This window comes from Mesoplodon densirostris, chromosome 18, assembly GCF_025265405.1.
Source record: "Mesoplodon densirostris isolate mMesDen1 chromosome 18, mMesDen1 primary haplotype, whole genome shotgun sequence".
NCBI lineage: Eukaryota > Metazoa > Chordata > Mammalia > Artiodactyla > Ziphiidae > Mesoplodon > Mesoplodon densirostris.
In genome coordinates, this window is record NC_082678.1 from 6,359,839 (window position 1) to 6,469,959 (window position 110,121).

The following is a 110,121-nucleotide window of genomic DNA, read 5'->3' on the forward strand; positions in this document are numbered from 1 at the left end:
AAGGTCCTACTGTATAGCACAGGGAACTATATTTAATATCCTGTGATAAACCATATGGAAAAGAATATTAAAAAGAATACATATATGTATAACAAGCACTTTGCTGTACAGCAGAAATTAACACAACATTGTAAGTCAACTGTACTTCAACAAAATTAAAAACAAAACAAAACACTCATCCAGAAACAGGCATCCAAGTAGAACATAAACTGTAACAAACTTTGTATATCAACTTGACAATGTGGAGAAAAAATTTAAATGCACATGCCCTTTGCCCCAGCAATTCCACTTCTAACAATTTATCCGGCAGATATATTTGCAGATGTACATGTTTTCTTCATTGCCGTCTCTCCAGCACTTTGAGTGGGGCCTGGTACATAGTAAATGCTCAATAAATATTTGCTGAGTGATTACGTGCCCCATCTAGATGTTGCTGCACCCAAGTCTGACTAGTCCTGGGCAGGACAACAAGAAAGTAACTATCCAAGGAGTGAGGGAGGAGAGGTGCTGGCCAGAGTGTCCATGAGCCAATCACTGAGGTTTTTCAGTTCTCTCAGTGGTCCCATTCCAGGCCCTACCCCCAACCTCGCCTGGGAAGACTCCCTCATTACCTCACCATGCCCTCACAGAGGCTCCCTCTGCTTCGGATTAATCAATCTGGGCCCCATCTTCTCATCTTTCTGTTCCCTTTTGATTTTCCCTTTTGAATCACCTCCCTCCTCTTTTAGACTGGGCAGAGGACAGGTCCATGTCACTGGGTACCATCTCTGAGCCCAGGCTTTGGGCATTCTATCTCAGTTTCAGGAGCCTTAGACTACCTAATGACTCCCTCCTAGGTTTTAATCCATTTTGGCTAATATTCATTGAGCACCTGCTACGTGAAAGGCATGGGTGCTAGCACACACTCCTCACAGCAACCCCTTGCACGAAGTGTCATCATCATTTTGCAGATAAGCAACTGACCCTCTGCCACCAGGTCCCTTGCCTAGTCCACTACAACCTGCTGCAGGTGAAGAGGAGGGAAAGATAATCATATCCAGTGCATCTCCCCACTGGACGATAAGCTCCTCAAGACTCGGGAATGTGCCTTGTTCATTATGGCATCCCCAGCGCCCAGCATGGGGCTAGGCACATATTAGGCACTCACTGTATATATGACTGAATATACGCTGGAATGAATGTGTGAACGAAAGAAAGAAATCATAGGGGGACAGTAGGGGGAGGAGGGAGGAGATGCAGCCAGGAGGAGGGTCTACAGGAGTGTGCAGTTCTAAATCCACCTCTCTCTTGTGACAGCCAGAGACAGGGGCTTACAGCACAGACCCATCGTCCTCCACCCTGTGGAGAACGAGGGTGCGTTCTCACTCCTGCAACACTCAATGTTTTCCCAACGCCAATTGGAGCCGAGGGCCCGTGTGCCCTGGAGAAGTGCCCCAGGGAGGGTCCACCAGAGCCAGCATCTGTACTCAGGAAGTATCTTCCGGCCAGACCGTCCGATTCCTGGCTGGCCTCTTTCTAGTCACCCCCAACTTTACCCTCACCCTGTCTTAAAAACTGCTGCTGGTTCCTCCCCACCAGGTGTTTTCCTGTGAAATTCCCCCTTCTTTCAGGAAACGTTCCCCTAGGAAGGCAGTTTACCACTTTCTGTTCCAAGACAGAGCCTGCATGCCCCCTCCCTAACAGATCACTCAGCCTTGACCTTTACTTGGCATGTTTTACCTTATCTCTGAGTGAATTTGTCATTTTTGCCTCTTGTCTCTCTTTGCGTTCCATTTTGGGGAATTCTCTCAAGGGCAGGTAGAAGGTGTACAGATAAGAGCTTTCAAGCTCCATCAGGGCCAAAGTCTCTACCCTGACACCAACCTTTTTTTAAAAAATATGTATTTATCTATTTGGCTGCACCTAGTCTTATGTGCAGCACACGGCATCTTTTAGTTGCAGCACATGGGATCTTTTAGTTGAGGCATGCGGGATCTAGTTCCCTGACCAGGGATCGAACCCAGGCCCCCTGCATTGGAAGCGAGGAGTTTTAAGCGCTGGACCACCAGGGAAGTCTCCCGACACCAATGTTAAGAGACATCCTGGGATGTTTGGAGGCCTCATCCCAAGCACAGGTTGCATTCTCCTCTCTCCCTCACAACTTAGGTGTTGTCGCAAGGATGAACAGCCCCAGGTGCTGCTTATTCAGGGCTCCTTGATGACAGATTCATAGAAAGTCAGAACCAAAAGAGACCTCAGAAATACCCTAGTCCAATTCTCTAATTTTATAAAGGAAATACAGGGGAAACTGAGGTCCAAAGAGGTGACCTTACTGCAGATGGGAGGGCAGATTGATGCAACTACTTTGGGGGACTTCCCTGGTGGCGCAGTGGTTAAGAATCCGCCTGCCAATGCAGGGGACACGGGTTCGATCCCTGGTCCAGGAAGATCCCACATGCCGCGGAGCAACTAAGCCCATGCGCCACAACTACTGAGCCTGTGCTCTAGAGCCCGCGAGCCACAACTACTGAGCCCGTGTGCTAAGACTACTGAAGCCCGCGTGCCTAGAGCCCATGCTCCACAACAAGAGAAGCCACCACAATGAGAAGCCCATGCACCACAACTAGAGAAAGCCCACACGCAGCAACGAAGACCCCACGTGGGCAAAAAAAAAAAAAAACTACTTTGGAAACCATTTGGCATTTATCTTATAAAATTAAAGAGTCACATACACTAAGACCCTGCAGCTTCACTCCTAGGTATGTACCCCGGAGACTCTCACACACATATGTGCGAGGACACACATGCAAGATTGTCCAAAAACTGGACAGAGCCCAGATGCCCATCAACAGTTGGATGGATGGATGGGTTGTGGTATATTCATACAAGGAAAAACTTGACAGAGAGCAGGGGAAAATGAATGAATTGCAGCTACCCACAGCAACATGAATGCGTCTCAAAAAACAAGCATTGAGCAAAAGAAAGTAGACCATAAAAACAGTTATGGTAGGATTCAACTCACATAGAGTTGAAACAAGCAAAACTAAATTGTATTATTTGGAATGGATACATAGGTGGAAAAACCACAGAGAAAAGCAAGGAAATGATTATTGAAAAAAAAAAAAAAAGGACAGTGGTTCTTTCATTTAATATGTATTTACTGAACTCCTGCAATGTGCCACATGCTATTCTGGACACTGGAGCAACAACAGTGAATGAAACAAGCAAAGGTGCTCACCCTGGGGAGCTCGCCTTTTATCAGGGGAAACAGCAATAAACAATCATAAAATAAATAAAGAAGTTATAATAGTATATTGGAAGGTGGTGCTATGGAAAAAAGAAAAGCACAGAGGCTCAAGAATTCCCAAATCAGGGAGGGATAAATTAGGAGGTTGAGATGAACATATACACGCTGCTATATATATAGAACAGATAACCAACAAGGAGCTACTGTATATAGCACAGGGAACTCTACTCAATATTTTCTAATAACCTGTAAGGGAAGAGAATCTGAATATATATATGTATGTATAACTGAATCGCTGTGCTGTACACCTGAAACTAACACAATTTTATAATCAACATACTTCCATGAAAAGATTAATTAGTTAAAAAAATAAATGAATAAACAATTCCCACGTTGGAAGCTGAGGGCAAGTAGGTTGCAGTATTATAGAGGATGGGCAGGGTTAGCCTCATTGCAAAGGAGAGTCTGAGCAAATGCATGAAGAAGGGGAAAGTGTCAGTTAAGTGGTGGGGAGGGAGTATTCCAGCCCAGTCCCAGGCCCTTTGGAGCTGAGAGAACAGGCCAAGAGAAGGCCCTAAAGAAGGAGTCTAGCTGGTGTCTTCCTGCGTGAGGAACAGCAAGGAGGCCAGGCGGCTGGAGCACAGGGCGTGATGGGGAGAGTAGCTTTTATTCTGAGTGAAATAGGAGACCGTTATAGGGTTTTAAACAGAGTGCCATGATCTGAGTTATATTTTAGAAGGAATATTCTGACTCCTGTGTTGAGAAGGAAGGGGGCAAGTGTCGAAGGCGGAGACCTAGTTGGAAGGATCTTGCATTAATCCAAGAGAGAGACCGTGGGGGCTCCGACCAGAGCAGTAACTGGAAAGGTGGTGGTTACCTGGGTAGGGGTGGCAGTGCAGGGGTGGAGTTGTGACTGGGGAGGGGCCTCACAGGGAGCCCCCGTTGGTAATATGTTTCTTGACTTACCTGTGTGATGAATGCATGGGTGTTCATTTTATAAGTATCTATTAAACTGTACATGTATGTTTCAGTGATGTTTCTATACCTATGTTTTAATTCACAGTAAATGAGGAAATAAAGAAGTAACATAAGGAGCCCAGCTAGTAAATGGCTGGGACAGGTTGGGGTCCAATTCCAGTGCCTTTTACCCTACCAATCCAACCCAAGACACGCGTCCCAGCTCAGTTCCCCTATATCCTGGTGCTGTGGCTTGGGGCAAACCCTGTCACCTCTCTCAGGCCCAGTGTTTCATCTGGGAAACCAGGAAAGTACTGCCTGGCTCCCTCCCTCCCTTGGGTGCTGTGAATATCACAAAGTGTTTTGTAAACTGCCAAAAAGCACACGTTACTGTTGCTGTTTTATTGAATTTAAAAAAACATCTTTACTGATATATAATTGAAGTACAATAAACTGTACATACTTAAAGTGTACCATTTGATGAGTTTTAACACATGCATACACAATGAAAATGTTACCACAATCAAGGTAATACACATATCCTTCACCCCGCAAAAGTCTCCTTCTACTCCTTTGTAATCTATCCCTCCCTGCCCTATACCTCCAAGTTCCCAGGAGACACCGTTTTGCTTTTGGGCAATATAGATTAAGTTTGCATTTTCTAGAATTTTATATAAATGGAATTATATAGTCTTTTTTGTACGAATTCTTTCATTCAGCCTAATTACTTTGAGATTTATCCATGTTATGCATGTATCAATAGTTCTTTCCTGGGCTTCCCTGGTGGCGCAGTGGTTGAGAATCTGCCTGCTAATGCAGGGGACAGGGGTTCAAGCTCTGGTCTGGGAGGATCCCACATGCCGCGGAGCAACCAGGCCCGTGAGCCACAACTACTGAGCCTGCACATCTGGAGCCTGTGCTCTGCAACAAGAGAGGCCGCGATAGTGAGAGGACCGCGTGCCGCCATGAAGAGTGGCCCCCGCTTGCCACAACTAGAGAAAGCCCTCGCACAGAGACAAAGACACACGCTGCAAAAATAAATTAATTAATAAACTCCTACCCCCAACGTCTTCTTTAAAAAAAAAAAGTTCTTTCCTTTTAATAGCTGCGTAGTATTCCATTACATGGATAAACTACAATTTGTTTATCCATTCACCAGTTGATGGATATGTTTCCAGTTTGGGGCTATTACAAATAAAGCTGCTATGAATGTTCCCATAGAGTTTTGATTTCTCTTGGGTAAATTCCTAGGAGTAGAATGGCTGGGTCATATGGTAAGCGTGTTGAACTTTTTTAGAAGCTGCCAAACCGTTTCCTAAAGTGGTTAAACCATTCTACATTCTCACCAGCAGTGTGTGAGAGTTCTGGTTGCTTAACGACCTCATCAACACCTGGTAAAGTCAGTCTTTTTCACTTTAACCATTATGGCGGGTGTGTAGTGGTGTCTACCTGTAGTTCTTTTTATTTATTTATTTGTTTGTTTATTTATTTATTTTTGGCTGTGTTGGGTCTTCACTGCTGCGCACGGGGTTTCTCTAGTTGCGGTGAGTGGGCGGTGGTTTCTCTTGTTACGGAGCACGGGCTCTAGGAGCGTGGACTTCAGTAGCTGTGGCACGCAGGCTCAGTAGCTGTGGCGCACGGGCTTAGTTGCTACGCAGCATGTGGGATCTTCCCGGACCAAGGCTTGAACCCGTGTCCCCTGCCTTGGCAGATGAATTCTCAACCACTGCGCCACCAGGGAAGCCCCGTACCTGTGGTTCTTAATTTGTATTTTCCTAATGACATTGAGCATCTTTTCATGTGCTAATTGACCTTCCACATATCTTCTTCGATGAAATAACTATTAAAATCTTTTGGTCATTTATTTATTTATTTGTTTTATTATGGAGTTGTAAGAGCTCTTTACTTATCGTACTTACAAGTTCTTTGTCAGATAGATGTTTTGCAAATATTTTATCCCAGTCTGTGGCTTGCCTTTTAATTTTCTTAAGTGTCTTTTTGAAGAGCAAAGGATTTTCATTTTGATGACATCAAAGTTATTTTTTCTTTTTCATGTTTTTTTGCTCTATTATTTTCATCTATTTTTTTAATAGTTTTATAATTCGACCTCTTATATTTAAGTCTTTTGAGTTAATTTTTGTATGTAGTATGAGGTAAGGGTCAGCTTTTTGCTTATTTTGCTTTGTTTTGGCATATGGTCATCCAATTGTTCCAGCATCATTTGTCAAAAAGATTATTCTTTCCCCAGTGAGTTCCCTTAGCAACATTAATTGATCATATATGTGTGGATCTATTTATGGACTCTATTCTGTTCCATTGATCTATATATTGATCTTTATGCTAATGCCATTACTGTAGCTCTAAAGTAAGTGTGTCCTCATCTCCCTCACAGGCACACAGAACTTTGAATAACAATATCACTTTGTGTAGTCATTATTGTTTTTGGGGGGTTTTTAAAAATAAATATATTTATTTATTTATGGCTGTGTTGGGTCTTCGTTTCTGTGCAAGGGCTTTCTCTGGTTGCGGCGAGCGGGAGCCACTCTTCATCGCAGCGCGCGGGCCTCTCACTATCGCGGCCTCTCTTGTTGCGGAGCACAGGCTCCAGACGTGCAGGCTCAGTAGTTGTGGCTCACGGGCCTAGTTACTCCACGGCATATGGGATCTTCCCAGACCAGGGCTCGAACCCGTGTCCCCTGCACTGGCAGGCAGATTGTCAACCACTGCGCCACCAGGGAAGCCCCGTCATTATTGTTTTATGCAACGTTCTCCCTGGCTAGACAGAACTCTTCCAGGAAAAAAATGTTATTTTTTTATATTGGTACTAAAGGTATTCTTTTTTAAAATTAAACTTATTTTGAGATAATTACAGATTCATATGCAGTTTTAAGAAATAATACAAAGACATCCCATGTACCCTTTACCCAGTTTCCCCCAATGGTAACATTTTGAAAACCTTTAGTGCAATATCTCAACTAGAAAATAGACACAGATCTTATTCAGGTTTCGCCACCTTTACATGTACTCATTGGTGTGTAGTTGTGCGTAGTTAAGGGTATCTTTTTGCTATTTAAACCTTAACAATGATTTTGTTTGTTCTTAGCTTCCCCCTATGAACACAAGGCTAAGACCCTCGCAATCTCATTGGTGTTGGAAGTTGACATTCTAGAGTAATGTAGTAGAGACTTCCCTGGTAGCACAATGGTTAGGAATCCGCCTGCCAACGCAGGGCACACAGGTTCAATCCCTGGTCTGGGAGGATCCCACATGCCGTGGAGCAACTAAGCCCGCGAGCCACAACTACTGAGCCCTTGTGCCACAACTACTGAAGCCCGCACACCAGAAGCCCCTGCTCCACAACAAGAGAAGCCACAGAAACGAGAAGCCCACGCACGGTAACTAGAGAAAGCACCCCCCGCAGCCAAAAATAAATAAATCTTTAAAAAATATATGTAGCAAATGCAGGGTGTTTATTGGAACCTAGAAGAACCTAGTCCCCCTTTTTTGGGGGGGAGTGGTGGTATGGGAAAGGATATCAGGAAACGCCTGGAGGGGGTGAGGGCCTGCCAGGTGCTCACTAAATGTGTCACATTGAAGGTTAGTGCCCTTAGGTGCCTGGCCGAGGGTCACGCAGTGAGTGTACACAGACCTAGCACTCCGCCTCCGAAGTCCTGGGCTCTCTCCCTCTGATGGTGGTACACGTGCACATGTCCTTGCCACGAATGCCTTACCCCTATTGGGAATTCTGCCCCCAATCTTCTTTCTGTTTTCCTGGCTGTAAATTCTGAACGCCACGCAACGCCAGGAAGAACCGATGTAGCGTGCAACAGCCAACATTACAGAGCGCTCCCGCCTCGCAGGCGCCTTGCAGCTGCTGGCCACGCGCTCGGCTCGCCCCGCTCAACGCGCGGCTGCCTGGACGCATGCGCACGCTGGCAGCGGTTGTGCCCGGGACTCAGCCTTGCGCGCGAGGGGCGGGGCCGGAAGCAGCTCTACGTCTCCCTGTTGCTGAGAGACGGAGCTTCCACAAGCCAGACAGACGTTCTCAGGCTTCTTTTCCTCCCATTCTCCGCTTCATCGTCTCCGAATTGCGTCACCATGGCGGACCCAGAAACTGAAGGCCTGCGAAGCACCTTCCCCTCTTACATGGCGGAGGGCGAGCGGCTCTATCTGTGCGGGGAGTTCGCTAAAGCCGCCCATAGCTTCAGCAACGTGAGTCGCGCTCCGAACCTATCAGCCACCCATCACTGAGGTCCTGATGATTCCTGAACCACCCTATTGTTTCCATTATTCCACTGTTACTTATTGGTGCACATCTGTCACAGATAAGCCCCTGTTTGGCCGTTTTCTACCAATTCCCACTTGCTTTCTGCCTGGTTGTTAATAACCAACCTCTGTGTTAACAGTGACCTCGTCTCCTACTTTTTTACTCAAATGTTTCGCGATTGGCCTCCTTTCCCATACATAACTGCCTGGGAGATTGGCTGGGAGGCTGCTTGCAGAAGTGAAGTCTCTGGCACTCGGTTGCTTCTGGAAGGTGGTCAGTGAATAACTAACATCATAAAACTTTATTGTAGTATAAATAGCTCCACCCTACCCTAAGGGGATTGAGTGCTATTTTAGGATACCAGGCATACTGCCACTTAGCAGTATGAGCCACTTAGCAAGCTTATGGGGGAGGTGCTGTTATTACGCCATTTTGTAGTTGAGGAAACTGATATAGAAGTTGAGTAACACCCAAGGTCACTGAACTAACGAGTGGCAGAGGAAGGATTCAAACTCAGGCACTCAGACTTCAGTGCTGAGGTGCTAACCACCATACTCTACTGTACTGTCTCCCAAATAAGCTTTTGTATGTTTTTATGACTGTTTCTTTTATAACAAATAGCCCGCTTGTTACAAATGGAGTGGTAGGATAGCCCTGTAACAAGTCCTAAGGCTCCCCCTAAAGTCAAGCTTCTCAACTGCTACCTAGAGTCTTTTGGCCCTTTGGATCACCAACCACATCCTAAAACCAAAAATAATTGATCGGATGGGCCAACAATTAAGTTCAGGAGCCCTGCCCCGCGCATTCTCCTCTTTCTGGATCCTGTTTCATCCTGGAGAAGCTCAGGTAGTGAGAAAAGAACATCCCGAGGGCCTATAGCTTTAGGTGAGAAGTGGCCTTTTCTAGGAAAGAAAGTAGCTACTTCTTCTTCCTGGGAATGTGTGAAGGTCTTAGACAGGGGCGGGTACACAGTCTGATGCCTCAGGAAGGACAGTACACTGCAGACTATGGTAATGATCTTAAACAGGAGAAGAGAGGACATGGGGAGTAGGGGAAGCATTCTGCTGCCACTTTAGGGCCAAAATCACAGTTTCCATTTTCCCAGCACTTTCATCTTAATCCCCTGAAATAGTGATTCATTCTCAATAAGCTATGTAAAAAGAGAGGGCTCGTGGAATGGATAACCAAGTTGCAGATTGTCTAAAATCCATTTTGTTAGCCTTCAGAATGCTTAGCCTTCGAGTAGTATTTTGAATGTGTTGTGCAGCCATTACAGGTTCATGGTTGAATTTTTATGCACCGAACACCCTATGATTCTGAGTGGACTGGAGGCATCCCAGACACTAAGAGAAATTCCGAATATCCACAGGGTAGTATATTCTCACATCTCAACCAGTGGTTTCCACAATAGCTTGTGATTTTACCTTGTTCCAGATGAGCCAGATGCAGATAACCTAGTTGACTGAGCAGAGATCAGTGTGGTGCTGCTTTTAGTCTGAAAAGATCCAAAGACCTGTTTGCTGGCCTGTGGAGTCCCCTTGAAACTCTGGCAGGAGGGTTTGGGCTGCTGTGTCCATTTAGGCTTCTTACCTCGCCCTGCCTGATGCCTGTTGATCTGAGTGGTTTCTTCCTCAGGCTCTTCACCTTCAGAATGGAGATAAGAACTGCTTGGTTGCCCGCTCCAAATGCTTCCTCAAGATGGGAGAGCTGGAGAAATCCCTGGCAGATGCTGAGGCTTCACTCCAGGGTGACCCGACTTTCTGCAAGGTGACCGTAAGGGTGGGAGGACTCACTTTTTCTTCAACCCTGCCACCGCCTGCAGCAGCCTCTGATTAGTACTGGTTGAAGAACCAGCCAGACTGCCTGGAGTTTATTGCCTGGAGTTTCCCTTCATAGGTTACTTGCCTGGCTCTCTGACCCTGTATCCCAACATTTATCCTCAACCCAGGGACCCTTCTGTTCCACCACACCTGAGTCCTAGAAGGCCTTGTCTGCTCTCCTTGATTTGACTTCCTCTCATTTCAGGGGATTTTACAAAAGGCGGAGACCCTGTACACCATGGGAGACTTTGAATTTGCCTTGGTGTTCTATCATCGAGGCTACAAGCTGAGGCCCGATCGGGAATTCAAAGTTGGAATTCAGAAAGCCCAGGAAGCCATCAACAATTCAGTGGGAAGTGAGTGACCATGAGGCCTATGCCCTTATCCAGGAGGCTCTTGGAATCCTTAGGTTTGGGGGAAGGCCCGAGGTGCACTGGGTGAGCAGCCACCACCGGAAGGGCTACAGGGAGTCCCAAGCTTGGATCTGGCTGCTCATGATTTCCTTGAGGATTAGGAACTGTCCACTGGGAAGACCAGTCCCCGATCCGCTGTACTGAGCACTGCAGTGTCTGGTTCTCTCCAAAGCCAGATGAGAAGCACCATTTTTCTCACCCCAAGACAGACGAGTAGGCCTCTTTTTGGCCTGGTGTCATAGGGTAGAATGAAGTCCTGAGCCCAGCCTTCCCCGGTCCCTGGCTTCCTCCCTTACCTCATACGCACCAAGGGCTGGCTCTGCCCATCAGCTTAGTGGGGGTGGGGGTGGGTGGAGAGCTTGCCACTGTGGGCAGCAGAGTGTGGAAATGGAGACCACCCCTGCTGCCCAGGGCCTGCTGTGGCCTTAGGCTAGTGGGGGCTGCCTGGCTCCTAGGAGAGTGTTGAACCATTTGCTTGCTAGCCAGCCTCCACCATCCTCCTGCCAAAGGCAACTATTTCCACATAAAATATGTGATAGATGGTGCCTGGGGGCCCGGCCGACCTGAGCCCCAGCTTTTGTCCTTGCAGGTCCTTCTTCTGTTAAGCTGGAGAACAAAGGGGACCTGTCCTTCTTAAGCCAGCAGGTGCAGGTAAGGGCCCTGGCTGCTCTGACATCATCTCCTTAGGAAGGCAGAGGCCACACGTGCCTGCGGAGCACAGGAAGTTCAGCTCGGTGCTCTGTGATGACCTGGAGGGGTGGGATGGGGGCAGTGCTGGGAGGGAGGCCCAAGAGGGAGGGGACATAGGTATACATAGAGCTGATTCACTTCACTGTGCTGCAGAAACTAACACAACACTGTACAGCAATTATACTCCAGTAAAAAAAAACAAGTCTTAATGGCCCTCGTGCCTGGGAGTGATGAGCTCCTGGCCAGTGTGGGCAGTCATGAGATTCTGCCCCAGCTCCTGAGGGGTTTTGGGAGTGTAGCTGTTCCTGGACCAGACACACTCTATGGTTCTCAGCCCACGGTGGTCCTGGAGGGAACGGTCTGGGATCACAGGCTCCGGGGACCTTGGCTGGGTGCTCCAGGCTCCTTTCTGAGGCTCTGTTGGGTATTGCTCCGTGTTCCCAGAGCATGCAAGCCCCGCAGAAGCCTCATCCCGTGAGACAGCTTGTACACCATCCCAAGAGGGAGTCCAAGCGGAAGGGCTCGCTCAAGAGCAAGAAGATCATCCGACAGCTCCTGGGCGAGCTCTATGTGGACAGGGAGTATCTGGAGAAGCTCCTGTTGGATGAAGGTTTCAGACACTTTTTTCGCAACAGGGAACTCGGGGCAAAGGAAATCTGGGGTGGATGCTTAACGTATAAGCCAGAGGCAGAGCCTTTCAAAGGATATTTGCCGACACGTTCCTCTGGAAAGGTTTTGCTACCATTCTCATTTTACAGATGAGGAAACTGAGGCGTAGGGAGGTTAAGTAACTCAGTGACACGGCTCTCGGATTTGAATCCAAGAAGTCCAGTTTCTGAACCAGGGCTCTTAAGTGCTATGGTACCCTGGGAGGGAACGCTGAAGATTTACCACTGCGGTCCCCAAAGGGGTATCCCCTGAGCCTTCAGTCTGTACAGGTCAATCCCCTGTAGAGGGCAAAGCAGTCCAGCTTGGAGGTGCTAGAAGAGGAATCCTAGGACCGTGGAACTGTAATGTCCTAAAACCTCATCCCTCCTTTATCAGAGAGACCCCGAATGGGGAGTAACTCGTCCAAGGTGACGAGCAAGCAAGCTAGTGGTGGAGTTGACAGCAGAGCACAGGCCTCCTAGCCTCCAGAGCAGCACTCTTCCCACCACACCGTGCTGGCAGGGAGAGGAAATAGGACGGAGCCTGCTTCCTCATTAGACATTCATTATATGACTGTCTCGTATAAACATGGGTGGTGGGAGTGTTGCCTTTAGCTACTGAGCCTGAGCAGGGATCACCCTCAAAGCCAATGCCTTTTTCCAGAACTGACTTCCCAAGGTCCTGTGTAGGATTCCCGGCAGGTTGCGTCTCAGGGGCAGCTTCACAGCTGGCACCACTCCTCTGTAACAGGCCTGGATGCTTCCCTCCCTGCAGAGGAGCTTCCATGGAAGGAAGAGGTGGCCGGAACATTACCCAAGTGGCCTTGCAGCGTTGCTCCCAGCTCTGATCTCTGGTTAGGCAGGTGGGCAGAGCTCGGGCATGCCCCTCCAAGTCCCAGCTTGCACAGGCACACTTGGCACCTGGGGACTCGCTTGTCACTGGCAAGCTGGACCAGGTTGTGCATTTCTACTTTGTCTTCTCTGAGGACACAGCTTGAAATAAGGGAGCCCCGAGGGCTGGGAGCTTTTCAGAAAGCTATCCACCAGCTGCTGCTTCTGCTGGCTCCTCATGTCTTGCCGTAAGGGGCCTATGCCCGAAGCCCTGTGCCATGCGAGTGCCTGAAAAGGGGGGCTCTGGCCTCGTCTGCACCCAGTTAGACCCACTCTCCCACCTATGTGCTCTTACTTTCATTACTGTCCCCCAATTCCAGGGAGAGGTCCCCACAGGGAGACCCTTAGCCAAGAGGAGGTGACTCCCCTTAGACGCCTCCCCACACCCTTGCCCACAGACCTGATCAGAGGCACCATCAAGCACGGCCTGACCGTGGAGGACCTCCTCATGACGGGCATCAACTACCTGGACAGGCGCAGTTACTTTTGGGGGCAGCAGAAGCCCATCTACGCCAGGGAGCGGGACCGGAAACTGACGCAAGAGAAGTGGCTGCAGCACCGCAAACGCCGGCCCTCACAGGCGGCCCGCTACGTCCTCAAGAGCCTGGAGGAGATCGACATGTGTGGGTGGTGTTCTCAGAAGGGCGGGCCTGTGGCCAGGTGGGGACAGAGCCTCACGGCAGCCGGAGCCCCTGGCTTCGCTGGCCTGTGGATGGAATCTGGAGGGGGAAGTGGGCTCCCCTGTCAGCCGGGGGGGGGGGCTGCTCCCCGCTCCATATCCCCTCTCTCCCTTCCCAGTGCTGACCAGCGGCAGTGCTGAAGGCAGCCTTCAGAAAGCTGAGAAAGTGCTGAAGAAGGTTCTGGAATGGAACAAAGAGGAGGTGCCGAACAAGGACGAACTGGTCGGAAACTTGCACAGCTGCATAGGGAACGCCCAGATGGAGCTGGGGCAGATGGCGGCAGCCCTGCAGAGCCACAGGAAGGACCTGGAGATCGCCAAGGAATAGTGAGTGCCTGCAAGGGCTTGGAAGGCCAAGCGGCCGAGGCCTGGGGCGGGGGCTACGTCTCGGCCTTTTGCCAGGGCTGCTGGTGGCTGAGCTCCCACTTTCTGCCCTGCGTGCCTGAGGTGGATTCCCCCAGAGGGAGGAGCCACCTACCCAGGACAAGGGCACACCTAGACTGTCAGCTTTTTTTTGCCACAAAAGGAAGGTAGTGGCCCCAGACTCCAAAAAGCTCCCAGTGGTTTGGCTCTTAGGGATATTTTTATGTCATCTCCACAAGCATTCATCAACTCCAGACATGCCAGATGTTGCTAGCATTGCGAACACAGCAGTGACCAGACACAAGGCTCATTTCCCCGCAGAGGTAAAACAAAAAGTGACACAGCTAATAAATCGCAACTGTGCTAAGTGTCATAAGGAAAAAGTACAGGACCCGGTGCTACGAAAAGTGTATTCCAGGAGGACTTGACTGGGTGCTGGGGACACACGTGGCCTGTGGGAGGGCCCAGAGGTAGGCAAGAGGGAGCTTAAGGCCGAGAGGAGGCTGGACCAAGCAGGTAGGGGTTGGATCAAGCAGGGCCTCGGAAACCATGGCACTGACTAAGCTTAGGCTTCGAAGTTGTACCTCCCAGCTGTGGGGCCTTAGGCAGGCACTTAACTAACCTCATGAGCCTGGGTCTCCTCTGTCAAATGGACATAACAGTAGCCCTTACCCGATAGGGTAGAAGGGAGGGCGACATGCAGAAGTTTCCATGAAGATCTCAGAACAGGGCTGCGTATCCGTGATGACTCCTGTGTTGGTTCTCGGGAACCACCTCTTCCCGAGACTGGATGGCCCCTCTCAGGGGTACCATCGCTTTCTGGGCACCCTGGTTCTAACCTCTGGAGTCATTTGTGACCTTCTCTTGCCCGATTCTACTTGCCCCACAGTTCTGAGCCTCTCTGTCTCCCATCCTCCCATTTTTGTTTTAACTTTTTAAAAACGTATTTAATTTATTTATTTTGGCTGCACTGGGTCTTAGTTGAAGCATGCAGGATCTCTTATTGTGGCACGCAGACTTCTTAGTTGTGGCATGTGGGATGTAGTTCCCCAACCAGGGATCGAACCTGGGCCCCCTGCATTGGGAGCATGGAGTCTTAGCCACTGGACCACCAGGGGAGTCCCTCCCATCCTCCCACTTCCTCTCAGGTCAGCCCTCACCTCTCCCTGCCTCGAGCTGCTCCCATACGTCACCTCCAGAGACATGCTGATCTTCACCTGTTGACTGTCCTTCCACTGCTGACACACAGGCCTTGGGCCCTCACTGCCTGCAGGTTAAAAGCAAATGCCTTCACTTGGCACTCAGGGCCCTCTCTGAACCCACTTCGGCACGGCCCTCCAATGTCAGTCCACCCTTCTGGGCCAAACCGGATCTCCTGAACACGCCTGCCACCTGTGTTCTCCCCCTTGTTCATCCGAGTCCTAGAAGCCGTCCGTCCGTTCCCAGCTCATTTCTCACCTGCCCTCCCCGTGCCGAGCAGGAATCTTGCATGTTGGCCATTCCAGGAGTAGAAAACAAGCAAACAACAACCAGCTTTGGAGACAGACCTGAATTTCATTCCTGCCTTTGGCACTTAGAAGCAGTGTGGATTTGATTCAGTTGCTGACCCTCTCAGTTTCCTCATTTCTAATGAAGGCATAATAATACCAACTCATGGGGATTTTGAGGATTAAATAAGTATATACAGTACTTTGGATCCAACTTTCTCCCGTGCCCTAAAGACATAAATCTTTACGTCTTGCCTCCCTTCTGAGCTCCGGACCTGCATATGCAACAGAGTCCAAGGCATTTCCACTTGGATGTCCCACAGGAGCCCCAAATGTAACATGTCCAAAGTGGAACCCCTCATCTTCCTGCCAAATCTCTTGCTTCAGGGCCCCTTATCCATGAAGATGGCACTGGTGGCCACTCAGTCCCCAGGAAGCAGCCAAGGTGGCTTCCCAGACACCTCCCTCCCCTCACTGCTCACGCCAGCCCGCCATGGCCCATCCACGCCTCCTCCTGCCATCGAGAGAACATTCCCTGGACTTCCCTAGTGGTGCAGTGGTTAAGGATCTGCCTGCCAATGCAGGGGCCACGGGTTCGTGCCCTGGTCCAGGAAGATCCCACATGCCGTGGAGCAACGAAGCCCGTGCGCCACAACTACTGAGCTTGTGCTCTAGAGCCCGCAAGCCACAACTACTGAGCCCACATGCCGCAACTACTGAAGCCTGTGCACCTAGAGCCCATGCTCCGCAACAAGAGAAGCCATGGCAATGAGAAGCCTGTGCACCATGACGAAGAGTAGCCCCCACTCGCCGCAACTAGAGAAAGCCCGCGCACAGCAATGACCCAACGCAGCCAAAATAAATAAATTAATTTAAAAAAAAAAGAACATTTCCTTCTCTCTTTCCCTCCCACAGCTCAGTCCAGACCTTACTCACTTCTCGCCTGTTTCCTCCGACCTGGGTTTCCTGCCACCCAGCTGGCCCTTCTGTGCAAAACAAAGCCAGTGGTCGGGAGGCGGTTCCAGCGCCCGGGTCTGCTCAGCTCAGACCGTCCTCCCTGACCTGACTTGCCCTGACCTCGGTTGACCAGGCTCTCTCGGGGCCCTTGGGCATCCTGAGCCCTGGCCAGCACCTCTCAGCTCTGCTTCTGTTCAGCCTTCTCTTTTGCCAGCCCTTTCTTCATCAGCTCCCTCCTCCCCATCCTTCAAATGGTAAAGAAGTGGTTTTTTCTTGGGGAAAGCCCACCATGCGCCCGAGAGTGACTTAGCCGCCCTCCTCCGTGCTCCCTCTCCACACGCCATACGTTTCTCGCCTGCCCTGTAGACCTTGGACTTTTCTACTCCCTTTCTCTTCCCAGCATCTGCCACGTAATGGGCATGGGATGCATGTGCGCTAAGTGGCTGATTAAGCAAACAGAGGTGTTCCTTAAACAAGCTTAGTTCCTTTGCAACATCCACAAACGGGCCTCCAGTCTTTTTTTTTTTTTTCTCCCCTTGGCTGCGCCGGGTCTTAGTTGCGGGATCCAGTTCCCCGACCAGGGATCGAACCCAGGTCCCCTGCCTTGGGAGCGCTGGAGTCTTCCCCGCTGGACCACCAGGGAAGTCCCCGGGCCTCCAGGCTCACCCATGAGTCTCACCTGTGTGCCCTACGGGTGTCCTCAGTGGATCATCCCTGCCCCCACCTCCAAAGCCCACCATCCTTCCAGGCACAGCTCAAATCCCGACTTGTCTGAGCAGCTTCTTCAGTGACCCCAGCCCTCAATTCCTTTCTCTGATTACTCTGTGGATGACTTGATAGCAGGCTCTCTCAGTTCCATTACTGTCCAAGATAACAGTACACCTTATTGTTATGAACAAATTAACATATTTCAACGTGTCTATTCACACCAGAAAAGAGCACCCACTCTGGAAGGGGAGGCTGACATCAGAGCAGCAAACATGGCCCAGAGGCCGGAGAGAGAGGAGCTGAGGGGGCCTCAGAGAGGAGGGAAGGAAAAGATAGGACAAGGGGGGTGGCTCCCTAGGCAGAGGGACAGGGCAGGGGCGGAGGGCTGGGGGAACGGCGGCTCGTGGGCTGGGCAGGGGGGCCAAGACTTGTGGGGAGTGGGAGGACGAGAGGAGGGAGGACCTGGCCGGAAGTAGTGAGGGCCGCGGAGGGCTTTGTTTTCACACCGGTCCGCGGCCTGGTGCTCGACCCAGAACTGTGTGGTGCTCACGTCTCCCCACAACCCCCAGCACCACGCTCCCCTCGCTTCCCTGGGGCCGCGTTGAGATGTGTCCCCCGCCCCCTTTTCAACGTATTTACCTACATATTTATGTACGTGTACACATACATAGGATTTTTAAAACAGAAGTGACTCACTTCTGCGGTTTTTTAAAAAAGAACGTGCCTTGGAAGGGAACGTCTCACTCTTCGAATGGCTTCATCGAAAGGTATTTCAGCGCCCACAGTATGCGCGTAGGTAACTGCATCCCTGCGGACCGACACCGAGGCTGTTCCCTTTTGCCAGCACGCACACAGCTTCGGTGAGACCGCAGACAGATGTGGGTATGTCTGCGGGTCGAGGGATGCCTTGGTCAGGTTTGCATTTAAAAGGCAGCGCGGCCACGGTGGGGAGAGTAAATCAGAGCAGACTTCCTGGAAGACAAGGAAGTCTGCCACTGTGGGCCAGGGGCTGAGGGGCGAAGGGAAGAAAGGGAGCTTGCCTGAGGAGGGAGGGAGTCGGGGAGGGATGCTGGGGGTGGGGCTGCGGTTGGGGGAGGGCTTTCTTGGTTTATTTGTTGGGAAGGAGGTATTTTTTAACAGATCAGAATGTTCATATGGTAATAGTAAAGAACCAGTGGAGGGGGGAGTGATGGCCTTTTCTTTATGGAAATATCTTTTTTGTGTGTGTGTGTGGTATGCGGGCCTCTCACCGCTGTGGCCTCTCCCGCTGCGGAGCACAGGCTCTGGATGCGCAGGCCCAGCGGCCATGGCTCACGGGCGGGCCCAGCCGCTCCGCGGCATGTGGGATCCTCCCAGACCGGGGCACGAACGAACCCGTGTCCCCTGCATCGGCAGGCGGACTCTCAACCACTGCGCCACCAGGGAAGCCCCGAAATATCTTTTTTTTTAAGGTATAAATTTTTTTACTGAAGTATAGTTGATTTACAATGTTGTGTTAATTTCTGCTGTACAGCCAAGTGATTCCGTTATAGATATATATACATTTTTTTCATATTCTTTTCCACTTGATTTATCACAGGATATTGAATATAGTTCCCTGTGCTATACAGTAGGACCTTGTTGTTTATCCATTCTATACATAATAGTTCCATCTGTTAACCCCAAACTCCCCCTCCATCCCTCCCCCACCCCTATTTATGGAAATATATTCATCGCTTTTCTGATGACACGTGAATACTGAAAAAAAAATGTAGATTCTATGGATAAATTAGAAGTTTCCTTCATACTCTCATTTCCCTTGGGTAATCACTGTTAATAGTTAGATTTACGTTCTCTATTTCTTTTTTAAATGCCCGCTTTTTAATTTATTTACTTATTTTTTGGTGGTTTAAAACAACGCATTTATCCTCTTATAGTTCTGGGGGTTAGCTGTCTGAAGGCAGTTTCACTGGCCACAGTCAAGGTGTTGGTAGGGCCACACTCCTTCCAGTGGCTCTGGGGAGAATCTGTTTCCTTGCCTTTTCCAGCTTCTAGAGCTGCAGTTATTGCACTCCTGGGCTCGTGGCCCCTTCCTCCATCGTCAGAGCTTTGAGCACAGCTTCTGCTTCAGGCCCCGCACATTCACTTTTAACACTAATGGGGCAACAGACTTTGTATGTGCTCCCATAATCTGACTTTTAAACTTAATATATCAGGGTTTTTTTCATACACAAAAAATTGCACTGATTGCATTCAGATTGTTTCCACTGTTTATTACTACAAACAACACTCTATTGAGTGTCCTTGTCACATTATATTCTGGAGGTGAATTCCTAGAAGGGGAGTTGCTGGACCAAAGGGATATCTTTGCAAGCTGTTGCCTGTTTGCCCTCTGGAAAAGTCCCGATAATGTCCGTTCCCGGCCACAGGGCTCAAGAGGGCCTGGGTACCGCAGCCTTGCCAGCCTGGGCATCGTCCCTCCAACTGGCCCATCTTTGACTTCTTTCCAGTTTCTGCAGTGCCTAGAATGGCCTTGTCTTGCTTCTTCCCCACAGTGATCTTCCTGATGCCAAGTCCAGGGCCCTGGACAACATTGGCAGGGTTTTTGCCAGAGTTGGGAAATTCCAGCAAGCCATTGACACGTGAGTGACCCGGGACTGTCCCCTCCCTACTCTGGGGCCAGGACATCCCACCCTCCCACTGGACTCCCAGACTGGGGCAGGATGTCAGGCAAAGAGGCATCAGAAGGCCCGAGTTTGGCTACTGGCTGTGCTGAGTGACCAGGGGCAAGCCACTTTGTAAACTCTGTGGCTCATCAGTTAAATTAATTAATAGAATAGAATCATCATTTTCTCCAAATTTCCCAGTGACAAGAGTCACCGAGGACACTTGTTAAGCGTATGAATTACTGGGCCTCTCTCCTGGAAATTCTCATTCTACAGGTCTGGGTTAGAGCTCAGGAATCTGACTTTAACAAGGACTCCAGGTGACCCTTACTTTGGGCAAGTTCAGGACCAGGTGGACCACTGACTTCTGGGAGCTCTTCAGAGATTATTCTGTCACTCTGTGCAGTCACGTGGGGTCACTGGGAATGGAGTCTGAGCTCTCCAAAGGGCTTAACTGCTGGACTTTTGATGTCCAGACCTGGGGCTGGTGACCTGCTCCAGTGGGGTGACTCAACCCCAGGGAGACTCGAGGGCGGGCTTGACCACACAGTGAGAAATTGTCCTTCAGGCCTTCGTTGCTTGACTGGAAAAGACTTGATCACCAGAGCCTTCTGTTCCACGTCATATGGTTTCCCCAATGGCCCCTGGTGTCTAGGTGCCAAAAGACAGAGGCCTGTGAGTGTTCACCTACCCACTTGTTGTGCTTTTCTAAGAATTTGTCCATTTCTTCCAGGTTGTCCATTTTATTGGCATAGAGTTGCTTGTAGTAGTCTCTTAGGATGCTTTGTATTTCTGCGGTGTCTGTTGTAACTTCTCCTTTTTCACTTCTAATTTTATTGATTTGAGTCCTCTCCCTCTTTTTCTTGATGAGTCTAGCTAATGGTTTATCCATTTTGTTTATCTTCTCAAAGAACCAGCTTTTAGTTTTATTGATCTTTGCTATTGTTTTCTTTGTTTCTATTTCATTTATTTCTGCTCTGATCTTTATGATTTCCTTCCTTCTGCTAACTTTGGGTTTTGCGTGTTCTTCTTTCTCTAGTTCCTTTAGGTCTAAGGTTAGATTGTTTATTTGAGATTTTTCTTGTTTCTTGAGGTAGGCTTGTATAGCTATAAACTTCCCTCTTAGAACTGCTTTTGCCACATCCCATAGGTTTTGGATCATCATGTTTTCATTGTCATTTGTCTCTAGGTATTTTTTGATTTCCTCTTTGATTTCTTCAGTGATCTCTTGTTTACTTAGTAACGTATTGTTTAGCCTCCATGTGTTTGTGTTTTTTACATTTTTTTCCCTGTAATTGATTTCTAATCTCGTAGCGTTGTGGTCAGAAAAGATGCTTGATATGATTTCAATTTTCTTAAATTTACTGAGGCTTGATTTGTGACCCAAGATGTGATCTATCCTGGAGAATGTTCCGTGCACACTTGAGAAGAAAGTGTAATCTGCTGTTTTTGGATGGCATGTCCTATAAATATCAATTAAATCTATCTGGTCTATTGTGTCATTTAATGCTTGTGTTTCCTTATTACTTTTCTGTTTGGATGATCTGTCCATTGGTGTAAGTGAGGTGTTAAAGTCCCCCACTATTATTGTGTTACTGTCCATTTCCTCTTTTATAGCTGTTAGCAGTTGCCTTATGTACTGAGGTGCTCCTATGTTGGGTGCATATGTATTTATAATTGTTATATCTTCTTCTTGGATTGATCCCTTGATCATTAAATAGTGTCCTTCCTTGCCTCTTGTAACATTCTTTATTTTAAAGTCTATTTTATCTGATATGAGTATTGCTACTCCAGCTTTCTTTTGATTTTTGATTTTTGATTTCCATTTGCATGGAATATCTTTTTCCATCTGTATGTGTCCCTAAGTCTGAAGTGGTTCTCTCGTAGACAGCATATATATGGGTCTTGTTTTTGTATCCATTCAGTAAGCCTGTGTCTTTTGGTTGGAGCATTTAATCCATTCACGTTTAAGGTAATTATCAATATGTATGTTCCTATTACTATTTTCTTAATTGTTTTGGGTTTGTTTTTGTAGGTCCTTTTCTTCTCTTGTGTTTCCCACTCAGAGAAGTTCCTTTAGCATTTGTTGTAGAGCTGGTTCGGTGGTGCTGAATTCTCTTAGCTTTTGCTTGTCTGTAAAGCTTTTGATTTCTCCATCGAATCTGAATGAGATCCTTGCTGGGTAGAGTAATCTTGGTTGTAGGTTCTTCCCTTTCATCACTTTAAGTATATCATGCCACTCCCTTCTGGCTTTGTAGAGTTTCTGCTGAGAAATCAGCTGTTAACCTTATGGGAGTTCCCTTGTATGTTATTTGTCGTTTTTTCCTTGCTGCTTTCAATAATTTTTCTTTGTCTTTAATTTTTGCCAGTTTGATGACTATGTGTCTCAGCGTGCTTCTCCTTGGGTTTATCCTGTATGGGACTCTCTGTGCTTCCTGGACTTGGGTGGCTATTTCCTTTCCCATGTTAGGGAAGTTTTCGACTAGACTATAATCTCTTCAAATATTTTCTTAGGTCCTTTCTCTCTCTCTTCTCCTTCTGGGACCCCTATAATGTGAATGCTGTTGTGTTTAATGTTGTCCCAGAGGTCTCTTAGGCTGTCTTCATTTCTTTTCATTCTTTTTTCTTTATTCTGTTCTGCAGCAGTGAATTCCACCATTCTGTCTTCCAGGTCACTTATCCGTTCTTCTGCCTCAGGTATTCTGCTATTGATTCCTTCTGGTGTATTTTTCATTTCAGTTATTGTATTGTTCATCTCTGTTTGTTTGTTCTTTAATTCTTCTAGGTCTTTGTTAAACATTTCTTGCATCTTCTCAGTCTTTGCCTCCATTCTTTTTCCAGGGTCCTGGATCATCTTCACTATCATTATTCTGAATTCTTTTTCTGGAAGGTTGCCTATCTCCACTTCATTTAGTTTTTTTTCTGGGGTTTTATCTTGTTCCTTCATCTGGTACACAGCCCTCTGCCTTTTCATCTTGTCTATCTTTCTGTCAATGTGTTTTTGTTCCACAGGCTGCAGGATTGTGCTTGCTTCTGCTGTCTGCCCTCTGGTGGATGAGGCTATCTAAGAGGCTTGTGCAAGTTTTCTGATGGGAGGGACTGGTGGTGGGTAGATCTGGCTGTTGCTCTGGTGGGCAGAGCTCAGTAAAACTTTAATCCACTTGTCTGCTGATGGGTGGGGCTGGGTCCCCTCCCTGTTTGTTTTTTGGCCTGAGGCAACCCAACACTGGAGTCTACCTGGCTCTTTGGTGGGGCTAATGGCAGACTCTGGGAGGGCTCATGCCAAGGAGTACTTCCCAGAACTTCTGCTGCCAGTGTCCTTGTCCTCACAGTGAGACAGAACCACCCCCTGCCTCTGCAGGAGACCCTCCAACACTAGCAGGTAGGCCTGGTTCAGTCTCTGTGGGGTCACTGCTCCTTCCCCTGGGTCCCGATGCGCACACTATTTTGTGTGTTCCCTCCAAGAGTGGAGTCTCTGTTTACCCGAGTCCTGTCTAAGTCCTGCAATCAAATCCCACTAGCCTTCAAAGTCTGATTCTCTAGGAATTCCTCCTCCCATTGCTGGACCCCCAGGTTGGGAAGCCTGACGTGGGGCTCAGAACCTTCACTCCAGTGGATGGACTTCTGGGGTATAAGTGTTCTCCAGTCTGTGAGTCACCCACCCAGCAGTTATGGGATTTGATTTTATTGTGATTGCACCCCTCCTACCGTCTCACTGTGGCTTCTCCTTTGTCTTTGGATGTGGGGTATCTTTTTTGGTGAGTTCCAGTGTCTTTCTGTCGATGACTGTTCAGCAGTTAGTTGTGATTCTGGTGTTCTTGCAAGAGGGAGTGAGAGCACGTCCTTCTACTCCGCCATCTTGAACCAATCCCTGTATCTTTTTATAATAAAACGTTTTATAGCAAATGTGCTTAATGTTAAAATATTAATTTGGAAAATATAGAAAAGTAAAAGGAAAAGTCTTCAGTCCCACCACCCAAAGACAAGTACTAATTCTAATCCTGCTCTTACTTTTATTGATATTTTGTTTTTTCATTCCAATCTTTTTTCTGTGTTGATTTTCTCTTACATGTGCTTAATAATATTCTTAAATGTTATTATGTTATTTCAAATGCTGTTTTACAAACATTATTTTCAACTCTTGTATCATCAAAGCCAGTCCAAAGAGAATTCGGTCCATCTCTTTGGATGTACCAAAATAGCTTTGGTAGTTTAAAAATATGTTAATGCTTGTTAGCTCCACCCCTGTCTCTAAAAGGACTGGTAGTTGGAGAACAGTTTTTCTTCTGCCACCAGTAGGAAGCCCGGCCTCCTATGGCCGAGTGCAGGGCCTGAGCGGAAGGAGCTGACCCTGGTTCTTGTGTCCCCAGATGGGAGGAGAAGATCCCTCTGGCCAAAAGCACCCTGGAGAAGACTTGGCTGTTCCACGAGATTGGCCGCTGCTACTTGGAGCTGGACCAGGCCTGGCAGGCCCAGAATTACGGTGAGAAGTCCCTGCAGTGCGCCGAGGAAGAAGGGGACATCGAGTGGCAGCTGAACGCCAGTGTTCTGGTGGCACAGGCACAAGGTATGGGCCCCATGAGGACCACCCTACCTTTCCCATGTCAGGGCCAGGAATTCTGTGGCCTGAACTTACCATCCCAGTGTATCCCTGCGCTGAGACTTCTGATTCTGAGAGTGGGGATAAACCCCTGCATTTTGACCAGCGTATGTAGTGCCTACTTTAAGCTAAGCTCAGTTAGGGCTTGGGGGCCCCTGAGAACTGCCCTGCCCTTGAGGAGCTCATCTGCAGACCAGCACAGTGTCATGTTGTCATCAAAACAGCTCCACTCCTCTTGCCTCGGTAGCCTTTACATGTGCCTTCTTGTACCTAATCACTGTGCAAGCCAGTGATGGAGGCATTATTGTCCTCCTCTTTTTTTTTTTTTTTTTTTCGCGGTACGCGGGCCTCTCACTGTTGTGGCCTCTCCCGTTGAGGAGCACAGGCTCCGGACACGCAGGCTCAGCGGCCATGGCTCACGGGCCCAGCCGCTCCGCGGCATGTGGGATCTTCCCGGACCGGGGCACGAACCTGTGTCCCCTGCATCGGCAGACGGACTCTCAACCACTGCGCCACCAGGGAAGCCCTGTCCTCCTCTTACAGTTGGGGAACCGGAGACTCTGCGTGGTTCAGCAGATTGCCCCAGGTCACGTGAGGGAACTTTTTAGGGTGATGGAAAAGTTTTAAAACTGGGTTGTGCTGATCACTGCACAAGCCTATAAATTTACCCCAAATCATTGAACTGTATACTTACGAACAGGTGCATTTTATACTAAGTGAATTACATCTCAGTAAAGTTGTTAAAAAACAGCAAGGGGCAGGGGTGAGGAGGAACAGATGAAACAAGATTGGTGATATTTTGGTATTTTTAAAAATTTTTAAATTTTATATTGGAGTATAGTTGATTTACAATATTGTGTTAGTTTCAGGTGTACAGCAAAGTGACTTCGTTACACATATACATAGGTCTATTCTTTTTTCAGATTCTTTTCCCATATAGGTTATGACAGAGTACTGAGGAGAGTCTCCTGTGCTGCGCAGTAGATCCTTGTTGCTTATCTATTTTATATGTAGTAGTGTGTGTATGTTAATCCCAACCTCCTAATTTATCCTAATTTATCTCTCCCCCCAACCTTTCCCCTTTGGTAAGTTTGTTTTCTAAGTCTGTGAGTTAGTTTCTGTTTTGTAAATAAGTTTATGTGTATCATTTTTTAAGCTTCCACATATAAGTGATATCACATGATATTTGAAGCTGGGTGATGAGTAATGGGGGCTCATGATACTATTCCTTCAACTTTTCTGTATATTTGAAATATTTCATAATATGAACTTTAAAAACAAATAGCTTGGGCTTCCCTGGTGGCGCAGTGGTTGAGAGTCCGCCTGCCAATGCAGGGGACATGGGTTCATGCCCCGGTCCGGGAAGATCCCACATGCCGCGGAGCGGCTGGGCCCGTGAGCCATGGCCGCTGAGCCTGCGCGTCCGGAGCCTGTGCTCCACAACGGGAGAGGCCACAATAGTGAGAGGCCTGCGTACCGCAAAAAAACCCACAAAAAACAGCTTACAGTAATAAGTAAGCAGGGGAGCTCGGGCTCCTAATCACTGTGCTGAGCTGCCCTGCTCCGGGCATGCAGCTGACCCCAGAGAAGGAGGAAGTGTGATAGGTGCTCTGATCAGGGGCCTTATCACACATTCACTTATTCACATCACAGATGCTTACCTGGCATCTTCTAGGCACCAAGGCTGGGCATACAGTAGGGAGCAAAACTGGTAACTATTTCCTGCCTCCATGCCTGAGGAGTAACTTTTAAGCACAAACATTAAGAATGCAAAGGCACCAGCTGTTCCAAGACCTGAAGACAGAACTTTTCAGCCAAAGGGACCACATTTAGGGAGGTGGGCAGGAGTTTGGCTGGTTTAAGAAACTGAAGGAGACCAGTGTCAAGCTCCTGGGGGCCAGGAAAGTCTGGAGAGAGGAGGCTGGTAAGGGGCCAGATCCACAGGGCCTCATGGGCCTCGTTACATATTGTAGATTCTTTCCTAAAAACATAGAGAAAACCACTTGAAAACTGTAAACTGGTGAAGACATGATTACTGTGGCCTTTCCTAGAACTCTCCCCTGTTCCCGTGAGGACTTTTCCTTCTTTGGCTGTGCAGCAGGGCTTGCGCGATCCTAGTTCCGCAACCAGGGATTGAACCCAGACCCCAGCTGTGAAAGCGCCCAGTCCTAACCACTGGGAGGTCTTATTAGGCCCTGAGGGCCTTTGGAGAAACAGGCCACTCACTGCCGGTCTCAGTTTCCCCACTCTAGGGTGGAAAAATCCAATCAAGTGCAGCAGCCCGAGAGCCACTGGGCTGTAGAGGCAACACAGCCGAGCGGGCAGATCTTGGGCTCTGGGCCCTCCTGGCAAGTGCCACTCTGTGCCTCAGTTTCGTCCTCTGTAAATAGGGATAATTATATCAATAGTATGTACCTAGAGGGTTGGTGTGAAGAAATAAGGTAATGCCTAAGCGTGTAAGCACTTAGAACAAGAACTAGCATATAGCAAGCACTCCAGAAATACTCATTTCTTCCTTCCTGCCCTCTCATCAGCTTCCCATAAGTGTTTCTAACACAGATGAGAAACAATTACAGTCCTTAGAAAAGTCGATTTGTGGCTCAACGAAAATGTAAATATAAATGTGTAGATTTGTGGATACACAGGGGGGAAAAGAAGAGGAAAGGGGCTCCCAGAATGAAGATAACTTCAGGTTATAGATTCAGTTAAAAGGAATGGCCTTTACTGCTTCACTCCCGTAAGTGTTATGACTCCTCTTCCGACCTACGGTGTCCCAATGACATTGACATTTATTCAGGGTGGTCTCTGAGGGATTACAGTGACTTTCCTTCTTTTCAAATGTGTATTTGAAAAAGAAATGTGTATTGACCTCGTTCACTGTGACTCCACAGACTTTCAGAACTCTATTAGAATTGCTTTTCGGATATAATGCCTTTTGCAGTTTGACTTATGGACACAAGGCCCTCCTTTCCCTGGGGATCCCAAAGCAGTTCATCGTGGTGGGGGTTGGATCTTGGGGTACTCAGTTATAAGAGGAAGCAGTGGTGTGTAAAGAAAGTGGAGTGTGGTGTTCCCAGACCCTGGCAGGTGAGCACTTTTCTCCTTCCTTCCTGAAATTAACCTCTTTTCAAGGGCAGTCAGTCAGTCCATAGGCCATTGTCCCTGGCCCAGCAGTAACCTGTCCAGTGAGTGAGCTCGGGGGAGCTGCCTCCTCTCTGGGTTCGGATTGTACCAGCGTGGGCATTGATGTCCCAGCCGCTGGCCCACGAGTCACAGCCAGCCCATCCAGATGTGTTTGGTCTCCACAGTGTTCTTAACAAATTTGAGTGAACATTAAAAAAAAAAAAAAAATCTCCTTTTCTGGAACAATCTAGAGATGGGGCAAGATAGAGTTGTCCCCCTGGAGACGCATGATGTGGGCACAGACCCCTTCCCTCACTGACTCTTTGCACCTGAAATCCAAGGCTCAGCTTCTCAGGTTCTGGTCCTTAGTGGTGAGGACCCAGGAATGTCTGGAAAGGGTGGTGCTGGGAGGCCCAGATGCTGCCCGCCTGGGCTGCAGGGCAGCCGTATCGTGCAGCACACAATGTCACAATCTTCCTGTCTCCCTCGTGCTCTTCAGTGAAGCTGAGAGACTTCGAGTCGGCAGTGAACAACTTTGAGAAGGCCCTGGAGAGAGCGAAGCTCGTCCATAACAACCAGGCACAGCAGGCCATCATCAACGTGAGCCTCTCCCCCGCTGGGCCGGCTCTGGGGCTGGGTGGGCCCAGGGGCCCTCAGCCCTAGATATTTATCACCCCCCAACTGCAGGGCACATTCTGGGTAGGGCCGTGGCTTTCCGCTGTTTGTTACTGCCATCAGTTTATATAGCAACCCAACCAATACCCATACTGTGAACTTTTTATTTTGGGCCGCGCCTTGCAGCGCAGCTTGCAGGATCTTAGTTCCCGGACCAGGGATCGAACCCGCACCCTCGGCAGTGAAAGCTTGGAGTCCCAGCCACTGGACTGCCAGGGAATTCACCTCAATACACATATTTTTATTTGAAAAAACAGACAAAAAATAGAAAGTTTTACAAAACATATTTACCTTTACTATGTACACTGATATTTCCTACTCTATTCTATTTTCTTTTCATTCCTTTTCTTTAATGCTGGCTGAGCCCTCCTAAGCGGATTTTAGGACTTGCAGTTTGAAAAATACCAGCCCCCCCAAACCCCCACCCACCCCCAGGAGTCAATAAGAAATCAGTGTGATTGCCTCACTCGCGCTGCTTGGTCAGGCAGCCGCTAGCCACCTGCAGCCATTTAGAGGAAAAGGAACTAAAAGTAAGTAAAAGTTACAGTTCAGTTCCTCAGTCACACCAGCCATGTTTCAAGTGCTCAATAGCCACGTGAGTCCTCTGGTACCACACGGTGCAGATCTAAAGTCTTCCCATCACTGCACCAAAGGTGACGACCGTGGTCCCGGCCCTCAGGAAGTGTGGTGTCTACAGGAAGCTTAGAACACAACGCCCTCATTCCTGACCCATGCAACAGGGACTAGGGGATTCAGCATGAGAGCCTCAGCGGGTAGGCAGGGCTGGGCCTTTCCCCTCAAGGAGGGTTTGAGGTCGCCTTGGAGGCTGGGCAGGTTTTGAAAGTAGGAGGCAAAGAGAAGCGCCTGTCAAGCCAAATGGACCCACGGCCCTAAGTGGCTCGTCATGGGACCAGGCCCCTGACCTTTCACCCCCTGGAATGGCATCTCCAGGCAGGAAAGCATACGAGGGGGGCAGACCAACACTGCACAAGAGAGTCCAGGCCCCGCAGACGTTTCCTGAGTGTCTAGTGGTGTTCCGCCCCGGGCAGGTCAAGGGGAGGGCTGCGACGAAGAGGGCAGGGTTGCCCTCAAGATGCATACGGGCTGAGTTCCAGGTCCCCGGGGGTCCTGCAGACACCGTGGAAGCCCCTCGGAAGGCAGGCCAGCCCCCAGCCACAGTGTGTGGCTGAGTCCCCTCCGTGGCTTGCTGCCTGGCTGAGGGCTGAAGGGCTTGCCTTTTCTCTTTTACATTGGCTGAAGCCAAGAGAAGCTTTAGGTTAAAAGGTGGGACTCAGTAGACAGACGCAACCCCCCAGAACAGGCCTGAGCCCGAGGGAAATGAGTCTGAGTTGCCTGCCAGCCACTCTCATACCACTTAGTGTGGGGCGTTCCAAGTGCACAGTATCCGCTAACCTCAGGGCGGGAGTCTTCAGAGGAGCCAGGGGAAAGGGGAGGGGGCAGGGGTCAGAGGAGCCAGGGGAAAGGGGAGGGGGCAGGGGTCAGAGGAGCCAGGGGAAAGGGGAGGGGGCAGGGGTCAGAGGAGCCAGGGGAAAGGGGAGGGGGCAGGGTTCTGCGCAGCCCTGCCTCCTGGCGCTGGGGCTTGGGTGGGGCAAGGACAGGTCACACGGGAGCTCACCAGCTCCTCTGCCACCCACAGGCCCTGGACGATGCCAACAAGGGCATCATTGAAGAGCTGAAGAAAACCAACTACAGGGAGATACTCGAAGACAAGGAGAAAGGTGAGTACTGGGGCCCCGAAGACGGCAACCTCAGAACCCTCCCTCTGCTTTCCTTCTGGCAGTCTTTGCCACGCTTTCCTGCCGCTCCTTCGGTCGGGGGCTTGGCACTGCTCACCGAGCATTCTGATTTCAGTGCCGCCACCAACCCCAGCCTTCCTCGGGACCGGAGAGGGAGACCTCGGGCTGTCGGCCCTGATTCTTCAGTACTCCCGTATTTCTTTTTTTTTTTTTTTTTTGTACAGTACTTATATATATTTTATTTTGCCTTTAGTTTTTTTTTTTTTTCCATTTTTTTTAATTAGTTTCTGCTTTATAACAAAGTGAATCAGTCATACATATACATCTGTTCCCACATCCCCTCCCTCATGCATCTCCCTCCCTCCCACCCTCCCTATCCCTCCCCTCCAGGCAGTCACAAAGCACCGAGCTGATCTCCCTGTGCTCTGCGGCTGCTTCCCACTGTCTATCTAGCCTACGTTTGGTAGTGTATATATGTCCATGCCTCTCTTTCGCTTTGTCACAGCTTACCCTTCCCCCTCCCCATATCCTCAAGTCCATTCTCAAGTAGGTCTGTGTCTTTATTCCCGTTTTACCCCTAGGTTCTTCATGACATTTTTTTTTCTTATATTCCATATATATGTGTTAGCATACGGTATTTGTCTTTCCCTTTCTGACTTACTTCACTCTGTATGACAGACTCTAGGTCTATCCACCTCATTACAAATAGCTCAGTTTCGTTTCTTTTTATGGCTGAGTAATATTCCATTGTATATATGTGCCACATCTTCTTTATCCATTCATCCGATGATGGACACTTAGGTTGTTTCCAGCTCCGGGCTATTGTGAATAGAGCTGCAATGAACATTTTGGTACATGTCTCTTTTTGAATTATGGTTTTCTCAGGGTATATGCCTAGTAGTGGGATTGCTGGATCATATGGTAGTTCTATTTTTAGTTTTTTAAGGAACCTCCATACTGTTCTCCATAGTGGCTGTACCAATTCACATTCCCACCAGCAGTGCAAGAGTGTTCCCTTTTCTCCACACCCTCTCCAGCATTTATTGTTTCTAGATTTCTTGATGATGGCCATTCTGACTGGTGTGAGATGAATGCTCAACATCATTAGAGAAATGCAAATCAAATCTACAATGAGATATACTCCCGTATTTCTTTAATCAATTCATCAACTCTTTGTTGAGCGCTTGTCACGTGCCAGGAAGGTGTGAGATTTGGGAGGAGACAGAAGCTCGGTCCCTGCCCCGGAGGAGCCCACAGCCCAGTGGGAAAGCCAGGCCCACAGCCCAGTGGGAAAGCCAGGCAATTAGAGTTGCCGGCGACCAGGGCTCCTGCACCGGAGCCTGCTGTGCAGGGAGACAGTGCTGTGCTGTGAGAGCCCGGGCAGGGGCGCTCCCAGTTCTGTGGGGAGGTAGGGAATGCTTCCAAGAGGGAGAATCTTCCGCTTCAGCCTCCAAAAGATGCCCAAGCATTTTCCAGATAGAGATGGAAGGTTGAGGGCATTTCCGGTGGGAAACAGCAGGAGCAAAGACAGAGGTGGAATGACAGTAGCTTACACTGCGGGGGCTCTAATCGCTGGCCCGACACTGGGTTAAGCATTAGACAGAAGGATCTCCCTCGGTCCTTCCCACCTAGGAGGTAGGTGCTGTTTTGGGGGCACTGGAGCCTGAGTGGAGCCACGTCACACAGCAGTCTGACTCAGAGCCACACGCTCCCCTGCTGCCGGCATCTGCTCTTCAGGGCCAGCAGTGGGCAGCGCAGGGGACCCGAGGGCCAGCTGAGGTGCATAGGTGGCAGGGCTGTGCTCCTGCTGGCCGGTCTAGCCCTTATCACATTCTTTCTCCGGAGGGCTCCAGGGAGTAGAGAGGCCTTTGATCCCCCGCTTGCTCTAGGCTGTCTGACTGGCTCCCATGAAAGGAGTGAGGGAAGAGGAAGTGGCTGGGACTCCAGGCCCCACGGAGTCGACAGGGACCAAGGACGGGCCCCAGAGGGGGCAGGGATGATAAGAGAAGCTGACCTCCACTCGGTGCTTCCTGCGTGCCAGGCACTCGTCTAAGCTTTATACATGCCGACTCATCTGATCCCTCCCAGAGCACTAAGAAATAAGTATTTCATGCTTGATTTTACGGATGAGGACATGGAGGCAGAGGGGTTAAAGTCCCACAGCGGTTTCCAGTCTCCAGCAGCCTACCTCCGGAACCCATGCTTTTCCCATGCTTCTGCAGTTTCTGTCCGCCCCTCTGAGGGGCCCTCCCTCCAGCCAAATCGCAGTAAAGGGGAGCTGGGGCCGGGGCTCCGGGCTCCTCGGGGGACAGAGCCCCTTGCAGGCACCGAGGCTGAAACCCTCTCTGATCCAGGTACAGCAGCGGGAATTTGGGCACGGGGTTTCTGGGCACCTGAGCAGCCAGATGACAGCCTTTTATTATCCAGCACCTGCCACGTGGTGGCCAGATCCCCTCAGAGAGGATCTGCCTCTGCCTCCACACACCCTTGGAACTGCTCTCAGAAGCCACAGAAGCAATAATGTGAAGGGTACAGCAGGGAAATGGCAGATGCTCCAAGCATCCTCCTCCCTTGGCCGACGGAGTGCTGGGAAAGGCATCCTGAAAACTCCTCTGGAAGGCCCTGAGGCCAGCGGCAGCTGCTGGGCACTTCCCTTCCCGGACAGCAGGTGGCAGCATTGCATGTGTCTTGGCCAAACCACGTCACTTTCCTGCTCTGAACCCAGAGCCCCTATAGGCGGCTTAGAAACCAGGGCTTCCAGGAAGAGAATGTGGAGGAGACTCAGGAAGGGATTGGTAACTTTTCTCTGTAGCTGGTAAAAACAACGAGCAAAGATCCCTTGGGTTGTAAAATTGCTCTCCATCCGAACTTCCACCACAATCTGCTCACATTTTTACGGGGAACCTCCTAACAAATGATGAATATGCTTCCCGGGGACGAAGGGGAATGCAGAATGGGGATGCCGGAGGAGAAGCCTCCGTCCTTTCCCAGCACCTGTGCTAGTTCTCATAGGGAAAAAGAAAGAATGTGGTCTGGGGGCAGACTGTCCTGGGTTCAAATCCTGGCTCTGCCAGTTATTTATTTGCAATGTAACCATCGTTTGTGATTTTCCCTTTATCAATCTCAGGTCCCTTGATTGCAAACTCGAATCAGTAACACTATGCAATTTTTTTTTTTTTTTTTTTTTGCGGTACGCGGGCCTCTCACCGCTGTGGCCTCTCCCGTTGCGGAGCGCAGGCTCCGGACGCACAGGCTCAGCGGCCGTGGCTCACGGGCCCAGCCGCTCCGCGGCATGTGGGATCCTCCCGGACCGGGGCACGAACCCGCGTCCCCTGCATCGGCAGGCGGACTCTCAACCACTGCGCCACCAGGGAAGCCCCACTATGCAATTTTCTGATGACCGAACGGTATAATCTATGCCGCTCACATGATGCCAGGAGCAGAGCTGGCGCTCAGTAAATGATGATCCCTTTTCTCATTTTGGAAAAGAGTGCTGTCTCTTAGAAGCATAGGCCCCCACAGGCTGGGGTTCCCCCAGGCCCGGAGAAGGACAAACTTCTACCTTTCTTCCCTCCTTTCTCTTGTTTTTCAGAAGATGCCACTACTTTGGATAGTATAACGGTGATGGCAAAGGAGAAGGAAACGATGAGGAGAATGAGAGATGAACCCGAGACGGTGATGAAGCAGTGTGAGCGGGAGCAAATGGAGAGTGAGAAAGAGACCGAAGGTGACTTGTCTAAGGAAACCCTGGGGATCACAGCTAGTGGACCAGAAGAACATTGGCAGAGAGGAGAAGTAGAAAAAGCCAGCCCCTCAAGGAGTAAAGGACCAGCTGCGATGGAGGGAGGTCCAGGAGATGTTGCCAAGGGACAATCTGGAGAAGCAGGCAGGAAACTAACAGAAGTGAACAGAGGGGAAAGAAGAGAAATTTACAGGAGGCCTTCAGAACTGGACCAAAACCTCTCAGAAGAATCAAGCAGAAGGGAATCCGAAGGACTAGAGAAGACCCTTTCAGAAATCGGCAGAAGAGGGTCAGAAGCACTGGGGAAAACAGAATCAGGAGAAATAAGAGAACCGGAAATAACAGAAAATTCCGAAAAAGTGGAGAAAGATGAAAAGGAAGACGAAGCCATCGAGTAGCCATTAGGATCAGGAGGCTGGTGTTCACAGGGACCACGGAGATCTTGTTAAACTGGACCTTCAAGCTGAGATTTGTCTCTAATAGGAAAACATGTGGACTGGGTCCCACAGGTCACCTCTGTCTCTTTCTATTACTGTTTTCCCTTTAAATGTGCATCTTTCACTCTTACAAACCCTGAGTCTGTCATTTTGCCTCCTTACCCCCACCCATTCTCAGAAGAGCCTTAGAGAATGAACGAGCGGGCATGGGGTACCACTTTCCTAGCAGAACTCTGATGTTCTGATTAGGTGAGAAACACGGAGACCCCCAAACAAGGCCTGACCCAGAATGTGACCAAGGTGTGAAACGCGGTCCTCCTCCCCAGGCCCTGTGCAAGGACCTCATGGAAGAAATGAGAAAGGTGCTAAGAAGAAAGGGTTTCAGGAGAGTGAAGAAACAGACGAGCTCCAAGGAGCTCAAAAAGCTTAAAGGGAGGAGGAAAGAGAAAGGCCTGGGAGTAGAGGTATGTCTGCCCAGCTGCTGGCCATTGGTTTGTCTTGCTGAGTACCTACTGTGTGCAGGGCACTGTGGGAGGCTTTCTGGAAGAAATAAGGATGGGACAGCCTCAGCCATCCCACAGTGAGGGAGACCTACTTGTAAACCCCTAAGCCTTGAAAACAATGAAGTGCACGCTGGCACTGGTGGGGCTCTAGGAGCCCAGAGGGAGAAAGAAGGTGTCTGCCCAAGAACAGGGAGCAGCCAAGAGTAGGAGCTGCAGCTGGACCCACCTGTGCCACCCCAGGGCCGGGCGGTACAGTCAAGTAAACCAGGCTCCTCCAGCTTGTCTCCTCCTCTGTATAACGAGTACCTGCCTCAGTGACTGGTGTAAAGATTATATGGGTGCTTAGCACAGCACCTGGTGCACAGGAAGCTCTTGAATACCCACCCACTGAGCTTTCGGTGGTTTCACAGAGGGGGTGGCTGAGCAGCTGAGGACACGAGTTAGGATTTCATTACGTTATTCATCTGTCTCTTTGGCCACTGCCATCCTAGTCCCGTCTCCATAATTCCTGAAACGGCTGGGGTTGGTTGGGGCAGAGGCTGGGACCTGCCGGACTAGGGGGAGGCAAGTGAGGCATTTCAGATGCAACTTTTAAGGAACGTAGGGCCAAAAAACTCAGTAAGGAAGAGAAAGTATTTTAACGCAATACTGTAAAAAAAAAAATTAATGCAAAACCCGATGATGAGTAAAATATCAAAATTTAAAATAAAGATAGGATTCGACCTTGTACTTGCACGACCCTGCCTCCCTCGCCTCAACCTAATCTCGGCGCGGGACCCGGAAGGGGTGACTGCCTGCCTCTTCAAGGAGTTCATCACCTTGTACAAGAAGAAGAGGCCGCACAAGCCCTCCGCTCCCCACCCCCCAGCCTCCGCCGCCGCCGCACAGGTGCCTCGAAGCCCAGGTGCCCCATGCGGCGGGCGTGCGGGAGGGCGGCCGGCAGCACGGCCGCCACGCCCCAGCGCCGAGTCAGTTTCGGGTTTCGATTCGCCGCGCCTGCGCAAAGGGGGCCGGGCTCGGCCCACCCGGGGCCCGCCTGCGCGCGCTCCGCCCCCGGGCTATGTAAGGCGTCCCCCAGTGGGGTCGCGTCACCGCTACACTCCGTGTCCCTCCGCGCAGGCGGGCGGCCCCGGAGAGCTGGTGCTGTGACGGCGGCGCCCCCTCCTCATCATGGTGAGCGGGCGCGGGAAGGCCGGGAGGGGAGTAAGCGGACCGGGCCGGGGTGGCACCGTAATGGAAAACGGGAGTATTGGGGAATTGGGGAGAGGAAGTGGTATGCAAATGAGGACCCGACGTTCCGGAGTTGAGTCGGGGCTTTCTTGGCTGTCCGTTACAGGCCTGAGGTAGGGGTGGTGCTGGGAGAGTGGGGAGTGCGGACGGCGCTGGAGGAGGAAGGGGACCGCTCTGCGGAAGGTGCTGCCCCGGAGCAGACCCGGCTGGCGGGTGGGCCGGGGTAGCGTGCGCTGGGCCCGCGCTGGGCTGGCGTTCGGCGCCCTTCCCTGCCCAGGGCCTTGTCTGAGATAAAGGTACGCCAGCTGAGCACTCAGGGTGCTGGCGGGAGGTGGGGCCTCCCGGTTTAGAGGAGAAGGCGCTGTACAGTAAAAACTATTGTCACCTGTGGGTTTTAGCAGGCAGGAGAACAAGTGGCTCAGAGAGGTGCTGCTGACACAGAGCAAGGGGCGAGCAGAGCTAGACCCCGGACGCAGGTGCCCTGAACCGCCCAGTCCTGGGGCAGGCACAAAGACCACGACTTTGTGGGGGCCCCAAGGGAGAGGAGGAGGAGGGGGCAGGCGTGCTGAATGAAGCCCTTTGTCTAGCGCTCCCCTGCCCTGCCCCCCGCCAGCCCTTCTGTGGGACCATTGTCCCCCCATCCCAGACAAGAGAGTATTATCTGCGGCTGGCATTGTTGGGGGAAGGGAGGCGGTCTTCGGGTGACCCTTCTCCACCCTCACCCCGCTCTGTGCCCTCGGGGCCACGGCTGCTGTGGCTTTGCCCAGACATGGAGCCCCCCACCTCCAAAGAGGTCATCCTTAATAAGTGCCAGGAATATAAAGTTAGGGTTCACTCCTAGAAACGCAGGCTTCAGGCCCTCCCCTGCACGCACTTCCAGCACCGGTTTCCTTTCGCGGTAGCAGCAGTGGGCGATCCTTGAGGCTAATCCTTGAGGCTACGGTTCTCACGAGAGCGAAGAGTTTAGGAGCGCTCAGACAAGCACCCCTCTCCATCCTGCAAAGCCAGAAGCCATCGGGTCTCAAGGAGCGAGGAGAGACGGTCCAGCAACCCAAGGCTTGGGAGGGTGCCCAAGGCACCAGGGGTGCCTGTCAATCAGGGCCGTAGCACCTGAGCCAGCTGGGGTTCCCGGTTAGAATGAGGCCAGAGACCAGGAGGCGAAGCTGGCGGGGTGGTCCCGAGTGACCTGGCTGATGTCTGTCTCCCCCTCCTCACACAGAATAGAGGCTTCTCCCGAAAGAGCCAAACGTTCCTGCCCAAGATCTTCTTCCGCAAAATGTCATCCTCAGGGGCCAAGGACAAGCCAGAGCTGCAGTTTCCCTTCCTGCAGGACGAGGAGACGGTGGCCACCCTGCAGGAATGCAAGACGCTCTTCATCCTGCGCGGCCTGCCCGGGAGCGGCAAGTCCACGCTGGCCCGGGTCATCTTGGACAGGTACCGGGACGGCACCAAGATGGTGTCCGCCGACACCTACAAGATCACCCCCGGTGCCCGGGGGGCCTTCTCCGAGGAGTACAAGCAGCTGGACGAGGACCTGGCTGCTTACTGCCGCCGGGACGTCCGGGTCCTCGTGCTGGATGACACCAACCACGAGCGGGAGCGGCTGGAACAACTCTTTGAGATGGCCGACCAGTACCAGTACCAGGTGGTGCTGGTGGAGCCCAAGACGGCGTGGCGGCTGGACTGTGCCCAGCTCAAGGAGAAGAACCAGTGGCAGCTGTCAGCCGACGATCTGAAGAAGCTGAAGCCTGGGCTGGAGAAGGACTTCCTGCCGCTCTACTTCGGCTGGTTCCTGACCAGGAAGAGTTCCGAGGGCCTCCGCAAAGCCGGCCAGGCCTTCCTCGAGGAGCTGGGCAACCACAAGGCCTTCAAGAAGGAGCTGCGATACTGTAGGTGGCGGGGTGGCGGGGTGGGCAGGTGGGGGCGGTCAGCCTTATTCGTAAGCCCCTCTTGCTGGGCACAGGGTGCCGCGTGCACGGGACCGTTGTTCTCAAAGCACTGGGGGAGGCAGGGGGCTCACCTGGTACCGGCAGAGGCCGCTTTGGGTGGTGGAGGCTCCGTGGGTTATGGGAGAGGCGTTTGCCAGGCACCTTGCCTCTCACCGCACCCTTCCTCCTCCTGCCCTCTGCTCCCCATCTGCGCTCTCCCAGCCTGGATCTAGGCCACTGACCCCATCTTAGAGGTGGGAAAAACAAATTACTTACTGCCATAGCAAGAAGTACATCAACATTTCGTAAAAACTTGGAGGGAGAATCTGGTCCGATGTTTTCAAACTCATTTTTAGCAGCAGAACTATTTTCTAGCATAGAATATGCCATGCAGCCCTAAGCTGCAGAAAAATTACAACTCGGACTATGGTGACTCCACTGGCGATGGTTCCCAGGCCTTGAGCTATCCAGCGCACCTCCTGTGGCATCCCACAGCTCCAGAGAACAGTCTCCCTAGTCTAGCCCCTCGTTTTTGCAGATGGGAAAATGCCCAGAAGGGTTGCGAGGTTTGCCCAAGGCTGTAGTGAGAGCTCGACTCAGTTGCCTCTAGTGGGGCCTCCCCTTACTGGATTGGACCAGGGTTCGCTCCTGCAGGGCCTGTTTGCTCCATCGAGAGGGGAGGTTTGGGATAGGGAAGGACCCTGGTGGCCCTCCTTCTCCAGTGGCCCATTGGGGAATATGTCACCCACTCCCACTAATCATCTGTTACTTCCTTTAACTCATTCCTAGCTCCCCCTGATTTTAGACTATCTTCATACTTGAAATATCCCCACCCGTGTTTCTTTGCGTTGTCAGAGGTAATTTGTGCCGGTATAAGTTCTCAGAGAACTCTTATCTCGGCTCCTAAAATTCAAATGCTGGGAAACCAGGGGAACTGTGGTGCCTGCACCAGCCGGGCGTGAGCCCTGTACCTGTGAATAGCGTTACAGAGAAGCTCCCAAGGCAGGACTCCTAGTTAGAGCTGGTTCTGCCCTGGAGATTGCCTCTTGAAGCTGCTTTTACCATTAAAAACTGGGATCCTTCTGCCCAGGACACAGCAGGAGAAAGGTAATGGGCCACAAACAAGGCCTGCCCTCAGAGTAGAGGTCTCCCTCAGGTGAGCCACGTCCTTCACAGGGATTCAACCCTGGGGGTAAACAGGAAAAGCCTAGTGACTCTGAAGCTAGCCACAAGGCTTAGAGTCTGGAAATTGAGATCACAGATACCCCAAGTCTCATCGAAACTACCAGCCACATAATGTCATCCTGTTATCTCACCAGGCCCATTATAGGCTTTCTTCCACCAAACGAGGCTGTAAGCTACCTATTATTAGAGTGACCAGGTAACTTCTTGTTCAAGTGGCCCCTGAGTGAAATGGGGCACGACTAATAGTTACCTAGGTGGTCTTGGGAAAACTGGGATGTGTGGTCACCCCCAATTGTATTTGATTGACAGATTAGGGTCAATCACTTGCCCCAGGTCCACAGGCTTGGAAGTGGGCTGGATGTTAATTATGCTGTTTCTGGCTCCTTCCGTTATACCACACAGTTGCCAACCTCTTTTTTCTTTCTACCCCATTTTTCATGACCTGCTTCCCTCTTTTCAGATGTGTAGCTAGCGAAGTTCAGATTCCCTTGGCATATGCCACCTACCCCTGGGTTACAAGTGCCTTAGTTTTCACGTCTGGGTAAGAGACGTAAAAATCTGCAGAACATAAAGCAGGGAATTTATATCAACACCTATTCATAGCTCCAAAGTTGCTATTAATTTGACCAACTAATGAATGGTAGTGGATTGCTCAATTATAGTGGATTGCAAATTTATACTTAATGTCCGATTTTTTTCCTCTGGGTCTCCCATGGTCTTGGTGATAGATGTCGCAATGCCCCTGCTCTCCCGCCCTGACTGCCCCACTTTCTCTCCCTTCAGTTGTCTCTGGGGATGAGCCCAGGGAGAAGATTGAACTGGTCACCTACTTTGGGAAGAGACCCCCGGGCGTGCTGCACTGCACAACCAAGTTCTGTGACTATGGGAAGGCCGCTGGGGCAGACGAGTACGCCCAGCAGGATGTGAGTGCTCCTCGGGGACAGCTGGCTGAGGTGGGGAGAGGGCAGGGCCTTCTGGAGATGGGTACCGGCTCAAGGCAGGGACCACAAACCAGCCAGCCTCTCAGGAAAAGAGGCGGCTCCATCCCCAGCTCACCGCAGCCTGTGTAGTGCCCCCCAGGGCCTGCCCATCAGAGCCTGTTCCTTCTGCAGTTGCGCAGAGAATGCTGGTTGGCAGCAGCTCCTGCTCTGGCCTCGAAGCCTGTGTTCAGTTCCAAAGGTTAGAAGTCCCTTACCCCCAGTCTGAGGCCTGGCTGTGCTCAAGTGGGGAGTGTCGACAGGGAGGCTTATTGGCTTAGGGGTACCAGCCCCATCCCTGCCACACAGCCCAAGTCTCCCGCCCACAGCCTCTGACATGGGATCCTTAACCACCGGGCGTGGCCGACTCCAGCCTCCTCCAGGTTGCCTTCACAGCAAGGCCCTCCCTGACCCTCTGCCAGCTCCCCCACTTCTCTGCCTAGGTTAACGCAGCCATTTTACTTGTTTATTCATGGGTCTCCTCCCGCATGAATGGAAGCTCCCTGAGGGCAGCACTATTTACAGTGTGGTTCACCTTGTATCCCTAGCACCTACCACAGCTGTATGAATGAACACAGCACTTTCACTCCCATCCCTAACTGTTCATTCATTTAGCAATGTTTATTAAGCACCTGTTATGCAGTAGACACTGTTAGGACCAGCGGTTGTGAGCAAAATAGGGAAGATTTTATGGTCAAAATCGGAGAGATGGGCTTTTTCAGAGAATCAGATATAATTAAGCCAAAGTGTATGGAGTAGATTTTGATCAAAGTCCTTTATTTCTGACCTCACCCCACCCTCCAGGATACTGCCTGGATACCAGGGTGCTTTTACAGGGTGAGTCGAGTAGTAACGACAACAGCCCTCGCCAGGCTCTTCTTTAGTCCTCACGCTGAGGAAGGTTCTAGCCTCAGCTCTCCCTTACAGGTGAATGAGCCCTGAAGCTGGGGGGTGGGGAGCCCGGCCTGAGCTCAGGAAGCCTTGCGTCTCACGCCTGCTCTCTCCTGCCTCTCTGGCACCTTCATTTTTTCAAGCAGCCTGGACAGTGTCAGTGGACAGACATCCTCCCAGCACACGGCCATGGGTGTGGAGGTCTGTGGGCTCTGCTCGGTGGCACTCACTGTCCCTCTCTCGATGTCGCCACCTCCAGCTCAGTCCTCTGTCCTCTCTCCACAGGTGGTGAAGAAATCCTACTGCAAGGCCTTCACGCTGACCATCTCTGCCCTCTTTGTGACACCCAAGACGACGGGAGCCCGGGTAGAGCTGAGCGAGCAGCAGCTGGCCTTGTGGCCGAACGACGTGGACAAGCTGTCGCCCTCGGACAGCCTGTCGCGGGGCAGCCGCACGCACATCACCCTGGGCTGCGCGGGTGATGTGGAGGCCGTGCAGACGGGTATTGACCTGCTGGAGATTGTGAGGCAGGAGAAGGGGGGTAACCGCGGCGAGGAGGTGGGTGAGCTCAGCCGGGGCAAGCTGTACTCCTTGGGCAGTGGGCGCTGGATGCTGAACCTGGCCAAGAAGATGGAGGTCAGGGCCATCTTCACGGGGTACTACGGGAAGGGCAAGGCTGTGCCCACACGGGGCGGCCGCAAGGGTGGTGCCTTTCAGTCCTGCACCATCATCTGAGTGTTCCCGGGCCACGGGCCCCTGCTCTTTACAAGGGAATGGGGAGGAGAGGGAAGCATCCCTCTGCTTGATTTTTGGTTTAAGATTTTTTTTTTTTTTTTTTTTTTTTACTCAGAGTTAACCTTCTTGTAACTTTTTAAACACTTGTAAAATAACTGCTCGTTTTTCCTGCCCACCCCCTTCCCCTCTAACGCTCAAGCTCTCAACACAAGGGGGTGGGTAGGCGCCATTCAGGAACCCGGACCAAAGCTGACGAGGCTGGGCCGAGTTGGGCCTGTACCGGAGCCACAACCCCAAGCCCCGCTTACAGTTGCTGGGCCCCTAGGCCCGCTGCCCCACACAGGGCCGGCTAGTGGGGAGGGACAGCCCAGCGCTGCTCGTACTCGCGGGGTGGTCACCACGGCCACAGAAGACTAGTGGTGGATTTGAGATGGGATGATGCCTGGGCTTTGACCCCATTTCTTAATCAGTGTAGCCCTAGGAAGCCTGGGCTATTTACCGGGGTAGAAAAGGGGTTTTTACCTTCCACCTTTGGTCCTAAGTGCCTGTCCCCTCCTCCTCACACTGTAACTAGGTAACAGTTTGATACTAGGGGAGAAAACAGTAAGCAGCAGCCACATCCCAGGCTGGCTACAGGTCTCACCCCAGGAAGCGGGAGGGCTGCCATCCTTCCAGGGGCGTAGCTCTGCCGTGTGGGCGGGGAGATCAGGGCCAGAGACGGCGCCTCGGTGGGAAAGCTCCGATCTCGCTTGTCCGCGCAGCCCGTCTTGCCTCCTTGGTGCCTCCGGAGGCCTCTGTGCCTCCACTAAAGGGGGTCAGTGGGTACCAAGAGCCAGTGGAGTGGCCCCCGGCTGTTTCGCGCCAAGCCCCACCCGGTGCCTCTGGGAAGGGGCTTTTAACATCGCTGCAGGTGCTGTGGTTCCTGGGGTGCCCTCCGCTGCCCTCTGCTCAGTAACAGGGCCTTGCTAATCGGGTTGTCACTTGACAGAAGTGCCCGGGATTTTAGTTACTATCCTGGCTTTGCCCAACCTCAGCAACTTGTAAGACTGATAATGAAATAAATCGTGTTAATCCTAGCTGCGTGCAGTCTCTCTCACCCTCTATGCCCAGCTCAGTCTTCCCTGGGGCAAGGGCAGGACTGCCTTTGTCCCCCAGCTTGGGGCCGTCGGTCCTGTCTCCCCTCTGCGGGCCGAGCACAGCTGTGGCGAGGCTGGGCAGTGGAACAGTGTTGGCTTTCATGAGGCGGCAGAAGGGAGAGAGGCTGGTCTTGGATGCACACAGGCAGCGGGAGTTGGCTGGTGTGAGGGACGCGGAGCACAGAGCTGCCACCCCCCAGCAACTGGGCACAGGCCCACAGGTGTGCCTGCGTTCTCTAGGGAAGGCCACCTTAAGATCAGCGCCACTTCCAACACAAGGGAAGAGCTGACTCTTCCGAGCCAACAGGGGCCTGGATGGCCACATGGGAACTTCCCAGGCCTAACGCAGTCAGCATTTCAGCGCGGCTTTGGCACTAAAGGGGGAAGACTGAAAAGAAAGGGCAGAGGCTCAGATGGACGAGAAACAGCTATTTGGGCCAAGGTCCTTACCCAGCCATCTCTACTTACCAAAGCACCCAAAATCTGAGCTTCAGCCAAAGCTTCAAGTGTGTCTACCTGCAACTGAGATTATTCACCACAAACACAAAGCTTGACCTGAACAGCATGACATATACCACTGCTTCCTCCCCCAGCTTGCCTCCCATACAGGAAGGGACACCAGTGGAGAAGGCAAGGGGCGTTTGCCAAGAATGGTGTTTCCAGCTAAGTGAGCTGATGTCAGCGCCCAGATCCCTGTGCCCAGGAGCTGCCTGTCCCACTTGGAAGGGGTCTGAGGGTCAAGAAGGCAGGATTTTGTCCTTGTCACCATCGCCCTCAAGCAGTGGGAACTCTGAGAGCCCGTGTAAACCTCTGAGTTAGCCCAGTCTGACACCTGGCACCCACTTTGGACACATGCAGCTTCTAGTGATTTCTGGTGGCCCTACCGTAAAATGTGTTTTCTGAACTCGCTGCCCCATGACTGACATCAGGCTGGGCACGGCAGCATCCCCAGGGCCTGCTCAGCACTCCCGTGCTAAACCGATTTGGGGGCAGCCAGCACCCCACCTGCCCCCAGGTGCCCTCACCCCTCGTGGGATGGCTTGCTGAGCCTAAAGTCCACGTGGGCATCAGCTCCGTGCTGGGGGCTCAGCTCTGGCCCACTGACTCTGGAGTGACACAAAGCAGCTGCCAGAGCAAAGTGCCAGAAAGGGTCAAAACATTTTATTCTCTTAATTTTTTTTTTTTAATAAAGTTAAACAGTAAAACAAAAATTCACAAGCTGCCCTGTCCACCCCCCACCTCCCTCCCCTACCCGCAGTCTTGGGCGCTGGCTCCCTTTCCTTCACCCCACTCACAAAGACACCGGGTATCCAACTGAGAAAACGAAACTGCTCTAAGTACGTGGATCATAATGAAGGGAGGAGGTGAACTGTGTCCACATTCGAGGTTAAACTGAGCAAGTCTGCATTTTCTGGGTTCTGGATGGTTTCATTAGCCAAATTGAAAAAAGAAATTCCCTGGACCAGATGCTGTAGGGAAAAGAAAAGCTTGTTAGCTGGCTCTGCGAATTTTCTGGGGGAAGATCAGTTTGCCCTGATTATGGAGAGTCTTTAAGGGCTACTTCAAACAGAAAAACCTCTAAGGGTATCAAACAGGCTGGGCCTTGGGGTGTAGGAGGGAGGATGCAAGCAGGTTGTACGTGCGTAGTTCTAACACCGTCACTCTTGCAGAGAAGCTCCGGTACTAGGGAGCTTAGAGACGTCTCCCTGACCCTGTGCAGGTGTGCCCGCAAACCCCTCCTCCATCCTCGGCAGCACCCTGTCCTGCTGTCCTGCTGGACGAGAATTCTGCTGCCTCCACTGTTGGGCCCCTAGTGCTGCCTAACTGGGGAGTCCTTGTGTCGGTTTGTGGTCTGGGAACTCAGGCACACCCACCTTCAAAGCTGAAGCCCCCAGGACCGCCAAAGAATGCCTTGAAGATATTGTTTGCATCAAAATCTGCGGAGCAAAGTGAGAAGCAGAGAAGGCACAAAAAGGTGAAAAAATTAGAAGTGTCTGAAGAGGAACTTAAGAGAGACCCATTCTCTAATGGGTCTCCAAAGCTTTCCCCGATAACATCACTTCCCTCCTCTCCCCAAACTTCACCGACGAGAGGTGATCCCACTCCTGGGATGTGTTCCCTTCTTCCAAGCATGGTCCCAAAGGAAAGCTTTCTTTGCCTCAACCCACTTCACTGAGCCTTCTCAACAACTGGAAATGCCATGTGCGCTTTACGACGTAAGACTTTCTCCACACTGTCTCCCTATAATGCTGGGGCTGCTACTGAAAGGGCTAAAATGTACCACTTCAGTGCTACTAAGACTGTATATAAGAATGAGACCTATGATTTATTGCATTTGATGCCATACTCTGTCTACACTGTATGCCAGAAAAAAAGCTATAGTTTACTAAGCACCTACCAGGTGCCAATCACGGTGCTGGGTACTTCGCATACATTATATCATTGAGTACCAATTTATACTCAACAAAACCTAAGCAGAAGCTCAAGTAACTTGCCCAAGATCACGTGGCCAGTGAAAGCAACAAAACAACACTGCCAACTCCTGTATGCCTCCGGCGCCGTGCTTTCTTCACCAGGCCACAGCAGGTCTCACATCCCCAGTCTGCCTAACTCCCTAAACTGCACAGGATTTACCTCCACCAGCCAATCCCACCCACAGGCACATCATGTCCAAAAGTGCATTTGTCTCTGCCTGTGTATCTGCTCCTGTTCCCGGGTCCCCCGGCTCCGTGAACAGCCCCATCAGGTCGGCTGGGCCAAAGCCGCTCTGGACTGCGTCCTCTGCCTCTTCCAACATGTTCCGCAGCCACTCCTGGTGATTCTCACACCGTCTCCCGACTGTACCCTCCGATTCTCTCCTAGTGATCGTGTCTTCCCTCCTCCTCACCCTTTCCAAACCAGCTCGCCTCACTGCCATTACAAATATATCTCCAGAGCCTAAATCAGGTCCATGGCTCCCCGACTTATATCCCTTCAACAGCTTTCGACTGCTTACAACTCTTCTCAACTGCTGGGCAGAGCAATGTTTATTATTGGTAAACCTAGGGGTTTTTTTTGGGGGGGGGGGCAGGGCTGCACCTCGCAGCATCAAAATCATGCCCCCTACAGCGGAAGCGGAGTCCCAACCACTGGACCGCCAGCGAAGTCCAAATCCACACACACACACACACACACACACACACAACTGGCAAGGTCAGAACTATCTGTATAGCATCATCAACCTTATTTTAAATTCCAATAGATTTTCTCAGTGTAAGAGAAAGGGTTGGCATCAGAGGCAGTGGTCTGAGAACTGCATAGTTCAGGGCTTCTTTTATCTCCAGCTAAGCTCACAGTGAGCAATGATGCTCACGGCTGCGCTTCACTACATTCTAAGTCTTCTGGGGAAACTGAAGTCTGTGAGGGCTTACAGGAATCTGTGAGACGCATAAATATCAGTCAGCAAACACTTTGCAGTGGGGGAAGAAAGAACTTCCAGCCAGAAGGAAAAGCCCACATCCTTTCCTGTAGCCTCTAAGGCCTGCTGAGGTCTGACCCAGCTTCTGTGCAGTTCCCACCGCTCTGTGCCTCGAGCACCCTCTATCCTCCTAGCCGAGCCCCTGGCAGCTCCCACAAGGTGCTATGCTTTCTGCGCATCCAAGCCTTCCCTTGCTAGTGCTGACCTCCTCGGCACCCACTCTGCACCCTTGACACCTGCTATACTTTACTGCCCTCGTTGGACTCCATGTCTATTAGACCAGGGGTCAGACTTGGCCTATGGGCCAGAGTTTGCAAACCCCTGGACTGTGGGTTCCCGGACGTCAGGGAATCTGTTTGATTCACCTTTGTTATTTTCCACACCCATCAGAGTACCTCACACATTACAGGTACTCATCAGAGTGCACTTTACAAATTGTGGAGCATCACTGGCTGATTACCTAAGACTCTCCCTCTGGAGTGTCTTTAGAAAAAATGTTAACGTTCCGCAGCTGTCAGATTCATCCTAGGCTGCCCCAACCAACTCCCAACTCACCACCCATATTCATGCCCTCTTCATCCAGGTCTTGCCCACTGTCATATCGAGTCTTTTTCTTGGGGTCGGAGAGAATGGTAAAAGCTTCTCCGACTTCCTTGAACTTTTTCTCCTCCTCCTTCTGAACTTCAGCACTGGCTCCACTGTGCCGATCTAAAGGGAAGAGTATGGGAAGAACTCAGAGCCTCAAGAAAACAAAGTCTGAGAGAAAGACCACATTATGCCTGATTTTAGAATCTGGTACTTCCCAAATTTGGAGGGTATGGAACTGAGCAACACCTTATTCCAGCTCAGCAGCCTCTCTGAGGCTTTCGTGCTGGACTGAGCTTGGCAGCGGCCGGCCCACCCTGCTCTCCCCACTGAGCCCCCTCCCCACCCACTCTACCTGGATGGTGCATCAAGGCTCGTTTCCGATAAGCCTTCTTGATTTCGTCCTCAGAGGCATTCTTGTCTACTCCAAGAATCTTGTAGTAATCTTTCCTCTTACTCTTCTTCAGTTCCAGCTGTGCATTTTTTAGGAGCTGTTTGTGTTCTGGAGGAAGACATCTGGCGTCAACGGACGCGCCTGATTCTGGCTTCCCTTACCAGGCCCCGCCCAGATGCTCTGGAGTCAGAAGCCTCATTAACCATACCAGGGGCTTTTACGGTGTTTTCTTCTGGAGATTAAAAAATCTACTCCTAGGTATGTTCTTCACATTGGCCTCATCACACAGAAAAGGAAGTGAAAGTGACAGGGAGGACTGGGGACCAGAAAACAGGTGCCTTGTCCCACTCTCGGGGTCTCTGCTCACTTCTTCAAATAAGCTCCAGGTTCATCCCCGAATCAAACTACTCCTATGTCCAGTTTTAGGACCTACAAGTCAGACCACACAGTTCCCTGAGACACATGCTCTCCAACTCCTTTACCTTTTGTTTTCTCCGTCTGATATACTTTTTCATAGTCCCGTACTGCTTCTTCATACTGTTCTGTGTCCATATAACTGAGAAGGAAACACAGGGCAGTGCAGCGACATGAATAGCAATGGCCGTCAGTATCAGTCCAGGGGAAGAGGCACGGCTCAAGCAAGAGACACACACTTTTGGTTGAGATGCTTCATGAAACAGGAGTCCTTAAGCTAGCCATGAGAAAAATGAACTACCAATTCCTCAAGAGAAAGAGAGAGAGAGGTCTCATGCCACTTGCACCTAACCAGCAAAGTTATATTCTGCTCTGAGCAGACAGCAACCAAGGGGAGAAAGTTCCTTCTGATTTCACTCAGAGCCACCGAGAGGCATCTGGATCACCTCATGAGAGACAAATGTGAAGGTACCTACTTGATTACTTGGGACTGAAACACAGGAGAAAAACTATCAAGTGAGGTCAATGGATATGGAAGAGCTTGGAAGCAGAGAGAGCCATAAACATGCAGGGCCAGCTCCAACCCAGAGTAGATGTGGGATTCGTCGGCCACTAGAAGGATCAAGTTCAAGGTGGTGGCTGCTGGCAAATGCTTCCATTAAGACTAATCAATCTGAGAGATGTAGGTTAATGAGATAGCAAAGGAGACTGTAAACACAGGCTTGCTTCTACTTCCATAGCACAGAAGAGTGGAGGGCCCCTGGCCCAAGATGGGAGGAAACAAGCTTGACAGGCTGAGCGCCAGACCTTTTCAGTGTCTCCTCCACGGAAGTAAAGTGGCATTTTCCTGGTACTATCACTGGCTCCAGGACTGGCCTCTACCGATTCAACAGCCTCTGGTAGCAGTTCCAGACAGTCACCATCAGCTGGGGAGGGGGAAGGGACCATGCAGTGCAGCTAGCCACTGCACAAAGAGGTTCAATTTATTCCACTGCCGCCACACGAGCCGATCTCTGCAAACATCACAGAGCCCCACCCGGCTTAGAGGCCAGAGCAGGGGGAGCATTACCGATGTGGCTGGCAAAAGGGAAGCCCAACATCTGAGGCATCTCTGATTTTCTGGCCACATCTTGATGAATGACTTTTAAAGAATGGTGACAAAACCAATGCCCCACAGACCCAAGGCACGAATGCTACTAGGAGTACAGAGAACCCATGTGCAGGATGGAGTGTAACAACATAAACTGAAGTAACAGAAAACTAATAACTGACAGCTCTGGGTATAGGAATGATGTGGCAAACAAGCTACCTTGATGCACTTACCAGGCCCTACCTAATGTACTAAATAAGCTTATATTAGTGATTTACAGTTTTACTTCACACGTTTTTTTTTTTTTTAATTCAAGGACATCCTTACATTATTTTTTTTTAAGTTGAAGAAAAAGTAGAAAAGTAGAGCTTTAGGGCAAACGGAAAACTCCAGCCCATCATGGGAAATGTAGCAAAGATCTGGCCTCTCCCCACCTACAGGGGCGAGCGGAGGCGGACTGGGTCAGCAGTCAGGGCTCTCGTAAGGCTCTGGCCTGAACTCATCTCCAGTCCTTCTTGTCCATCCCAGCTGCCTGAGGGCACTGCTGCCCAGCCCTCAGCCGACTGTGCCCAACAGTGCACGCTGTCCTCTGCGGCAGGATCTCATGGCAGAGCCACTCAGAGAACAGTTCTGTTTCTACCACAAAGATAAGGAGCTATCTGATCAAAGCAATTCCTGATTTTTATTTATGGCACATATGAGAAACAAAATCCTTCATCCCATTACCCTCCTAACAAATCCAGAATTTTCTGTTCTCTTCCCAACCCTGTTCAAACACTACAGAGTGTTCCATTGAGCTGATACAGTATTATGTATCCAGCCACCCCCTTCCCACTAGACATCTAGGTGAGGTTCTCCTCTTATGCTATTACAATAACACTGCAGTAAACATGTATATAGCACTTTGTGTCTGATAAAATAAGTCTTTAGCTGGGTCAAAGGGTACGCTGTCGTCTTCCATGTGTGTCTGCAAGTGGTTTGAAAAAATGAGATGACTGACAGTTGGTCTCACAGAATCTGTAATATAATTCCGTGTATGTTTGTTGGACAGATTTAGTCATCTACTTAGAAATTCACTTTAAAAAAAAAAAAAAGCACTACCCACAGGAGTTTTCCTGTTTTTTACAAACGTGGATGATTTTGGGAAAAACTAACTGGCGAGTAGCCCATGCTCTGCACCAGTGGTGAGACTGGGGAGCTCGAAGAACTATGGGCTCATCAGGTAGCAGTAACAGCACCTGTTCTGTGGCTACGCCATTTCATGACAAGGAATGGGATGGGTGTTGGAGGACAGGTATACAACAAATAGGTCTTCCTTTAGGAACTTTAAAGACAGGACATTCTTCTCCACCTGGGAAATTAACCTGAAAAAAGAAAAGACGGATTTTGGGGAGAGGTCTCTCCTAGCCCCTGCTCACGTTCCAGTCCGCAGAAAAGAGTCTAGTGGGGTCAAGAATAAAATGAACAAGTATGCTGGGGAGCAACCTGACTCTGAAGGCAAATCTGAGCACTAGATCTAGGCAGCAATATCCTGCCTCATAAATCACCTAGTGAGACAAGGATATTTCAAAAGGGGCTTCCACATACTGCTGGGAGGCTGAGCCAGATTAAATCCCTTCCTATCAAAAGACTGCCTTCCCTAACCCAGAACATACAGGATAGGCACAACTCTCAACTATCACAAGAGACACCTTATTCCTCCTCTTCCAAGCACCATACATTCATTCAACAAAACACTGAGTGAGCACCTATTGTGTGCCAAGCACCAAGCACTATGCCAAGTTAGAGCAAAAGTGTACAGCACAAAATAAAATCTCCAAAGGAAATGGATTTAAACTTTAACAAAAGGAATTTGGGTCAGGCATCAGAGGAAACTTACTGACCGTGAGGGGCGTAAGACACTGGCATGGGAGACTGAGGGAGCTTGTGCAATCTCCTTCGCTGGAGGTCTATAAAGATAGTCTAGGGCTGGAACAATCCCACCTAGAGGCAGGGGGAAGGACCAAATGACCTCACAACATCCCTGGGTCTGCTTCATCATCCATAATGCAATTCCCCTGGCAGGCCAGCAGCAACTCCCTCTTCCCCCCACCCACCAGAGGAACTTACCACTGAGCTCTTCTCAAGTAGGCTTTTATATAAGTGTCATCAAGCTTCACTGCATTTGTGCAGTCTTCTATTGCATCATCTAGTTTCCTAAGCTTCAGGAAAAAGAGAGCAGTCATACTTCACATCTTGGGTGACTGAGGGAGCCCAGAAGCTGTGGGCATGGCTTCAAAATTCTAAGAGGATCGATCAGTCATGCTGGCCCCCTAACCGCCACACTCATTCTTGGTCACTGGAAAGCCAGTATCTCATAGGGCTAAGGACACCAAATTCAAAATTGGTGTCTTTTCTAAATGATGGAAGCAAAGCACACTTATCTGCAAGGATAAACCACCTCTTACCATTCCAGGTCAGTGCCCAGCCAAGACATGGGAAGGGTAAGGGTGGTTCTTGCCTCCTGTTCTTCCAGAGGCCAACTGGAGGGACCAGAATTACTGTGACTTTTAAACTACTAGGACTCTGCAAGAGCAAGGAGCCTGTCCTTCTTTCTGACAGTTGTGTGGGACAGAACTTAGGACATTTTCAGCTGAGCATGGTGACCATCAGTTATGCTGGAGAAAAAAACTAAGCCTGCCTCATACTCGAATTTCCTCCAAATCACTCCTAAAAAAGAAATAATCACTTGCTTAGGCAAAAAGAAGCAATACTTGCTTTAAAAATTGTCCCAAAGCCTCTAGCCATTCTTTTACTGGAAGAAAGAAACTTGAAGAACAGGTGGGAATATCCTTCCAAACTGTCCCTCAAGTGCCCCTAAATTCCACAGAAAAAATAAAAGCTTGCCTCTCAGAAGGAAGTTCCTAACAAGCTGAAATATCAGCCTTTTCTCATCTGGCTTACCCTCATTGGGCAAATTTCCCAAGACCTCTTTGTTGGCCCTTAAAAATATCTCCATAGGCCCCAAGCCCCAGACCAAGTGCTTACCTTGGAATTAACCGTACCCCGATTACAGTAGAGTTTAGCATTTGTTTTTATATTATTGGGGTCTATCCCCAGGGCTTCTGTGTACAGTTCATATGCTAGCTTGTAATTTCCTTCTTTAAACGCTTTATTCCCATCTTCCTTCTTTGCTTTAAGTGCTTTGGCATTCTACAGAGAAAAGCAAGGGGAGGTCAGTTCACATCCAGAAAGCCTCATCTGAGAGGCTACTGCACAGAGAGGCCAGAATCTATTTTCAATTTCTTAGATCCCAGCGGTTTAGCATCACATGGCCCTCCACCCTACCCAACCCCACCACCTAGGCTATTTGTTGCTCATTGGTGCTTCCTACAGAGTGGACAGGGGAAACCAAGATTTATAAAAGAATACCAATGAGACCTGTGTTACCCAGGGTTTACCTCCACTCCCCAGGATAAGCATTACTATCTTTTCTTCACTGAAGGAAGAAAAAAAGAAAAAACACACTTAGATATTAAAAGGATCTGACCCTATAGATCACATTTACCTTTAGGCAAATAAAAGTTGTCCTGAAATAATTTCTCATGAAAGGATCAAGCATCCTGGCAAGGAGGGAAGAAGTGCTATCACATTCCCTGTGATTCTAAAACCTTCCACCTTAACTCTTAAAGGCTCAAAAAGAAAGCTTTCTTTCCTACCCAGATCTGGTGCCTAGAACTTACTCTGCAAGCAACGCAGGCCTTCTCATGGTCAGGAGCCATCCGGAGAGCTTGGACAAAAAACTGAACCGCCTTCTCAATACAATCTTCATAATAAAGGCAAAGACCTCGTACATACAGAGCATCAGCATTGGTGGAATCCATTCGTAAAATGTCACTGCAATAGCCAGTAAGGGGCACATTCAGCTGTGGTTTGGGTCTCCCCCACCATTACTATCATTTGGCCAGTTTTTTTCTTGACCATGTGTCTAATATGGAAAGTATCCAAAGGAAGATTCCCAAGCACTCTTCCCAACCTGTCCCCAAATAAATCATCTGTATCTATCCTTATATACTTCTTGTGTCTCACAACCTTTATTACATCAGGGATTGGTAAATACAGCCCACAGGGCCAAATCCTATCTGCTGCTGGTTTTTGTAAATTAAGTTTTATTGAAATTCAGCCACACCATTCGTTTATCTATTATCTACGGCTGCTTTTACACTATAGTGACTGAGCTGCATTGTTAACAGAGACAACATGGCCTGCAAAGCCTAAAATATTTACTATCCAGCCCTTTAGAGTTCACAAACCCCTTGAGTAGAAAGAAACGGACATTAAAAAAAACAAAAACACACAAAAAAATCTACACATCTCTTCTTTCACATATAGCTCAAGTACCTACTGAACTCCTATATAAATACCTTTGGATTTTCGGTATAATACCCAGTCTAACCTTTGGCTTTAAGTCCCAGGAAGGTCTGATCACACTGGCTGGCCTACTACAGGACAATATGTTAACTCCTGTTGTAGAGAACTGCCAGACAGCATTCGTCCAGTGGTGTCTGGCACTTTAATACAAAACTGGCCTGACTTCATACCTGGCCACAGACTGTGCTTCTGGATAACGACCCAGCATTGTTAAACATTCTGCTTTAAGGATTTTGAAGCGATGGCAGGCAGGGGCATATTCTAGGGCACGGTCCATGCAAAAAACAACCTATGGGGAAGAAGAAAGCAAATAAGGTTCTTCATCCTGGACTCCAGAAAATGTCTTGACTTTAGTTTGGTCACAGGCAACAGATTCAAAGGGAAGTAATACCAGAGTTTAAGAATATACCTGTTTAAAAATACACACACACACACACCCTCCTAATTTATTTGATTAAACCACTGAAAATGAGGAGAGCAGCTCCAGATGATAATGATGACAGCAAACATTTACTGAGAACTTTATATATTAACCCATTTAATGCCCACAACAATTTTCTGAAGCAGCTAATATTAGTACCCATATTTTACTGATGAAAAAACTAAAGTACAGAGATTAAGTAACTTGTTCAAGGTCACCAAAGCTTGGATCTTGGACCAAACAGGAATAGAATTTGATCTTAGACACGAAGACTCCAGAGCCTATAACCTGAATCACCATGCTAAGGTGCCTCCACAGGGAATCATATAGATAGTGACTGTGATCAAAACTCACATTCTTCTAGTAGAAATACCATTATTTGCTACTTTGCATAATTCATCATGCTTAGCCTACTAAGTAAGACAAGGAATACCAAAAAGAGAACCTGATAAAGAATCACTGCTCCCTGTATTACTGAAATTGCTCACAGTTCCCTCCTTCCTGTGGCATGAGCCTCACATGGTGGCCACTCTTCCACTTCCACTTTAGTACAGAAATATCTAATAATTAATTTGCTTTCAACAGTCCTAAACTATACCTAACACATTGCTATACAAACCAAAAAGGTTCTCTCTCTCTCTCTCTCTCTCTCTCTCTCTCTCTCTCACACACACACACACACACACACACACACACACACACACACACACAGAGAGCTGAGATTATTTCAGTCTTTCAGCTTCATAAAGACTTCCATATATTCCTATTTTTTCTGAGTTTGCTCTCTGAGCATTCACTTTGGTTTATCTGTTATTCCTGGGAAGTCCTTCCTGAATCATATTCTCCTCCAAGAAAAACTGACCCAATGGAGAAATCTGGAGTTAAGGGATACCCGTTCCCTCTAAGAATCTGGTCATAGGGATCAGGAAGAGATGAAGTCTGAAAACTGGAAGCAGAAATAACTCAAATTCCATCAACAGGAGGCTGGTTAGGCAGTGTAGACATTCATATACTAGAACACTACTATGTGGATCTAAAATAGAATGAAGAAGTTCTGCACATACTAATATGGAAAGACTTCCAAGGCCTATTAAGTGGGAAAAAAAAAGCAAGGTACAGAACTTTGCAGAGCGTTATTACCTTTCATGCAAGAAAGAAAGAAAGAAAATTAAGAATCTCTCTTTGTATTTGTTGGGAATTCCCTGGCGGTCCAGTGGTTAGGACTTGGTGCTTTCACTGCTGGGGCCAGGGTTCAATCCCTGGTCGGGGAACTAAGATCCTACAAGGCATGAGGCGTGGCCAAAAAAAAAAAAAAAAATTCTGTATTTGTATTTGTTTATGTAGAACAAAACTGTGGCAGTAAATAGAACAAGAACAGTGGTTACCCTAAAGGGTGAGAAATAGGCAGATGGAAGACAAGTTTGGGGGGAGCACTTATCACTGAGTAATTGTTTATACTTTCTAGCTTTTGAACCAAGAATAGCACCTACTCAAATATTTAAATTTAAAAATAAAGGGAAGTAGGTAAACACCATGAGCTGTTGCACTGGGAAGGCTTTCCGCAGTGTCCACAGAGCAGTGGTGGGGACACCTTTCCTTGAATGGCACAGCTTATGTTCTAAGGACAATATGAAAATGCAGGTACTGAGTAGGGTAGTCATGTGCTAATCTTCCCCTCCTTAAAAAGAAAAAGAATTGGGAGGAGAGCAGTCCGTCAAAATGTAAGCAGCCACAACCTGCTGCCTTTGTGACGTTCTGTACAGAGATGGTTCAGCTCATGGTGGGGAGTGTCAGTTGGAGCCTCAGGGCTTCACTTCCCACCCCCACCTCCCCATGACTATGGACAGCTGCAGGCAAAGAAGATCTTTGTTTCTTCCAAGTTCATCTGTTTCCCTAGCCAGGATCATAATTCTTCATTTGTGACATCACCATGAACTACAGTGGGGGTGCTGGGATGTCACAAACAGAGGATTCTGTCACAGACTAGGGATTCTGGCTCCAGGGTGAGCAAGAAAGAAAAGAAACCCAAAAGACCGCCTTTTGAGACAAAGCTTTTGCCTATGCAAACCTCTAAAAATGTGACACGAGGCAGAACTGCTTTCCAAACACACACACACACACACACACACACACACACACACACAACCAAGTATGAACTGCACTACAAAGACACTGTGGTTATTAAAACCAATGGACAGAAGAGGGACGCTAATAAGTTAATGCTAGGACTCTGTATAAGCTAATCAGATATTACCAAATAAAAGACTGTCACAGTTTGTGACTTAAGAATGATTCTTGGGCTTCCCTGGTGGCGCAGTGGTTGAGAATCTGCCTGCCAATGTAGGGGACACGGGTTCGAGCCCTGGTCTGGGAAGATCCCACATGCCGTGGAGCAACTGGGCCCGTGAGCCACAACTACTGAGCCTGCGCGTCTGGAGCCTGTGCTCCGCAACAAGAGAGGTCACGATTGTGAGAGTCCCGCGCACCGCGATGAAGAGGGGTCCCCACTTGCCACAACTAGAGAAAGCCCTCGCACAGAAACGAAGACCCAACACAGCCAAAAATAAATAAATTAAAAAAAAAAAAAAGAAAAGAGTGATTCTTAACTGTACCCTTTTCTCAAGCATTTGAGTACCTGCTACAGAAAGCACTGAGCAAATTCCCACATGTGAAGTGACAACTCCAGTCCCTGGATGATACAATCTTAACTGATCCTGAAAACTGATCCTGATCAGTGGTTTTTAACCCTTTTGGGGGCCACTTACCTCCCCTTTTGAAACTCTAGTGAAAGCTACTTCCAAGTCCATCTAAAGAAGGGAATCAGGAATTACTCAGATGAGAGACAACCACTACAAACAAGACTTACAAAGATATCTGGAACTTTGATACCTTTCCCATGTTTCACACAGGTCAATCCCTTTGGCATGTACATTTTTCATGTACTATCACACAGCTCCATAAAGGACAGTAGTGTGCTTCTGTGGAAAGGCTTAACATCAAAAAGCTATGACGGGGCTTCCCTGGTGGCGCAGTGGTTGGGAGTCCGCCTGCCGATGCAGGGGACACGGGTTCGTGCCCCGATCCCGGAGGATCCCACGTGCCGCGGAGCGGCTGGGCCCGCGAGCCATGGCCGCGGAGCCTGTGTGTCCGGAGCCTGTGCTCCGCAGCGGGAGAGGCCACAGCAGTGAGAGGCCCGCGTACAGCAGAAAAAAAAAAAAAAGCTATGACGACAGGTTACGTACACTATTCAAAAATGTAAAAGGGGCCTCTATTTTTTATTTATAGCTCCATCTAGATCAAACAAAGCAGGTGTTAAAGCTAGCTCTCATTATTCTAATAAAAATGGGTTATCCAAACCTAATATTTAATTCCAACTGGCTTTTCCTCTACTAACCAGCATACCTTATATCAGAAACAGGAACGAACTCAAGTAACAAACTCATACTGCTTTTTATGATAAAGCGAAATATAATTAAGAAAATAAGAACCTTAACAAAAAAAAATTTTTTAATGTTGATGATGTGGAGCAACAGAAACGCCCATTCATTGCTGGTGGGAATGCAGAATGATACAGTCACTTCTGAAGACAGTTTCGTAGTTTCTTGCAAAACATAACATACTTTTACCATAGGATCCAGCAACTGTGCTTCTTGGAATTAACCCAAAAGAGTTGAAACTTATATCCATACAAAAACCTGCACAGAGATATCCAGAGCAGCTTTATTCATAATTGCCAAAAACTTGGTTGTAACAAAATGTACCTCTGGAATTCTCCTCTGGGGAACACTGATAATGGAGGAGGCTATGCATGTGCGGGGCAGGGGATATATGGGAAATCTCTGTACTTCCCTCTCAATTTGGCTGTGAACCTAAAACTGTTCTAAAAACAATAAATAAAAGTCTTAAAAAAAATAGGGAAAGAAAAGGTCAATGCCAAATTAAAGTGATAATTTACTATTCTAGATCTTCTGTACCATACTACTCCTCTAATTACCTAAAACACACACACACACACAGAGAGAACTTTGTGAGAAAAGTGTAGATGAGACTTCCTCACAGTTGTACTTTACCTTCCGAAAATCCCGCTTCTCAAAATCTGTTTCTGCTATTTTCTCATATTCTATGACTGCATTAGCATTCTTGAACTATACGAGAAAAATCATATAAGAGTTTTAAGGAAGTTGCAGATTCAACAACCAGAAAAACCAACAAGGACTTGATGAGTTTATTTCAAGAAAATCAGAACCACAGACTTTTCACAAATCAATTTGGTGAAGATGTAGCCGAGACTCCTTAACAGAAAGGTTAAGGCCCAACCTTTACCCTCAGTTTGAACTTAAGGTCAGAAACAAAGGAGCCATGACATAACATACATAAAATAAAAGGCACTGTCAGAGGTTCAGTGAGATTCTCACTAAATGCATCTAGGAGTAAATTGGGTACATATGAAGATGCAACTAAAACATCTTTTAGCTGCTACCAATTTAATCAGGATCTGAATTCAAATTTTTTAACCTCACTCAAATCAGTTCCTTGACGCATCTGCCCATCCCCCCAGCTATCTCAGAAACCCTCCAAATTTCACAGGTTTTCAAAGCTGTAAATCATATTCAAAATTCCTTTTACAGATAAGGAAGCTGAGGCTCAGAGACTATGAGACTTGCACACAGTCACCCAGGTGTGGCTGATGGCAGGAGTGAGACAAGATTTCAGTTCTGATTCTCAAGTCACTATTCCTCCCAAATATACCACCCTGCTGTTTCTTCTGATACTGATGGCATCAGACCCATACCTCCTGTTGTGCCTGAGCATTTTTGTGATCCAGTTCTAGGGCTCTCTGGAAACTACGACATGCCGCCATGGCATTCCCTAGAGATAGGTGGCATTTGCCCTCTCGTAGATGTCCCTAGAAGAAACACAAAGAGGGAAGAAAAGGAATCATGATTGGCCAAGCCAGAAGAAAATCAACAGCAGCAACACGCACACAAAACCAACAAGGGATGGAGCAGCAGTTCTCAACCAGGGGTGATTCTACCTTCCATGGGACATTCAGCGACGTTAAAGATAGTTTTGGTTGTCACAACTGGGAAGGGAGGAGAGTGTTACTCACATCTAGTGGTTAAAGGTCAGTGATCTACTGAAAACATCCTATAATGCACAGGATAGTTCCCCGCAATAAAGAATTATCTGGCCCCAAATGTTAACTAACAGTGTCAAAACTGAGAAACCATGGGCTAGAGGAACTCAACTACAGCAATTCAGACCCCCCCAAACAGCCCCATTACATACCCGAACAAAACTGTCATCCAACCTCACTGACTGCTGTGCATCTCCAAGAGCTTCCCGGAACTTTCCAAGCATCATCAAGGTGGCTGCTCGATTCCCGTAATAGCTAGCATTTTTAGGACACATATCTACAGGAAAGGCAGAAGAATGTGAAACGAAGTTTAGCATGGGTCACTGCTTCAAAAACTCAGGGGCCGTCTCCCTCAGAACTATATCAAGGCAATCAAACTGTAACAGGAATGCTGACATACTCACAGCCAAATTTTTGACTACTTGGACAAATGGACAGCAGCAATGGTGCAACCACTTTACAAAGACAAGTTATTTAAAAATAATTTATACTTAGCTTTAAAGTGCACTGATTATCCTTTATGGGTTAAGGGGTTAGTATATTTGTCTTCTTAATGATTTGTGTTTTATGTAATAAGACAGGAAAATGAATTTGCATTTGTTGAGCTGGGGGTGGGGAGCCTGTAAACAAGTTAGGTGAGAAAAATGCTGGCATGGGATTAAAATATACTGGCAAATTGAGCATGGAGGTAACTAAGACTTGTTAATATCTACAAAGGCCATTTTCTAAGATGGTAAATGAATTGGCAATGGCTGAGATGCATTTAGGTGGGTATCTTATTGCCATATTATCTAGAATTTCTAGAACTGCCTTTAATTTGCCAAATGAAGAACTACCTGCTTGAGCTAGAAAAAGTTATCCCTCACAACAGGGGACCCCAACCCCCGGGCCGCCAACCAGTACCGGTCCTCGGACTGTTAGGAACCGGGCTGCACAGCAGGAGGTGAGCGGCGGGTGAGTGAGCGAAGCTTCATCTGCCGCTCCCTATCGCTCGCATTACCGCCTGAACCATATCATCCCCCCCACCCCGCCCCGTGGAAAAACTGTCTTCCACCAAACTGGTCCCTGGTGCCAAAAGGTTGAGGACCATTGCCACTAAGGTCATTAAACCCGAAAGACTTCACACAGTAACAGTTATCAACCCACTAAGCAGAGAGGCTACTTCTTAGAGAGGAGCTATTTATAACAGTATTTGGTGGGGGGTTTCCTGGTGGCGCAGTGGTTAAGGACCTGCCTGCCAATGCAAGGGACATGGGTTTGATCCCCGGTCCAGGAAGGGTCTGGGAAGATCCCACATGCCGCGGAGCAACTAAACCCGTGCACCACAACTACTGACTCTGTGCTCTAGAGCCCTCGAGCCACAATTACTGAGCCCATGTGCCGCAACTACTGAAGCCTGGGCACCTAGAGCCCGTGCTCCGCAACATGAGAAGCCACCGCAACGAGAAGCCGGCACACGGCAGCGAAGAGCAGCCCCCGCTCGCCGCAACCGGAGGAAACCCACGCGCAGCAACGAAGACACAACACAGCCAAAAAATTAAATAAAAATTTAAAACAACAACAACAACAACAACAACATTTGGCAAATTATTTTCCAGTGTATCCCTTCTCACCTATGGCTTTTGTATAATAGTTATAAGCTTCATTGTAATCTTTCTTGGCATAGTATGCATTTCCTTGTTCCTTGAAAGACTCTGCTTCCCTGAAAATGAAAGAGAAAGAGAAACACGTTACTATACCCAGGGAATAACCCCTGTCATCTCATGGGAACAATCTTTTGGTCTAGAGCCCCCGGCACATTGAGCTGAAAGTTAATGTGATACTTGAAGGAATTTACAGATTTGTTTGATGGGCTGATGGACCAAAAGGAGGTGCTAATGAACGAATCCAAGTTCTTCAGATGCTATTTTTTGTCACTTAGATACATTCAAGCTAAATCCAGAAACCTCTCTGATATTGCCTGACCTTTCCTCACTACTCCTACCTGTAATCATTCCCCTTAGGACAGGCAAATTTAGACATTCTCTCACAGAGACAGAATTTTTATATTTATTTCCTTTCCACTGTGTCACAACTTCTGCCTCTTTAGCAAACTTACAAAAAGTCAGTTATAGGTAATGCCGTTCAGGAGCAACTGATTTCTCAATGTGAAATGGGTCATATTCTTGGAGTTTTAATGATTTATTCTCTTGGAAACTGGCTCATGCGTTTGTCACTGGAAGGACAAGCAGAGCAAAAGCAGGTGGCAAAGGTGTTAAAAGCATAGCATATTGGTGTTTAAGATGGAGGACAGAGTTGAGTGACAGCAGAGACCAAGAACCTGGACGACAGGGACATACAAAATACAGACTGCCAGTGCCATGCTCTAACAAGTACCCACCTACCGATGCTCTCTGCCCGTCACATCGATGTGGATACTTAACTGCCTCCTCAACCATCCCTCTAGTACCTTGTATAACCACCCAATGGCGTGGTTATGAATATCAAAAATTTTGCCCTACTCCAAGATCCATTTTTTTGAAGCTGTGCATGAGACAAACTGTACCTTCCAAAAGAAACAATGATATATAATTGCAAATTATATTCTTGACCAAAGAACTAGAATCAAATCAGACATGACCAACAATGTCTCAAAGAACAAACTTGTAACCTCTATCAGAGATACCCAAAATCACTCTAATGACCAACTTGAGTGACAAAGATCATTCTTTACCAAAATGATTACTGCAACATAGCTAAATATCTGGCATTTCTGTTATAAGGAAGACTCTGTTTCTCTTTCTGTCCTCCACACATGCTAAAAGCCCAGTTCAAGGGCTGCCTGAAGTGGGGACAAAAATACAGTTCTTAACCTTGGTGATGGTATAGGAGTTTACAGCTTGATTCCATGGACATCGGCAATGGGAAGATTTGTGATTTTATTTACTCACATATTTTAAACTACAAACTGGTAAAACTACCCTCCTTTTATTGAGGCGATCTCCCTTTCCATTCTTCTCCATCACTGTCCTGGCAAGCCCTATTAACAAGAAAAGTCTGCTAGCAGAAAGGAGACGGAAAATGGGGGATTTCCCTAGTGGTCCAGTGGTCAGGACTCAGTGCGTTCACTGAGGGGGCCTGGGTTCGATCCCTGGTCGGGGTACTAAGATCCCACAAGCTGTGTGGCATGGCCAAAAAAAAAGGGAGAAGGAAAATGGAAATGACCTATAAATGTTGACAGATTTGAACTGTGATGGATTTGAGTAATTTTATTACACCAACTGTCACAATGCTGTAAAGAGGCCATCTGCTATTAAAAGTTCTCAAGAAGGATCCCCCAACTTCAAGACTTATAAGACCAAGCACAATCTTTCCACATGCTGAACAACTCTGAATTAAGCCGGGCACTATAAGAACTATGAAGAACGTATCCTTTAAGAGCAGACATGCCAGAAGATTTGAAGAAGGGGCTTCCCCAACACTGGATGTCGGAAGTTGAATTAAACCACTATGAAGAAATGGAGTAGTAAGTTCAAAGGCAACAGGCCCAAACTGTACCGGAAAAGATCCAGCCTTCTATTCACTCAGCTAGTGGCTAAGACCACACAAATCCTTGAGGAAAACCAAAGGCATCTGGGCACTTGGATAGACGTTGTATCAGCATATAAAGCTTGTGAGTCAAAGGTGGAACAATCTGTAGAAATACAGAGAGATGCCCTTTCTTTCCTGAAACACTCACTCCAATGGAGGCCATGAGTTCAGCACTGGCTTTCCAGCAAAAGTGTAAAGGATGACTTCTGTGGAAAATCAGTAATTATTACTGAGGCCAGGTACTTTCCATACATTATCTTATCAGGTGAGTTTCATTATTCCCATTTTTCAACAGAGGAAATTAAGGGTTAGAGATTAAAAACTGTCCAGAGGGTCAGGGTGTCAACCCAGACCTGCAGATCCCACAGCTGTGCCCTATCTACTATGCTAAGCTCTTTCTCTCTAATGCTCACCTCTACCTATTGCCTAAGACTTTAAAAATTAATCTGTACTGCTAAGAACAATGAATATGAATTTCTTTCGACTAAAACACAAAATAGCCGCAGCGTATAAAATCCAACTCCAGAACTGCAATCTGGATTTAAACAAGCCAAATGACATTCCTAACAATCAGTCACAGACAGAGTAGGGCTCCTTTCCCTTTAAGATGCAAGACCTAGTGAACTGGACTTTGCCTCCCCCAAGAAATGCATTTCATTTTAGTAAATGGTGAGTAGATTCCATTCTAGAGCAAACAAAGCGAGTAATGTAGAGTCAGCCCACAGCAGAAAGAACAAGAAGAATTGTGTTGTGACACGTTACCATGTTTTTAACCTCACACTGCACAGCATCAGGCCAGAATTAGCTATTCCCACACAACTGCCTCATGAAAAGGACTTATTTTCATAGAAACATGGTTGATTAACAGCTGCCTAAACAATGGGCACTTAGTGCTTTTAGACTGAATGCTTATTTTTTGCCTCCAGGTCCAACGCCCAAAGTGGAGTCCCTCCGTCATCTTGAGCCTCCCCACCAAATACACGACAAGCTTTAACCAATGGGCCTGACCCTGCAAGACCAGCCGAGGAAAGAGTGGATCTTTGGAATCCAGCATGGCAGCAGCAAGAACTGAACAAGGCTGCATCAGGAACAACTCCAGGGTCAAATCCATTCAAGTCCTGCCTGGGAGTCTGAGAAAGGGCTGAAGCGTGTTCAAGCTGCCCTTACAGCAAAGGGACTGAAGGATGAGATGTCAAAGGCGTAGGACTGGAAAAGAAGGAGAAGAGCTGGTTAACACTGGAATTGAGGGCGATCTGGCGGTGGCATCTGTCACTCCACTCACTGCCAGTCAATTCATTTGAGAACCAAGTGAGGTTACAACATGTACCTAACTAAAAAGCATCGGTACTAAGAAAGGAAGAATTAGGATTAACTGAGTTCACCTGGATTAGGTTAAAAAAGGAACAGATTCCAAAAGGCACTACATGAAACTACAGATTATTTTCTGTGGCCACAAAATAAAATTCAGACTAAACCCTGAAATATACCACCACATCAAAATATAGACTTGGCCATAACTGACCCGATGACGCTTTAACAGACGCTGCATCCCTAGTGCATTTTCAAATTTTCAAAACATTTCCAAGGAGGGTCTTCACAACGGCCTTCTGAAGTGGTGATGGTGATAATATCACGTGTCCTCCAACAGACGAAGAGCTAGTGAGGCACCCAAGGTGGCTGCACAGGTTTACTAAACCTTAGAGTCCCATGTTTTCCCCGCTAGACCCTGTGAGTGGCAAGGTTTCTGGATTAAAACTAATTTATCCAGTTCCCCACCCAATCCTTGGATCAACTCTAAGCAGAAAAAGCTTCACGTCTCTGATTCACCAAGAGATGCTGGGAATGACTACCTCTACCAGACCAGTCCTTTCACTTGAATAGCCAGCAACAAATTCCTGTGAAAACAGCTCGTGAAAGGTTTTCCAAAAACTCTGCCCTCTTTGGATGTATGATGGGAGGGTGTCCCACAACGGGATCCGTGCCAGAGGGCCAGGCCAGCCTTCTCTCTGACAGACATAGGTAAGGAGAATACACTCTACTCTTGCTCTGCTTTGCTATTTTAAAATGTATTTATTTTTCAGAAATAACCTCATCAATCAGAAAACTGCAGTATGAAAACCTGCTCTTCTAACACTACATGTGCGTGAAAAATCTGTATATCCTCTGATCACACAGTTCCATTCTCTCTCTCCCAATTTAGCACTCATTCATCACAGATGCTAAGTACTCCAACAAACACTGCCAAGGGAATCATTTGGTATCACACAGGTCTTAGCAGGGCTCAGCATCATGTGATCAAATCAGACAACTTGGGCTTATGATCACCAGCCAACTTTGCACATTTACAGCTAAATTAAAAACAAATTAAAACACCACAGTTGAAATCGTAATGTGCCCCAAATTAGATGCTCTATAAAAACTTCCATTTTCTCTCTAAATACTTCCAAGTTGAACACTTAAGCAATATCTTTGCCTTAGGCCAACTAGTCTATCGTCTAGAAATTAAAGAGGTATTTAGAAACTTTACTCAACTCTCACTAATGCAGGATTCATTGGCAAGTAGTTTTTTTTAAAAAACGTCTCAACATCTCTGGGTTCTCTCTGGAGTTACTTCACATGTCTATTTGTAATGTACCATTTTTAGATTTATTCTACCCCACTGCATGAAAAATAAAGGCTAACATGGCTTCACTATTCTTCATTTGCAACTGAGGAAATACTGATTAGATTTTTGAATGACCAAGGGCAGGGTGGGAAGCGGGGGGTGAACCACAGTGCTCTTATTTATTTCAAGTATTTGGCTAGAATAACGTATTTTTAATAAAGTTCCGTTCTTCCAATAGCCATTAATACCAGTTTAAATCAAAACAGACGCAGCAGCTTGAATGAGATCTTTTTTTTCTTTTTCTTTGCATTTTCTTGATGTAGTCTGCTACTCCAGAAGTGGAAGAGAAATCTACTAAAATTACAACGCAGGACGACGTAATTTCTTGTTAGAACAGAGGAGTGTTTAGGGGCCTTTGACCTGGAGACTATTTTACTGGCAGGAAGAACTTTAGAGAAAGCTATCTTTCCTGTTTTTATCCTCAGGCTTTTAATAATAATACTTTATACTGCCAACGAGTCAAATATCCTTTACTACTTCCAAAATGTCACCCTTACTCTAGATTGTTGCACCCATTTCTTTTATTCAGTCAAATTTACTAGTTGCCCGTTGATCAAGGAATGCCCTCCACCCTTCAGAATTTACAGGATCTTGGCCAGTCTCAGAGTAGAAATTCCTTCTTCCTTCCCACAGTACAAGACCTCTTGTCCCCAAAGGCATGTCACAGGGCCTGTTTCATGTTGTACTCTCTCTGACCTTCATGAGAGAGTAAAGTAAAAGGAGCCCAGGAGCCTAACTTTTACTCCATCTTACCAAATGCATATTATTCGATTTGTTTTTTTTATCCTCTAACAATCTAAGTTTCACATGGATAGGTGGAAGCCATACATGACCGGGAACAATTCCACAGACAGAGTGTTGGCTAAATGCAAGGCGCTAGATGTTGAGAGCAAATAAAGACTTCATAAAGGTCCAGAGAAAATAGAGGGCGGACTCTATCCAACTTCTACCTGTTGGTAAGGGTGGACTACCCAGCTTCCTTTACCCAATTTCCCATAGAATAGGCAGCTTCTGCTTTCACTTAAAAGCCCAGTTAAAACACCCACCCTCCCCCCAAAAAGAGAAGGAGATGAAGATGAAAAAAATATACCACTTCAAACTGTCCTCCGTCTGGACACTAAGGGAATCTCAACAGGGGCAAAGCCAGAAGAGACCAAAAGGCACCAAGTGCAGTCACAGATACAGACTACCCAAGGCAGCAGCACTCCCTACTGCTCAAGTAGGGAAGGACACCAGGCAACGCACTGGAGGTGGCTGTCTTATTCAGTGGGGAAAAACAGCAAGCAAGCAATCCGGACGGAAATTCCATCACTGCAGGCAGAAGGATATTCACACAGAAGTAGCAGCCTCAACTGTGTTAAAAACTTCTGCTAGTTCCTTAAATGGGAGGTGTCACAATCTGTGGCATCTACTTAACCTTCATTTACCCCTGGGGACAGGAGGCACAACCAAGAAGTTGCTTCTGAGAAATAAGCTTCTCAGAAGCTACTCTGAGGACACAAGCCACTGGCTTTTTGGCATTAGTCAGAGACTTGTTTTCATAATATCTCCCCAAACCCACCATTTCCTATCCCTTGATTTCCCACTCTGTGACATCTCGCAGCACCCTCACGGGGACACGAGCACTCATCAAAAATCTAGACCCGGGGAATTCCCTGGCGGTCGCGTGGTTAGGACTCTGTGCTTTCACACCCGAGGGCCCAGGTGTGATCCCTAGTCAGGGAACTAAGATCCCACAAGCCATGTGGTGCGGCCAAAAAAAAAAAAAAAAAAAAAAAAAATCTAGAACTGAGGAACTATAATTAGGAAAAAGGTTGCTTTCTGAGTTTTTTTGGTTTTTTTTTTTTTTGGTGGGGGTGGGGGAGAGAGGGGAGGAGATGGAGATGGGAACTAGAGTCAGGAGTCTAGACTGTCAACTGTTATTTTGCTTCCCAAGTTTTTGTGGTTCTTTAGTTCATCAGGTGGTTCACTGTCTCAGAGCAAACTGCCTGAGGAAGAATTCTCAGGACAGAAACTCTAATAAGAGAGGGCCCTGCTTGCCTCACACACCCTCCCCAAAAGCCTAATATTAGAATCAGAAAAGACAGTTAACACTTTGCTTATCTGACAATCTGGCCACCCCACACAAAGTCACAGGCCAACAGAGTATTAGGTCTCAGAATCAGACTCTGAAAGTCAAATATTCCTGATCATATTACCATTCTCAAAAGCCTCAAACACTCATACCCCTGCCATGGTGGGATAAACATAGAAACTGCTGTTTGGATCTGCATGGGAAAGAAAAGAACTGTCAATCCAATAAAATGAATAAACTACTGGAAAAACTTGCATGCTGAATGCTGTTCTTACTGCTGAAATCCAGACAATTTAAAAGAATACCTGGAACGACCTCTAAGTAACTTCCACATCACTCAGCACTGGAGAAAGGGGACCAAACATTAGTGGAGTAAGGGAGAAATGGGCTCTCAGAGAGACTTTGCATCAGACCACAAGGCACCTAGGCAGCCACCGACCATTGTTCTCCAATCTTCTAAAGTCCTGGAGAAAGAAACCAAAGGCAAGTGCCCAGTATGCAGCTTTTAAAAACTTAAAAAATACTAGCTTCAAAGACTAAACCAATTCCTGATTGGTTGGAATGTGCAATAAGGCTGATCTTTAAGCCAATCAGAGTTCTGGTCGTTGGGAATGAACTACACACTAGAGCAACTGCCACTCACTTGGCCCAACGTTTTATTAAAATCGCTCAATTTACCTGGCTTCAGTTAATACGTGAATCTGAATTAAACCAGCAAGGAACAGAGAGACCCTTTCTCTGTGCTCTACCTTTGCTCCAGTAAAGACTATTAACAGTTTTGCCACTTGTTAATACCAGGGTTCAATTCAATCAATTATTTGCTGGTATTCAGGATTCTGTATTCCTAGCTTTATCCCTTCCTTAACCGTGACTTATTTGTCCCACTTCTTCATCTCTGACCCCACACTTAAGGTATACCAAAATGAAAGTGAAGGCTGAAAGCAGTGTTTCTCACTGATTTGGGTTCAAGGTCAAAGACAAATTCCCAATCAGCTTGCAGGCTCTGTCTAGCCGCCTGCCCTCGAACTTCAAGAGCAAGTTTAGGGGGACACAAACCTAAGAATTTGAAACAGAGTGGGGAAGAAGGGGGAAAAGTAATCCCACAAGCTCTGCAGTTAAGGCCACAAACTCCAAAACACCCCAAGACGCTGCAGTTAATAGCAACTACAGCAGCCTCCGGGGTATGGATTCAGGGTTCAGTGCTTCCCACCAACAATATTCATAGAAAAATAAAAGGCAAAATCCCGAAAGAGTTTACAATACCTAGGTACTAAGAAAGGGCCTACTAGTAATTGTTCTTGCTCTCCTCTACCAGGACAACAGACACTGAGAAGTTAAGATTATCAACCCAAGGAATCAGGGAAGGATGCCCTTGGCTCCTAAGTCGATGGCTCCCACTGGCTCTTTGGGACCTCACTGCCCAGTCAGGCCAGATATATGCTGAGACACAGAAGTACTTCCTCTATTGATTAGCAACTTGAAATCCTTCGATTTTACCATAATAAGGACCACCTACGGAGACAAAACTGCTCCCCAGTCCAGGAAAAATGACCAGAGAGCCTTCACTCAAGACAGGCATGCATGTCTTAGGTAAAACAATCAGCAACTTCCCCGGAAAATGTAAGGTCTTAAATTAGCTGAAATGTAAAACCTCTGCAATTTAGTCCTCTGGCTCCCCAAGCAGCTTTATCTATTCTGGTGGGCAAAGAGAAATACTAATCTTCATGTTCAGAACCCTGATCTATTTTGGAGTGCCAACTAACACATCTTTTATTTTAGCTTCTCAGCTGCTATGAGGGAAAAAGAACTTTGTCCAGAGTGACACACAAAAAAACTAAAGTCCATTTCTTTTTCTGTAGAGACTCTAAAGCTAAGAAAATAAAACATGTAGCCATTTAAAATGCTACAACCATGAGGTCCAACTTCTTGAAAGTTCCTCTCACTTTGCCTCCCGCGGGACTGTGACAGTTCAGCAGCAGCAGCAGCAGGATGCCCTTGGGCCACGATGCAAGGAAGGACTCCTTGCTGGACTTTACAAGAACAACCCGAGACCCATCAACTCCTGTGTCCCCAAGTGAACTGGGAGTAGGACTGTAACAAGAGACACGAACCTGGCCAAATAACTAACCAAGTCAGATAGTAAAGGGCATTTGTAAGAGATGTGCCTATCCCTGCCCTCTGCTGTGGCTACACAGGAGGATTCCAGGATATGTGAAAAATGTAAAACAATCTTCCTCCAAAACTTCTAAGTCACCACTCCATTTTCAGCATTGGAAAGCTACACATAAACAAGGCTTTTTCTTACTAACAGAGCCCAGTATTTACCCTCCGCCATAAGGATGCCTTATATGGCGGAAAGTCAAATGGTGATATTTTTATTTCACTGTACTTTCCTTTTGATTTTTTCACATAAGTGGTATACAATAAACATTTACATTTTATTATGTCTAAAAAAGATCTATGTATGTTTTACATATAAGTCTATTTCATAAGAATGTGTTTTTCAGTTATAGTTTTTTTCTCTTAGTGGCAGAGAAAACCACCGTGCATTTTACAACCAATGACATCTTAAAACTCCATGAAATAAGGCAGTTAACATCAGTCAACACCCTCCCTTATTGTTTACTGCTACCAAATACCATATGTTTTTTTTTGTGTCTGATGTGGTCACATTACCGCATCATCCTGTTTTATGTTTTTTATGATAGAATATCGTAAAAGGGCTGATTTTTTAAGGAAAAAAATTTGCTTTACATAGTTACTTTGAAGGGAAACTGGAATTAAGGACAGTGCCTACGTCAGAGATTTATACTAAGTAGGCTGAGTTTATTTTAAATTACATATAGCCCAACTCCCTCTTTATAGCACAAAGAACCACTGAACTCCTTCCAAACACAAGTAAATCCCTACAATTAATTTAAGTTCTGCCTGTATTGGTGGGAGTTCTGCGTCCTGTTTTGCAGTTCCTTAATGATGCTGATGATGCTTAATTCTAAATACCTGGAAAGAACTGGTTTGTGAAACCTCAAAACCAGGAACAGACAGAGACTAGGCTCTGGTTTCCTGCCTTCTCTGATACCGCAGGGACCTACTACACTTTGTCAAGGCCCTCAGCTTCTGCTCGCAACAGGTCAGGAGCCTGGGACACTGGCCGTAGTAACTACCCTTAAGCTTGATAACTATTCATTCTGCCTCCTTGAGTACCTCTGATGTTTCAAACCTGGATAGTTAAAAATTCTCGCAATCCTGATTTCAGATCTCATGAACTAATCACCACCTCGAATCCTCCAGACTGAAGCCATAATGGGCTTGGTATAAAGACATGAAATATGTGGGAAGGAGACTGAGAGAATTGTAGTCAGTTAACCCGCGGTTGATGAGGACAGGGCTCCAAACTTCCAGAAGCTTTTCGTTAATTCTGCTCCAGAATTAGGACAAGTATGACTACCCACAGCTGTGTTCCAACCCCACTTCCAATAACCTGCCTTAGATGTAGCCAAAATCCAGAGCGTTCTCGAAAACCACTCACTCTGCAGCTCCCTTGCCGAGTCCGGACTGGCAATCTCGAGCCACTGCGGCTGCCCAGCAGAGCCAACAGCGCCCAAGCAGCTGCCCTCCTCCTTGCTGCTTAATTTAAGAAACAGCCCTGAAAGAATGAGGATCTTAGAAACGGTGGAAGGAGAGGGGTTGACGTGTGGAGCACGAGACAAAACCCCTCACCCTTCTTTCTCTATCACCTTCGACTTCTGGGGTAACCGAGGGGCCACTAGGTCAATAATGGACACACACAATACCTCGGGCCCAGACTAGCGCTCGCTGGGGTGTAATTACTGAGGAAAGGGGGTGAGGACAGCAAGAGCTTCGGAGACGCAAAGGGCTGAGACACAAGATACAGAAGTTAACAAGAGAAGGAAGGGGTCGGGGGCGATGTAAGAAGGCGTCGTCACAGCCGCGCCGCCCCCCCCACCCACCCCCACCCCGCAACAGACCTCCGAGACCCCCTTAGAGACCCGGCCTCTACAATGAGGACGACCTTCCTCTCTGCTGGGCAACAACGCCATGCCTCAGCTCCTCAGCCAGGCGGAAGCAGGAGAGGAGGGCAAACCTCCGAGAGCGCCCCTTCAGGGGGTCCATCCGGACTCAATCTCAGATGGGGGAGGGGGGATTCTCGGAGGGCGGGGCATCGCCTCTGTAGGGGCTGCACCACGGCAAGGACGGGGTTCCCGGAGCCATGGAGCTGAAGCTCGCCCCTTCCCCTCCCCTGCCACCCGCTTACCTCTTCGCTTCCTCGTCGTCTAGCAGCTCTGGCTCGGTCGCCGCCATTACCACATCGCACTCCGCGGCAGCCGCCATCTTACCGCCGGGACCAGAGAGCCGGTTGGGAGGTCGGCGGTGAAGAGCACTTCCGGTCGGAGCATCGAGCAGCTCGGCGGCGCTGCGCCCAGAGGGGCTCCCTCGGGCCCGTCTACCAGCGAGAGGCTCTGATTGGGGCCAGAGCGGCCTCCCGCCCCTGGAGGTCCAGGGTGGTCTCCTCGCCGGAGCGGGGGCCCAAGGACGGTTTCTGTGCATAGGGGGCGCCACTTTACCCGTGGGTCGGAAGGGGGATACAGGAGGGTGTCGGCTCTCTAGGCTTTGGCTTTCCTCAGTATGCTGAGAGCCTCGTTGCCATAACAACTTCCAATCCTAGAGAGTCTCCTGTGAGGCTCAGGGAGTCTGAGTTGGGTAGGGACGCGGTGACCCAGTACCCCGGAGAGAAAGAGCCCCTCACTACCACCTTCCCGACCTTGGAGTATGTCCACAGCTTCCTCCCGCGAAAGGCAAGAAGAGACACTCTGAATCCAGTTTCCCCAGCGTTCATCGGCCCCTGGAAGCCCTGACCAACCAAGCCAGGGGAACGCAGGGCGTCTTCACACCGCGCCTTTCATCCCCTCTGGATCTCCAATCACCAACTGGTTCAACACGCCTAACGACGCTGCTTTCATGTCAGACGCCTGGGAATGCCATCTCAGCATTAAGCCTAGGGAGGGTGGCACAGGACCCCAGACCCTGCCCTGGAGTTTATAAGGCAGCTCGCGGGGTGAGGTCCCTGCTCTACAGTGTCCTCAGTGCTCCCAACACTCATATAAACTCTGTGCTCAGCACGCTTGTCTTCCCGATTGCAGTGTGGATTGGGAACTCAGAGAGGGCAAGGACACAGCCCTTCGTAGTACTTCCCTTCACCCAAACCAATCATTTTTGTGGACTTGAATTAAATTGGGATTTCCTGAGGTTAAACTGGGGGAGTTTGAGGTTAAAATTTTAAAGTTAAAGGGTACTAAAATAAGAATGGGTCAAGGGAATTTTAAAAGGATTTACCCCGCCCCCCAGACCCCTGACGCCCTCGCTTGCTTCTCCAGTAAAACAGTCTGTGCCATTGTCCATAGGCCGCTTGCATGGTTCTTCCTATCACAGTGCTGAGGGAGCTGAAATCACACCTAGCACTGGGGAGCGGAGAATGGGAGAGGCTCAGGGGTTTGGAAGAGAGAAGTCATTCATCCAGCCAGTCATTCAACAGCCCTCTCCAAAGTACCTACTTTGTGCTGGGTTGGGAAAGCGCAGACTCAGACCATCTAACCTGCTTGCCAATGGCTCATGGTCTACAGTCTAATGCGGGAGGCCCATCTGTCTTTAACCATCTTCCTCCTTTGTGTTCTCGGCATCTAAAACTCCCAAGTTATCACCAAGTCTTGTTGATTCTCTTACCAAATGTCTCCCAAATCTATCTCCTTTCCATCCCAATTCAGATTCTCATCATTTTTTGGAAAACTTGGAATACTACCATAGTCTAACTAACCCCAAGTCTCACCTCTCTCCAACCTTCACTCTTTTACCAGAGTGACTGACCCACTTAAAAGCAAAAACTGATCATGTCACTTCGCTGGCATAAGTCCTATCAATGGCTTTCCACTGCTGTTATTAGGATACAGTTTGAACTCTTTGGCCAGCACACAGGCCTTTGATTATTTGGCTCCTTTCTACCATCAGTAATGAACCCAAATACTTGTAGTTACGGTAAATGCCATGACTCTTGCCGTATTTCCTCCACCCTTTCCTCCCACACCCTTCAAACTTCAACACGGACCTGACCTCCTCTAGGAAGGTTCCGCAGAGAACGTGATGGCCACTGCCCCCAAGTTAAATGCCCTTAGTTGTGCTCCCATAGCACCTCTGTAATAGTTCTTACCATGCTGTACTGTAATTGTTGGTTTAGATGTCTAGCTCCTCTAGATGGTGACGTTCTAATGGGCGGCAACGGTGTCTAATTCCTCCGCTTTTTCTCAGCACGTGGTCCTGTACCTGGCACAGAGTAGGACCTCAGAAGACATTGGATGAATAAATGACTGAGTAAACAAAGTGTTACTGTAGTAGCCTTTAGAGAAAGAACATATGGGCATCTGAGGCACCAAAACAGCACCCGGCCGGTCTAGGGAGCCTAGAACCCTGTGCTCTGGAGACCACCCAGCCCAGGTCCCGGCCGTCATTTCCCCGCCGGCCTCTGGAGGCGCTGTTCGGCTGGCGCCCGCTCTCCGCCGCCAAAATAGGTCTTGCGGGATGGAAGCTACGGGGCGGGGCCAGACGGAGCCCGGATGGACCGGGAGGAAGGTCCGAGCGTTTGCGGCCGTGCTGCCCCACCCCTGGTCCCGGCGCGCGTAGAGGGGCCCGGCCGGGCTGCTGCGAGGGCCCCAGGAGGTACGGAGCTGGGAGGCCGGGATCGACCACTGCTTCCGGACGCTTTTAGGTGGCAGGATTCCGATTCCCTCTGGGAGCCCTCTCGTGGGGAAATCTGTTCCGGAGGCCCGCCTAGCGGTCTCTCTTAGGGTATCCCTTAATTGCGGGGCTCACTATATGAGGCCCCTCGCTGGGAGGGCGATCTGTACTAAGAGTTTCCTTTGGAGAGGTTTCTGTTTAAGATCCCTTTGGGGAGTGATCTCTGTATCTCTCCTCTGGGTGGGGGGGGGGGCGGTGCGGGATCCTTGTCTGGGGCTCCTTCTGGGAAACCTGTGTTTGGGATGCCTTCGAGGAGATCTCTGTTTGGGACCTCCAAACAGAGGAGGGATTTCTGTGTCTAGGCCTTATCTGGGTTTGTCAGTCCAAGAGAAACAAAATTTTTCTCTTTTCTGAAGCGTTTTTTTCCTTAGATTCCTTCACTCTTGTTTCTTGTCTGATGTTTTTCATCTTAGCTATGGCCTTGACTGGGAATTCGAGGGAACTAATTGTCTGGATAAGCCATATGGGAAAGCAAAATGTTCTTCCTAATTGTTCACTCTCCCCAGGAAGAGTGGTATAAGACAGATCCACACAAAATAATAGTCCTACTAATTTCTCCATGGGGTCATGGTTAAAGAGAGGGAGCTGAGCCACAGCTCCCTTCAGCAAGTGGTCCTCCACATCCTCTGCACAGAAAGGAACCTGGCTAGTGATTCCTTTAAACCAGCGACTCTCTTCCCCCTTTATGGCAACGCTTACCGAGCACCTGCTCTGTGCCAGTTACTGGCCTCATACTGGGAATAGATGAATAATATACAGCTAACTGTCCAGTAGTGGATATAGATACATCACTTCAGTACACCCTGCCTAGGGCAGCAGACAGGGCCGAACCCCTGAGGCCATGCATCCACTTCAGAACTTGCATCCTCAGTCAAGGGAAGTTTGCCCTTTGTTTTGATCCTGCCTCACCCAGCGTGCTTCCGTTCTTCAAGGCTGAAAGCTAAGCATGGGGAAGAGCTGCAAGGTGGTCGTGTGTGGCCAGGCTTCTGTGGGCAAAACTTCAATCCTGGAGCAGCTTCTGTACGGAAACCACGTAGTGGGTGAGTGTTGCTGGGCGTGAGGTGTGGTGGAGGAAGTGGAAGAATGAGGAGAGGATTTGATCACAACACGAAAAGGCTAAAGATCGCTGCTGCTGGTCATTACACCGAAAGATCCCAACTCTACAACACTGAGGACATCTGGAAAGAGAAAATCCAATGTCCGAGATAAGAAGGAAAAACTTCCGTGTCACAGTGTGTTTAGCAAGGTATCAGCGTGAGATTAGAGCTGTTCCCCCAAGCTATTCCAGTCTGGCCAGACTCGCAGTCTTTGGCCGTCTCTCCTCAGCCCCCATGTTCCTTTCTCTCCCTGTCTGGTTGGCCTGTTAGGATATATTCAGTCACTCATGTTCCCAATCTCTTTTCTCCCTAGAAACAAGTTTTCTCCTCATTTTGTCCCAGGTTCTGAGATGATTGAGACGCAGGAGGACATCTACGTGGGCTCCATTGAGACTGACCGGGGGGTGCGGGAGCAGGTGCGTTTCTACGACACCCGGGGGCTCCGAGATGGGGCTGAGTTGCCCCGGCACTGCTTCTCCTGCACTGATGGCTATGTCCTGGTCTACAGCACGGATAGCCGAGAGTCCTTTCAGCGCGTGGAGCTGCTCAAGAAGGAGATTGACAAATCCAAAGACAAGAAGGAGGTGTGTGGGGGAACCCTGGTGGTGAGAGAGAGTGGGCCCTGGGCTGGCTTTGGGAGGCCTGGAAAGGCTCTGTTTTTCACTGATTTGCCAGGACGTGGGTTTAGAGCTGGAGGGCAGAGATGGAGGCCACTGGAGGGTGTCTTCACCCCTAGAGGTGGCCGTATGTTGAGGCAGCTCAACCAAAGAGGCTTCTCCAGTTTAAGATGTCCCCACTAGTCTTTCTTTATAATGGTTCTGTGCTCTCCCCTGTGAAGGCCCTTTTGTTCTCAAATCCCGCTTTAAGCTGCAGGCATTCTGGGAGCGCTTCCTCACCGGTTACTTAGCCAGCAACTAACTGACTGCCAGAAATGATCAGGCATTGGTGAGACAGGGCTTGTAATGGAACTCCTCCAGATGGAGGCCCCTGTCCACAGTTTCTAACATAGGAAGAGATGAGACATCAGCCATTGAGACTTTCCCTCTCCTAGACTCCAAAGTGGAAATGGTTGCTTTTTCCTCTCCTTCCTCTGTTCAAATTCTGGCCTCCATCTGGCACCCCCTCCAGGCGTTCCATTACAAGCCCAAGGTGGTCACTGGCCCTCACGACCATTCCTGAGGTCCATGCTACAGCCACGGGCCTCTACTCTGTCCCTCTTCCCCAGGTCACCATCGTGGTCCTCGGCAACAAGTGTGACCTGCAGGAGCAGCGGCGTGTAGACCCGGATGTGGCTCAGCACTGGGCCAAGTCGGAGAAGGTGAAGCTTTGGGAGGTGTCGGTGGCTGACCGCCGCTCACTGCTGGAGCCCTTCGTCTACCTGGCCAGCAAGATGACCCAGCCCCAGAGCAAGTCTGCCTTCCCCCTCAGCCGCAAGAACAAGGGGAGCGGCTCCTTGGATGGCTGAAGAGCTGCCTTGCCAGCCCTGGAAGATGGGTTGAGGGGAAAGGGAGGTGGGGTTTAGGCAAGCTGTCCTTCCCAGTCAAGGGGGGAGCTCCCCACTAGGCTAGGCAGCTGGGCTGTTCCAGGCTCAGGTCACTTTTGCTCCCTCCCAACTCTGGGAAATGCAAATAGTCTAGGTTAGTGGCCCCCCAGCCCCCCAGCCCCCATCCTGCTGTATCCTAACAGCAATGGAAAGCCATTGATAGGATTTATGCCAGCGAAGTGACATGATCAGTTTTTGCTTTTAAGCAGGTCTAGGGTGGTTTTGGATCACTGTCCCTTCTACCGGCCCTGGACAGGAAGCAGAGCTGTGTGTGGAAATGCCCAGTCTACGGTCTGATTCCTATCGCAGGGGTCTTACACCTCCGGGTTTCCTGCCAATCTCACACACACACACACACACACACGCTTGTGGCACCAGCCTGGATTCTAGAGAAAGCGCATCCAGGTATCTTGTTTGTGTGTGTGTGTGTGTGTGTGTGTAGATGTGCACACGTGTGTGTGCTGGTGTTCAGGGTGCCTCCTCATCCAACACCCTGACCTCTCCTGTCCTCTCCTGGGCTGAAAGAAGCTAGCCTCCTGGGAGCATAATTTTCTGTTTCAACTCTTCCCCCAGCTGTTTTGCTTCCTCTTCCTGCTCAGGGAGCATTTCCTTGGTTGAGGTGGAATGGAATGCCGACTGGGCTGGGAGTCACCAGCTGGCTTTGTGGCCCTGCAAGGCCTTTCCCCTCTAGTTTTCTCATCTGTAAGGTGACGGCAGTTGCTTAGATGATCTAGATCCTCTCCAGCCCTGCGTGGGTTGTATACTGCCCATGGTTGGGCTGGCTGCACTGTTCCCTAGCTTCTCCCCTTTCAAGGTGCTATGCCTGTGGCCCTGGAGGCTGGGACACTGCTCCCCAGCCCCCCCAACCACCAGGGGGCAGGAGTGCACTACCCACTCTAGTTGCCAGAGTGACTGCCCAGTGCCCTATCAGCGGACCTCACAGCCCTGGGGACTGGTCGTCACCCTTTCCTATGGTTGTTTTCAGCTGATAGCTGGACTTCTATTTATAAATTACCTGTGTTTATATGCCTGCCGCCGTGGTGGAGGCTGGGCAAGGTGCTCGTCTAGCCCTCCCTTCTTACCTCAGATGCCTGAACAGAATAAAGCCGACCAATAGCAGCTTCTCAGGAGCTGCCAGATCTCTGGGGGCTCAGAAGGGTGGTTACGCTTCCAACACGCTGTAAAGTGAGCTGGTAACCCACAACTTCCCGTGCCCACTTCGTGCTTCTGATGTACACACCTAGCATAGGTGAAGACACTACAGCCAGGTGACCTCCAGTACACGCCCCTTCTCCCCAAGATGGGAGAGGTGAGCAGGGTCAGGTGGCCCAGGCTGGGCGAGTTAGGGCGTGTACAGGCTCGGGCTTAAATTGATTTATTGATGCGTTGGACACAATAAAACCACAACTGTTATCAAAAAGTTTCCCACCCTCCCCCCTTTTTCTTGTTCTCCCATTGGAAACAGCTTTGAAATAGAAAAAAGATACAGGTGGATACTGGCAAAGTCCCATATGGTGGCGTGAGGGTGGCAGTGCTGCTGGGTGGGTTGGAGGTTGTGACATTAATTCTGACACCATGAAAACGGGTCTTGAGAATGGCTCCGAGCGGATCCCACTACTCAGGCGCGTCACAGTGAGGGGGCCTTGGGGTGCTCGTGGGGGAAGGGAAAGCTGAATTGAGTGCTAGGGGCCAGTTTGGGGTGAGGAGCTGGAAGGGAAAGCTCTTTGGGAGCCCTGGGAGGATTCGGTGTTAGCTGGATCCATAGTCTGAGGGAGACCCAGTGTCACCCCCCCCTTCCCCCCCCAACCCCCCAGCCCCCGAGAGCTGGGATTCTGGAGGAATCAAAGGCTAAGAGAGGAGAATGTGTGTGGGGCTGATCACTTCCTCTGTTAAAAACTGGGCCCGGCCTGCACATTACCCTCGCCTCCCCGTCGTCTGTAGCCCATCCTGTCAGAGCGGATGAAAAGCCCCAGAGGCTTGCAGTTCCAGCCACCCCTTGGCTTTGCCCCACTTAGCACTGCTGTCTTCCTCCTCCACAGTCTTCCGCCACATCCCCAATGGTCAGCTCGTCCAGGTAACCTTGAACCCACTCCATCTTGAGACCCTGTGGTTGGGATGGCTGTGATTGTCCCCTTAGCTTCTCCCTTGAGACGGCCCCCTCAACACCAGTGATTCTCTAGAGAATCCAGTGAATGGGGAGGGCCTCCTCTCCCTGCCCCCAGGGCATGGGAATAGAGGTCGGGCTAGGAGGTGGTACGGTTCCTCGGACCTCGGGCCACATGGGTGTAGGTCTTGAGTGGGAGAATGAGAGCACCACAGGGCTGGGGCTAGGATTTTGCATAGATCTTTGGATTTTCCAGTTTGTTCCCCATAAATCAGGATGGGAAATGGAGGGGAGCCCAGGGCTAGCCCTAGAAGCCTGGGGAAGGGAGGGCGCAGATGGATGGTCCTTGGGCTGGGGTCGGGGGGGGGACGTTAGTTGAATCCCCAGTGCAGATTGAGTGAAGGGCTCTTAGCATTAGCCCAGCTCTTCCTAGATTGGGCAGGAACCCCTAGGCTGTAAAAGGCAGTCTCCTGTGGGATGTAGGGAACCGAGGCATCTTGGGGAGAGGAGGAGGGGGAGGGCAACTGCTAGGAAATCAGCCCCGGGCTCCCCAGGAGGGCTAATAGGGGGCAAAGACGATGGGTCCCGTGGCAGGGCGAACGGCTCCTGCTGGGGTGCGAAACAGAGCTGGGCCCAGGATCGCAGGCGGGAAGAGGGTGGTGGCTGCCGTAGGCGCAGGCCGGAGGGCCAGGGGCCCGGGGAGGGCACAGATGGTTGCCGCCGCGGTGGGGATCGGGCTGGGCAGGAAGCGGGCTGCCAGCGTCTTGGTGAGTTGTTTCTGCAAGGCCAGTTTAGACTGCAGAGAAGAGAGGAAAGGACTCAAGTCTCTGACCCCAGGAAAATCCCTTCCCCTCCCTGGGCCCCCTCCTTGGGCTTTTTGCTGCAGCAGGGGGAAAACGTGACTGTCAGGATTCCAAACCTAAATCCTCCTCCCTTCCCACCCCCAAACATTCATTCCAAAGGGCTTTCTCCACCACCTGCCTTCCTGCCTGGAGGGAGGAGAATCTTAAGATGGGCCGAGGGAGGAGGCTATGGGGAGCGGGGGTGGAGATGGTCTCCGGGAGATGCATGCCCACGCCTCGCTGTTGCCCCTGAAGTTACTACCTGGGCCCACCTCCCCCCCGGAACTGTTTTGTGAGCAGATCCCCAGACAGCCAAAAACCCAACCCCAGCTCTATCCCTGCCCAGGCAGTCTCCAAGGCGGGTGGCTTCCTTCCTGCCCCTCCTCCCAGCCCCCCGCAGCTGGCCCTCCCTTCCGGCCTACCCTCTCCCCTTACCCTCTCCCCTCTGGACCTGGGTCCCAGCTCTGTTGCCCGGAGACAGATACCTTGAGGATACTCACAGCCAGCGCTGCGTGCTTCTGCAGCTTGCTGTGCTGGCTGGAGGGCTTGGGGGGCTTCCCGGCCAGGCGGTCTTTGTGCCTCCTGCTGCTCAGGTGCTAATGGACAGACAGACAGACTGGGAACAAGATGAGGACCCCAAGGACCCCAAAACTACGGCTAGCTCATCCTTTCTCTACCCACAATTCACACACCGAATGCACATGGCCCTGGAGTGGCCCTGGGAAGGGGAGGTAAGAATTGGCCTTGGCCTTCGCCTTCCAGGAGCCTCGCACCTCTTCCTCCACTGCTCCCTGCTCTGCTCTACCCACCTCCTCCCTGCAGGCTCCCTCCTCCTCGCCTGGCCCTGGGCCCACCCCCCGCACCCCTGCTCCATCCCCAATCCCAGCCACACTTGCCCCACCTGCTTGAGTTGGGTCTCTGAATTGACCTGGAGCTGACAGAGAGCACAGTGGAAAGGGGGCCTGGGCCCCTGCCGGCCCCCGCGGACCCCCGTCACTCTCTTGGCCTTGTGTCCAGCTCCTCCCCGGGGCACTGCGTGGCCCCTGCCCCTGCGGGGAGCGCCCCGCTGACCTTCCACCATCCACCGGTGCTTGGCTCCTGGAGGGAGGAAAGAAGACAGCTTGCCAGCACCAAAGAGGGGCTTCAGGGGCCGCGGAGACCCCCTCCACACCAGGTCAGTTTGGCTGCCCCCTGAAGCCTCCACGCTGCTCAGCACTGCCAGCCCCTCCAGCCATGTGAGATTTCTCTTTCCTCCCAAAGGTCCTCCCAGCTGTTCTCATTTCATGCCAGCATCCCCCAAGGAAGGCCTCGTTGCAGAGTTACAGGTCGGCTTCCCTTTGGCACTCATTCCAACCCAATTCCCCTGGGTCTGATGCAAGGAGAGGTGGGGGGGGTGTCTCCTGTCTTCTGTGATGACCCTCCAGTTCTTGCTGCCTGACTTTTCTTCCGGATCCTCCCTCCTCAGGCATTACCGGGAGGACCCGAAATGCCTGCCCAGCCACAGCTGAGCACAGCGCCTCTGTCACCTAGCCCTGGAGCAAAGTACCCAGAAGCTCTAGCCTGCCCACATCTGGTGAGGGCCATCTCCTCCCCGGGACTCAGGACTGGAGCTGGTGGGGGGCGCACTGACCTGTGTTGTGAGCCTGAAGCTGGGAGGCAGAGTTCACGGTCACCTTACACGTGGGGCAGTAGAGGCGCCCCTTCTCGCCCCTGCCTTCCCCATTCACACCACTTTGCACAGCAGCCGCCGCCGGTTCAGGCCCTGGCGCCTCTCTCCCAGGCTCTGGGGAGCAGGGTGGGCAAGAGGAAGAGGAGGAAGAGGAGGCAGTATCCAAGAGGTCCGAGTGGGCCGGCTCCCTGGGTGTGGGTTCCGGACTCAGGGGTGGCTGGACTTTGGGACCAGGAGGAGGGGCTGCAGGAACTGCTGGGGAGATGGAAGGCGTGGGGTACGAGTGTGAGGCCCAAGATGATTCTCGAGACCACGATTGTAAGCACAGATATTCTGGGGGTGGCATGGCAGATTGGAAGGGTCCCTGGTGTAGGGATGACCAGCACTGAATTCCAGACTCCCCACCAAATCACTGGGCGGACTTGGGCCTCAGTTTTCCCACCTGATATGATAAAGTTGGATCCAGTGGTCTCAGAGAGCCCACCCAGCCCTGATGATCTACAGTCATTAGGGAACTGTTAAATATGTGGAAGTCACCAAAAAGATGTGCTAGAATATTCATGGAGCACTATTCATAGCAGCAGAAAACTGGAAACTGTCCAAATATTTGTCAACAGGAGAATAGTGAAAAGAGTTGATGGATCATGCAATGGAATACTATATGGCAATGAAAAAAGGACAAAATACAGCTACACACAACAGCAACTTCTGATGGGGTTATATCCTGATAAACCCATCGTAAGCTGAAAATATCATAAGTTGAAAATGCAGGTACTTCCCTGGTGGTCCAGTGGTTAAGAATCCGCCTTCCAATGCAGGGGACATGGGTTTGATCCCTGGTCAGTAAACTAAGATCCCACATGCCACAGGGCAACTGAGCCCACGTGCCACAACTAGAGAGGAGCCTGCGCCCTGCAACAAAGAGCCCTCCCACCGCAACAAAAGATCCCGTGTGCCGCAACTAAGACACAACACAGCCAAAATCAATCAATCAATAAAAAGGAAGGAAATTTTTTTTTAAATGCATTTAATACACCTAACCTACGGAACATCATAGCTTGACCCAGCCTACCTTAAATGTGCTCAGAACACCTACATTAGCCTACAGTTGAGCAGTATCATCTCACACAAAGCCTGTTTTATAATAAAGTGTTCAATATCTCATGTCATTTATTGAATACTGTGCTGAAAGTGAAAAACAGATTGCTTGCATGGGCAGAGAATGGTTGTAAGTGTGTCAGTTGTTTACCCTCCTGGGCATGTGGCTGCTGCTGACCAGCATCACAAAAGAGTATGCACCTACTGTATATCGGGGTCCCCAACCCCCAGGCCACGGATCGGATCGGTACCAGTCTGTGGCCTGTTAGGAACGGGGCTGCACAGCAGGAGGTGAAAGGCGGGTGAGCGAGTGAAGTTTCATCTGTATTTACAGCCACTCCCCATCACTCGCATTACCGCCTGAGCTCCTCCTGTCAGATCAGCGGCAGGGGCATTAGATTCTCATAGGAGTGCGAAGCCTACTGTGAAGAGCACATGCGAGGGATCTAGGCTGTGGGCTCCTTATGAGAATCTAACGCCTGATGATCTGAGGTGGAGCTGAGGCGGTGACGCTAGCCCTGGGGAGCGGCTGCAAATACAGATCATCATTAGCGGAGAGGTTTGACTGCACAGAGACCATAATAAAGCAATTGCCTGCAGACTCATATCAAAACCCTATCAGTGGGCTTCCCTAGTGGTGCAGTGGTTGAGAATCTGCCTGCTAGTGCAGCGGACACGGGTTCGATCCCTGGCCCAGCAAGATCCCATGTGCCACAACTACTGAAGCCCAAGTGCCCTAGAACCCATGCTCTGCAACAAGAGAAGCCACCGCAACAAGAAGCCAGCGCACCATAACGAAGAGTAGCCCCCGCTTGCCACAACTAGAGAAAGCCCATGCACAGCAACGAAGACCCAACACAGCCAAAAATAAAAACAAATTAATTAATTAATTTTTAAAAAAAACCTATCAGTGGGCTTCCCTGGTTGCGCAGTGGTTGAGAATCCGCCTGCCAATGCAGGAGACACGGGTTCAAGCCCTGGTCCAGGAAGATCCCACATGCCACGGAGCAACTAAGCCCGTGGGCCACAACTACTGAAGCCCAAGTGCCCTAGAGCCCATGCTCTGCAACAAGAGAAGCCACCGCAATGAGAAGCCTGCGCACCACAATAAAGAGTAGCCCCCACTAGCCGCAACTAGAGAAAGCCCATGCATAGCAACAGAGATCCAATGCAGCCAAAAATAAATAAATAAATAAATAAATTTTTTTTAAAGAGTCCTATCAGTGAGTGGCAAGTGATAATTAAGCTGCATCTTACGGAGCAGACTGGACATAAGCAACACACTTTGCGTGTCACTGTCTCCCATCACCCCCAGATGGGACCAACTAGTTGCAGGAAAACAAGCTCAGGGCTCTCACTGATTCTGCATTATGGTGAGCTACATAATTATTTAATTATATATTACAATGTAAAAATAATGGAAATAAAGTGCACAATAAATGTAACACGCTTGAATCATCCTGAAACCAACCCTCCCTCCCCAGTCCGTGGGAAAATTGTCTTCCGTGAAACTGGTCCCTGGTGCCAAAAAGGCTGGAGACCACTGCCGAATATTGCTAGCCCAGAAAAGATCAAAATTCGAAATTGGAAGTCCAGTGTCTACCGAATGCATATGGCTTTCACACCGTTGTGAAGTCCAAAAATCATAATCCAAACCACCATGAAGTCGGGGACCACCTGTATATCATTAAACAAAACCAGGTGAAATTGATCTCTGGTGAGAAAAGTCAGGCTCATAGTTACTCTGGGGGAGGGGTGTAGGTGGTTGCATAGCATCACCCCCAAACTCATGTCCATCTGGAACCTCAGAATGTGATCTTATTTGGAAATAGGGTCTTTGCTGATGTAATTAGTTAAGACGAGATCATACTGGACTAGGGTGGGCCCTAATCCAATGACTGGTGTCCTTATAAGAAGACCATGTGAAAGCACAGAGATACGGGAAAATGTGAAGTGAAGTCGGAGGCAGAGATCGGAATGAAGCATCCACAAGCCAAGGAGCGCCAAGGATTGCCGGCAACGACCAGAAGCTAGAAGAGTGGACTGAAACAGATTCCGCCCCCCGCACCGTGCCCCCAGAAGGAACCAACCCTGCTGACACCTTGCTTCAAACTGCTGACCCCCAGAACTGTGAGAAAATACATCTCTGTTATTTTCAGCCACCCAGTTTGTGGTCATTTGTTATCACAGCCCTAGGAAGCTAACAACAAGGTAGTGACAGGGAGGGGACCCAAGGAGGGGCTTCTGGGGTGCCTGTGACATATTTCTTCATCTCAGGAGATCCAGACTGGAAAATCCGCGGTACTCTACACACGTGATGTGTGCCTTTCCCTGTACGTATGGACTACTCCAACACAAGCAGGAATGATAATAAGCAGAAATCGCTCAACCCCTTGTCAGAAGCCAGATTTGGAGTGGGATGGGGGGAGAAAAGTTCAGGACTGACCTTTGCTCTGTGGCTCTTCAGGGGCTCCACTGGCTGGAGTCGGGGATGGGGACACCAGCGTCCCATCCTGGGCCAGGGTTTGAGGCCTCTGCTTGCTCTTGGAGGCTTCGACAGCCTTGAGTTTTCTGGCGTGTTTGTGGCCTTTGTAGTGTGCTTCGGCCTGGTTCTGGGGAGGGGAGGGCATGGGGTCACCATTCATTGGCTGAGTCCACCTGTCCCATCCATGAGCTGGCGCTGGGCAGGGGGCAGGTCAGAGGGAGGCACGGCTCCGGCCACACAGGGGGCGCATCCTTGTCATCACACGCAGCATGTGTGTGGCCCTGAGGTTTACAGAATGCATTCTCATACACAAGCTCCCAGGCAAGCAGCCACTGGCTTCAAATTCTGCCTCAGCCGCTTATTAACTGTGCATCTTTGGGCAGGTCCCGTCGCCTCTCGGAGCCTCAGTTTCCTCGCTCGTAAGCTCTGTGATGATAATACTGATTTCACAGAGTTGTGAGAATTAAAATGAGAACATGAATGACAAGGGCCTAGTACAAACAGTAGGTGCTCAGTGAATGTTAGTTACCAACAGGTTTATAAACGCACAAGTGGAAAAACAGAGCAGTCCCCACACTTTCGGGAATGTGCACCTCAGATCATTCATCCCTTTGTACATTTTTCCAACAAATAGTTATTGGACATTTGCTATGTGCCAGGCACTGTGCTGGGCCCAGTATGAAGAAGATAACGGTTCCTCCCTCAGAGTGAAGTCTCTCTGTCCATCACTTGCATGACTCACATAACCTGAAGGCCTGGAGGGACCCTCCAAATCTGGCCTGTCCGCTAGGGGTCCCTTCTTGTTGCTCCCAAAAGTAGGAAAGACAGGCCCCCGTGGCCCCTCCCTGGACCCTTTCACCAGAGCAGGGAAGGTCCGCTCTCTAGGGGCGGGCCATGGTAGAAAGCATGCGGACTATGGGGTCAGCCAGGCCTGGGTTCAAATCCCAGCTCTACTTACCAGCTGTGTGGCCTCATGCAAGTCACTTAACCTCTCTGAGGCTGAGTTTCCTCGTCTGAAAAGTGGGGCTGATGATAGCACCTCTATCCATCTCACAGATGTATCATGAGAACTCATTCAGAGGATGGGCATGAACACATTCTGGAAACTCTCAGGTGCATTAAGAACTCAGCTCTGGACTGAGAGCCGATGGTGACCCCTGGGACCCGGAGTAGGTAAGGGCAGCCTTCTCTGGCAGAAGGGTCCAGAACACAGGAGAGAGGCACAGGGGAGGGAAATGAAATCCCAGGGGGATGGGATGGGACGGGGCAGAGGAATCTGGAGAGAGGAGAGGATGGGATGGATAAAGCACCAGGAGCGGCTCTTCTGCAACGAAGGACAGAAAATATGGACCCCAGTCCCTTTGCCACCCCTGTTCCTCCAGGAAAGACCCCAGAAGCCCAGCCTCCAGCCCACTCCCTGTCCAGCCCCCTCCCCAGCCTGTTTCCACTACTCCTTCTCACCGCTGAGTTGAACCTCAGGTGACAGATGTTACAGGAAATGAAGAGCTTCTTCTTCAGAGGGGAGGGAACCCCAAATGTGTGACTGATGACGGCCTTCTGGACCGGGTCCATCTGTGAAGGGGGTGGGAGTGCACAGTAACTTTGGGGTCAGCTCAGTAAGGGCGGGGGGCGGGCACTGCAAAATGCCAAAAACTAAGACTATTGAGGAGGGCAGGGATCAGCCCAGAGGAAGAAATTTCCCATGTCTGTGGATATTAGAGATAAAGAAACAGCCTCTTCCCTGGCTGACCTTCTCTGTCAGCCTAGGCTTCTGCTTAGAGGCAGGGGGATGGCCAGGATGACCTCCATGACCTTGCGAAAGAGAACCAGGTGCTGGTGATCACACTGGCATCTCTTGCCTCCCCTCTGGTCTCATTTTTTTCTCATTCGCAAGAATCACAACTACTGGGACAGAGAGTTGGGGGCAGGCAGTAGCAGAGAAAGGAATTTGGAATTTCCTCTCCCATAACCCAGACTTGCGCTGGACCTGCGGGCTGGGGGAGATAAGGCTTATGTTATCAGCTCTGCCACTGTCACGGGGTCTGAGAGGGAGAGGGACAGCCACTCCCAGGCGCGGTGGGGGGCTGGGCGGGGGCAGCAAGTGGAAGCCAGAGGAGGGTTCCCTGAGTAGTAGGGTCGTTTCTCTGGCATATTAATTTGCGTGTTTTTTTCTTTTCCTTATTTTAAATAATTTTTTTTTCTTCTATCAAACCAAGCTTTTATGTTCCCTTTTCTCAGGGGCTAGGTTGTTGGGCCCAAAGCAGAAGCTGTCTGGGCTTGCTTGTCAAGAGGAACTTTCCAAACCTTCCTGAGAGAGGAGAACAGAAACTTTGAGAGAAACTTCCCTGAGAAGAGAAGGAGACTCTAACTCCCACAGCACCCAGGGCGGGGGCGTGCAGAGGACAGGACTTCAGAGGAGAGTGGCCTGCAGGGCCCCCAGTAGGAAGACGACAGCGGGTTGACCCCCTCTTAGGGATTATATGCCTGAACAGTGAGCATGTCAGCAAGTGACAGCGGGGACCAAAGACCGGAGGACCCTCCCCAAATGTCTCAGGCTCCATAGGACGTTTGCACAACCGTGGAGGGTGGGAAGGAAGGAGCTCCCAAGGGTGACTGAGACAGAATTTCCTACCATCTTGTCAGGATGGGGTGGGGCTCATCAATGATTATATTTGATTTTCCAAATTTTTTAAAGAAGGGCACATACCTTATAGCTCATGTAGTGAAGTCAATTTCATATTTACACACATACACATATGGAAATACACGTTTCTGTGTATACAGACTAGTAGGCAGACACACAGCGCATAAGCTTACAGGCAGTTACAAATTACAGAGACAAGTAGAAAGATACACACTGGCATGCACACCAACGGCACGCATCCACAAACTTACCGTCACCCAAACCACGAAAAACACACACCAAACACATACACAGTCGACACAAAGACACAAAAAAACTCTCAGATACACAGGCACATACACTAATTACAGACAACTACCCAGGCGCAAAGAGTTTATAAACACACATGCACAAACTCACACCCACGAACAACAAAGTCCTATAGAGACAAACTAAAACAGAAAGGCACACCCCAAGTGCACACAGACATCCCTATAGAGAAACTCAAGTGAAACCTGCAGTTCACAGGCACCCCGGGGCCCAGCAGTAGTTGCTGGGAGAGGAGGTGATACCATCCTGGATCCCTGGCCTAAGTGGGAGCTGGGCCCCATTTCAGGAGCCCTTGGTCACTCTGGTGACCAGCCTCTGAGGGCTGGGCCCTTGCAGCCCCCCTTCCCCTCCACCCTCACGCTCCGCTGCATGCCCCCCACCCACCAGCCCAGCCCGTACCGTGCTGAAGTTGGGGAAGAGACTGAGCGGGGTGGCGCCATTGAAGTGGAAGGCGAGCAAGTGCTTGAAGTCCAGCGGGGGCTGCAGAGGCCTGGCGGGCAGGGGCAGGGAGGCCAGCAGGGGGCTGGGGGTGCTGGAGGCCGGGCCTGCTGCAGGAGGAAGAAGGGCAGGGTCTGAAACGGGGAGCCACAGGGCTCACTCCTCCCTCTGCAGCCAGAACACGAGGCTGATGGGCTTCTTGGGCATAGAGAGAGCGCAGAAGCCCCTGTCTCCCTGTTCACAAAGTAGTACTGGCCGAGTCCAGGGCGATGACAGCACATTTCTGTGCCTCTCCTCTCCACAACTGGGGAAGCAGAAGCAGGGAGTCCACAGTTCCAGGCTGCCAGCCCAGAAGGATGACCAGCAACCCACCCATAGGGGCAGTATAACGACCTAAAGGAAGCCCAGAGGGGAGTCAGGCCAAGGGAGTCAGGCCCCTGACACACACACCACCACGGAGACTGCACGATGCACTGGGTTTCCACTTTATTGCAAATTAAACCCAAACCCAGGAGGCTTGGGGAGAGGCCAGCCCCCTCCCCTCTCACTACCTACCCTGTCCAGATCCCCACATGGTTCACAGCAAGGGCTGACAGAGGGGATAGGAAACCCACTGGAATCTGAAAGCATGTGTTCCCCAGCTCTGGTGAGGCCCCAGCTGCTTCCTTCAGGATGCAAAAAGCCCTCCAACATCCCTGCATTGGGCCTGAGGCTGCACCTCGGAGTCAGCCAGTCCAGCACTGTGGTTTTACAGTCTTTGGTCTTAAAGGTCTGAGGCAGGGGCCCGGGTTCAATCCCTGGTCAGGCAACTGAGATCCCACAAGCCAAGCAGTGGGCAAGAAAAAAAAAAATCTGTTGCAAATTCCCTGGCAGTCCGGTGGTTAGGACTCTGTGCCAAGGGCCCGGGTTCAATCCTTGGTCGAGGAACTAAAATCTAAAATCCCGGCGTGACAAAAAAAAAAAGGGCAGGGCAAGGGCAGGGGAAGGCTAGGAACTTAGAGAGCAACCAGATTTTGAGGCAGAAAAAAAATTAGAAATAAATTTAGTCCACCTGGGACGTTTTTGGACCCTGTCATTACAAAACCAAAAGAAGTCCTTTTAGATTTCGTGTATTAACACTGTGAAAGATAGGACAGATTTATTTTACATTTATAGCTGTGTATGTCGATATACACAGTCATATAGAGAAAAGCCTCAGGCAGCCTACTGGTGAGGAGGGCACCATCACTTCCCTTGAACTGTTAGCTTGTGCACAGAGAGGGTGCTGTGCTGTGTGTCAAAAACAAGGGCGGTCATCTGCTCGCCAGTCACATCTGAAGAGATGTCGTTAGAAGTGGGGCCAACAGTCAAGGACCCAGTCTCCTCTCTTTCAACCCCTGAATTGCGCAGACCCGGTCTTCCTCCAACCAATAGCCCCTCAACTTTTCTAGGACCAAAACTTGGGCTGAGTTCAGAGGGAAAGGGGTGAGCTACTTCACCAAACTCTGGAAAGGTCAGGAGTGATATTTAGGGTGCCCCAGACCCCAGCACCTCTGCCCACTGGCCCGAGCCCCGCCCCCGATCCAGCCCCTCCTCCACAGCCCACGGGGCTGGGTTAGTACTCGGCGTGGAACAGAGGAAGCACGGGGAAGGTGGGTGGGAGGCCACAGCTAGGAGATCAGCTTGGGTGCACCACAGTCAAGTCCGGCTTGGCCCTTAGAGAGCCTAGAGCCCCGGGCTGGCTGGACAGAGGAGAGGAGGCCGCCCTCGCGTGAGCTGCGAGCCCAGGAGCCCCTCGCCCCACCCACTCTCTAGGAACTCCACCGCCAGCGCAAAGTCAAACTCGTGCAGCGGCGGCCCATCCACCGCGATCTTCACCGCGGGGCCGCCCCGGCCTTCCCCCGCCCCGCCCGGCCCCCACCACCGCAGCTCCCGGCTGCGGCCGACCTTGTCCAGGAGGCCGGCGCCCGCGGGCAGCGCCAAGGCCAGGGAGGCGAGGGCGGCGAAGTCGGGGAAGAGCTCGTGCAGTTCAGAGCGCGCGCACGCCAGCTTGGCGCACAGGGCCCGCGGGCCCAGCCGCCCCAGGCTGCACACCACGCGCTTGAAGAGCGCGAAGTCGCCCAGCGCCCGCTGGCACACCACGGCTGGGGCGAAGGCGCGCAACAGGACGCGCAGCGCCCCCTCGCCGTGCGCACCCAGCTCCTCGGGTGCCTGCGGGTAGCGGCGGGGGTCGAAGATCGCCGCCAAGGCGGCCACGGCGTCCAGCGAGGGCCCGGGGTAGGAGTCCCGCAGCCCCCTCCGCATGGAGTCCAGGAAGGCCCCCCGCAGCCGCTCCAAGCCCTGGACCGCAGCCTCGGAGTAGCCCACCAGCTCCACACCGCGGTAGGTGCAGCGGCCACGGCCCAAGTCAGGGCTGGAGGTTGCCAGTTCCTGCAGGAAGCCCTGGAGACGCGCCCCACCTGAGCTGCGCTGCGCTTGGAGGGAGGCTGCAGCTGCCGTCACCAGCGGTTGCAGCAAGGCCAAGTCCGGCTCTTCTGGCTGCAGGACAAGGGCGAGCTTCTGCACGGACGGCAGAGCATCCAGCAGGAGGTGGGTGAAGGCCACAAAGGTGAACTGGCGCAGGGCGAGGGCCAGTGCCCTGGTTGTAGGTGAGGCTGGGGCAGAGGCCTCCAGTGTGGGCACCAGGCAAGGCCAAGCCTCAGCCACTGCTTCCACCACAGGCAGCAGGGAGGCCCAGGGCACTGGCCGTGGTCCTGCCAAGTCAATAGCTGCAAGGTCCAGTGCCGCCCGGAGCTCAGGGACCACATGGGAACTGGGGCCACCGTGGAGGCGGAATAGGGCATCCAGCACACTTTCATATTCACCTAGGTAGGCAGGGGGCTTGGGATCTGTCCGGCCGGGGAGGCAGTGTAGTTCCATGAGCAGTGGGCAGGCGGCCTGGAGCTGCGGGCCCACGCTCCCCAGGCGGTCACTGGGGAGGCTTGAGCTGAGCCAGGCCAGCTTGGATGCAGACACGCCGAAAGCCTGCAGAATGTCCAGGAGCTGGCCAGCGGTGGCCTCGCCTTCCTGTATCTCCACACTGCCCAGGAAGGTGGTGGCAGGCTGGCCATCGCAGGGGGACACCGAAGTGGCAAACAGGGCCAGATTGTGGGACTCAGGCCAGTCCCTGGTCTCGTCCAACACCAGGCCCACATACGGGGATGCCTTCAGGCGTTGGCAGGCCTCTGTGTGCAAGACACTGGCAATGGCGACCTGGGACAGCCAGGGAAAGAAAGGGAGGAAGGGCAGAGTTAGGCTTGTCCTGAGAAGGGGAGGCAGGCAGGGTGGGGGTGACAGAAAGAGCACAGGCCTGGGGTCGGACTAATCCTAGCTTTGCCACTTACTGACTGTGTGACCTTGGGCAAATCATTTCACCTCGCTGTTCATCTCTGTTTCCTCAGCTCTAAAACCAGGCTGATACCTGCCCCCAAGCTCCTCAAAAGGTTGTTGTGACTCATATCTTAGTGCCCTGACCAGGGATTGAACCCAGGCCCTCATCAGTGAAGGCGCGGAGTCCTAACCACTGGACCGCCAGGGAATTCCCATCGATGTAACTTTGTGTTGTACTTATAAGTGTAAAAATGCTTTAGGAACCATAAAGATTCTACGGCATTTTGTGTGTGTGTGTGTTTCTGCAGCATTGCCCCTGTCAGCCTTATTCCTGGGGGTCTCCCTCTGCTCTGCTGCTCAGGAATTAACTGATAGACGCGTTGACTCCCTACCAGTTACACAGAGCCCCAGCTGTGTGCTGTTTGTCATCTCTCTGGGGGATGAGATCCAACTTCCCCACCCCCTTACCAGCCCCCAGGACTCATACAGCCAGTGCCTAGGACAGAGCTGCAATATGCATGCCCCCAGGGGCCACATGGGTGATGTTGACCTTGAAGTGGGCCAGGGATAAACCAAAGGGAATAGGGAAGCCCATGCCCTGCTTTCCACCTCCAGAACTCCATGCCCTGACTGCACAGGACCTAGCTTTTCAGTAGAAGTCACAAATCCATATTTTTATATGTAATCTCTTGGTTTTTTGTTTATCTTGGAGACTAATTTAAGTTTTCTTAAAACACTGTGAAAAACACATCTGTGGGCCAGTCAAGCTCCCAGGCCACCAGTTTGCAACCTCTGACCTAGGTAGTGAGGGGAGCAGACCTGAGCCCCTGAGGACAGGGCCTGGTCCGGCCTCTTCACTGTTGGGCACCCAGGAGCTGGCCAGGGGCCTGGCACCTAGTACGCCCTCGGTGAAGGCTCTGATGGGCGAAGGTGTGAATGAAGTGCTTTGGCCGCTGCCCAGGGGCCTGGCATGCTGGTGCCATGCCCAGACGGCTCGATGTTCTCCCTCCTCAATCCCTCCCCCACAGCCCTGGCTGCCACCCACCTGCATGTCCCTCACCCTCCTGGGACTGTAGTAATCGCCGTGCTCCATGCCCAGCAGCGCCTGGCACAGGTTGAATCTCTGCAGCTCGAGCAGGGCAGAACAGCGGTCATCAGGCACGTCCTCCTTGGCCATGCAGTACACCGTGGTCAGCATGGCCACCTTGGCCGGGTTCGCTTCCACCTTGACACCCCTGAAGCTGTGGGTGGTCGCCAGGCCCGGACAGGTCCCTCCGCCCTCAGCCTGGCCCTCAAAAGTGGGCCGGCCCCGGTTGACGGCCAGAGCCTGGCGGTGGGCCCCCGAGGTCACGTGGCGCAGCAGGGCATGACGCTGGAAGTTGTCGGTGCCCACAGTGAAGGCGTTCTCCGCTTTGCCGTGCTTGTTCCGCACCAGGGCCTGGCGGCACTCGAGGCAAAACATCAGCTTCCGCTCATAGTCAAAGTCCAGCCAGGTGAACTCCTCCTTCCAGTGCTCGTTGAAGTAACGCTTGCACTTCTTGTTGGAGTTGGAAGCCTCTCCGGCTGGTTTCTTCCCCGGGGGCACCATTCCTGCTCGAGGGGCAGGGCGCCTCCAACCCCCACCCAAATGCTTTTGCCCCCCAAGCCTGCCCCGCACACCGAAGCACCTCCTCTGACAAGGGGAGTCGGTGGGGAGGCAGGAGGGGGCCAGCCCGCCAGGCTAATGGGGACCATCCATCTAACTTAGCCCGGAAAGTTTATTTCCACTCCGCTGGTGGGAGACTGGAGGTGAAAGAGACAAGGGAGAGGTGTTAGGCATCCACTGGGGCTTCACACTGCCCACAGAGGACTCCCCGGGCGAGGGGTGGACTGGGCCCAATGGGGAAGGGCTACTGGCAGTGGGCCATAAAGTGTTATCCAAAGTGGGTAGAGGTATGAGGGCCCCAGCCTCTAGGACAAGGCATCGATTGCTTTGACCGCTGAAGCATGTCAGAGCTCAGAGCTGGAAAGACTAGCACCATCAATGCAGCCACATTTTATAACCCGAGACAGACAGTGGTTCTCGGGGCTCACGAATGACTCGTGGCTGAATCCTGGCTCCTCGCCCAAAGGATAACTGGTGCCATCAGGCCACAGTTATTTGTGTCATCAGAAGGAAGTTAGCACGAAGCTGAGCTCCCAGAGCCACAGGATGAGGAATGGGATTTGTTTCCTCTGGAGCTCCCTTCCCTAAACACACGCATGGGCACGCTCACACACACACACACCAGTTGTGTGGTTCTGGGAAGGGTAGCCCAGAAGCGGGGGCTGGGCTCCAGACTAAAGGCAGCCAGCCGGTTGCCTCTACCTCCCTCCACCACCACCCCAGGCGCGAGGCGAGGATGAGGAGTTCAGGACCCCACAGCCACGTCCAGTGGATGGCCAAGACCTGCCACCTCTGCTTCCTCATCATCTCTCACACCTGCCCCTCCTCTCCATGTTTACTGATAAGTGGTACCTACCATTTACCGAGTGCGAACTGACTCAGGCCCTGTGCTCAGGACTGCGGTGACTCCATCAGGAGACCAAGATTCCTCTTGCAAGTACTCTCTGAGGATGGTATCATCCTCACTTTGGACAGGAGGAAACTGAAGCTCGGGAGCTTTAAGTGACTTGCCCGAGGTTTGCCAAGCAGTAAGTGGCGGAGGTGGAATTAGAACCCAAGTCCCCCTGACTCCACAGGCCATGCTGAGACCCTGGCCTGCACCGTCTCACCTGGATTTCGCAGCGGCTTCCACCTCTGCCTTTGTTCCCCCACACTCATACCTCACGTAACAGCCAGAGAGCAAGGCCACACACAGATCCCACCGTGTCACTGCCCTGCTTCCGCCTCTTTGGTGATGTCCCATTGCCTAAGTCTACATACCTCACCATGAGCCAGCGAGATGCCCCCCCACCCACCCAGCCTCTGGACACCTCCAGAGCCTTCCCACTCCTGTCTGCTCAGCCAGCTCCAAAGGCTTACCATGCCCCACACACATTACTGTTATTTTTGCTCCTGCCTCCATCCCCTGCGCCTGGAACTCCCTATCCCTCCTCTTTCCCTGGCTATTTCCCATTCATTCTTGGAGGGCAGCTCAGGCATCCCCTCTGCCACCCTGATCCCCCCCCAACCTGGGCTGGTACCTGTCCTCTATTCTCCCATAATTCCCCGTGTATGAGTCTTTGTAACACAATATGGTGAACGCAGGGATGCTCTACGTATCTCTGTACTTGGTTCCTGGAAGGTCAAGATCACATTTGCTCATTTTTGTACCTCTAAGTCCCTGTACAGGACTGGGCACGCAGATGGCTCTCAGCAAAAGCTGGTTGTTTAAAAGAATGAAAGGATTATTTTGGCTATATGAAACAACTTCCTGTTTCTTTCTTTTTTTAAAGATTTTTTTTGATGTGGACTATTTTCAAAGTCTTCACTGAGCTTGTCACAATATTGCTTCTGTTTCGGTTTTTTGTTCGGGAGGCATGCGGGATCCCAGCTCCCCTGACCAGGGATCGAACCTGCACGCCTGGAATTGGAAGGCAAAGTCCCAACCACTGGACCGCCAGGGAAGTCCCAACAACTTCCTGTTTCTGAGGCTGTTGGTTTAGCTGATTCTAAACTCTGAGAAAGCAGTGATTGTCTTGCCCACCTGATATTATACCCAGCACCCTGTGTGGAACTTGGCACTTAGTAGGTAGGTAGAGTAAGGGCAGATGAGTCGAATTCCACGGGCAGCCCATTCAGTGTAAGGAGAAGCACTCCATGTTGCCAGAAATGGGTGAACCTTTCTGGTCCTCCTCCCCTGGACTCTGCGTGGCAGTTGGTACTGCTCATCACACCCTCCTGAAACACACTTTTCTCTTGCCTTCCACGACACATCCCCTGGTCTTCCTTGCTCCCGTCAGCCACTCCCCTCTGATGTCATCTCATCCTCTTCTTCCCTATCTCAAACTGTCCGAAGAGTTCAGAACCGTCTCTACAGGACACTCCTCTGGGCACCACACCTTTCCATCCAACTGCCTTCCTGGCTTTTCTAAACAGATCTCTCCTGTATCTGTCCCTACAAAATATGCTCCTCTCCCAGGCTGCCCCACTCAGGAAAATGGCCCTTTCTCCCACCCAGCTGCTCTGGCTGGAACACTGCCCATCCAACCCCCACTCCCTTCCGCATCAGGACCTGGTCTGTCCACAGGTCCTGTTGATTCCAGCTCCACGATCTACCTCTAACTCATCCCTTCTCTCCATGCCACTGCCACCATCCTTGTCCAGGCCACCATCATCTCTTGCTTAGACTATGGCAGTTGCTTCCCGATGGCACTCTGGGTCTCCACTCTTACCCCTGTCTGGGGTCAGAGACTCTCAGTAGCCAGAGGGGGCTTTTTAAAACATACAGCTTAAAATCCCTCCATGACTGCCCATTGCTCCGACGCCAGCACCAGAATCCCTTTCAAGATCTACCAAATGCCCAGGCACTGCTGCCCTCTCTGGGAGCCTCCCTCCCCTCCCAGCTACACTGGCCTCTTCTCTCAGTTCCTCCAGAGTGCCAGAGTCCCATCCCCAGAACCTCTGCACATGCTGCGATTTCTTCCGGAATGTTCCCACCCTCCCCCCCAACACTTTGCCTAGTCCACTTTCCCTCTGGTCTTAGCATAATGACCTCTTCAGGGGAGGCTTCTCTAATTATCCTTCCCCAGCAAGTCCCCTTATTTTCTGTCACTACCCCCTGTTTGTTCCCTCCAGCGCACTCCCCAAAGTTTACACTCCCGAAAATCTGCTTATTTCTGTGTAGTTCTATTGCTTGCGCTCTTGCTGTCCGCCCCCCTCCCCTGGAAAAAGTCCCTGAGGGCAGGTAAGGTAATTTACTTGTTCCTCTCTGGACTCCAGAGAAGGGAACCACGGCTGGCCCCCAGCAGGTGCTCCACAAAATTTGAGGAGTAAATGAGTCAGGAAGCACAAGCTCTCAGGCAGAGAGAGCAATGGAGTGGGCCCCTGGGCACCTTTTTTTTTTTTTTTTTTCGCGGTATGCGGGCCTCTCACTGTTGTGGCCTCCCCCGTTGCGGAGCACAGGCTCCGGACACGCAGGCTCCGGACGCGCAGGCTCAGCGGCCATGGCTCACGGGCCCAGCCGCTCCGCGGCATATGGGATCCTCCCAGACCGGGGCACGAACCCGTATCCCCTGCATCGGCAGGCGGACTCTCAACCACTTGCGCCATCAGGGAGGCCCTGGGCACCTTTTGGGTGGCTAAAACAGCTGCCTTTTTTTTTTTTTTTTTGCGGTACGCGGGCCTCTCACTGTTGTGGCCTCTCCCGTTGCGGAGCACAGGCTCCGGACACACAGGCTCAGCGGCCATGGCCCACGGGCCCAGCCACTCCGCGGCATGTGGGATCTTCCCAGACCGGGACACGAACCCGTGTCCCCTGCATCGGCAGGCGGACTCTCAACCACTGCACCACCAGGGAAGTCCCAAACAGCTGCCTTTGACATCCTTTCCTCCTAAGGTCCCGTGATTCTGTGACTTGGTCTAGCCCACCACCCAAAGGGTCTTAGAATGGAGAGGAGGTGCAAAGTCAAGGTGACACCCTTCTGGGTTTTTGAGAAAAGAACAAAAGAGTAGGGAGGGAGGAGGCCTGGGAAGATGGAGATTCTGAAACTGTACTGTCCAATAGGGTAGCCACCAGCCACATGTGGCTGTTTAAAATTAATCAGAATTTAAATTTTTTTTTTTTTATGGTCACACCACGTGGCTTGCAGGGATCTTAGTTCCCTGACCACGGATCGAACCCATGCCCTCGGCAGTGGAAGCGCAGAGTCCTAACCACTGGACCGCCTTGGAATTCCCCAGAATTTTAAATTTTTAAAAATTCAGTTCCTCAGCCGCACGAGCCACACTTCAGGTTCTCAATAACCATGTGTGGCTGGTGGCTACTGTACTAGATGGCCCAGAGAGAGAACATATACATCATCCCAGAAAGTTCTATTGAACAGCGCTGCTCTAAAAGACCAGGCAAAAGCCACTGACATTCTCCTACCTCAACCTGAGGGAACCGGGCTGGGTGGGGCGGGATGTAAGACGTGACTCTTGGGGCGATGTGTGTTGGCCGGTGGTCCCCACTCCACCCCAGCACGTAAGCCTCAAACAGTGTCTATATGGCTCCAGGATGGGGGTCCCCAGTCCCCTCCCCAGCCTTCTTTGGGTATCCTACTTTCGGGACCCCAGCAAGAGGAGTCCACGCTCCCGGCAGAGTAGGGGCAGGAGCCTCCTCCCCTGGCAGCCCGGTGAAGTAGGGGCTCCCTGCACACCCCTGCCCATCCTCCCGGGGCCTGGATGCGGAGGGCTGGGGAACTTCCTCTGGGGGGCGCGTGGTGCAGGAGCTCTCCGATGGGTGCCGCCCGCGCCGTGCCGCCTCTCCCGCAGGAGCCCCAGCCCCCGTGGCCGCCCCCTGCCTGGAGGTTCCTGGAGGGGGCGCCCCGCCCGGCCCCCTCCCCTCCCCGGCCCCCGCACGCACGCACTCACGGAGTCTCGGGAGCCACCATCTTGCGCGGTGGACGCTCTGGCCGCGGTCTCCTTGGGCTCCACTGAGCGACAGCAGCCACTAGCGGTAACCGGGGCAAAGAGGCGCCAGCGGCGGCGCGGGCCGGGGTCGCGGGCAGGGCGGCGGCGCCCCGGGGGTCGGCCGGCCGCGTCCGCCTGTCGCCGCTCTGGCCCGGCGCACCCTTAGCCCGGCGTCGCTCTCACCCTCCCCACCGCGTGCGCTGCAGCAGGAGCAACTCAGGTTAGACCGCAGGAAGGATGCTCCCCGCCAGCGGGAGGGACAGTGGTCATTCATTCACCACAGGTATCCGTGGGTTCCTAGAGGAGCTCACAGGTGAGAACTGACTGGTGAGACCCAAACAGGCGGGGCGCTAGGGAGGCTACACTCTGGCAAGTGCCCCGAGCGAGAGCGATGAACAAAATGCTTTGGGAATCACAGAGGAGCAGGCTGTCAGCTGAAGGTCATCAGCCTGGAGAGGCAATTAGGTTTCACAAAAGGGTCAGTGAGATTTTACCAGGCAAAGGGCATTTCAGCAGTGGGAATGGCAGAGCCATTGGGAACCATCGTGAAGTTCAAAGTCGAGTGCAGGTTCTCAAAGCTCAAGGTAGAACAGAGGTATGGAAGCTCTACAGTGAATGCTGGGGATTTTGACCTTCCGGCCTTGTGGGGAACCTCGGGAGGTGGGTGAGCTAGAAAATCATGTGGGATCTTAGTTCCGCGACCAGGGATTGAACCCGGGCCTCAGCAGTGAGAGCGCAAAGTCTTAACTGCTGGACCACCAGGGAATTCCCAGGAAATCGGTGTTTTAATCTAATGAGTTATTTGTAACAGGGATGACAAATGGGGTGGGTGGGAGGAGTGACCTCTTCCTAGAACTCTCAGACGCCCAGGAGACCCTCACCCCTGTGTGGGTTTCCCTGCAGGAGGAATGTGGGTGGTACCCCACCTTCCTAGACCTAGAGGCCTGCAGTGGAGCTCCAGTAACGACATCAAACTCTGAGGCCTTGGCAGCCCAGCACTTAGCCTCAGTTTCCTCACCTGTGAAGTGGGAATTACACCTGGGTAAGGAGGAAAGGGCAGGACAGGAATGGGTCTGAGGACCAAATGAGGTGCTGGGTGTGGAGGCCGTTTGCACAGGGGGTGCAGGGCACTTGGTGACCCAGTCTCCCCTTCTGGTCAGCACAAAGTCACCCGGAAATGCCTTCCGGCCCCCGCACAACTGGGTACACTCTTCTCCCACTCAAGGCCTAAGGCACACGTTGAGGTCAGGGCCTCTTCAGTGGTTGCTGGGAGCTCCCCGCAGCCCCCTTCACGCAGCGCTGCTCTGAGCCGCCCACCACCTGCCTCTGACATTCACTGTGAGCCCTGGCCCCCAGGGCCGCTGGGATGACGCACGAGTCATGGCACATGCACACACACGTGTGGCCACTTGGCTTGTGGGTACACTCAGATGAAGGGAGACGCTGCAGCCCCCACCCCCATCCCAAGATGGCACCACACAGCCTGACGGGTCTAGAATTCTGCACCCCAAAAACGGTCAGGTGTGTGTTAGGGGGTCTTCTCGGGTAGCATCTTGCAACAGAACAGCCACCCTGGCTTAGTGTCTCAGAGCAGTCCCTCCCCACCCCTGGCCAGGGGTCCACAGCCGGGACCCAGGGCTCATTGGATGGCTGCCTCAAGAGGGTGGGTTGTTACTCTGATCGAACAGGAATAAACCAGACTAAGTGACGGAGAAAAGGCCACCCCCAGGGGTCCAACAGAGACGAGGGCAGGGGTGCAGAGCTGGTGTCTGATGAAATAACGTCACCCTGCCTACCATCCACGGGAGAGAATCCGGGGAAGCTACGTCCTGCTGTGTTGCCATCACTGGGAAAGATACACACGAAAGAGCACAGGGACACACACCCTGAGGTCCACAGGCATCCACACAGATAGTGACAGGGACAGACACCAAGGCACACACTCACACACATCTCCCCATGGTGAGACCGTCTATGCACACTGATGTGTGTACATACGGAGGTGGTACCCACGCAGAGACAGACAGATACCTCTGCTGGCCAAGGGGCGGGCACAGAGGCCACGCATGAGCATGCATGAACATACAGGCAAGAGCAACAAAGACACACTCAGATCATATACACCCAGAGGGACACACACACGAGGACACGCAGACCCCTACAGATGCACATACAGACAACACAGAACAACAGGCATGCAGTGGCACACAGCATCACAGAGAGGTGCACGTACACAAAGATCCATATACAGAAACACACACACCCCTGACAAAATTAAACGCATCTGACATACACACAAGCTCATGTAGCCAAACCGAGTCCCCCTCCCACCCCTGCCTCGAGTCATAGGGGCAGATGGTAGGGTCCTCCCAGAGGCAGCGTGCACGCGCGCTCACACACACACACACCCCTCAAATAGTAAAGTTGCCGTTTCTATCACAAATAAAACCAAAACTCTGTGAAGAAAGGGAGTCCAGGAGGGAGAGAGAGCCAAAGGCAGGGAATGAGAGGTTGAACCAAGACCCCAGCTTGCTCACCCGCCGCTAGGATTAGGATTCCTCCCCACATTCTCCAGCGCCCCCAACCCACCCTGGGCTGGCCAGCACTGTGGAGGCGTTGATGTTCCATACTCCCGCCCTCCCTGCACCTGAGGAAGACCCCCGAGCCCAGTCACAAGAGGAACACTCTGCTCCCAGCCCCAGGGCCTCCAGCCCTGGCCCTTGTGGAAGGGGATCCCCCAAATCCTTAAAGGGTAATGGCTGTTTCCCTCAAAAAGGACCAGGCAAGCCCTGTGTGGGGAGGTGAGCCAGGAGACCACGAACAAAGCACGGGGGGCGTTGATGTTGACCCCAGCGCGATGGCTGGACCTCAGCGGGCGCCTGGCTCTCTCCTTCTCTGCTTCATTGACAACTGCCTCTAACCCCCGAGCCCTGCTCCTCCAGGCGGCCCCTTAGAGGCAGTTGAAGGTATGATTTGATACAAGGAACCCTTGTAGCGGGGGCTCCTCGGAGGACGCACACCTGCCCCAAAGTGTAGCAGCCTCATTCCTGCAGGCTGGACCTCCAGATTCCCGACCGTTCCTGCCACCCCTGCCCCACCTTTGCTCCCGGCCAGAGTGGGGGCTCCCCCTGCCCATCCTTGAACTTGGGAAAAGGTACCAAGAGTCAGCTGGCTACTGGAGCCTCTAAACAGACGACTCTGGGGCGGGAGGGGGGGTCGACAACAGGAGGAAAAGGATAGGGCAGGGGAGAGGGGAGAGGGGAGAGGCCCACCCTCGGCTCGAAGCCCCCGCCCCAAGCCCCCAGCTCAGGCGTCCTCAGCACTCACCCAAGAGCATTCTCTGCCTCTGGAGGAACCGCTGAGCGCAGAGTGCGAAGCGAATGAAACCCAGCCGGAGAGTGACAGAGGGAAGGGGTGGGGGAGTGGAGGGACAGGAGGGGAGGGTGCGAGGGAGGGGCTCCTGCTTCTGCTGGGAAGCCACGGTTACCGGGCCCTGTCTCCCCTCTCCAGGAAGGCGCTGCCTGTTCCCCGGTTTCCCCACCCCAACCACCGGTGGAAAGCACAGGGCACTTCTTCCCCGAAGGTATGGGGACAGCGGGAGGGTGTCAGGGGGCCTAGTGCCTCTTATACCGAAGCGAAGAGTTGACCCTGCCCACAGAGGCCTCCAGGACAGGAGGTGCTTCCAGCCCCTTCTCTGCCGGCCAGAAAATTCTTCTTCTCAACTTTGAAGCCCTGCCTGAGGGCTTGCTGCCGCAGGGGGCCCGTTCTCCCATCTAGCCTTACGTATCCTCTGCCCCCATCCCCTTTTATTTACCTCCTTTTACTGCAGGGGAAACCGAGGCTCAGAGAAGGGGAAGGGAGCGCAGGTGGCTTGCAGTTCAGTACCTGGACTGCCGGACCTGCTACCTGGGCGATGCCAGGAAGCGGGGAAGGGGTGTTCATGGATCACCGAGAACTTCTGACGCCCCTCATCCGCCCGCACCCTCCTCTCCCACCCATCTTTTCTCTTCTGATTTGGCTCCTTCCTCCTCCGCCTCTTCCTGAAACCTGCGGGCTCCTAACTCACCTGAGCACCTGGTGCCGGGAGGGGGGTGGAATGCGGGAGCGGAGACAGCCAAGCCACAGCTGGATCCAGTCTCGCATTCCAAGCCCGGGTCCCAGCGCCAGCCCCCCACCCCCTCAGCATCCTGTCTCCACCAGACAATAACCCGTAATCTCTGCAGCAGCCAGTTCTCAAGCTGCAAAGAAGGTCTGGGGAGGGGGTGGCGGCGGCAGCCCCTGAGAACAGGTTTGTTAGGAAGAGGCTCTGTGGGGGAAAGGGCTTGCTGGTGTGGGGAGAGGACGGAAACTCAAGCCCAGAGCTAATTAACCCACCCAGAGACACAGACGGAACCTTTGTCTTCTGCGGGGGCAGGGATCTGAGCTAAGCCCCCTAAGTTCCACCTAGACAGCCTTGCCTTTCCTGGTGGCCCCTGGGGGGAGGTGCTGATGGTCAGGTTCACATCTGTGAGGGGGTGAGTGAGGGCACCGCCATCACCTGCCACTTAAGGAGAACCGCAGGAGGCACTGGTTAGACCCCCCAAGAACTTCTTAGTGGCCTTGGGGGAGCCAAGGTGAAGCAGGCATCCAGAGGCCTCGGGATGGGCTGGGAGGGGCACTGAGGAGGAACTGGAAATCCAGGGAGATACTGAAGCCATGGGGGGGACAGGCTGGAGGGCTTCCGGGGCCTCCTGATGGGACTGAAATTAATCCATCTGCAGGGAGTGGAGGGTGAAGAGCTCATCAAGCCAGTGACTCAGGTGTGACCCAAGCTCAAGGCCTTTGATCTCTGGGGCTCAGAATGCAGCCAGAGGCTTCTGCAGTCAAAGACTAGGAGAGGAGATGGAGGGACTGATTAGAACGGGATCTAGGAGAGGTCTGAGGGCGCAGGGCAGGGGACAGCCTCCATCTGCCGCTCTGATGCCTTCCCGTCCCCAAAGGCACAGGGGTGTCTGGTACAGCTGCAGCCGTCTTTGCCCTGAAATCCAATATAGTCTGACTCCGTCTCCGCTTTCTTGTCCCCTTTAGTGTCTACCCTGTGCTCCCCATCCAAGTCCCCTCTGACCATTTCGGTAAGCCAGAGCTTAAGTCATTTTTGAAATCTTCTCTCCCCTCTGGTGTCATGTTGCAATGGTGGAGAACAGGGTATGTGCCCTAAATTGGGCAGCTGGGTCCGTCCTGCCAAGAGACAGGGGGAGGAGCCAGTTGGATTTAGAAGGCTCCGCTCCCTGTCCCTAGCCAGCCTAAGCAGAGCGGGAGATGGCTGGCGTCTCCCCATTTTTCAGTTGAGGACACCAAGGCATGGGTTCTGAGCACTTGAACTGCCTGTCATGGGAGCTGGTCTGCCTGCGCTGGGCCATCCCTCCTCCCCATTCCTGAAACATTAAGGCTCCATCTCTCTTAATGTATGCTGTTCTCCTCAGCAGCAAGGTGAGGAAGGCACGTGAGAGACAGGATTTAGAGTCAGAGATGCTGGGATCTGAACCTGGCTGTGGCCTTACGCCTGTTGCTTACACTCTCTGAGTTCTAGTATCTCCGTTTCTCAAGTGAGGCCGCTACGCCCAGGGATGGCTGGGTGAGGAGGGAATGCTGTACTGCTTGTGGAAGTGCTTTGCAAACAGTTCATCTCCTAAGCACATGCTCATTGGCCCTGGGGGTAGGTCACAGCTCTTTCCCCAAGGTCCAGGTCCTGGTGTCCGTCCCCCAAGCCCGGTGCTGGCCCAACATCCACACTAGAGGTTGGAGGTAGGAGGGTTGAGGCAGCAAACCTTTCTCTCTGCAGATGTTCAAGAACTACCTAAACTTGTTTAGGGATACGCACACGCGTGTGTGTGTGTGTGTGTGTGTGTGTGTGTGTGTGTGTGTGTGTGTGTGTGTGTGTGTGTGTGTGATGGTCAATAGGGTCATTGAGTTCAGCCACATTGAGGCGGAGGTTCCTGGTGCCCACACCTCCCATGGGGGGCAGGTAGGGTGAAAGATGGCTCATTCCTGAAGCATGAAAGGGTCTGCTGTGTGGGAGACAGATCGGGAGGAGGGCAGGTGGGGGAATGACCTGGAGGAGGGGCTGGGGAAGGGCGCGGTTCCCGCTGTTTCTGCATCCTGTGCTGTTTCCCCTTCCTAGGTGTTCCAGGCTGACTCATGGTGGGCAGCTGGGTGAGGCTGAGTAAGGCGGCCTCTGACACAGGCATTGGTGAGGAAGCTGAGAGAGGGGAGAGCCGCCCCCCATATCTCCCTCCCACAGACGGCCTCAGGGACAGGATCCTCCAGACAGGATCCCGCCTCACTGCCTGTGACGGCCTGTCACTGTGCAAGGCGCCAGCCCCCCAGACCCCTAATCAGAGTGACAGCTCCAGGAGGCCTCCCAGAAAGGGAGCCTCGAAGGGGCATGACTGGGCCGTCACCCCCACCACTTCAGCGCCCTCCCAGGGAACGGGCGGCCCTCCTGGCTGCCACAGGACTGAGATCTCAGGTGTCCAGGAACAAAGCCGTGCGTTAAGGGCTCCTTTGCCTCAAGCCTCCTGAAAGTAGACGTGACTCTCCATTTCCGGAGGTGCCCCAGTCAGCCGTGCCCTCAGGGCTCTCTGCTCTGGTCCAGCCTCCTCAAGCGGACACGACGGAGGTCCCCACCCCCTCACCCCTGGGGGGAGTTGCTAGCATTGGGCTGCCTCTCCCACCCGCAACTCCCAGAGGGCCAAGGAGACAGGAGAGTCCATGGAGGGGGTGGTTTGCTGGGGGGTCACAACCTGAAGTAGAGTCAAAGATAACCAGGCCAAGGGACTTCCCTGGCGGTCCAGTCGTTAAGACTCCGTGCTTCCAATGCAGGGGGCGCGGGTTTGATCCCTGGTCAGGGAACTATGATCCCATGTGCCTCTTGGTGTGGCCAAAAAAAAAAAAAGATAACCAGGCCAATGGAACACAAGTTCTCCGCTGGAGCCCCGGGATCCCAGGGTTCCCAGAAATCTGAGGATGCAACATCCTCGCTCTAGTCACAGCCATCACCCCCCCGCCCAGCATGCTCCCACAGTGCCGCTCACTCCTCTTAGCATGGCGGTGGGGAAGGTCTGGCCCCGTGGCTATCTTTCCCTCCAGACCGTGAATGCCCAGCACTGCTCAGTACAGAATCCCAGCATCCTGCCCGGGGCCAGCGCAGGGCTGGAAGGCTGGTGATGCAGGACAGGTGACTGGAGGGCCAATGACTTACGAGGTGTTGTTTAACAATCTCGGGAGGGAGTACCAGGCATCGTGTCTCCTGGTGACCCCCCCAAACCTATCCTGTACTCGGGGGATAAGGACTGTGAGAAAAGGGAAGCCAAGTGAAGGGGGACCCCATCCCTCTGGGCAGCCTGTCTGTGGCCACCAGTGTCTGGTGCTGCTGTCCTTTTTCTCACAGCCCACCTGCTCTCTCCACACTGGGATGGTGGGTGGGGGAGAGAAGGAAGGACCACTGCCCGGAAGGAAGGCCTGAAAAGCCAGAGTTAGAGGGGAGCAGGGGTGGGACCAAGTCCTCTGGTCACAGGAATGGCCTTCCCCACCCACCCTTGCCTCCCTCTCAGCGGCCCCTTTCTGATAACGGAACTGTCCATCACAGCATCCCCTAAGCCAGAGTCATCCTTGGCACCTCCCTTCCCCTCGGCCCCACATCCCGTCAGTCACCAAGTCCTGCAGAAAAGACCCCGGAATCTGGTTCCACCATCCTACCCACTTCCTTCTCATGTACCCCCAAGACTTACCCTTCCCCCTCACCAGAGACCTCTAAAAACACTAACTACTCCTGCTCAAAACACTTCAGTGATGCCCATCACCTTCAGGACAAAGGCCAGCTGCCCAGCTTGGCTTTGAGGACTTCACAGGCAGCCCCTGCTCACCTCCTGCCACGCCAGCCACTTGCCCAGCCCAGCACCCCCTGCTGTTCCTGCAAAGCCATGGCCTCAGGCCTGGGTGCATTTGCTCTAGCTCAGGGGTCCCCAACCCCCGGGCCGCAGACTGGTATTGGTCCGTGGCCTGTTAGGAACCAGGCCGCACAGCAGGAGGTGAGCGGTGGGCTAGTGAACGAAGCTTCATCTGTATTTACAGCCACTCCTTATTGCTTGCATTACCACCTGAGCTCCGCCTCCTGTCAGATCAGCGGCAGCGGCATTAGATTCTATAGGAGCGCGAAGCCTACTGTGAAGTGCGCGTGGGAGGGATCTAGGCTGTGCGCTCCTTATGAGAATCTAATGCCTGATGATCTGAGGTGGAGCTGAGGCGGTGACGCTAGCCCTGGGGGGCGGCTGCAAATACAGATCATCATTAGCAGAGAGGCTTGACGGCACAGAGACCACAATAAATCAATTGCCTGCAGACTCACATCAAAACCCTATCAGTGGGCTTCCCTGGTGGTGCAGCAGTTAAGAATCTGCCTGCCAACGCAAGGGACACGGGTTTGAGCCCTGGTCTGGGAAGATCCCACATGCCACGGAGCAACTAAGCCTGTGCACCACAACTACTGAGCCCACGTGCCACAACTACTGAAGCCTGCACGCCTAGAGCCTGTGCTCCGCAACAAGAGAAGCCACGACAATGAGAAGCCCACACGCCGCAAGGAAGAGTAGTCCCCGCTCGCCGCAACTAGAGAAAGCCTGCACACAGCAACAAAGACCCAACACAGCCAAAATAAATAAATTAAAAAACAAAACAAAACAAAACCCCTATCGGTGAGTGGCAAGTGAAAACAAGCTCAGGGCTCCCACTGACTCTGCATTATGGTGGGTTGTATAATTATTTCATTATATATCGCAATGTAATAATAATAGAAATAAAGTGCACAATAAATGTAATGCACTTGAATCATTCCAAAACCATTCCCCCAGCCCCCCAGTCCGTGGAAAATTTGTCTTTCGAGAAACCGGTCCCTGGTGCCAAAAAGATTGGAGACCACTGCTCTAGCTGCTCTAGCTGTCTCCCTGCCTGGGAGACAAGATCCACCAAGATCCACCTTCAGTGTCATTTCTCTGAAGCGTCCCCTGACTTCTGTCAATTCACCACTCCCTCCCACTTCTCAAAGGAGCCCATCCCCACATCTATGAAGCCTGCTGTTATCTTGGACAAACTTGTCTGCATGTAGTTATCTAGACAGTTCTTTCCTGACAGGCAGCTCTGTTGCCTTTTAAAAACACAAATTCCGGGCTTCCCTGGTGGCGCAGTGGTTGAGAGTCCGCCTGCCGATGCAGGGGACACGGGTTCGTGCCCCGATCCCGGAAGATCCCACATGCCGCGGAGCGGCTGGGCCCGCGAGCCATGGCCGCGGAGCCTGTGTGTCCAGAGCCTGTGCTCCGCAACGGGAGAGGCCACAGCAGTGAGAGGCCCGCGTACAGCAAAAAAAAAAAAAAAAAAAAAAAAACAAATTCCCAGACAAATGCTGTATGTTCTCACTTATATGCAGAATCTAAAAAAGCTGAACTCATAGACATAGAGAGTAGAATGGTGGTTGCCAGGGGCTGGTGGTGGGGGAAATGGGGAGATGCCGGTCAAAGGGTACAAAGTCCCAGCTGTAAGATAAATACGATGTAGGGATCTAATGCACAGCTTGGTGGCTATAATTAGCAGTACTGCCTTATACTCTTGAAAGTTGTTAAGAAAGTAAATCTTAACTGTTATCTGTACACATACGCTCAGAATTATGTGAGGGGATGGAGGTGTTAACTAGCTTTACTGTGGTAATCATTTCACAATATATACATGTATCAAATCATCACACTGTACCCCTTAAATTTACATTTGTTATATGTCAGTAATATCTCAATAAAGAAAAAGTACAAAAAAAGAAAAAATACTACAAGGTCCTACTGTATAGCACAGGGAATTATACTCAATATTCAATATTTTGTAACAACCTAAAAGGGAAAAGAATCTGAAAAAGAACATATATATATATGTATATATATATCTCTCTCTGAATCACTGTGCTGTACCCCTGAAACTAACACAACATTGTAAATCAACTCTACTTCGATAGAAAATAAATAAATAAATAAAAATATGAATACCCCCAATCAGCAGCTTGCACATGGTAAGCTGTCTGTAAGTATCTGATGAATTAATGAATGACTTTTGAACACACTCACACACACACACTCCAGAAACATCCATACAGTTGAATATGCTCTTATTCAGAGTCACATCCTGGGGTCCAGCCCCAAGTGCTCAGGTGGGGAAGATGGTACCAGCCATTAGAGCACTCCCTGCTTTGCTTATGCAGTGACCTCTGCCTGCGAGGTCCCTTCTCTTCTCACCCCTGTTCCGAAGCTCACTGCAGCCCCCCTCCTTCGGGAGGCTTTTCGTGGTACCCCCAGGTAGAATCACCTTTTCTCCTTTGTACCCCTGAGGGCATGTCCCATGTAGCACCCACAACACTCATCTGCTCATTTCGTGTCTGTCTCGGCCTAAAAGACAGTTTCAGTCTTGGGGGCCGCGGGGGGAGGAGTAAGACCGGAACGTCTCCAGGCCCCAGCACAGTGCGGGGAACACGGACGGCATCCCATAAACACTCACCCAAACAACAGGCAGCCCTCAGGAGGTCAGAGTGTAGCCCTCTGGCAAAGCTACCAACCTGGGCTGCAAGGTATGTGTGCAGGGCATGCTTCTGGTGGCCGCCCCCAGGAACCAGGCAGAAGTTCCGGCCCTTCCTGACTCTCACGCTGGGCCTGGTTCATAACCTGTTTCCCCTGCCGGCCAGCAGCCTGCTGCTCCTGGTCTCTCCCATGACTCCCATGTGCCTGTCAGCTGGAATCATCCTCACGAATCCATTCACCCACTTTGCCCAGAATCTGCCTTGCAGTCAGCGGTCCTCTTGCAGCCCAACCTCTGCAGAGTCATGCCAGCCAGGGAGAGGCCGAAATCCTGGCCAGGAGTCCAGTGGCCAAAGGGAGAGGGGCTTCTCCCCGCTCTTCCCCTGACCACCTCTCAGCCCTTAGCTGGAGTGTCGTGCACATCGCTGACCCTGGCCTTCAGAGACCAGAGCTGGAGCCTGGGACGCCCCGTAGGCGAGGCCCTTATCTGGAAAACTATCTGCCAGGGGGCTCCTGGTTGGAGAAATGCTGCTTAGGGGGCCTGGTCCTAAAAGACCCCACAGGGAGAGCCCCAGATCCAGAGGAGGCCTCAGACCTCAGGCCCTGAGAGACCCCATAGAGGGCTGTCAAGATGCAAAAAAACTTTGATGGCATCTGGGGAACTTCAGACTCTAAGACCCCATTGAGGGTACCCCACAGAGAGAGGCCACAGACCCAGAGCCCCCCACAGGGGCCCAGAACCCAATCTGTGGGAGCAGCGCCCCTCCACACTGACCTGGCCCCAGGGGCGTCTTTCCCAAGCTGAGCTGCCGCAGGCGCCTCTGGTGGGCCCGCCCCCCACAGTGCACCTGGGCCTGGGCTGCCGAGTTCAGCTGGATGTTGCAGACGTCGCAGAGGGTGTACGACGGCCGTTTTCTTTCCCGCTTGGGCTTAGGTGGTTCTGGAGGCCGAGGGGGGCACTCAGCAGCTCCAGATCCGGGGGGCTCCTTCTCACCCGGGGGAGATGGGCTCAGTGGCCGCTTCATACCTGGGCAGATCGGGAGACAAGTAAACAAAGGCGAGTGCAATGAATACACAGACGGAGCAAGAGGGCTTCGGGACCCAGAGATGCCTGTGCCCCGAATCCCAGCTGAAATTCCCTGGCCTTCTGAGAGCCCCAACCCGAGGATGGCAAAAGGGAGCAGAAGGGGGGCTGTTTTAAACACAGCAGCAGTAAAATGCGGGGGTATCTGGAAGAGTGTCAGAAACAGCCACACACTGGGTGGCCGACACCTGAGGGCTCAGAGCAAAGCGCTCAGAGGGAGAGCGGGGCTCTCAGAAAGCGGGCGACGTGGAGGGAGAGCCAGCAGAGAGGCTAGTGGAGACACGAGCCTGGCCCAAGGCAGTCCAGGCGCTGACAGTGCTGGGACAGGCAGGCCTGTGGTGCCTGCTGGATGCAGGTGCTGCCCGCCAGAGGATGACTGCAGAAACCCAACCACCTCGTGCCCAGTGCTGGTGACATTCACAAACGGTGACAGGGTGTGAAGCCATCCCCACCCCTGCCCCACGTGGCTCCCGATGCCCCCTGCTGTTAGGGCAACAGTTGGTGTTTACACACACACACACACATACACATACACACACACACACACAGACGCGCGCGCGCGCGCACGCGCGCGCCGGGCCCTGCAGAGCATGCGCATCACCCCTCC

General features: G+C 51.1%; 5 protein-coding genes across 17 annotated transcripts; 3 read left to right on the forward strand and 2 right to left on the reverse strand.

Annotated features, from left to right (window-relative positions):
* The first annotated feature begins 8,199 nt into the window (after positions 1-8,199).
* ODAD4 (outer dynein arm docking complex subunit 4) lies at positions 8,200-34,223 on the forward strand. 2 transcript variants are annotated; one of them, XM_060080997.1, is made up of 12 exons: positions 8,200-8,395; positions 10,086-10,217; positions 10,476-10,626; positions 11,273-11,334; positions 11,818-11,983; positions 13,310-13,534; positions 13,710-13,917; positions 19,640-19,726; positions 24,121-24,317; positions 27,973-28,073; positions 29,806-29,887; positions 33,498-34,223. In XM_060080997.1, the coding sequence occupies exons 1-12, from the start codon at positions 8,282-8,284 to the stop codon at positions 34,043-34,045; spliced, it is 2,073 nt and encodes a 690-aa protein (XP_059936980.1). In that variant the 5' UTR covers positions 8,200-8,281; the 3' UTR covers positions 34,046-34,223. The 2 variants fall into 2 exon arrangements, 1 of the variants encoding a protein (XP_059936980.1); XR_009530366.1 differs by lacking the exon at positions 27,973-28,073 and having other exon boundaries at positions 33,498-33,582.
* A 1,400-nt stretch (positions 34,224-35,623) lies between these two features.
* Positions 35,624-42,609, forward strand: CNP (2',3'-cyclic nucleotide 3' phosphodiesterase). 2 transcript variants are annotated; one of them, XM_060082185.1, is made up of 4 exons: positions 35,624-35,760; positions 37,037-37,706; positions 39,714-39,853; positions 41,084-42,609. In XM_060082185.1, exons 1-4 carry the CDS (start codon positions 35,758-35,760, stop codon positions 41,531-41,533), a joined length of 1,263 nt encoding a protein of 420 aa, XP_059938168.1. In that variant the 5' UTR covers positions 35,624-35,757; the 3' UTR covers positions 41,534-42,609. The 2 variants fall into 2 exon arrangements, with proteins under 2 accessions (XP_059938168.1, XP_059938169.1); XM_060082186.1 differs by lacking the exon at positions 35,624-35,760 and adding an exon at positions 35,958-36,113.
* A 1,210-nt stretch (positions 42,610-43,819) lies between these two features.
* On the reverse strand, positions 43,820-71,452 carry DNAJC7 (DnaJ heat shock protein family (Hsp40) member C7). 3 transcript variants are annotated; one of them, XM_060081971.1, is made up of 15 exons: positions 71,163-71,452; positions 63,315-63,353; positions 60,191-60,279; positions 58,730-58,854; positions 58,233-58,346; positions 57,511-57,585; positions 53,190-53,308; positions 52,332-52,485; positions 51,637-51,801; positions 50,719-50,810; positions 47,588-47,661; positions 47,067-47,213; positions 46,682-46,834; positions 44,544-44,606; positions 43,820-44,138 (listed from the first exon to the last, which is right to left on the reverse strand). In XM_060081971.1, the coding sequence occupies exons 1-15, from the start codon at positions 71,237-71,239 to the stop codon at positions 44,101-44,103; spliced, it is 1,524 nt and encodes a 507-aa protein (XP_059937954.1). In that variant the 5' UTR covers positions 71,240-71,452; the 3' UTR covers positions 43,820-44,100. The 3 variants fall into 3 exon arrangements, with proteins under 3 accessions (XP_059937954.1, XP_059937952.1, XP_059937953.1); XM_060081969.1 differs by lacking the exon at positions 63,315-63,353 and having other exon boundaries at positions 43,821-44,138; positions 71,163-71,443; XM_060081970.1 differs by lacking the exons at positions 63,315-63,353; positions 71,163-71,452 and adding an exon at positions 63,156-63,212 and having other exon boundaries at positions 43,821-44,138.
* Positions 71,453-73,502: 2,050 nt separating this feature from the next.
* On the forward strand, positions 73,503-77,753 carry NKIRAS2 (NFKB inhibitor interacting Ras like 2). 4 transcript variants are annotated; one of them, XM_060082057.1, is made up of 4 exons: positions 73,528-73,615; positions 74,626-74,733; positions 75,133-75,374; positions 76,016-77,753. In XM_060082057.1, the coding sequence occupies exons 2-4, from the start codon at positions 74,640-74,642 to the stop codon at positions 76,253-76,255; spliced, it is 576 nt and encodes a 191-aa protein (XP_059938040.1). In that variant the 5' UTR covers positions 73,528-73,615; positions 74,626-74,639; the 3' UTR covers positions 76,256-77,753. The 4 variants fall into 4 exon arrangements, with proteins under 4 accessions (XP_059938039.1, XP_059938040.1, XP_059938041.1 ...); XM_060082056.1 differs by lacking the exon at positions 74,626-74,733 and having other exon boundaries at positions 73,503-73,615; XM_060082058.1 differs by lacking the exons at positions 73,528-73,615; positions 74,626-74,733 and adding an exon at positions 74,752-74,939 and having other exon boundaries at positions 75,104-75,374.
* A 1,243-nt stretch (positions 77,754-78,996) lies between these two features.
* ZNF385C (zinc finger protein 385C) lies at positions 78,997-109,455 on the reverse strand. Of its 6 annotated transcripts, none has more exons than XM_060082052.1 (8): positions 109,206-109,455; positions 87,884-88,029; positions 85,993-86,103; positions 84,493-84,658; positions 80,910-81,200; positions 80,181-80,377; positions 79,765-79,875; positions 78,997-79,233 (listed from the first exon to the last, which is right to left on the reverse strand). In XM_060082052.1, exons 1-8 carry the CDS (start codon positions 109,453-109,455, stop codon positions 78,997-78,999), a joined length of 1,509 nt encoding a protein of 502 aa, XP_059938035.1. The 6 variants fall into 6 exon arrangements, with proteins under 6 accessions (XP_059938035.1, XP_059938036.1, XP_059938037.1 ...); XM_060082053.1 differs by having other exon boundaries at positions 84,493-84,652; positions 87,884-88,032; XM_060082054.1 differs by having other exon boundaries at positions 79,780-79,875; positions 87,884-88,032.
* Positions 109,456-110,121: the final 666 nt, after the last annotated feature.

Bases quoted from the DNA above. Each gene is read 5' to 3' on its own strand.
- NKIRAS2 (XM_060082056.1), top strand. From the start codon at position 73,513: ATGGACCGGGAGGAAGGTCCGAGCGTTTGCGGCCGTGCTGCCCCACCC. The intron at 73,616-75,132 runs GTACGGAGCTGG...ATTTTGTCCCAG, and splicing joins TGCTGCGAGGGCCCCAGGAG to GTTCTGAGATGATTGAGACG. The intron at 75,375-76,015 runs GTGTGTGGGGGA...CCTCTTCCCCAG, and splicing joins AATCCAAAGACAAGAAGGAG to GTCACCATCGTGGTCCTCGG.
- ZNF385C (XM_060082050.1), bottom strand. From the start codon at position 109,455: ATGAAGCGGCCACTGAGCCCATCTCCCCCGGGTGAGAAGGAGCCCCCC. The intron at 88,033-109,205 runs GTCAGTGTGGAG...TTCCTCCTGCAG, and splicing joins AAAGACGCCCCTGGGGCCAG to CAGGCCCGGCCTCCAGCACC. The intron at 80,378-80,909 runs GTCAGTGCGCCC...TCCTCCCTCCAG, and splicing joins GCTTCAGGCTCACAACACAG to GAGCCAAGCACCGGTGGATG.
- ODAD4 (XM_060080997.1), top strand. From the start codon at position 8,282: ATGGCGGACCCAGAAACTGAAGGCCTGCGAAGCACCTTCCCCTCTTAC. The intron at 10,218-10,475 runs GTGACCGTAAGG...CTCTCATTTCAG, and splicing joins GTGACCCGACTTTCTGCAAG to GGGATTTTACAAAAGGCGGA. The intron at 11,335-11,817 runs GTAAGGGCCCTG...CCGTGTTCCCAG, and splicing joins TCTTAAGCCAGCAGGTGCAG to AGCATGCAAGCCCCGCAGAA.
- DNAJC7 (XM_060081971.1), bottom strand. From the start codon at position 71,239: ATGGCGGCTGCCGCGGAGTGCGATGTGGTAATGGCGGCGACCGAGCCA. The intron at 58,855-60,190 runs GTGAGAAGGGAT...CCTTTCCTGTAG, and splicing joins CTATTATACAAAAGCCATAG to ATATGTGTCCTAAAAATGCT. The intron at 51,802-52,331 runs GTAAGTTCTAGG...TTTTCTCTGTAG, and splicing joins AGGCCTGCGTTGCTTGCAGA to AATGCCAAAGCACTTAAAGC.
- CNP (XM_060082185.1), top strand. The intron at 37,707-39,713 runs GTAGGTGGCGGG...CTCTCCCTTCAG, and splicing joins CAAGAAGGAGCTGCGATACT to TTGTCTCTGGGGATGAGCCC. The intron at 39,854-41,083 runs GTGAGTGCTCCT...CTCTCTCCACAG, and splicing joins ACGAGTACGCCCAGCAGGAT to GTGGTGAAGAAATCCTACTG.